Here is a 132,686-nt window from a genome sequence, read left to right as displayed (position 1 = left end):
AATTAGATCAGCAAATTGAAAATAAGCAAGCTAGTTTTGAGAGGGAACTTCTAATAATTAGGGGGCTGATAGTGATATTCCAAATGAGCGACTCACAATGCCAGCTGGTAGAAGTGATCTACCGCCTCTTGATCTATTCCACCTTGGTCAGCGAGCTGGCTATGCCTTCGTATTTGATAATCTTACTAGGGGCATCAAACGCGATGTGGGTTGGCAGCGGCGCTTTGGCATCAGGCAATTGCTTCAGCCAAAAATAAGGATAATCACTACCGTATCCGATGAGAGTATTTTCGGATGCGCAGATCATCTCGACATAGTCGATTGGCTGTAAAACTGCGCGATAAAACGATCGCAAGAATTGGAAGTTGGCTTTAGAGGCCCAGACGAAGACATGGTTTATCGTCATTTTGCAATTTGGATAATGAAAGATGATGATGAACTAGACTGGAATCCGCTGGGTTATGTGGTCTAATATAATATTTTTTAACTCGGGTTGTGGCCTGACCCCAGGGCAAGCTGACCGGAACTCCGAGCTGAATGACAAACACTGGTTTAAGCAGGGGCAATATGACATGTCCGCTGGTGAGACGCTGCAGCTGACGCGTTGAGCCTCACACTTAAATATTTGGTAAATGATCTCTTAGTAAGTTGATGGTCCTAGTTAACTACCTACTGGCGCCCCTCATAAGAATATCCACCTCAACTGCGGAACCCGAAGTTCCATACCAATTCGTACCGACGAAGTACCATGTACCGACAATCTCGTCCGATCGGCATAAAAATTCTAGATTGAATATCGTAGTTCGCCTAATTTCTTTAAATGATTTATCTATTCCTGTAGCTTTCTTTTCTAACTATTTTTGTTTTTTGAGAATCTCATTTGAAAATGCATATCATTTGTAAATTCTCACAAGATTTCCCACAAAACATGGGCTTTCATCCTTCACTCTACATCTGTACATATGTCGCGGGCTGATCATTATCATACTAATTAAAATCACAATTAAATGACGAGCTAAAAATGGCACCCCTTTAATTCTGTTCGTATTATTAGAGTCCAAGAGAATGGTTCATATTGTTGCCAGGCCAACAGGACATTTTGTCTTAACGCCACGCTATCCCTGGATGGTGAAGCCAAAGGCTTATTTCTCTCCTTTAGCAGAGGATCAAACAATACACGGTTAAGATAACATCAATACTGTATTCCGGCAAAAATCTTAGGATCCATGTTAGAGAAAGCCGTGGTTCAACGCAGCAGAGTTTCATTTTCCTCCTGAGGGGACTTTGCCGAATATGTTAGGAACTTAGTCTCAAGTTTCCAACTTCTAATAACAATAGTTGCTGTGGACATACATACCTGTTCCTCTAGATATAAAAAGCCCACATTCCGGCTATTGCTAACAAGGATGGGAGTATTAAAAGGAGCATGAATATTGTAAATCATGATATGAACCATAGAAATATAATTCACGAGAGCAACCAGAGTATCAGTTGATATTGATCGTCTATACCCTTGATACATCTTTATCGACGATCAAAACGCCAATGTCAATCATTCGAAGGCGTTCAACTAATAAGCTTCAAAGAAAGCTCATATAGCTTCTGCGCTTTCTCACTGTCAGATACCCAAGGAGCATAGCCTGGATCCAGCGGTCCTGCATCGGCAGCCATTTCGCCAACAACCTGACAATTCTCAGTGTATTGCCCTCCCTGGCCTTCGAGGGCCTGCGCCACCGCCGCCCAAACAGTCGTAGCAGCACCCTGCTCCTGTGATTTGAACGCTTCCTGCAGTCCCGGCACCTGCGACCATTCCTCCATCATGTCCGCTGTAACATTCTTCTGAAGCCCACTCGCACTCATCCCAGGATTGAGGCTGTAGGCATGTAGCCCTGTAGATCCATATCGGCGTTCAATCTCGTTCGCTGTCCAAATCATGGCAGTTTTGCTTTGTCCGTAGGCCTTCCATGCGTCATAACCTTCATCAAAATTGTAATCATCAAATTGGACCTCACTCATCCGGTGGCCGCTGGAAGAGAGCATGATAACACGTGAGGACATCTTCGTCGTCGCTGAGGCGATAAGTGTATCTTTGAACAACTGCACGAGGAGAAAATGGGCTAGGTGGTTTGTTCCAAACTGTGTCTCGAAGCCATCCGCTGTGCGGCCTTCGGGGGGGACCATGACACCAGCGTTACAGATGAGGAGGCTTAAGCTGGAAGATTTGGACAGGAATAAGGCGGCGCAGCTTCGGACACTGGACAGAGAATTCAGGTCCATCTCTAGTAGGTGAACATTTTTGTTTTCAGCCAGATCACCAAGCGCAGAGTGCGCCTTTTCGAGGTTCCGCGCGGTCAGGTAGAGCGTGGCTCCTGTGGCGAGCAATGCGCGCGCGGTCTGAATTCCGAGGCCGGAGGAGCAACCCGTAATAAAGACAACTTTGCCGATGAGCTTTCCTGTCAATTGCTCGTCTTCAATAATCTGGAGCGCGGTAGGACGGGCATCACCGGGTCCCTTTGGGGATGTATGAACTGCGACATATCGCGAAGACATCGGGGAGTTGATAAAGGTTCTGAATGGCTATTAGGCGGAGAGGAATAGGAAAGTTTTAATTTTGGGTACCAGTGAGCTCACTCTAGCTTTAAGAGAGGAAAGATGTTTGAATCGTGTTGAAGGCTTGAGGGGCTTATTGAGAAGTGTGTTGGGATCTATATATCTTCATTCATAAGGTTGGGTCCTGATGTATGCTTTATAACTCATCATGTAGTCCCACACGTCCGGGAAGGTGAAAAGACTGGAAGCATCTACTATGAAGCATCACTAGCCGAGCTACAATGCATAAGCCATAGTTTGAACTCGGTACTCCGGGTTCCTCGTGTCAAAGAACAGGTGAGTTTAGGTACAGGCACTCGCTGGACCATACACGTTAACTCTAGAACGGCGGCTGGGAATGCGTGATGACGTTGCTGAGGTCGAGATCAGTGTCATTCTAACACAAGATGAACATGATTCATCAATCAATCACGCAGTAGATGAGATCGAAGCGTGTTCGCTACGCAAATCATCTATACGTACCTTCCGCCTAAGATGCGGACACCATAAAAAGTTGGAAGTACAATAAAGAATAAAGCACAACGTAGCTAGTCGAACACTAGTTTATGAGGAAGTGGCATATTTCCTATTTCGGGTTTTATAACACCCCATGTGTAGGGTAGTGAATTTGTAATAGAAATGGTTCATAGTATATCAGCGGTCAATTCCCGAGCGGTATTTCGCATCATGCTTGACGCGTCATCGCACATTAGAATTTAACATAATTATCGCTGCAGATAGAAGCTTTATTTTCCCTTACACTCATTTTTAATTTCAAAAAAATACAAGATTGGAGGGACACGCTGTCATCCATAATGTCACATCCACCAAGTAGCTATAAGGAGCCTCCAAGTCCCGGATACTGTCAAAAAAGTCCAAAAAGCAGATCTCCATCAACTTTAATTTACGATAGTTAAGTCAAGAGAAATTTATAGGCATGGGTCCTGGTTTTTTTTTTGCTTTAGTAAATCAATGTTCAAGAAAAGTGGTATGACTGATATTGGAGACGAAGATGTGAAAAGGAAGGTACGCTGTCTTCCTAGTTTCTCTATCTAGTAATGACTTCGTTATGCTTTCTAACATTACTCAATCTACAATCCAGTAAACTTTTCTTTATCGAGAGCGAGATCCAGTGTTCGTACCGTGGTTTCTGATAAGAGGGTCTTGGATTCTCTTGTTCTATACAGCATATTAGCCTTTTAAAATATCTATCACGTACGTGGGCAAGCAGTCGTGACTACATGTTGCTACTGACTCCGACGGGGACTTCGGCTGATCCGAGTCCAATACAAATGCCCTCAGATATAAAAGTGCCCACGTGTATTGAACAGTCCTCGGTAGTGAAGCGTGATGCAATGGACCCGAAATATTTATTTCGACTATGGAGCATCTCCACTGCAATGAACATGCTTATTATTACCGGAGGCAAACCAACGAGAAGATTACCTCCGGGATGAGATTATATAGCCTCAAGCCTATGTGTTTTAATGCTGACAAGCTGAGTAGGTGGCGACAGTACAGGTCCTGTTGGGTTTCAGCAGTTTTAATGGCGCTGAGGCTTTAATGGATACCATGTTGTCTTCCCTCAGAAACGCTAGCCTATATAGTAACGCGGATCTCTGGGAACCCTGTAACGCACGCTTCCCTTCTGGGGTCATCTTACTCTTAGACATCTTCAATATCACACAATTGTTTGTATACGCTACAGCTACTCCTTATTATCTCTCATTTCAACAGATCCTTTTATTTCCGGAAATTCCTAGGCTGGTTTCTGGGGTCAAATTTATTACTAGTCAATCAAATGAAACACTTTTTGAACGGCGTTCGCCGGAATCGCCCCGTACTTCAACCAAATTTAGCCTCACCGGAGTTCCGAGTATTATTTGATCTTGGAGAACTCCATATTCAGCTCTTGGTCTATTTGTGATTCCATAGAAGACCGCACGATAAAGATATACGCTGGCAAGGTCTTTGTGCTTGCATCTTCATTTTGATTGTGTTGTGATACCAGGCAGGGTCCTTTGCAAGCGGCCTTGTTTATTGTTACCGGATCTTCCACAATAACTTGGTTCTTTGTATTGCTCTTGGCGGTGTAAGTCTCAGCTGGGCCACTAGTTAGTGGCCCATACACTTTTTACGTAGTCCACTGACGAAGACAATAGTTTGCCTTCCCATAAACCTCTTTAATACCCACTTCCACCCCCTCGCTCGATTTCCTGGCCCAAAGCTCAAAGTAATCTCAAACTTTCCATATTACTGGCACCTTGCCGTCCGAGCAACGGTCGTTAACCATCTGGCTAGATCACACTGCTATTATGGCGACACCGTCCGCATCCGTCCTAACGAGCTATCCTTTGCCAATCCTAACGCCTGGTACGACATTATGGGCCATAAACCTGGCCCTGAAATTGGGAAGGGGAAGGACGTACATTTATACCCAGCCATCACACTACCGCCCCAAATCTGGCAAATGCACTCGCAGCCCGTACTCCGCCATGCGTCGCCTGATGTCGCACGGATTCTCGGAGTAACAAATGCGCACCCAGGAAGAAATACGTTGACTTGCTGATTCAGCGTCCTAAGGAGAATTGGAAGGATGGCAAGCAGACAGTTGACGTTACAGCCTGATTGAGGCGGAGGATCCATAAAGGCAGCGCGGCCGAGGGCTTTCCCGACATTGTTTGTAGCTGCCACAATTTGAAAGGCTAGTGGCTGCATATCTTCACTGAGAAGCTCAAGCGGGATGTTGCTTTCTTTTGCATGCTTTTCACCCTTTTTTTAGAATATTATGAATAGTATCGAGGCCTCGAATGAAGGTAGTGAGCGTGTAATTGTAAAAAGGCAATGCCATCTTGATGGGATGATTATGTGCTGCAATCCATTGATATATTTTACGGACTTCTGAAGGAAGATGGTGTCTCTCGTGAAAAAAGTGAATGCTTATATGTTATCAATGTCCAAGCAGTTGCATATCTTTCACTATCCAAAATTCTTCCATTAGATAATGCAACAGATTTCTGAGTATAATATAGGTGTCTCATCTTTATTAAACGCTGATTGCTCTTCCGGAGCCCCGAGTTCCAAACAGGTAAGATTCCCTCCATTATAGTTTGCTTTGTAATCTAATTTCAAGATTTCAAGATTTCAAATAGCTCACCTATCATTAAAGGTGATTTGTCAGGTGGAATTGATAATTTAATGGCAGTAGCATTGGTCTCTACGTAAATAACGAACACTGTTACTTGGAATTCAAATTTCAACCGGTTGATTATATTGCGAAGTCCATTATTATATCCTAAAGTTCATTTCACCGTCATCTCATACTGTCGTTTTCCGATCAATAACGCAATGGCAGGAGCTACATCCGATCACGAGCTCATTCGGAATACAATTGCCGGTGTCGCTATTACATTCGATAACAAAATTCCCAGGACTTGCGCAATCTCTTTACCGACGATGTTGTCGCGAATTATACTGGCTCACTTGGTCTGATGGAGGGGGCAGACGCTGTCATTGAAGGCTTGCAGAAAGCGATTGGGCACGTTCGCACCTTTCACGGCTTGACCGCCCAAACTATACATCTCACTGGCGACGGTACCGCAGAAGCTACAACCTACTGCGCCGCTGGTCATTTCTTGGGCGAGAAGTCATTCCTCGCAGAAGCAAGATATTTTGACAAACTTGTGAAGGTTATAGAGGGAGACAGCATCTTGTGGAAGATCTCGTACCGCCTGACCACTATGATGGGTGTTCCGCGAGGTGATGTGTCGATGTTCAGCATCGACTTAAATGAATGGGCTAACAGCCTACAAGCTTAAAGCCCCGTTGTACCTACTTATAGAATGTGCGTCCAAGTGATGCAGCGCTTTTAGGGGGGTTTTGAATCATTTATTCAATTCCTAGCTAGAAAATGAATATAAGTGATTTTCGATTTCATTATATGGCACTTGCAAATTAGTGGCCATTGTAGCCAAATAAGAATCAACTTGATATTAAGAATTGCAAGACAATAGTCCTTTGGATTCTAGAGCTGCATATCGCAATGAAATTATGAGATAATCAAATCATTGGCTAGTATTCACTCCTTTTTGATGCTGTACCATAGTATGGTTAGATTAACAGCAAGGTAGGATGAGCATTTAAGGTTTCAATAGGAGGCTATTAATGAGAGCTCAAGGAAATATTCCACACTATTCATATTATCTGTTGAGCCAGAAATTCGGGATCGTGGCCCATTGTTGGAGAGCTAATGAGTCTAGATCACAGTGGACTCTGTAGCTCCTTTGTAACCAGGGGGGGTCAAAGTCTGTAGCATTGACTTCGCATATGTCAGTTGACGCCATTTGGCTTTCGATGCTTGGAAGGACTTACGAATTGAGGCCATGATAAATCCGAATTCATCTGCCTCCCCTAGCCCCCTTTCTGCCCTGGGACTTCAACCTGCACCCGGCTGGATATGACCAAACGCAGCCTGAAGATAAAAATAACCGCTCCATCGCGCAAGTCAGTGAATGTATTTGGTGTTCCATTCATGTTCAGTGTGTGTCTGCCAAAGAGCCTTCGGTGCTGGGGCTGGCATGAAGCCTAGGTCTCTACAATCAAAGCACGGCACCTCGTGTAGAACAGAATATGCCCAGTGAAGCAGATATAAAGCGACAATAGCACGTCACTTAGCGGTAACATATACCGGAGCTTCCCAAGATGGCCTTGTCTGTGCTCGTTTCTCTGAAAGAAGACCACTGCAGACGACATGCAAAACAAAAATTTCAACTTTTCGAAAAACATCATCGTCACCGGTGTTATTATTTTCGGAGACTGTCGAGGGCGCAAGTAGGATAATGGTATATATGACCACTGCCTGCAAGCTCGCTAGAAGCGTTGTTTTATCTGTTTGGTCGCACTGGGCCTTATTTTGCCTTTAGTCAAGTCTGAAAAGGTTGATAGCTTACAGAGCACTTACCTTATCTATGGACAGATCAAGCTCCTGGCGTATCGTGACACGCACGATTTCTTCGGCGCCTGGGCATTGGCCATGCCACATTTTGATCAAAGTGATGCAAGTTGCTAGCGGTTGGGGCAGCTTTTATCTATGAAGCAAGATGTGTAGAGTGAAATATTGGCAGAATTTGAAAGTCATCGGCTAACATCTGAGGCCATGTCCGAAAAACTCGGAATATAAGCTCTATGCTGTGGCTTGCTAAAGCAATTGAATTTGAGTCAGAACTCAGCTCAAGCCGTTGGTTTGAGCCAGGTTCAGCAATCCCAGGAGTCGTACAGCTGAAGGAATCGTTGAAAGGGAGTAGCTCTAGGCCCCTATGCTGCGGAGCCTGCAGAGCAAGCTCCAATGACTGTGATGGGTACCAAGGCCCAAGTCGGCAAAAAAAGGGTCGGACAAGGTCGAATCGAATCTCGCCGATAAATTCAGTGGTTGGAAAGTTGGCATGGTATCAAAAGCAAAGCCTAAGGAAGCACTCGCAATTCCGGGCGACGCAGGTTGCTCAGGCTGTTCCACCCTAAGGCTAGCGGATGCACATAGAATGTGGCGCAGAGAGCATCTTGAGCATGTGGGACGTTCTAGGTTACACTTTGATTTATTCGCGATGCATTGGTTACAGGATTTGCGCCGCTGCGGTTGATTTTTGTTGCAGTTGTTTTTCATATGACGACCTAAATCTAGCTCTGTCGGCCTGTTAAATTTAAAATAGGCAGCTTTCACATCTTACTCCCAAGTTTTTAGAATGAAATTACATAAAAATCAAAATGGAAAAAAGAAAGTGGCAGAAATTACCGACGAAAGCAGTCTTTAAATTTGTCACAGCTGTTGCCATGCGTGTAATACCTCCTGGGAAAAAAGAAAAAGAATGTACACAGAAAACAAAAAGAAGGATCTGTATGAGTTTCGGGTAAAGTGATATAATATGGCCGGGAAATGCACGCACGGTATTGTCTATATCATTCAATTCCATCGGAACGAGTACCAATATCAAAATTACGAACATCAATATGTAGGTAATTCTAATTCAAGACGTAGATATTAGTCGTACTCGGCTTCTTAACCTTCTTCCTCTCGGGTATCTTTTTTTTAACCATGTCCACTATTTTAGCCACTGCAGTGGCAAGGCGTCTGACTTTTATCTCATCTTCTCTTCATCAAGGAAAAGCACCTTCGACACATGAAACCACGTTGATGGTAAGGACTCCAGATAATATTTTACTCAAAATGCCGAAGAGGGTCCCAAATATCTTCCAGCCATCGCATCGGCTGGCTTTTCTTTTAGTTCGAGCCCGGACACATCCAGCGATATTAGCAGATTTATGTCCCATGAATCGAGTGATATGATTTAGGTTGGAAAGCCGCACCTGAGCGGCGACGAATATATGTGGAGTCCCTGAAATATCACTGAAAGCCGGTCAGGTCAATACCAATAAAAATGGATTTTTTTTTTTTTTTTTTTTACAGAGATTGGTTATCCACACCAAGGGGTCTCTTTTCAGAATCAATTAATGCAACCTAGACATTTGTAGTTTATGGGTTACTTAATACCTATGGGAAGTTTATGAATATGAACTTATTTATCGGTCGATGTCTTTCAAAATTTTAAATTTAGATATACGAAACCGCTCACCCATTGTCAATAAAAATCCGAAATTTACCACAAGCACAGTACAACACAATTCCTTCCCCTAAGTATGACAAAAGCCATCACCCTAGGGTTCCTTGTCATCGCGCCAATAATCTCTGATCATAGATTTGAGTTTTATTTCAGTTTGCTCCCTTGAATAAGATGTTCCACTGAACCATATTTTCAATATTTCATCACAGCGCTGTTTCAGGTTATCCCGCCGACTCTCACGGATCTTGGAGGTATCACGGTTCCAGTAGTGTAAATGCATAAGGTTGCTTCGCATATCGAAGACATGCACCACCTCTTCTGGAACTACCTGCGGTATCTCTTTATACCGGTATCCGTACGTCTTTTTGAAGGCGTGGCATACAACGTCGTATTGGAGGCGGTATAAGCCGATGATAGTTGAGCCATTCTTCTTCAAGGAACGTATCAGTTCAAGGTCGGATTTGAAATCCGCACCATGTACCGTTTCATTTCGCGCTGAACGGTCGATACCCCTTTTGGAGGGAAGGTTCCCTAGTAACTCTGGTATTCGTACTTTTGCTCTGAATTCTTGTAGTGCTTTTATTTTTCCATTAAGCTCACTATAGCCACGTTGAAGAGTGGTATTTTCGTCTCTAAGAGTGGTGACTTTTCCATTAAGCTCACTATAGCCACGTTGAAGAGTGTGTTTTCGCCTCTAAGAGCGGTGACTTTTCCATCGAGCTCGCTAAGCCGTCGTAAGATCTTTTCAAAGGCACCAAGGCCCGCCGCATCTCCGATCATTCTTGATTCAGCGTGGACTTCAATATCGGTTGATGAAACGTAATCGATCACGTCCGACTTTGCGGCTAATTTATCTTCGGCAACAGGAATCTCGCCAAAGGCTGACGTCCAGTAGACGGTCTATATACATGCATGATAATCAGTTAGAGCTGTCTATTTTCCCATGGCATAGACGAAAAGCCAGAAAGGGAGGGCAGCTTCCTGTAACTTACCTGAGTTTTAGTAGGCGTCATTTTGATCAAAGCCGTTTGTTCACTTGGTTTGAAAAAGTCCAGTAATGTTCTTGAACAACGCTAATCTATCACGGTATATTGGATGAGGGTAAACAAGGTAGAGCATTGCTAGACGAAATGATTAGGATGGAAAATGTTCAAGTGAAGAAGGAAAATCAAAACGCAGGCATTTCAGAAAGCAAACGAAATCCGGAGGATATGGATCCTCAGGCATTCGTATAGTAAGCCCGTGCCATTTCAATACCAACCGGCTCTAGAAATTAATATCACCTTCTTACCATGTAATAGGTTAATTTCGTATTTGAATAGAAACGTTGTAGATGTAAGTTTCCGTTTTCCTGGTCTTCATATCAAACCGAGGAAGACGTGAAGTTAAAAATAGTACCCCGGGGGCCTCTATAGCACATGTGGTTCTTTGTTAGCTTCTCTCGTCTTTTGTTTTTGCCGACGTTTCACCAATGCTTTTTGCATGGTGTATCGGCCGGTGCGAAAGACTGTGGTCAAATTCTTAAATATCCGCAGAAAGCGCAAAACAATCATGTTTATTTTGCCCCTGATAAAGACAATATCTTCTTGAACCGCTGCGCCAAAAGACTGAAATATCTGGTTATAGTTCAGCTATGCAAACATATTTTATGCTGTGTTCACGCTGGGCATGGTGTTTTCGAGGTGCGAATCTAACACCAACATGGGTCTGATAAACAAACGTGGGAGGAATTGGTACTTTCGACCAGCACGCAAAAATGGCGCAACCCTTATTAATAAGGACTTCCGTTTCGTCCAATATAATAATATACTTTGACAGAATTAACCCAAACGACTTAACGGTTGGCAATGTCATGCTGGCTAAGTTTACTGTGTGTGTTGCCACTCCGCAGTCAGGGTTCCGAGCAGGAACAAGCTCAACAAACGAAGAAAAAAGGCCCAAAGAAAGCAAAAAAAACAACAACAAAAAACATACAACAGCTGGGATTCGCTGGTGGTCACCCACCCAACTACTAACCAGCCGGCGTGTGGCTTAAGTACGGCTGAGCGGACGGGAAGCCCTGTTTTCCACACCCTATGGTCGTATGTGATAGAGACAAGGACTTACCGGATTATATGCTACCCGATAGACAAATCGTCCCATAGATAGCTATTATTTTCTCCGCGAAGAGAATCCCAATTAACTCATATGGCTAGCCATCGCGCAAGATCTATAGTACGTGTGAGCCATTCATCGAAGCCTTCGCCATCGACATGATGTAAATTGCACGTCCAGAAAAGGGCTCTTTGACAGCAACACTTGACTTTTCGTAATAATTCTCATTGGAAAGCATTTTACATAAGTAGGTATCAGAGGGCCTAAATCTAGTTCTGTCGGCCATGTTTACACACATAACCTACACCTCCAAAACCAACCTCTTCTCCCCTCTCAACTCCCGCCACCTATTCGTCGCCTCAATAACATCCCAACAGCCCTTGAGCAAAAATCCCCATTTCTTCACAAACCCATCACTAATTTCCCAGTCTTGCCCACTCCACGGGTTCCCCCAAACCAATAACCCGCGACGTTCCGCATCGTCGAACCCTTTATATAAACCTTCGCCCAGGTCCTGAGCAAGATCTTTAAAGTCACACACCTTTGAGGCGGAACAGATGATCAGGTTATCACGAAATGTTGGAAAAGGTAATGCATGAATCCAATATGGTAGCTGAAGACTGTTATTGGTTAGAGTTTGATGATTAGAAATAGTGCTGTTTTTTGGCATTTGCTTTTGCAACGGCGTAGGCTGTAGATCGGGTGGAATCATATCCAAAGGTGTATCATCATCCAGAGGTATCACGCCGAGTGTCTCCATGCATCCCTCTGGGAGATAGTCCTGAATCGACAATAGAGTCATATTAAATATCACAGCGCGAATGACATTGTATTGAACGAGTGTTATTAGGCGATGATCTGCTGATAGTGGGAATATAAGCGGATATGGTTTTCTGATATAAGGATTTGTGTTGGGAGTACTATAAGGCATCAATGGTGGAATGACTTGGTGTCTTTTTGTTGTTGTTGTCGTCGTCGAAGATAATGGTATACTTGTCTTTGCGTGTTCGACCGTCGGTGCAATAATGCCACAAGTATCAAACCATGAATATTGTAGATCCCCACTGCAACCGCTGCTGTTTCTCAGTGAATTTATTGTGCTGCTTCTCGCAAAGTCGGTTTTATCACTATCTTGCAGATGATTTGAGATGACCAACATCCCATAGCCTTTCCAGGCGTTATTGTTGTCGTAACTAGTCCAAATCGGTCTTTTTGCTTCTTTTCTCCTCTCGCCTATATTCGAGCATTAATACGACACGTAATGAACAGGCAAAACTTGGGCGTATTGCAGATGACTCACGCCAAGCTCTCTGTCGTAAGCGATTCTGTTTCTTTTTTCTCTCAACAGGGTCCTTTATCTGGCCCCAAGTGTCATTATTCGTCGGTGTAACCTAATAGATCAGTCAGTCTATACTGTTTTCTCTTTTCTTTCATGCATATTTATTTATTAGTCCAGTTCGGGGGAACTCGTCCGCGGTAACGTAACGTACATTTTGTGTTACGGAGCTGCGTTTTGCAACTGGGGCTAGAGCCATAACGCGTTATATTTTTAAAGATTAATAATGGTAATTCAAGACAGCTATTATGGGACATAAAGGGAAAAAAAGAGAAAGAGAAAAAGGAGGACCCATTCCGCCAGCTTCCTGTAGTTGAGTCAAGATGCGACTAGTAACTAAAGAGGTAAGCTCATTGGACTCTAGTAGAATAGTCAATTTTAGTGCGTTACGTGCTAGTCCCGATATGTAGATATAGATATAGAAGAAATTAGAATAGAAACAGAAATCCATTAAAAACTAAATTGTGTATGACCTAGTTGGAACGATTGATTATACATCGCGTAAGGATGAATTTGCCCGGAGCTTTGTATTTAAAGAGCCGACAGTGCTCATGGAGTTCACATTTCAACCAAAAAAAAATCGTATCGATATTTCTTCAACAAGATGATATCAACATTGTACCGTATCATTACAGCCTTCGGTCCCCCCACGGTCGAGAAGGATAATGGCAGTGCTCTGAAATTCGGTATCTTGGGAGCTGCGCAAATTGCGTAAGTTGTGTTATTATCCTGCCCATTAGTCCGGCTAGATTAATATAGAGCGTGTCTAGACCAATGACCCTGATCACGCCAGCAAAATCGCATCCGGAAGTCATCGTACAAGCTGTCGCGGCTAGAGATCGCAGTCGAGCTGAAGCGTTTGCTAAAAAGCATGGGGTTCCCGAAGTCAAGGATTCATACCAGGGTGAGTTGTGCCTAGTTTCCGAATTGCGTGTCCGAGTTAAGACGGCTGATCAGATTTGTGCACATTGAAGACATCCTCGATGACCCTAATATCGACGCCGTCCTAATCCCACTTGCCAACAGTTTCCATTTAGAATGGTCTATTCGCGCTATCCGTGCTGGCAAACACGTGTTGCTCGAAAAACCATCTGTCAACACAGCAGCCGAGGCCGAGATTCTTTTCAACATGCCAGAGCTATCTCAACCGAATGCGCCCATCATACTAGAAGCTTTTCATAACCGCTTCCATCCTGCTGTCCAGCTATTTCTCTCCTTCATCAGTCCCCGCGATGTCGAACACGTGTACACTGATTGCATGGTCCCGTGGTGGATGGTTGATAATAACAACATTGGGTACCAGTACGAGCTTGGCGGAGGCTCTATGATGCACCTGGGGACATACACATTCGCTATATTGCGCATGATCTTCAACGACGAGCCAGAAGAGTGTTTAACATGCAAAGTTGGCACTCTCGAAGATGGTGTCCATGATAAATGCGACGCTGATTCAACTACCACATTTCGGTTTCCCAACGGTGGGATGGCCGAGGCCAAGAGTACCTTTAGGGGACCGATATTATGGAAGCCTTCGGAAGCCCGTGTGACGCATCGAGAGGTTTTTGTTGAGGATAAATCCTTGCCCGCTACTCAAGAGAAGGTGCGTGTGCGAAAGGTGACGATACACGGCTTTTTGAATGCTTTCATCTGGCATCGTATTGACGTCGAAGACTCGTACATTGTTCGCAACAAGGAAAATCCACAACAAATACTGAAGAAATGGGTTGAGTCCAAATCACATAAAGCGTATTCCTACAAGGAAGCAGGTGGAAAATGGGCGAATCTGCCCGGAGAGGACTGGTGGATGTCCTATCGCTGGCAACTGGAGGAGTTTGTGAACCGGATAAAAGGTCGTCAGGCAGCTTTTTGGATTAGTGGTCAAGATTCGATTAACCAGATGAAAATGGTGGATATGGCGTATGAGAAGAGCGGATTGGGCTTGCGGAAAACCGGTTCTTTTCGATAGACTTGGCCAGGAAGACGAGGTAGATTATTTCGAATTTTGATTGCTATCTGTCAAACGATGTGCCAGGTATATAGGTGTTCGAGTAATATACATAAAACGAGATCAAAACATACTAATTAGGGTTTAGGGCTACCGGCCCTACTTTTCAGATCATCCGGTCTTGTACAATAATAGCTAGAGGGTGGTGGTTTAAACTTTGAGGCGTGACAGAATCATGTCCGGCGCTCTCCCGACCGTACCAGGTACCGTTGGGACACCTTCCACCTAGATGGAGGTTTCCTTTCTTCGAAGATGCAGTTTTTCTCCCACGGCTATTTCCTAAACAGAACGAACGTGATTTCATGATCATGAGTGGAGGACGCCGAGAGCGGATTATTCAGCCGTAAGCCGGGACACGCGGGAAGATCCTGCCTGGTCAGCTCGTCAGCGGCCAGGCTAGTTATTCCGCAACTAGTAGCTCTGATTGCCTCATCACATCATCGATCTGACCTGGGGACGCTTTTTCCTTCGTGCAAGCATTATTTGATGCATTCTCGACATTCTCAACCCTGTCGGCCAGTCTGGTGATATCTTTGCCCTGGTATCACCTCCGCTCTGCGCTGTTTCACCCCAGTGGAATCTGCGACCGACCGCGCGGTATGCGACGTGGCCCTCGTCGCGACTTCTTCTCCCTTTGACCCCTGACAGCTATTTGAACACGCCTCGTCTTTTCTTCTTCTTCTTCTTCTTCGTCGCCGTCTTTTTCTTCTCTTTCTCAGAAAGCAAGGGATCGCACCGACGAAAATGGCGGTGTCACCTTCAAGTGCCGGCACTCCCCCACATATGGCGACAACCACCCTCAAGGTAGAGGGCATGACTTGCGGGGCATGCACATCGGCTGTGGAAAGCGCCTTCAGCGGCGTCGATGGAGCTGGCGAAGTGTCTGTTAGTCTCGTCATGGGCCGGGCGGTCGTTCATCACGATCCAACGACATTATCGCCCTCTCAGGTTGCCGCGCTGGTGGAAGACAAAGGGTTTGACGCCGAGGTTTTGTCGACCGATATGCCTCAGAGTACAGCCGATGGCAGTAGTTTGCCGACGACGTCGGTCACGACGATTGCGATAGAAGGAATGACTTGTGGGGCCTGCACTTCCGCCGTCGAAGGAGGATTGACAAATGTCCCCGGTATTCAGTCTGTCAATGTGTCGCTTCTCTCAGAGCGCGCAGTCGTCGAGCACGACGCCTCGGTTGTGCCGCCTGCGCAGATCGCAGAGATCATTGAAGATCGTGGCTTTGGCGCAACTGTGCTTGATACACAATTAAACCAGCCGACGGATGGGCAAGACACGGCGACCCAGTCCCAAAACATGTCTACAACGGTGGCTATAGAAGGCATGACCTGTGGCGCTTGCACGTCTAGCGTGACAAATGCTTTTAGTAGTGTCGAAGGAGTTGTACAGTTTGACATTAGTCTCCTTGCCGAACGCGCCGTTGTAGTCCATGATCCTCAGATGTTGCCTGCGGACAAAATCGCGTCCATGATTGAAGACGTGGGTTTTGACGCTCGCATTGTGTCTTCTACACCGCAGACAGGCGTCGTCTCAAAAACATCAAAACCCCTACGTCTTACGTTGTATGGTCTTCAAGATACGGCGTCTGCGATCGCCTTGGAAGAGCTCCTATCGCAAAGAGCGGGCATAAATTCAGCTTCAATAGACTTCATTACCTCCCGTGCAACCATCCTTCATAATCCGGCAGTTATTGGAATTCGATCTGTGGCTGAAGCAATCGAAGAAGCTGGATACAACGCATTATTGACCGAGTCCGACGACAACAACGCCCAGCTTGAATCTCTCGCTAAAACAAAGGAAATCCAGGAATGGAAGAGGGCTTTTTTCACTTCGTTGTCGTTTGCGGTGCCAGTTACCCTGATAACGATGATCTTCCCAATGTGCATACCGTTCCTCGACTTTGGCAGCACTCGTCTTTTCCCTGGCCTGTATCTCGGCGATGTGATTGCCTTGGGCCTGACGCTCCCCATCCAGTTTGGTGTTGGTAATCGCTTCTACAAAAGTAGCTTCAAGTCTCTGAAACACGGCGCTCCGACCATGGATGTTCTTGTCATGCTCGGTACTTCTGCGGCATTCTTTTTCAGCGTATTTACCATGCTTGTGGCTATTTTTGGCAGTGGACACGAGCGCCCGAGTACTGTGTTTGACACTAGCACTATGCTTATCACATTCATCACCCTTGGCCGATGGCTAGAGAACCGAGCCAAGGGCCAAACGTCCAAGGCTCTCTCTCGACTGATGTCTCTGGCGCCTTCAATGGCCACTATCTATGAAGATCCAATTGCAGCGGAAAAAGCGGCCGAGGAATGGAATGAGAAAGGTGACCGCGAGCCCGCATCTCAGACAGCAAACACTGGCCTGAGATCTGTCCCCACAGAACTTCTTCAAGTTGGAGATATTATTCTTTTGCGACCCGGTGACAAGGTTTCTGCTGATGGGGTTGTCATTCGTGGAAGAAGCTACCTAGACGAGAGCATGATCACGGGAGAAGCTATTCCAATCAACAAGAAAAAGGGCAGCACAGTGATTGCCGGCACAGTCAACGGTGCGGGTTCTTTGGACTTTAAAGTTACTCGAACCGGCAGCGACACTCAGCTGAGCCAGATCATCAAACTGGTCCAGGATGCGCAGACAAGCCGTGCTCCAATCCAGCGCATGGCCGATATTGTTGCGGGATACTTTGTGCCAATCATCATTGCCCTGGGTCTGTTTACGTTTACGGGCTGGATGATCTTGAGCCATATACTGCCGCATCCGCCCAAGATTTTCATTGCTCCAAGCAACGGAGGCAAAGTGATGGTCTGTCTCAAGCTTTGTATTTCGGTGATTGTCTTTGCGTGTCCGTGTGCTCTCGGCTTGAGTACGCCCACGGCTGTGATGGTAGGTACTGGAGTTGGTGCTGAACATGGGATTCTCGTCAAGGGAGGCGCAGCACTCGAAGCCGCCACGAAAATCAACCACGTCGTGCTGGACAAGACAGGGACGCTGACAGAAGGCAAGATGAGTGTTGCCGAGGCCAAGCTGGAGCCGACATGGACCTCCAACGACTGGCGCCGCAAGCTATGGTGGCAGATTGTCGGACTGGCCGAAACGAACAGCGAACATCCCGTGGCGAGAGCTATTGTCGCGGCAGCCAAGAAGGAAACAGGCGTCGAGAGTGAGGATCCCTTGGATGGAAGTATAGGCACTTTCGATGTCGTCGTCGGCAAGGGCATATCCGCTATGGTCGAACCGACGTCGGCCGTTGAACGAACCCGTTATCGAGTGCTACTAGGAAACGCAGTGTTCCTCCGTGGCAGCGGAGTTACTGTTCCGGAATCTGCTACTATAGAAGCTACGGATGAACCGATTGTTTCTTCCAAGTCCGATGAATCCGCAGGGTTTACGCAGATCCATGTCGCCATTGACGGTCACTACACTGGTACTATTTCTCTACGAGACGCACTCAAGGCAACATCGGTAGCAGCCATTGCAGCCCTCAAAAAGATGGGGATGAACATCTCCCTCGTCACAGGCGACACGTACGCAGCGGCACTATCAGTTGCCCGGGCAGTTGGCATCCCCAGCGATGCGATCAAAGCCGGAGTGTCCCCCAACGAAAAGAAAGAAATCGTCGAATCCTTCCAAGCAGACGGAGACCGCGTAGCCATGGTGGGCGACGGCATCAACGACTCTCCGGCACTGGCCACCGCAACCATCGGCATCGCGCTGGCTTCCGGTACAGACGTAGCCATGGAAGCCGCGGATATAGTCATCATGCGATCTGACGATCTGCTCGCGGTGCCCGCGGGTTTATCTCTTGCGCGCACCATTTTCAACCGCATCAAACTGAACCTGGTATGGGCGTGCGTGTACAACATCATCGGGCTCCCCTTTGCCATGGGCGTTTTCCTACCCTTTGGCGGCATCGCCCTCCCGCCCATGGCCGCCGGTGCCGCAATGGCTTTGTCCAGCGTGTCTGTTGTTGGAAGCAGTCTACTACTCAAATTCTGGCAGCGGCCCAAGTGGATGAACGCGGCGCGTCTCGAAAAGGAAGTCGAAATGGGTTTGGTTCAGTCGAACGGAAAAGGCTTGTGGAAGGAGAACCTGGTTTCTGGTAGTGCTGGTGCTGTCTCGCTTGCGCGTGCTGTGCTGGCAAAAACTGTGTTTGGGAAACGGTCGGTGCAGGCCAGGGAGGAGGAAGGATATGTGCCTCTGCAGACTGTAGAGCATTAGTTTATTTTTGTCTTTATTTTATTATTCTTTTGTTATTATTTTTTTTGCAAATTTACGTTTGTTATGAGGCTAGCGTGGGATACCTTTTACTTTACGCATTTACTTCTTCACAACCCATATTCAGTTAGGATATCGATTTAATATATGAAGTTATTGATTGTTTCGCTAAGTTGAGAATTAGACATGACATGAAAACAACATAGTAACGCCAGTTCAACTCCATCGTAATACGATTTAATGAGAGAGGTATCTTAAAAAAAAAAAAAAAAAGAAACTGTAGCCCTGACCCTGGGAAAGAGAGGTGGAGGTTATTATTTGGTAGCCTTCTTCGGCGGCGGCGGGAAATACGGCTGCTGCTCGACCTCGGCCACGGAAATGTGCGTGCTAAAGGATGCTGGTTTGGCATCAAACACAGAAGCAGCATTTCGCAGCGGCAGGTCGCTCGTGGCGCTGTTGGTCGCGGGCGTCATGGTCATTGGCGAGTAGTTATTATCCTTTCCTGGTGCATAATACCCGCCAAAACGGGGTGTATATGGAGACTGCAGAGGATTATTGCTATTATTTCCTCCAGGGAAATAAGCACTTGGCATAGGTGCGACGAAACCCGGGGTAACAGGAGGCATGCCGGGACCAAAACCGGGCGATTTCAAAATCTCCTCATACTCGCGAAGCGCGCGGTCTTCGGCGTCTCGCTCATCTTGTTTTTCCTGTTGGCGCTGGCGATACGCCTCTTTTTCTTCCTTGGACACAAAGCACGAAATCAGGGCGAGCACGGTCTGCGCAAAGTAAATGGTTGTGGCGATGACAGTCACGGCGAAGAGGGATTTGGCCTGTTGGCAATACCCAATGTTGCCTGGTGAGTAGGCCACACTGCAGGGTTTTGTGATGTACCATGGTGGTCCGTTTTGCGGGTGTCGAGAGTCTGTGGTATCTGAACCGGCCTGGAAGCCTGCAGCGCAGCCGTATAGTACGCACAGAGCACCGTGGACAATGGCCGAAAAGGGCGGGTGGAAGAAATGCAGAATGTGGACGGGGATTTTGGTGAGTAGGATGAAAGTGCTGAGCACGCCGAGGACGAGGTCGTAGTTGTACAATCTGGTTTAATATTAGCAAAAAAGGTAAAATGAACTATACACATAGAGAGAGAGAGAGAGAGAACTTACAGAGAACTCCACACAATCGGCACTTTATACGTGCGGCCGTTGGTCAGGGCATAAACAACCTGGTTCGGGGCGCTGTTGAAGCCATTATTTGCGCCGTCCTGCCACAGCTTGGTGGTGTATGTGTTGTGGGCAGCGATGCCCGTGAGGATCAGCACAGGCAGCACAATCGGGCACTCGGCGGCCATCAGGTACAGCACGACCCTGTGATGGCGGTACTTGCGCGGGATGAAGACCATTGTCGTCGCGGCTCCAGTCCAGCTGGTCTCCCTTCTTTGAAGATGAGGTGAAATAAGGACGGGAGGAAGAAAGACGAGAGAATAAGAGGACAATCGGAGATCATAAGAGCGCAGGACGAGAGGGGTTGGTTCAGGCTTGCTCCCTCTGTAAGCGCCGAGTCGGTGAGGTGCAGCAAGCGTCCAGCCACTCAGCGCGCCGAACCGCTGCGTGGGGCCCTGCGGGAGATGTGACGGGCCTGCAGCCTGGCCAATGACGGTGTGCAGCGCCGTGTGCTTGCAGGCCTGCTTTGCGCAGCTTGCTTTAGCGTGGGCGCTACTGATCTTATCACTGTGTCTGGTCGAGTGTTTGGCTTGCCGTTAGTTACCGGCACAGTGCAGTAGTACGTACTACTACCCAAGTAGGAAGTAGTATGTCTATACTACTATGAACTCCGTATGTACTGTATGGTATGTGATTAAGCATACTTTCTCCGGCCAATCAGCAGCCGCTCTGGGGATATGCTCGGCCAATCACAGCTGCTTCTTGTCTCCACTCCAATCATGTTTGGTTGTACAGCACGGACCACGTGATCCGCGCATCGGAATCACACCCGAGGCCAATCAGAGATCCCCCTTTTGTATGATAGGGTATTATGATTTTGATGCATTATTTTGATCATTATTTTGATCATTATTTATTTTATATAATATTATATTATTAACTATTCTTTTTTTTTTACTAAAAATGAGACAAAGAGAGGGAGAGGGAGAGAATGCACGGATACGATACGACGTCATCCGTGCCACACCATGAACATCCAAACCTCACTCCACAAACACACCCAACATCAATTGATCAATGATCAATGATCAATGAACAAGTCGATGCAGGCACGACACATCTTCCATAACCACCCTCTCCACTACAACACATTACTATCACTCGCCCGACCACAACCACCCCCTCATCCACCACTGTGGCGCCGCCCCGTCGCATCCATGCCTCCACGAAAAGACTCCATCCCTCACGAAACACGCACCGTCGCCGAGCCCCGACAAAACAAGCTGTATCCCGTGCGTCTGGCGCATATCGAGCAGATCAATCCGACAATCCGGCTGCTGCGGCTGGCGCTACCGGCGGAATCGCTCTCCGACGATGAGACTGTACTCTCCCCCACCATCCAAGAAAGATATACAAAGTATTTGATGCTAACTAGATTTCATAGGATGACCTCCCCCAGGAACCATTCTCGTTCCTGCCCGGACAATGGCTAGATGTCCATGTCCCTGGTATCCAGCAAGCAGGCGGCTTCACCATCACATCAACGCCCAGCGACGCTCACCCTCTGCCAACACCAGACGCCAATGCGACTGTCATCCAAGAAGGTTCCAACAACAAAGTCCCTTCCCAACATGTCGAGATCAGCGCCGACTCAAACGGGAGATATCCCTACGTCGAACTAGCTGTGCAAAACTCCCCGTCCAATCCTCCTGCCGCCTGGCTGTGGAAACCAACCAAGGAGATTCTGGGCAGGGAGGTGAATGTGCGCGTTGGTGGAAGTTTTGTGTGGCCGCCAGCAGCAACAATCCTTCCACCTACGCAAATAAATAAAGTTGTGCTTGTTGCGGGTGGGGTTGGTATCAAGTAGGTCTTTTTTTTTTTTTCATATATACTCCTCCCATACATACATACATACATACATACATACAACATACTGACAAGTATAGTCCCCTAATATCAATCCTCTCACACATCACCGAACTCGCCTCAACCCCATGCTCTCCCCAACACCAACAAGAAGAGAAACCACCACACACAAAACCACCTACAATCCACTTCCTGTACACAACCCGCATCCCGCACGCCGAAAAGCTGCTCCTCGACGGCAAACTATCCACGCCGCAAGCCAGCATCACGCGCGAAGCCCTCGACGAGATCCTCTTTCTCTCACGCCTGCGCCGCATCGTGCACCGTGTTTCTTCCTGCAGTAAGAATAACAATATGCAAATAAAGCTCGACGTATTCCTAACCAATATCCCGCCTCGGGATGACTCTTCGCCGTCGGTTTTGGCGCAGGCGACGCAGTCGTTGAATGAGGATGGTGGTGGTGGTGCAGAGAGTAAAAATAATATTCATGTGCATGGTCGGCGTATCAGCAAGCAGGATTTGGATGGTGCTGTGGTAGGAGCTGCTGGCGGCGAGAGTACTGTGTGTTATGTGTGTGGGCCGCCGCCCATGACAGATGAGTTTGTTGGCCATTTAGGCTCGTTAATAGGGTCAGATAGGGTTCTTTGTGAGAAGTGGTGGTAGTTTTTTTTTTTTTCCAAAGCGTTGAATTATGGACTGGTCTGTACTAAAGCCATACTGGCCAACTATACAATATTATAAGATATCTTTAATATCTTTTGATATAAAGATATAAGATATAAGATATAAAGATAATATATGGAATGCCTGCTTTTAAAACATCAAAACAAAAATCTCAACTACATATCCCGAACCTGCCCGGCGTCGACTATCATCATCTCGTCCAAGCGCGACTCGGTATCGCCGTATTCCAGCCGTTTGTACGTCACGATACGGCCAGGCCCCATGTCGAATTCATAAAACCGCATGCGACGCACAAACCCGTCGTAGCCTCCGTAGCCTCCAAACCCAGATGCACCTCCATAGCACATCCACAGGTTCGGCTTTTCCTTGTCGTCACGATTGAGCATGCAATAGTCATTGACATGGTCACTACCGAAAAAATTTTTAGCTTCATCTTGTAAAAAAAAAAAAAACACCAAAAGGTGTGAAAAAACTTACTGTCCACAACTGACAAAAAGTACATTCTCTTCAACCAGAGCGTCCATGAACCCCGAGTTGAACGCTGGTGCTGTGGGCGCCTCGCGCCAGTCGCCCTTCCATGGCCGTATGTCGTTGCCCCGATACTCGGGTAATGGGATATGGATAAAGGCCATGTTCATGTGCATGTGCGTGTATTGGTCGTGCTTCTTCTTCAGGCCCTGCGACGTGTTCTTGAACCACTTGATCTGGCTGGGCTTGATCCAGTTGTACCCGCGAAACTGTCGCTCGTCCGGTGAATACGAATGCGTGTCCAACAAATATAAAGTCAGCGCAGAGTGATGCGTGGTCGATCGACCGAGCACCTCGATAACGTAATTCCCAACCCCGTCGATATCCTCCGGTCCAGCAGACGACAGGGAATACGGCAGATCTTTCAGCAAATCCATGAGTTGCTCTCGATTGAGGTTGCCTTCGTCGTCATGGTTCCCAAAGATAACCGCATACGGAATCTTGCGCTCCACAAGAGGCTTGACGAATTTAAACACTGCGCTTTGGGCGTCCTTGGAGGTCTCGCCATTCACCTCATCGCCAGAGAAGACAACCAGGTCCGGCTTCTCGTCGTCGAGAAGCTTCTCGACAAATTCCATTGTGCGAGGATCTGCTTCGCATTTTTCTCCCGGCACTCTTTCCTCTGGCACGGGATCTCGGCAGATCCCAGTACCTGTACTGAGGTGTAGGTCTGCGGCTTGCATTATTTTAAACCGGTCGCTTTCGTTGATGCGAGGCACCGGCTTCTTAATCGTTGGCGGGACTCCTCGACGAACAGTGATACGCGCCTCGGTATTCTCGGTCCGGCTGTTCAACAAAATAGGCGTATCCTTGACCTCCCATTTCGGACGCGGATCAACAGCATCTGCGCCAAACAGGATATCCAAAGAGGTAAGAGCGTTTTTGGAGTCGCTAACGTGCGGCTCCGAGCTGCGTTTGAGCCAGATCCCGCCTGGTCGGGACTCCCATTCTCCAGGAAGGCTAGAAGACTTGTCCTTGACAGAGTTCGGGTCGACCCTGCTAATCCGAAGATCGACTACGACCTTGTCGGTGTCGAGGAGGTCCTCCTCTCGTTTCCGCTGATAGTGCACGTATGCACTCGACGACCAGGTATTCCCCAGGTACAAATCCTTGTCGACTCGATACCACACCGACGGGTCTAGTCGACAGCTAGAAAAGACGTTTACCGCCGAACACGTAGTGATAGTAACGTCCGTAACGACCAGGCCCGGGTGGTGCGTGGGCAGATGGCCGTGTATCGAGTTGGGAAGCACGCGGAAGCGTTTATCGATGAAAAGAATCAAAAGAAAGACAACAAAACCAAAAACAGTGAGCTGAACCCCAGTCCGAATCTAATTAATTGCAGGTGTTAGTTTTCAAAGCGGTCTGTCGCAAAAAGGATCGGAAACATACTATGCGGCGAGTCATCTTTGGCAGTCTGCCGTCCGTCGCGAAGCGGGAATCGGCTGCCTATTGCTATAGATCAGAAATAAAGACGGACATGTGCGCATATTGCAAGCTGCGAGATTTTCTTGGGCTGGGCGATGCCAGGCCGGCGTGGATGGAGGGAAATTGTTTGTTCAGGATAATCTGGGGAAACCATCCCTTGGTCGCTTATGTAATCACTAGCCCATTATTTCAGAAATCAAGAATTAGGAATCAAGAAATGTTGTTACAGTTCGCGACAATATATTCAATACAATCAATTGTGTCTAGCTCAAGGAGCATATCATAGTCATCAGGCATTATTTAACAAAAAAATAGCAAAACAATTTATATAGCCATATCCTCTATGGTCTAGCTGGGTATTCTCTAAACGGCAACCTGAGGCTGTAGGTGCTCTACAGCTTGCGCAGCAACCTTCTTGGCCGAGGTCGCGCCCTGGTAAATCGCCTTTGTTGTGGCGAAAATGGTTGACCAGTCTTCAAAGACGGTGAATGGCACTCCGTTTTCCTCACAATACGTGACCAGGTCTGTTTAAGTATTAGCACTAACATAAGAGAAACAGAATCGAGAAAGAAAAAAAACTTACCCTGTCCCTTCTTTGCGAAAAGCAGGTCGGTTTCACGGGCTGCCGACAGATCAGACATGCCGTCGCCAGCATATAGCAGAGTTGGGCGCTTGTCGGCCGGCAAAGCCGCATATGGTTTGATTTCCAGCGACTTGTCGTGGCCAAAGTGACTGTTCCTGTCAGCAGGCGGAACATAAAAAATTGCCAAAAAGGTTCTAACCTGTTGTCATGGTATTTAATCTGCCAGCCTCCGGGGCTGTTGATATCCTTGCCGTCGCGGCTCTCGACATCGTTGGCGACAATGGTCAGGTGTCGGGGGTCGGGCGTGTGGCCCAAAAAGGCTTCAAACAGTGCTTGGATAATCGGGATCATGCCGGATGAGACCACGACGATGGGCACGTTGTTCTCCTTGGCCCAGTTGTAGAATTCGAGAAAGTACGGGTCCAGCTTCATCTTGCTCTTGAGGATCTCGATGCATTCGGCGAACCCGGGTTTGACGCTCTCTAGCATTTCGCGGAACACGTCCCTGTTGCGGGTTAGTCTAGCTCTAGGGAAATGTGGAAATTTTGGTAGCATACCTAAAGGTGGCCCTGCCGGACAGGACTTCTCTGTTTCCTTCTCTGCGCTTGGCATACCCAAAGCCCAGCTCGTCGGTCTAGAGTAGAATTAAGTAAATTGAATTGAGCAAAAGCAATTGTCGGTCATACCAGATAGTCATTGCTATCTTCCAACGTGATTGTGCCATCGAAATCAGTGAAAAAGATGATTTTCGGGTTGCTCTGGATATAAGGAAGCGCAATCGAACCCATGTTTGCAATTTGTATAATAGACAAGAATCGGTAGAGATAGGAATACGCGTAGTGACACAGAACTCAGTCAATTGATTCAATGTTGCGTGGTTTGAAATGAAAGAAGGAGGAAAGCGACGCATTTGTATCCGCAAGCTCGAGGTAATAATTTTCGGTGAGAGGGGTCGGCGGGGCGCATCCCTCCGGTGAGCACCGACTCTCTGACTGGGTCGCCCGAGGGGAAAATGGAGTCTTTTCGGAGTCTTGTTTTCGTCGAGCGAATACACAAATCCTGGTAGTATATTCGATATGGAGAATGAAATGATGTCATATCTTCTAGTGTTTCCAGGGTTCGGCTGACTGGTGGACTGCAGCAGTGCTGTGCAACGAGTAATATCCGGCGTCGCATCAAACTCCAAAAAAAAAGAAAGGAGCATTAATCATTTAATGCAACAGTGCCAGTGGAGACGGTCCAGGTCCATGATATCAACAGCGACTGGTGTTTGCCTGGAATGCGAGGCACCGACTACCAACTAGTGTGGATTAGTGGATCAGGCCGGTTTTGTGTTGGGGATGGTTTCGTCCAAAGAGCACTGGCTGTTGACGCCATTGAGGGCTTATCGGTGCGTGGTCGCCAATGATCCTTGACTGGACTCGAGGTTTGAGTTTGTTCACATGTCGTAGAGCCGGGTACCCCTGGCGCACGCACAGCATCGCCATCTGTACCAGTTGACACCGTGCGTGGTGTATATCAACCATCATCAACACCAGCATATTCTCGACCAGACAGCACGACAATCCCCCACAAACTTCCCCAGGACTTTCCACGGCTTCCAGGGCTTCCCCAGACCCAGAAGGCGTCCAACTGACAGGAAAAAAACGGGCCCAGCAGCAATCTGCAGTAGTTCTCTCCTAGAACAAGCACATACCCCGGACTGAGCACGGAGAAAGCGCGGACGCGTTCTGGATCCACGTGCAGGCGCGGACTAGGCCTACTCCGAACGCCCTAGCCTCGGAGGCCCGCGCTCCGCTGTGATCTCGATCGGCGCGACATTTTTTGTTTGTATGTCCTCATTATCATAATTTATTATATCAACAAACCGACTGGGTGCTACGTATGGGATGGCTCGCTTCCTCCAATCCCTGCGCAGCGTCCTTGGGCTTCGCTTACCCCCGCCTGCCTCGTCGAGTCCCCCCCGGCCGTCGTTTACACGCTCAGGCGACTGCGACTATTCCATTTTTCGAGGTGCGCCTTGCCACATTCACGGAAATTCAAGGTTGAGGCGTCGCTAAGTCTATATATACTCAATCTATAGAAGGCGACAGGGCAATCATCCACGCCAAGGTCCCCTATCTCACCAAGCCGCTCAAACATGGCGAACGCACCGAGGTCTCGCGCGGCGTGATCCATCACGACGACATCATAGGCAGCAGAGTCTGGGATCCTATCAAGGCGCATAAAGGTAAACGAAAAATAAATGTCGCATATCCCGAAAAAATCCGACTAGAAAACTGACGGCGCCGGACCACAGGCTCCCTGTTCCGACTCAGCTTGCCAACGCTGGAGGAGTATGTTGTCTACACACCGAGACTTGTTACCCCGGTATGTGAGATCCACCATTTCCCCATGGAGATGGAGTATAGCAGAGGATGAGGGGCCTATGTCCATTATTTGAGACACAATTGTGATAACGTAATTGACCGGTGTGTGCTAATATAGATCTACGGCGCAGATGCGAACCTAATCGTGTCGCTGCTGGACATCCATGTCCTCCCTCCTCCTTCTCTTCCTCCGGCCAGCGACGGCGCGACGCCGCTGGAAATCCTCGAAGCTGGCACTGGCCATGGCTCTCTAACGTTGCATCTGGCGCGCGCAATCCACGCAGCCAATACCCAGCCGCCGCCGATACCTAAAAACTCGCAGGTGCGAATCCTTGCCAATCGCCCTGTTCGTCCATATGCAGACGCGGCAGAGACGACGTCAGCAACAGCAGCAGCAAGACAAGAAGAGCAAGCCGAAAACACAGAGCAAAAACAATGGGACGAATGGCGCGCACAGCGAAGTGCCGTGATCCACACCGTCGACGTCTCATCCAAGTTCTCCACGCATGCCGAAAAAACCGTGCGCGGGTTCCGTCGAGGCCTGTATGCTGGCAATGTTGATTTCCACGTTGGCCCTGTTGAGGAATGGATTGCCGACCAGACCCGGCAGCGTAGCAGCAACAACAACAAAAAAGCTTTTTTGTCGTATGCAATCCTGGACATGCCCTCGGCCCACCAGCGGATCCCACATGTAGCCCCCGTGCTAAAACGCGACGGCGTGCTGGTCGTCTTCATGCCCAGCATTACGCAAATCGGCGAGTGTGTGCAGCTGATTGCGCGTGAGAAACTGCCCTTTGTCATGGACAAGGTCGTCGAGCTGGGGACGGGCTTGAGCAGCGGCCGCATGTGGGATGTTCGTGTCGCTGTCAAGAAGAGCCGCGCTGATCCATCGTCGTGGGTGGAATCATCTCGCAGTGAAGCTGCTGACTCGAGTGTGTCTGAGGAGGATGGGTCCTCTGGATCCTCTACATCCTCTACATCCTCTGAAGGGCCACCTGAAGGACCCTCTGAACCCGCTGCAGAAGACAACAACGTCTTGGTGTGTCGTCCCAAAGTCGGTCTGAAGATCGTTGGAGGCGGCTTTATTGGCATCTGGAGGAGAATTGAAGACAGACCACAACTAGTATAGATAGACCTTTGACATAGATATCCTTGTGTGTACGATATGTACGTAGATGTATAATACCAAAAAAAACTTCTCAAGCAATCTTCCCATTCAACCACTCCACCACATCCGCCGTAAACTGCTCGGCGACGCCATTACTATCGTTGGTCAACTTGTGATAACCGCCATCATACTCGTTGAATGTCTTATCCTTGACCTGCACCGCCTCCACCAACCTCTTGGTCGCATCAAACCACGTTATCCTATCACTCGTCCCATGCGCGACCAACAGCGGCGGCACCCCATCCGCAGCAGTATTGATAACATTGGCATCCTTGTGCAAGCCATCCAGCCACGCACCACGCTCCAACATGCCCGCCAACGCCTCAAACGTGCCCGTCTTGTGGCACAACAGCCCATCCTTCCGAATCGCCTCAACCACCGCATCATCGCGCGACACCCACATCGGATCGATATCCTGCACCATCGTCCATTTTGGCACCAGTTTCGCCGCGAGTTTGCCCGCATACTCGATGATCTTGAGTGGTTGCGTGGTTGGATGAATCGCAACGAGCGGTGCAATCGACACCACGCCGGCCAGTTTGAATTCCCTTGTTGTGGCAGCATTACGATGGTAAGGCGACTCTGGGTTGAGCGCGTAGTACAGCGAATTCATACCGCCCATGCTGTGTCCCATCAGGAACAGTGGGATCGAGCCCTGTTGCGTGAATGGCACCAGGGACTGTAGGAAGAAGTGCAGGTCGGCCATGACGACGTCTGTGGTGCCGTAGTCACCGCGCAGTTTGCGGTTTGAGGCGGAAGACTGGCCCCATCCTCTGTTGAAATTAGCATTTATATTTTATACTTATATATAAAGAAAAGAAAAAACTCACCGCTGGTCGAGCGAGTGCACCTCGAATCCAGACGAGGCCAGATTGGGGAAAAACTGGTACCAGGAATTGGCTACAATCGTCAGCTTCGACATTTCACATGCAAATTGTTAAAACACTTACAGTGATCGCTGAACCCATGATAAAACGCAATAATGGCCTTTGGAGTCCCCTCGGGCTGTTTCTCGTCAGCTTCAAGTAACAAAACAAAACTCAAAAAGTGGCAAGAAATTCAAAAACCGGATCTGGTCGAACCAACCTTCCACGTCTTAGTATAGAGCTTCGTCCCGTCAGGCAAGACCAGGGAACCTTCTTGGTCGGTAGCCATGTTAACTGTCTGCATAATACTGTCAGTCGGCATACTCTCAAGACACAGAGGATGGAGAGCATACTTTATACCTTTTTGTTTCTTGTTGCTTATTGCTTACTGGGATGGAGGTTGACGAGGAACCGCGTTGGATGACACCGATCGAGGTCGCACGTCCCGGGGTTCGGCTCGGCGTCGGTATTGGCTAAGAATAGCATGTGGGACTCGTCCAGCATCCATGTATATACAGAGTACATGTATGTACCGCACTACGACTACGTCTAATTATTGAACTGGATATTAATGTTATTAAACAACGTCAATTCAAACCAACCCAAGCTAATAATGTTATTTGGCACGAATAGAATAATTGAAAAAGCAAAGAAAGAAAAAAACAAGGCAAGCAAATCTTCTGCCTCCCCCAAACACCACGTTCAACAACCGTCTTTTCTTAAAATAAAGGAAAAAACGACAGGTCCAGAAGTTCAAATACACACACACATACACTCCACCAACTAGAAAACTGAAAAATGATGCACGTTGTGAGGGTTTAACGGTAAAGAGAGTCGTGTGCCACGCCGTTGAACTCGATACTTTCCAAGAGTAAAAAAGGGAGAGAAAGGAGAGAAAAAAAGTCAAAGTCAAATGCGTGCAGACGGTAAGAAAACTAACAAGTTCATAGCCCAACAACAAATAGAAAAAAACAAACACACAACAGAATTACCCGCAAACAGAATGGAAGAAAAGATTCCGAGATAGCATAAGGAAAACCCGGTCTTCAAAAAAACAAGAGACAAAACAACAACAAAAAAAGCAACACCAGCCTCGTTATATGTAACATGCATGCTCCGAATCCGTCATATTCACTTGTCCCGTTGAGGTCCAAAATCCGCTTCCACAACCTTGCCCTTCTTTCCCTTGACTGAAAATTCGGCCAACATTGCAAGATGATCACTAGGGAAATGATAATTGGGGAATCCAGGCACCCTCTTGAGATATTCTCGGTCCACTTCGCCCAGCAAGCCCGTCACATGCAGTGTTGTAGACGAAAACCAAATATAGTCCAGAATCGATGTGAAATCAGGCGTATAATTCGTAAACGACAGCTCCCCAATCGCGTTGTACGCGGACTTGAGCTTGAATGGGTGCGTCATTCCGACGCGGCTGAGATTACCGTACAGCCGTTGCTGGAGGTCAGGGTGCGATTCGATCAGCTTGCCATGCGAGAGCAAATTGTATGCCGCTTCGCCAGGAGCCGAGTTGAAGTCACCACAGATCAAGACCGGAATTTGGTCTCCAGAGGAATATTCCATAGACGGAGCTGGCTCCACGGGCGTCGTGCTATCCTGAGCACCACCGCTTTCAGCTTCTGAGAATCGGAACGCTGTCTTGTCCGTGCAGGCCGGGAATTTGGCATATTCGTCCGCGAGCTTGGTGATTTCCTCCATCATGATTGCCGTTTGGATCAGCTTGACGTCCTTGAAAGCCGGGTCCCAGTAGAGATGGCAGTTGGCAACAATCAGTCGAGTCCCGGTCATGCGGTTTTCCAAAAACACAACAACGGCAATGTGATCTTTCTGCCAAAGACGATTGTAGATGTCGTCTTGGCCCTTGGCATCCGGCCGTCGCACGGCTGTCTGACCAAAATTGATCACTTGCTTATCCAACAGGATATATTTGCTGGTCTTGAAGAATGTCGCACAACCATCAATCGTCTTGGCTTCTTCCTCATGCATGCCCATCGCACGACCACGTGGCCAGAAAACGCCCTTGTAGTCGTTGTAGGCAAGCTGCTCCCGGAAAAAGTCGTTGTAGTTCCCACCGTCAATCTCTTGGAGACAGGCAATATCTGCGTCATGGCCTCGGATCTCGCTCAGAATCATGTCTCGCCGGAACTCCCACGTCAAAGCACGAGATGGAACGTAGCCATAGTGTGACGGTGACGCCGATTGGTCGCACAAGATATTATACGACAGGACAGTGATTCTGTCTGTCGGCGAGTGTGCCGATTTAGACGTCTCATCTAGAACGATCCAATCTCGATCAGAGGGCGGAAGGTGTACTAGCATTAAGTTAGCAAATGCTTTGTATCTGGATTATAAATCTCCACTGACCAGTCATTTCTTCCAAAAGATATTTGATCAAGGCTTTGGTGCCGTGAGTCTTAATCTGAGACGATAGGGCCTCGTTCAACGGATTACCATATATGCCAAGCATTTCTAAGCGATAAAGATAGCCCATTTCAAAGGGCAGGATTTGGATGTGGTTGTCAAAAGCATAAAGAGTGCGCAGGTTGGTAAGCATGCCGATTTCCGCAGGCAGTTCGGTAAGGTCATTGCCCGAAAGATCCAAGTGGGTAAGGCTCCGAAGCTGGCCGATCGAAGATGGAAGAGACTTGAGCTTGTTGTTGCTCAAGTACAGCTTGCTAAGGAAACGATAATTGAACAGCGCAGTTGATATAGCTCGCAGTCCTTGGCTAGTAAAGTCCAGAGACGTCCAACCCTGTCGCTTACTGTCCTTTGACACCGCCGCACTGGGGCGGTTGTCACCGGCATTGTCTGTACCATCGGTCTGGCTGGGAGCCAGTTGGATCCCTTTGGTCTGTTGTGCAATCGTTCGGGCGTAGTAGTGGGGGGACGTTGCTTGTCTGGCCTCGGCGGCGAGCTGTAGCTGCTGTTGCCAATGCTCATTCATAGACTCGTCAATATCATCTTCCACATGGGCCGGCGTACCATTCTGCATGTGGCTCGGAGTGAAGTGGGGAGTAGTGCTTGCCAAAGCACCGGCGGTATAACTGGGCTGATGGGTTAGCTGGTGAGAAGCTTGATTATGGTGGGCATGATGCGGTTGCGGGTGGTGAGGATGGTGGGTTTGGTGCTGGAATTTCGGCATTTGCATAGCGAACCCTCGATGGGCCTGAGAACCGTTCATCATGGCCGCATGCTGGCCCTGATGTCCTTGGGTATACATGTTATTGTAACTTAGGGCGGCGGCACCGAGAGCGGGAGGCGGGGATCGAGACGGCGGTAAGGGATTGTTGTTGTTGTTGTGTTTCACTCTGCTGGGTGAGCTGGAATGGTTTCGGAGAAAAGCTTGTTGTAGATGTGTGTTTTGAAAAGACGGCGTTTGGAAGAGAAACTGCCCGGCACCAGGCTGTTGGGACCTATAGAGACCATCTGCCATTTAACGTGGCAGACGAGTCCGGGAAGGGTGCCCTTGAGGAGGAAGCTCCGTGAGAACTCGATTCCTCACACAGGGTGGTGGTGAATCCAAAGAGCACTGGGTAACAGTAGAAATAAGAAATCGGGCTCGTTCTCTCCTTCTCTTCCACATGGGGTCCTAAGGCGGAACCTCCCTTCACACGGATAAATCGATAATCAGGCGGGCAATTCTAAGCTTTTTCCCATCCGGGGGAGGGAGGGCAACTGCGGCGAGGGGGTTTCGAGTATCGGATATGGTTTTTGTGTCTTTTGCACCGAAGCGGAAATTCGACGTATGAGATAGAGAGCCCGGTGGCTTGTCGCGATAGCCGAGTCAAAAGGCTAGCTGGAGATGGCTGGACGGGCGGGCGAGAGCACAGCTGGCTGGGGAAAAAACAAGGGCTCCAGGTGAAAAGGTACCGGAGAACAAGTCAGCAGTAGCAGGTTGAGTTGAGAGCGGTCACAATGGGCCCGGGTGGCAGATATTATTATTCGAGCAGCGGGTTTTCCTCCGAACAACGATCAGCCAGCTTGGTCGAGGTTGACGCTCTTGGTTTGCATCGAAAGCGGCAGACAATCGCGTCACGTGAGGGAACCGCCGGGTTCCGGGCGCTGATTGGCCGGGCGAAGCGGCGCCAAGACTTCCGCCACAGGCAGGGCTCATATTGCATTATTATTATATTTAATAATAACAATAATAATGTTATTAAATTAAATATGTTTTTGGGAGTTTTGGTTGCTGCTGTATGTGACTCAATTGTGTGGGATGGTTCCATGGCTGAAATGAGAATATGTGACGGTATCCATAGAATCAATTTGATATCAATGAACCTGTGTCTTTCTTAACCCTAACAAAGGGATCTTTTTTTTTTACATATACGTACTTTTAAAGGCATGTGGTTTCATCATTGAACAATTAGTATACCGAATAGTATCGACATCGAATCTATATTTAGTATAGAGTATACATCGTATCCTCAACAAAAACCCATCACTCACATATGCACATGCAAATCCCAACCCCAGCAGTTCTTCAGCAACAACGATGAGTCAATGACATCTACCAAGCCCAAACTAAAATATACGTATCGATTTAAGCCAATCACGTGCAACGCGGGACCGTGCGTGGTAGATTAGTACTACGTACTAGATAAATCGGTACGCCAACCACCCGCCGAGTGACGCGATCTAGATTCGCGCTGTATTGATCAGTATTGACCCGACCCAACACACACATACTTTAACTACCGGGACGGTCATTGGTGATGACATGTCAGCCAAAAAAAAACCTTCTGGGGTGGGTGGTGAGGAAGATGTTATCATCAAGGTTTGGGGGCTTCTTGTCATCACGAGGTCGAATTTAGCCACCTAGACACACTCGATTTGCTCGCAAAGTTACTCTAAAAATGGGGGAAACCAACGACTTTGTCTTATAGCCATCAGAATGTCGTCTGGTCATGCATAATTGATGCAATGTTGAGTGCTGATGTTCTCGCAATTCTCGCCCCCCGTGTTGAAGCAACCGACCTTCCTTTTCTAGAACCCGTCCCCCGTGTCTAAATTGTCATCGGGGTAGATCCGGAAATAGCAGAGCACTGGTAAATTACCATCGTTCAATCCGCAGGAGCCAGAGATATACCCCATTAATACGTAGTGGTGCGTTGGCTGGATCGCCTGATGCAAGCGTATCTGGGTTATGCGATAACGCGACCAACACATCGCTAAATTGGCGGCCGGATGCAACGTTCCTGCAGGTGTTGGGACTTCTGGAAGCTTTAGAATAATATGTATAAGTATGTAAATTATTCTATCGAAATTATAATAGTAGTATGTAATCATGAAACGAAAGGGATATCTGGAAAAGGAAAGGAAAACAAGGCTCGTGCTTGATAGGCCGAGCATGTCAGTGCCAGATGGCGATCTGAAACAAGCCAACGTTTAAAGCTCAAACGACGAAAACATTTAAAACTATATTATTCGAATAGTCCCAAGTGCTAACTAACCATGCCTGGACGGTCGTTCCGAGTTTTCGCAATACAATTACTAATAAATGCCGAAGAATCGGAATAATTTTTAAAATTTAAACCGAGATCAATTGTGCCAGTTTCTGAAACACGCCATACTCCCATACAGTTAATACTATTAAACATCACAACAGTGATGCATGTACATGTAGCACTCCAGATGTTACGGCGTGAATAACAACAGTAACATCATCGACGTCATGCGACATTAATATCTAGCATACTATTACTCCGTACGACAATCCTCCTGCGCCATAAAACCTACACTACGCGCTTCCACAGTTCCGCAGCCTTCTAGACTGCCGATGCCTGCAATAATACTAGAGCGCTATAACACGGTAGTAAAAGCAAGTCCGGCGTCCGGCGTCCGCCTCGCCTCGTGGCCCAGGCCCCAAGACCAACCAGCCGGGATTTTACGTGTAGAAGAAAGAGAGAGAAAAGGACCCAATCACGTAATGATATTCGAGGCTATTGTACTCTATAACACGTGTTCTGTAACATATAACATACAATAGTAGGGAGGTTCTGCACTCCGTAACATGATTGTACCATTCCCCCTCGCCCCGCCTCTTGATTACAATGATTACTAGCATTGGGTACGGCCTCCAGCGACTAGTTTTGCTCCAGCTAATGAGATTGGGGTTAGCAGTTCCGTTTTCGGTCCATGATAAAGGGGGGCGATACGATGACCGATGACCAGTGACCACATTATTGGCAAGTGGAGGGGCTTTTCTGCTTGTTTTTACACCTAAAAGAGGAAGTATACCTTTTAGCCTTTTTCACATTTGGAATAGTACATGTAATAAAAACCAATGGTTCCCAAAAAAACCGGTCCCCGCCGCGGACGAGACTCTTTTTTTAGTCTTAGTCCGTACCCAAAAAGAACACGCCTCGCTCGCACATTTTAGGCTTTAAAGAATGGATCAATGAAAGTGAAAAAAAATCGGGGCTTTTTTTTCCTCTTCCTTTCCTGCTGATAGATAACCAAGGACTGGGCAATAGATTAATAGTTGAGGGACTATTACCACACATATGGGGGCGAGCACGGTCTTATGTTAAATAATACCGCATTCCTTCCCCTTTCCAGGTCTTCCGTCCATTCGAAACAGTATAGTGTTTTTCAATGGTGCCCTTTTTCTCTCTCTTTCTTTTCCTCTTTTTATTGCACTGACGCTGCACTGATGCAGTGCAGTGCCACATGCAACTAAGCACGAATCCTGCCGACATTCCCGCGCAACCGCAATAGTTATATTGCACTTTCGAGCCTAGACCGCGTCTAAGCACCACCACACCCCTGCATATGGGCCGGCGAATCCCAAAAGAGAAAGACCAGAAGAGAACAGGTTTAAGAAAAAACGGGAAAAAAGGGAAGATCTCAGGGGAAAAAAGAAAAAAAAACAAAGAGTTACATTTGCCAATACAAGAATTATCCGACCAAGCCCGTAGCTAGCTGGTCGTGCTAGCTACCTACCCCAGCCTGCTGGGCTGGCTGGCGACCCCACAGTATACATACATTCCTATATATATTGTCGTGCGGCTGCCCGCCGCTCTCGAACACGATGAACTTTCCACCACCACCCATGGCTTCCTCATACGTGCATCCCAATATGACGCCCCTGGGGCCGTACACCTCAGATCCCAGGTTTGCTGCTGCGACGGCGTCCATGGCCTCTCGCACCACCAGCTCGTTCTCCAGCGCCGGCGCCGCCGCCTCGTCTTCGTCGCTGTCGCCACCACCGGACTATGTCGCCCAGCCCTTTACCAGAGTCAACAACCGCACCTACTTTCGCGACCCGGACAACCCATACCCGCTGCCCTGCGACCTCGCTGAGATCCATCGCCAGTCGCTCCGGACCATGACCATGTTGGAAGTCTTTGGCGCCCCGTCCTGTGCGCCGCGGCTCCAAGGGAAGCGTCCGAAACGGGTCCTGGAGTTGGCCTGTGGGTCGGGTCTATGGTCCAGCGCATGCCACAACCATTTCGCGAGCTACGGCGAAAAGGACACTTCTTTCATCGGCCTGGACATCACATCGGTCGCGCCAGATCTACGCAAAATGGGCGTCAATTGGCAGTTTGTGCGACACGATCTCCGCAAGTCCTCGCTCCCGTTTCCATCCGAGCACTTTGACTTTGTCTTCATCAAAGACGCCAGTCTGTGCCAGTCGGCCACCGCCCAGCAGGTCGATCTGCTCAGCGAGCCCTTGCGCGTCCTCAATCGCGGCGGCATCCTCGAGGTCTGGGATTCAGACTATGTCTTTCGCGCGCTTCTACCGAATCCCACGCCACCTCCCCAGCTGGCCGAGAAGGACCACGACCGGGCCCATTCGACTGCGACCTATACCGTCTCATCGGCGACTCCATTCGCGGCGGCACAGAACAAGTATTTGATCGACTATAATTCGTGGGTGGAAAAGGCGTTTGAGAAGCGGAAGCTCACGGCCATGCCTTGTGCCACCATCGGTCTATCGTTTACTGCAGAGGCCGATGCCTTCACCAACATGGGAGGCCGTCGCATCGCCATCCCGCTCGGAGGAGATGTGCGATGGGAAAATACCACCAAGCAGATGAAGCTGACTCCCGATCAGCTAGCTTTGCGTCAAACTGCTCTGGTCACCATCATTCAAATGATCGAAGGCATGGAGCCCATTCTGCGGGAAGCGAGCGGAAAGACTCAAAACGAGTGGGATAAGTGGTGGGCTTCCATGACGGCAGATCTACTCCAAAAGAACGGCCTTGCCAACGGCGAGTGTCTTGAAGTAGGCGCCTGGTGGGGGCAAAAGAAGTAATCTTGTACGAATTTTTGTTTTATGTCATGTCCACGGCGGGGAGAAACGATGTAATGGGTTATGCGATGCTCTAACGATACCCTATGGTTTGATTTCACTGGTTGGTTATTTGGATATTGGCGTTTGTGGTTTCGGGCGGCGTTAAAACGGTGCAATGGCGTTATTGGGTTTCGTATCTTTGTTTCAGTGCGCGATATCTTTTCAGATAGTACCTGCAATATTAAATCAGCAGTGCTTATGCGGGATGGTTATCCTGGTAGCGTTTATATTCAATAGAAGCAGTCAGTATTTGCGTATACTTACAGCGCTTCGATTTCTATTATTCGGTCAGCCAATGAATGACCCATCAATTGCAATCGATTCTCTCACCTTTCTTAACGAATTCGGCCCTTTTGATCCCCTCCTCAATCTCCTTGTCATCGCTAAGGTGTGCTTTGGACAAGAATGCCCGATGCAGCCTCGCCCTAAAGTAATCGTATCCCAGGGGATAGTCGCGACCCATGAACAGTAGCTCTGGATGGTGTCAGATAAGAGAAGAGTCTATTCAGAAGCAAATTGTACCTTTGTAGATGCGAATCACTTGTCTCCGCAGCTCTTGGTTTGCCATGATGTGTGTGGGAAGCTCAGGCGAGCACCAATAGCAATGGGCACTGCTATTATTCCGTCAACTGCAGAAGATTGAATGCGATAGAATGGTCGTGAGAGCTTAATGGGTGAAATTGACCAGTCGGTAGAATCGAGTTCTCATGCGATATGTTTATTATTGTTGTTGAGTCGATGTTGTCAGAGCGAGGACGATCCGAGTCCGTCGGTGGGGAAGGAGCGAGCAGCTTGCGTCTGCCTCGGCATTCAGAGCGAGCCTCCGGCCGCATACACTTAACTACAACCTATCGCACACAGCAACAATGGCTTCCAGGCGCATACTAGAACGCTCTCGATACCACAATTTTAACACCCCATACCGAATCTCTACACAATTGTTTTCCAGTTCCACACCCCGCTGTGATAATGGAGCAGCAGCAGCAGCAGCTTCATCCGCCGCCGCCGCGCCCCAACCAACAACATCCCCAAACACGGTCCCGTCAAAACCACACACTGTCGATCCGCGATGGCTGACGACGATAAAAAGACGCATTGGAAAGTGTTTGATGTTTGGCTTGCAGCCAGCACAGGTGGATGTGGCCGGATCGATCCTGCAGCAAGTCGCAAGAGACTGGCGGGAGTTGATTGCTGGAAGTGAGGGGTTTCTGACGGGGGAGAACAGGAGATCGGTCTTTCGTCATAGTGTTGTCTGGGGAGAAATGGTGAGACTGTTATTTCTTTGCTTTGCTATTTCATTCACTAATGGCTCGTAGGATGTCATGGTAAGGGCCCCGTATAATTGCCGAACCAAGTGAAGCAATCATATATCTATGCTAGGCCCACGATTCGGTATGCTGAACCTTGATAAATACAGGGTAAGGCATTTGTTATTCACGTTTATTGTTTATTGTAAGCCTGATTATGATAATATAGGACATGTCAACAATGTGACCTACCTTCGATACGCCGAGACTGCACGAGTCAACCTCATGCGCAACTACGCAATGCACGTTGATCCCGCACACAAGACAGATTGGCTAAATACAGTAGGCAACAAGGGAACTGGGTTGATTCTTCAAAGTATCAAATTGGACTATAAATTTGTCTGTGCACCCTAAATTCCTCTTTTTTTTTTCCCAACTCTTGTGTCACCCGGCTCTAATCCGAACGCAATCCAGCCTATGACATGGCCAGACAAGATCACGGTTTATCACAGGCTGACCCAAGATCCGTCGGCAACCCTTGCAAAAAGCTTCTTTCAGCAGGAGGTCTTGATCCTGTCCGAGGCCAAACAGCGTCCGGCCGCTCGTTGCCTTGAGCAGAATGCTTTGTATGACTACAAGTTGCTGCGCAAAGCCCCGAGCCCGCCGGAATTCCTTTTGGAGCAGTTCAAGAGAACGTGGGAGCTACAGGAACAGTCTAAGCGAGAATGGCAGCAGCGAATCGCCGATATTGAAGATAGGGTGCGCTCTCTAGAAGTAGAAAGTTGGGATCGGGAGGATGCCGTTGAGATGTTCGGGACGGCGAACAAATCTTAGATTAAATGCCCATATATATACCAAACATGTGAACAGCGACCATTTGACGGACATATAGCGTTAGGTATGGTTACGTTTTAATGACTATATACAAGCTTCGCTGGTTTATCTATCACTTTAAGCGAAGAGGACAACGTTAGCCCAAGTAACTCGCCTAGCTAGATTGGTTCAGTGCCCAAAGTGCAACCTGTTTCGCATGGATTTCCGCGGGCTCGATCAAGGGAATCCCTGCCGGAAGAGACTCTTGCTGAAAGACAAACCCCAGATCGGTGCTCCCCAGTATGATAGCTTGCGCTCCACGATCCACCAGTGCGCGTGCTTCCGAGACAAACATGGCTTTTGTTGACTCTGTCACCGATGCCCGCCCCTTTGCGACTTCTTCAATCATTCCTCTATCCACTTCGCGAATGTGCTCGTCACCCTGTGGGATCAGCACGGAAAATCCATGCTGAGGGCTCTGCAACCGTCCAACGAAAAAGTCCGCGTCTTCGGCGTCTACCATCGTAGCCTTTGGTCCCAGAAGACCTACACGCTTGATGTGCGGATACATTGCCTTGAGATGCGTCGACACGCAATCAGCAATGTGAAGAAGAGGCACGCTGGAGTCGGCGGACAGTTGTTTCGAAACTTTGTGTGCGAGTATGGCACATACAACAACGCCATCAATCCTATGACTCAGCGCATTGATCGGATCTTTGTAGACCGAGGCAAAACTTGCCCAATCTTTGCGCGATGCATATTGGATCATTGTTTCCAGATCTGCATTGTACAGGTATAGTGGAGCAGAGGAACGACCGCCCAGGTGACTGCGCACGACGCTGTTGATGGTGTTGTAATACAGAGCTGTGACATCCGGGGTCATGCCTCCCAGAAGCAAGAGGGTTTTGGGTTTCGTCATCTTTCCGGGGAAGGGACAAGGAAAACCGTTCAAGAAGGTGTTAGTAGGTGGGATCAGGGAGATTTTGCTGTCGTATTTATCATTTGATTGTTAGCATCAATTAATTCTGTTCCTTTCAATAGTTATCATCGACTTCGCGGAGTCCGGACATGTCTCCGGGGGGATCGTAATTTATAAGCACGCTCAGCCCCACCTGTCACGATGAGAGGTTGTTTTCTTATTGTGATATTCAAGGTCAATGGTGAGTTTATCTAGAGGAGCAATTTTCTTGCTATGTGTTTAGTCTGGGTTGGAGCAACTTGTGTGTTGTTAAATATTTGTCTGTTTTTGTTGATGTGTCTAGGTTGGGATGAAACTTTGGATGCATAACTATATATATAGAGCTAGTTCGGGATGGCCGAATTTCATCTCATCAATTGATCACAACTCAATGTTGTTTAATGCGCCCATTTCCGAACCAAAATGACGCCAAACACATGAAAAACAGAGACAGAAGCTGCAAACACCAGTAACATCGCCTTTGTTACAGACAAGACAAAATACTTTGAAGCGCTGAAGCTTGCGAGCGAATGATGTGATTTCGGACAATTAATCCCAATATCCGCCCTATGAGTCAAAAACGCAGCCGAAAAGTCATAACGTCTCCATAGTTTAGAGGTTATAACATCTGACTGTTAAAAATCCTGCTTCCTTTCGAGGAAACAGTAACAGTCTAACTATCAGAAGGTCGGCAGTTCGATCCTGCCTGGGGACGCATATTTTTGCTACCTTTTTCAGCATTTTTCTTTTACTTTTCGCTCAAATACTAGTTAGTTTCTATTATAGGCAAAGTTGGGGCAGCATCGGCAAGTCTCCATAGTTTAGAGGTTTATAACATCTGACTGTTAAAACGCTAACTCCTCCGGGAAATGGCAAGGCAACTATCAGAAGGTCGGCAGTTCGATCCTGCCTGGGGACGCTTCCATCTCTTTTTGCACTCTCGCAAGAGAGTGCATGTTTTTTTCTTTGTTGCATAGGAGCGAGTTTGTTGTCTCTATCGATTTATTATAGAATCCGACCTGTTCTCACCCAGATCTTCCAAACCCACATCAATTGAAATGAATAAATATGGTGGCAGATTTCAACTGCACTGTCCTCCCTCGCATATATTTGCTACTTAGTAATATATGATTATTACACATGGCGTTCAAACCAGATCAATTATAAATATAGCCACAGAGTCGTGCTACAGACGGTCAAGTGACCAAGTGAATATCATTCTTGTTACACCCAAAATTGAGTAGCCAGGTAAGACACCACGAGCGGATTTGAGCAAGCTTTAAATCCGGTTGAATCCAGCACAGTCTTGATGCGGGGTGAGTTGTTCTCCATGTTGTAAATCACCCAGTGTACGAGCCAATTAAAAAGTTATTGCCTAAAAAAAAAAACAAACAGATCAGCCGTTTTTTCCTCTTTTATTTTGAAAATCACAAATCTGGGGACAAATACATGCAGGTTGTTGCATGATCACACCTGTCTAGTTTTACTGTGATTTGTCGCAGACACGGCTCAGCTCTGTTTAGTATTCTGTGCGCTGACGCTGCATCATTGCTGCGACGGCTTTTTACCACTTGGCAACGGAGCAAGCACACCGCGATGGGGAGACATGGGAAACCGTGGTTGGCCTAGACATGCAGACGAGGGGGATCTGCAAACAGTCAATTGAACTGTTGTCAACCCCAGACAAATTTCGTGACGAGGAGTTTTTTTTTTTTTTTTTTTGGAGATTGACAATGACAGAAGATCTAGAGAAAAGCGGTGTGTACTGCGACATTACGCGGATTTATTTTTCAATGCCCTCCCTCGCGTCTTGAAGCCATCGTTGCTCGCGTGTTTAGTAGTATTCTCAAATTTTGAGTTGGAATGTTCAATGCCGGCTGTTGATCGGCACACATCGTAGTACGTACTAACAAAGTCGTAGTGTGACGAAGACTATGAGATGGTGGGGGGCCTTTTTTTTAGGCATGGAATAATTATGCCGATGACAGCCAACTTTTTTTTCCCCTTCTCAGGCTCTCAGCATCACGTGGAGTTAGTTGGGGACGATTGGACGAATTATTTTCCTCTGTATTTTGAGCTAAAAATGGTCCTCTTTTTTTCTTCATCCAATTTTGAACACTCCCCCCCCACTTTGAGATTATACCATACAAATACTACTACTATAAATACTATCAACCAAGCACGAGAGAGAGAGAACCATATTTCTTGGGGAAAGGGACCCATGGAAAAGAAGGTTGAGTGTGGCGAATAAAAGGCCCAAGCTTTGGATTTATTATTATCATCGTCTCGTTCTTTCATCTGGTTCATGATCGGGTTTTTGCAGATCCGCTCTTTACCGTCTTCAGCTAGCTCCAGCCGTAAGTACGGAGGAGTAAAACCGAGAAGCGGTTTCGTTGAAATTTTCGAATTTATCAGCCTCTTTGTCATGTGAAGAATTATACGTAATAATACTACATTAAAAAAAAGAATAAACACTTGCACATAGTATAGAGAGTTACAGAGTATAATAGAATAATATGGAAACATTGCTGACTCTTTTTTTCTGGGGAGTTTTAGCAAATATGGGGCATGAAGAATAGTGCCGAGTATTAATATTCCAGGGTCATACATGTGACGAAGCCGGACTGGTTTCCGCGCCTGTGAGTGAAGCCGCTCGTACCGATTATTACATACGTAATGTACGTACTGGGTGCTATTTCGATCGCAAGCCAAAAGCTTAATATCAATGGCAACTTCTAGAATCGACACAAACAATAGTAAAAACAGCTAATGACTAGCAGTAGCGCTGATTGACCAGCTAAGCGGCAGGCAACCTCTGATTGTGACACGTTTTGTTTCCGCGGCAGACACTAACCCGGAGAATGTGAAACGAGGCGTCGCAGTTGGCTCCCTTGTCATTTGGTGGGTATTACTCTCTATACGGAGTGTGTGTGTGTGTTGTTGTTGTTGTTGTTATTATTATTTTTAGACAGTGCCAGTGTCAGCTGCGCTGACATGCTGTTAAATGTAATAATGCCAGTAAAATACCGTAAATTGCACGTATTTGCAAACCGCCGAGCTGGATCAGCCCCGGCGGGCGATCGACAGCGGTTACCGCATTGGGCGCTAGTGCGTATTGCCATTTCCACATTTGGCCCTTTCGCTCCGGCCAGCGCCAAGGCCAGCCCGGCCCAGCCTAGCAACCCAGGCTCAGCATTACTAGCAAACCCGAAAATCCTCTGTCTCCCGATTGCCTCTTTTCTGCCCTGTCCGATCTGCCAACCACCACCACCACCTCTTCTCCTCCATCCACACCCATCACCTCTCCTCCCCCCCTCCCCCCCCCTCTTGGTCTGTGGCCATTCTCTCTTGTATTATTTTTGCTCTTCCCAATATACCGCCGCGTGGCCTCGCCATCGTCCCCGCCCCTCCCCGCGGCGCCCTGTCGAACTTCTTCCGCACATTCGCTCCCTTGGTTTGTTGGATTTTCTGACCCTTGCCATCGCTTCCAACAGCTAACCTAACGGGCCTCGGCAGATTGGTCGTCTTCGTTTAGTCCGTCCTGATTAGCGCCCTTGCCAATTCAAAACTCGCTCCTTAAACCTCACCCCCTTCCCTCCCCTTCGGCCTCGGATTGCGCGTTCGCCCTTCATCGTCGCCGTGCAAATCAACGCCTGGTCCCAAGTCCTTGGCTTCATCCTGCCAAGCGGACTCGGAACTGGGCCTTTGAACGTCTCTCCTTGTCCATGACACGCTCAGTGGCTGCAGCTAGGAGAGGTCATCAGAACAGCACCCGGAGTGAAAACGGCACCGCGGCCAATGGCAAACGTCTGAACAAGCAAAAGTCTTCTGGAAATTTGAATGGGAATGCTAGCAGTGGCGCCTCATCGAATTCTGTCTCGCAAACCGATCTCCGCCAGTCCTCCGACTCCCCGGCAGTGACCACGGCCAAGGCAGCAAATGGTGCGGCTGATGGATCCAAGACTGACAACGTCGACACCACGTACACCAACGGCACCGGATACAAAGCGAATGGCGAGATGGCATATGGACGCACCAACGGCGTCGTCGGGGGAGACGGCACCCAGTCGAAAATCTCCGTCTGCACCAACAGCAAGCGACAGACTTCGTCTGTAAACCCTTTCACCCTGGCGTCGACCATCCTTAGGTCTTGTCCCATTTACGACACCATCGCCATTCTGATTTTCCTGCTTCAACTCCCTCCGATCGTGCTCACTCTGGTCCAATTCTTGTTCGCCTCTTTGACCTTTATGCCTCCCGGCGGTGGTTCCGGATCTTCTTTCACCTCAAACTTTGATATCTTTCAGGGTCCCGCCGGAACGCCCTCGTTCGGAACGATGATTGCCATGGATGGTTTCTGTCTGTTGCTTTGGGGTCTTTTTATGTGGACCTGGGCTCAAAATTTCGCCCTGGATTTGGCGCATGTGCAAGTCGCCATTACCCTCGGTGGTGGTGGCTCCGGCAAGAATGGAGGTGTCAATACCATGTGTGTGGGAACTGTTCTTTTGTTGCATATAGTACGGAGTAAAGGTGTCCAAGACTTTGTTTTTGGCCACCTGATTGCCGCCAAACTGATCAGCCCGGATATCCTATCTCGGTGGTCTCATTTCCTTCCGCAAGAATTCCGCCGGACGGAGCCGCAATCGTCTCCCAGTTGGCTTCGAAGTCTTCTTGCAATTCATATTCTGGCGCAAGCAGGAACCGCCATGGCCAGACGTTCCATGGCCCGAAATCGCTCGCCTCAACCGTCTCGGTCCGGGAAACGGGTGGATGCCGAAGCATCCGCCGGCTCCCAGACGCAAATAGATTCGGCGTTTGAATCAACAGCAAGTGTGCCCTCTTTACTGGGTACCGACGGCCCCCTGATTGGCCCTTCGGCCCTGAAGGAGAGCAGAGACCGTCTGCACAGCGCTAAAAAACGAAGAAGACAAGCGAACCAGGTGCGAAGCCGGCAGCCCTTTTGGGCCGCTTTGGCCAGTACAAAAGTTACTGTCATGAGAGAGTATGAACATTCTAGGGCCGTTTCCAAGACCACCCGTGGTCTTCCGATGACCGAAGATGACCTCCAAGGAATCACGCTAGATGATGGATTGATTTGGGTTACTAATGTGGACAGCTCGACAATCAAGTTTGCAGCTGGCGATTTTGCAGTCGGAGATGAGGCAACCGCCGCGACCGTTTGTGAAGATGGGCGTTTGGAGAATAACGAAGTGGAACCTTTCTACGTCTGCGTCAATGGAGCGCTCTGGGCTACTGCGAATATCACCAAGGTCTGCGATGGCCCCAAGGGGGCCAGCGCTGTGCAGTGGAGGGGAGAGATCTCTGGTTTAGCCCCGAACTGCGCCTACACCTGTTCTTTTGTACGCAGCGACACCGACGAGGAAATCGGATCCATGAGCGTCAAGACCCCGGCAGCACCCGATGCAGACCAAAGCGCTGTCACGACTATGCCAACCCCGCCTCGTCCGTTCCACCGGCCATCGTCCCCGACAACCACGCTTCGAAACTCAATCATCAACGCGGAATCGAAACTCAATGAAAAGCGATCTCGCTTGAAGAAGGCCAAAAATGACCACAAAATTCTTATTTCTCGCATTAGGAAGGAACTCGACAATTTCAATCACCGGCTAAGCAGCGGCAATGATGAGAACCGACAAAAGCAGCGGTCTTTGCAGCTGGAACGCAACATTCGTCAAACAGAGGAAGCAACGGCGGCGTTGGAGACCCAACTTGATACAATGGAAAGTATCCCCGAGGAAGAAATGGCGGCGTGGACAGCGCAAAAGACCGAGTTTGAACGTGAATTGGAATCGCTGAATACTGCCAAGCAAGAGGTGTTGGAAGCACGTACGACAGTCGCCCGTGACCTCGCTTCTCTTGAATCGGATTTCAATGCAGCCGTACAAAAACGCGAACGTCTCCAAGGCCGCAAGGCTCGTCTCAATGAACAGTATGAACGAATCATCTCCGCCAACGCCCAAGGTCTCAACGAGCGCGAGCGTCGCGCAGCCGAGCAATTTGCCAGAGAACAAGATCAGGCTAAAATCGAGGCCAATTTCAACGAGCAGCTTACTAGCATTAGCCGCGCTATCCAGGATTACCAGTTGCGCACCAACCAATTGTGGCAGCAAGCTTCGGCGATCGAGCAGGCTATCCAGCAACAGCAGCAGCAGATGCTCGTAGAAACGGGACCTTTGACTCCTGAAGGAACTCTGCCTGGCACCCACCTTCTGTCTGAGGAATCGGAAAGTACCAATAATGTCAACAACCTGACCATCACTCCTGCCAACAGTCGGTCGATCTTGGGTGCGGGGTTCTCAACCCTGAGATCCAGTCCTCACCAAAGCGCATCCTCTGCCAACAATGGCATGACATCCCAGACTGCGAGCCCCTTGCAGTCCACGCTTCAGAACCCCGTTGGATACCAGGCTTCTCCGCGTCTCAACGTGGCAAACTACTTGGGAGGACGTGACTTTGGTTACCGTGATCGCTCATCCTCTAACCGTTCAGCGCGGAGCAGTCTGTACGCCGACTACGATTTCGACCTGAACCGATTTCTGCCGGATCCTGTTGAGCGGCGCGACTCGGGCTCCGATGGCAAAGGGTATGCTAGTCCTACCTATGGTGCCATTGGTAGCCACTTCACCCGAGCTGGAAGCCGCGGCAGTGGTGGCAGCAGCGGTGGTAGTGGTAGTGGCAGTGGAAGCGGTAGTCCTCGGTCTACTCGCGCCGAAGGGCTGTAGGTTCTGTTCAAAGTGGTTCTTATCGACTTGTTCATTCTCGGGTTTTCTTCTGCGCTTCACTTCACTTTGCCGTCGTCGTCCGACTCAAGCCGGTTTCGTCTTGTCGATTTGCATAGGGGTATCTGACCGGGTCATTTCCATCCTTGCGATCTTTCTGTCAATTGTTTAGAGATTGTTGGGCATGGAATGGACCGAGCTGCGTGTGAAATAGAATAGATACTTGATTTGGCTAGATACTATATTGGTGGGAGTCGGAGCTGACCCAAAAGAATTCTACCTTTGATGATTCTGTAGCTTTTATACATGTAACATAGTAAACATTTAAACATTTAAAACATGCGTGAAGTGTTATTTATACTATTCAAGATCTAATTTATGTAGTGTACAGTGTCTATCATTCAACCTGCTCGCCCATTTTCCAGAACCGGGTATCAGCATACGTCAAGCAGAAATCATGCCTCTTGTGGTTTTTTGTGTCTATGTCTGTCGATGAACGGGGAGAAGCAGAGAGCACTTTTTCTACCGTGCCCAAGACAATCATATGGTCGTAGACCTGTATCGTCTTGTCCGGAAGATATTGGCACTCGAGGACAAAACTAAAGTCTTCTTCTTTTTCTTCATCTTTTTCCTTCCCTTGTGATGAATGCTGCTGCCGCTTCCTCCTCCTCCTTAACCGTGGCAAAATTTTGTAACAATCCCATTCAAAATCTCCCAACTCCAAATTCTCATTCCCCCTTGCAAAATCCCTGGCCAACCGAGCCGCGGCCGCACCGGGAGCGAGCAAATGCACCAGAAACCGGGATGAGGATTGTAGCGCGAGTAGTGTTTCGGAAGGGTGGTGCACGTTGAATGATATAACGGGTTTTGGGTGTAGAGTCACGGTGTTGAATGAGGATACTGTCATTCCTCGTGGGGTAGAGTTTGGATTTGGATTTGAGGTTGAATCTGCAGAGGTGGTAGTGATGATGGCAACTGGGTGTGGGACACGGCGCATTAAAAGACGAACGTCGCGTGACAGTGATGGTTCTGGTGGAGGGGAGGAGGGTTTTGGAGAGTTATTTAAAATGCTGTTTATTGTTGAAAAGCGTCGTTTTGATTGAGAGCATGATGGTGACGGTGATGATGATGACGATGACGAGGAGGGAGATAATTGTGAATGACCTTGGGCCGGCGATGAGCAGTGGCAGGTCAATGGAATATCTACATAGAAAATATAGTCAGACCTATACACATAGCATATATACAGAGGTATATAAAAGGTCGCAACTCACGAAAAGGCGTATATGCGATGATGCTCGGTCTCTGCAGCGCAGACGACCGCACCGATGCGAGGAGCTTCATGGCATGCCGCGGGGTTTTCAAGATTTCAAGACGTTGGAAATTATCCCCAAGGCAGCTCTGTTGCATGTGTTTGTTTAACTGGATTTGGGTTTCATCCTTGGTCGCATGAGAATTAATTATTGGATAGTTACTTCGTAAAATTGGCTCCGCGGACCTGATCGGATTACATAAGGCGAAGCTTAAACTTTTACGATCTCCGCGAAATTCTTCCACCTCCGCAGCAATTCACTCTTTTGACACCAACACCAACACCAACGCAGGCAGCTCAATTCAGTCTCCGCAGGCGAGCAATCGCTAATAATTGGATGTTATTTAACAAATAAGCCAAAAAGAAAAAAAAATGTCGCTCAACACATCGCTCCGTCGTGTGTCCAGCACCGCGCCCTCGACACTGTCCTCCAGCCTCACCCGAACAAGCATCAACACTCCCACTTCCACGAGCACGACGACATACATCTGCAACCAATGCCGCCATGCAACTCTCCTGCGCCGTCCCAAACGCCCATACACATTCACGCAGCTGATCACGCTCTCCGACGGTAGCACCTACCTCCACCGCACCACCTCGCCCATCCCCGTCTACCGCTCGACTCGCGACACGCGCAACTCTTTGCTCTGGAATCCGACTAGCCAGAAGCTCGTGAATCTGGAAGAAGACGAGGCTGGTCGCCTGGCAGCTTTCCGTGCTCGCTTTGGTCGCGCCTATGACGCCAACGCTGGTGCTAGTAAGGAAACCGAGGAAGTAGTCGAGAAAAAGGAGACAACAGCAGACGGACAAGACCAGCAGCAGCAGCAGAAGGAAAAGAAGCAGCCAACAGAAGCAGAAAAAGAAGCAGCTGCAAAAGCGCAGGCTGAAGCCGAGGCCGAATTGCAGGCGGAGGAGGATAATTTATTGGATTTGATTAGTTCTTTTGGGCAAGAGCAGCAAAACCAGGGGAAGAAGAAGTAGTCTATTTTCATTGACCACCGAAACAGCGAATCCTTGGTTTTTCCCTTTCATTTGTTATTATTTTTACTGTACATTAAGGCATTGTTATATGATATGATTCATAATTCATTTTTTTTTTGATAGAAATAACATTCGACAAATCAAACTGTCTAATCTTAGCGAGTCATTCCTGAAGAAAGACATCTTCTAATTCCCCGGTCGATCACTCAGCACCTTATTCTCATTATCTTCCTCCTCATTATCGCCCCTAAGACGTCGTCCTCCTCGTGTTCCAATGTTCTTGTAAATATAAGAAAGGAACACACATGTAAGGATTAAGCTGATGATGAGGCGTACAAGCTGGGCGACTTCCGCCAATGTCAAACTAAGGTCTGTCATTTTGGTTTTGGCGTTGGCTTTGTTTTTTATTTGAGTTGAGTTGATGGCTTTTAGAGAAGAGTTGTACAGTTGGTAGCTGTATGACTGACTTTTGAAGATGTTTAGATGAGACGAGTCGTGCATTGAAATAGTAGTTGGGAACGCAAGAAGATGACAATTATTGGCGGACTTGACCGTCACAATATGCAGTTCAAACAAAACCCTCGCAAATAATGAGTCAGTCCGTTTGTCTGGATGTTTGTTTAGATGTCCGTACTTTGTTGCTGTACAAGGGCACAAGCACAAATGAGACTACCTGCATTAACAGCAAATTTCTTTTGTTACACCATTTGAGGACAAATACAACGATAATCGAATTTCTGCTGGCTGGCTGGTCGCAAAATCAAGATACTATATCATTTCGTGCACAACAACGGGGTATGGCTATGAATAATACATATATGTCAAGCTCACTGCGCCTCCTCCTCTGCAGCCACGGCAGCCGCAATAGCTGCAGCTCTCTCTTCTTCTGGACTTTTCGCTGGGGTTTCCTCTGCTTCGTCAGCTGGCGGTGCAGGGGCTGCAGGGGCTGGGGTCGGCGCATAGTATGGGTTGATTTCATCTCCGGCATCGAGCTGCAGCAGGAAACTTTCCCACAATTCAATCAACTGCCAGGTAGTCAGTATGTGTAATCCTCACCTAGAATTTTTTTTTTTCTTTTTTTGCATACCTCTTTTTGAGCCTCTACTGCACCTTCCAAAAAGGTCTCCACGCCCGACTTAAAGTCCTCCACCTTCTCCTTCTCAAATCTCTCTAGCTCGTTCCTCATCAATCGTCCCATGTCCTCGAACAGCAATCGAGTTTGGTGAACTTTGCGTTCTGCATCGGCAACATCTGCATTGATCTGATTGAGGCGGTCTTGCTGGGATTTTCCCTGTCGGAGCAACTTCTCTTGCGTGGTTCGTTTCTTTTGCAACTCAGCCTCTGCATTATGCCAGTTGTGAAATGACTTTTGTCGCTGCGAGAAGGAAGTCTTGATACTGCCAATAAGTCGGATATATTCATCAATGGTGATTCCCAGCGTCAGGATATCCTGCTGTGCCTGCCGTTCATAAAGCTCGCGTATCCGGAGTTGGAGCTCTGATAAACCCTCCAAAGGCCCGGTGAGAGCTGGTGACAGCTCAACAGCGGCCAGCGCGTGAAGAGATGCGGAAAAGTCGCCAGCTGCCTCCGCAAGGCCCTTTCTTTGGGCTACCACGGTGTCGATCGACTTCAATAGAGCTCTGAGCTGGTTTTCAAGGGCGTCGAGATAGATCTTCCGGTCATGGAACCACTTGTAACAATCAGTATTGGCCCGGAAGAGCTAGATGGACCAAGAACTTACATCATCGTGCTCGACAAACTTTCCGCCTCCGCCAACCGATATACCGAAAGAACTGAACATGCCCTTGCTCTGGCCCAAGTCGGGCTCGCGGTTCTCCTTGTTCTTGATGTCAATTCCAAACGTCTCGCTCTCCAAGAAAATCTTGAGATCTGCGTCATGCTGGAGTACCGGGTGTGCGGTGATCTTATTGACCATGCGTTCCAGGGCTGCTCTTCGCGATTCCACAAAGTTGGTATCAAAACGACCAACGGCTTGTTTCTCTGGTGGCGGAGGGACCACAACTCCCGGGTTGTTATTATGTAGTTGGTTATAGATCCAAAGAAAGTCCTTGTATCGGCGGCTAACTTCGAACTCAGACCGGCGATATGCCTTGGAGCTGGTCTAAAATTGGTTCCCATTAGATGCGAGTTTTCCACTTTTGACGTGATCTGTTTACCTTTGTCCGCACTTGATATACAATATGACTGCTAGTCAAATCGCCGACTTTATGCGGGTCGCCAACAGTGATGGTGAATGTCGGCTTAGCGGCTTGTTCCACGCTGATGCTAGGCTGGACCTGTCTCTTGGGAGATTCGGCACTGGGTGGTTGGACGGGAGGAGGATTTTTCAGTCGAGGCTGTTCATCTTCTAGGTTCACAGAGTCCATCAAGCCCGCTCCGCTCGACGTACGTGACAAGTCAGAGACCGGGCGCACAGCCCGTCCACTGGCAGCAGGCTCCTTCAGCGGCGGCGCAGGAGCTTCCTCCACAAAGGAGCCCTCTCCAAGAGGCCCCAGCGGGTCTGTAGTATCATCGACGGCTTCTAGTTTGGTGACTTGGGCGTTGACTTTTCGCGGAGTCTTGGGTCCCCGTCGAGTGGATTGCGCTGGGGTTAGAGAGTCTTGCGCCGGACGGCTGGGCGCACTTTCTGTCGTCGACCCTGGGAGGCATATTGTTAGGAGATCTTTGAAAAAGTGGCACTAGGTTATAGAGGTTAGAGAGCTCACCATTGCGCGTGGCGCCTGGGGAACGTGAGGGTTCGTCTGCGTGAAGCGAGCTATTAGTATCACGATGTATTGCACTTCCGGCGACGGCGGGCATGCTTACCGCCCCACGGAGATTCGGCTCCGTCGAGATCCATTGAAACAGACAGTAACTGGGGGATTGTTGCAAGGCCGCAAGCACTCTAGGGAACGATGCGAGAGTTGAAAGAGTGCAGGACTTGGGCAAGTGTGAGTGTGAGGGGTGTCTGAAGATGACGGCAGTCGGGGTTGTTTGGCCTTGGCCCGGAGCAGCCTAGGTGGACGGTGCACCGGGGGGCGAACTTAGTCTCGACCGAGTCTGTGGCAGGCAGCCGTTTAAGCCTGCACCACATATTTTTCAAGGGCAATTTATACTGTTGTTCCGTTGTTACCATATTAATTGAACTACAAGATCATTATAATCTATATTTACAGTGCTCACTTATGAACACAGGATCTTGTGGAAAAGAGAAATCGCGCTTTGAACGTGGTATGTATGGTATTTAACCAAGGTATCTACTTATGGAAACAGCTACTGGATCGTAATCTAGCTCATTACTTTTGGTTGCGGTTAATATCCCAAGGCAGTCCGAGCTTGTGCATTTCAACAGCAAGCTGGAAGAGATAGTCCAGACTTTCGCATTGCGTTTTAGCCTTGGCCGGAGTGTCTCCCCAGACATAGCTAACAGGCGTTAGTATGATTATTCTCCAACTAAAGTCATCGTCCAACTTACATTCCGTGTCGCCGCACCAACACAGCATATGTGTCTGGGTTGGCGTTCATCGCCTTCTCCAGGCCTTCAGTGAGATCCTCCTCGAATGGAGTGTTGTCAATGATCGGAATCCTCAGCGTGTCGTGGTAGCCGTGATTCCCTTTGCCCTTTCCTTTGGGAATGCCTTTGATCTGCTCGATATTGCTGATTTCAAAGTAGCCCTCCTTGCCGAGGTCGCGCTCCACCAGCAACGTCACCAGGACTGCCCATTGGGAGTGCGTGTGAATACAGCAGCCGGCGCCCTGGTCAAAGGCGGCAAGGAAGAGTGGGGTGCAGTCGGAGGGCTTCAAGTTGAGAGGCTTGCGAATGTATTTCCGCGACGATGGTGGGTATTTGGGCGTGGGGTACTGCAGCACGAACATGTTGTGAGGCTGGAGCATCTCCTTTTGAACGCCCGAGGGCGCGATGAAAATGTGATCTCCGCGACGGATGGAGGTCTAGGGCATGGGCAGATTAGTATCTTGCCATATGAATGACCATCATGCATCTGGGAAACTCACCCCGCCCCCGGTTCCAGTGACCCAGCCCCAATTGTAGAACTTGCGACACATTTCCGGGATCAAGTTCGCGGGGTGTTCCGGGTCGGTAGACTGCACCAGATGGTCATTGTTGGTGTGCCCATTGCTGTCCACGGGGATGTCTGTGTTTTGTGTTGCGGCCATGTTGAGGCGCTTTCAGCAGCGATCCTTGCTGTCAGGTCAGGAAGTTGACCGTCGATGCTCGCGAGGAAATAATAATTGCTCGGAGGGGCTCGTTGTCGCCATCGCGGCCGCCATTGGCCGATCAGTGGCAGCCTAGCCGCCGCTGCTGATTGGTTCCTTGGGCGATGTCGCAGCCTGAGGCATCGCATGCATGCAATGGCTCCATCGGGACAGTCGTCGTAATAATGCTAACCTAGAATCGCAACTTAGTAGCTGCAGTATCAGGCGACAGTCACATCGTCCCTTGCAGAATGTGGTGGAAGAAGTTGAAAGAAGTGGAAGGTGCGGAGAGGATTGGCGCCGCTAGCCGTTTATGGACTAGCGCCGAGTCATACTGCCAGTCTGCGAAGGGCTGCGATGTAGTAAATAGACTGCACAGCGCTTTTCATAGCATTTTATTATGGGCGTGAGGATGCAATTGAGAGAATTCCCTTCACGATAACCCCTGGCAACGAATTTGCCGCAAACAAAAGACAAAAGACAAAGACAAAGGATACAAACCCAAAAAAAGTCAAAGAAAAAGGGCTTATCTAATCAGGGCTAGTGGGAGCTGGGCCGATTGACCAGTCAGAAGAGGCCACCTTTGACGATTCCGCGAGAGCTTCAACTTATATAGCCCCGACTTCCATCGCGCCCCCCGTCAGCCCTCTTTCCTCTCCCCGTGCTGCTCTCCCTTTGCATCTTTGTTTCTCCTGGAAAGAGAAGCTGCTGGTCTCTGTTCCCCTCCTGGTCCTTTTCATCCATCGTCTTCGTCACCATGCGTTTCAACGCTGCTTTGGCTTCGGCCCTGGTCTCGTCGGCCGGCCTGATGGGCTACGTCCACGCCGAGGACGAGGTGCCTGCTCCAGACGCCACCTCTGCCGTCGAGCGTCCTACTTTCACTGTACGTGGTCTCTTGGTGTCTCTGTATTTACACTGCTGTCATGCGCTAACCGGACTCTCCTCCCTCTAGCCTTCCACCATCAAGGGTCCCTTCGTCGAGCAATTCACCGATGACTGGGAGAAGCGATGGACCGCCTCCCATGCCAAGAAGGCCGACTCCGACTCGGAGGAAGACTGGGCCTACGTTGGAGAGTGGGCTGTTGAGGAGCCTACCGTCTTCAAGGGTATCGAGGGTGACAAGGGTCTCGTGTTGAAGAACGCCGCCGCCCACCACGCCATCTCGGCCAAGTTCCCCAAGAAGATTGACAACAAGGGAAAGACCCTCGTTGTGCAGTATGAGGTCAAGCCCCAGAGTACGCCCGTCCCTCCCCGTAAAACACTACTGTTTCAACCGCTAACCGCACCCACCAGACTCTCTTGTTTGCGGTGGTGCCTACCTGAAGCTGCTCCAGGAGAACAAGAAGCTCCACGCAGAGGAGTTCTCCAACACCACTCCTTACGTGATCATGTTTGGTCCGGACAAGTGCGGAAGCACCAACAAGGTAAGATAAGTTGCACCCGACTATTTGACTACGTTACTAACGCTCCTCACAGGTCCACTTCATCTTTAACCACAAGAACCCCAAGACTGGCGAGTACTTTGAGAAGCACTTGACTAGCCCCCCCACCCCCCGTACCGAAAAGACCACCTCTGTCTACACCCTCATTGTCAACCCTGACCAGACCTTCGAGATCTTGATCGATGGCGAGAGCGCCAAGGCCGGTTCTCTCTTGGAGGACTTCACTCCCCCGGTCAACCCCCCCAAGGAAATTGATGACCCCAAGGACAAGAAGCCCGACACCTGGGTTGACGACGCCAAGATCGCCGACCCCGAGGCCAAGAAGCCCGAGGACTGGGATGAGGAGGCTCCTTTCGAGATCGTCGATGAGGAAGCCACCAAGCCCGAAGACTGGCTGGAAGATGAGCCTCTTACCATTCCTGACCCTGAGGCCGAGAAGCCCGAGGACTGGGATGATGAGGAAGATGGTGACTGGGTTGCCCCCACTGTTCCAAACGCCAAGTGCACTGAAGTCTCCGGCTGTGGTCCCTGGTCTGCTCCTTTGAAGAAGAACCCTGCCTACAAGGGCAAGTGGGTTGCTCCTTTCATTGACAACCCTGACTACAAGGGACCTTGGGCTCCTCGTAAGATCGCCAACCCCGAGTTCTTTGAGGACAAGACCCCGGCCAACTTTGAGCCTCTGGGAGCTGTAAGTTTTTTAGTTGTACCCTGCATTTTGTCGCCACCTGCTAATTCCCTCTAGATTGGTTTCGAACTCTGGACCATGCAAAACGACATCCTGTTTGACAACATCTACATTGGCCACTCTGTTGAAGATGCTGCCGAGTTCCGCAAGGAGACTTTCGAAGTCAAGAAACCCATCGAGACTGCTGAGGAGGAAGCCGCTAAGCCCAAGCCTGAGACCAAGGGCCCCAGTGGTGTCTCTTTCCAGGAAGACCCTGTCGCTTTCATCCGCGAGAAGGTCGATCTTTTCATCAGCCTTGCCAAGCAGGATCCCATTGAGGCTGCCAAGACTGTTCCTGAGGTTGCCGGTGGATTGGGCGCCATTTTGCTTGCCACTATCCTGTTCATTGTTGGTGCTATCGGTGCTAGCAGCCCGGCCCCAGCCAAGGCCGCCGAGAAGGGCAAGGCTGCTGCTGGTTCTGCCAAGGAGAAGGCCGCTGAAGGTGTCAGCTCCGCCACGGACGCTGCCAAGGGTGCCACCAAGCGTGCTACTCGCTCTGGTTAAGTGTGTGAAGCTTATACAGCATAGGAAAGGGGGTTTTGATGTGTTTATTCCGTGAGATATCATTTACAATTCCGGGTCACACCGGCCCTTTTTTTAAGTCTTTTTGTGTGTGTTTTGTTTTCTTCCTATATACCGGAAAGGCTGGAAAAAGTAGTTCTCTTTTATCACACTGTGGTTAGGAAGAAACAGCGGCTTTTTTTTACTTCTTCTCTTCCTGTTTTACATTGACATTTTTTTGTCTTTGGCTTTGAAAAGGCCTAGTTCCGGGGGCGTTTATAGCTGTTTGTGCATTCCGTGTTATCACAGTTTTCATGTATGAATATGTCTAGCTTTCAATATCCATGTGCCAGGTGTATTCCCTCAAGTACTGAATATAAAGCTTTTATTTATAATATTGTAAAGCGGTGGTTATCTGGAATGTCTGACTACGATATTATTATTGGGTAAAATCTCTGATTATACCACCTACACTTATACTCCCGCACGGAACAGTTCACTATGCAGGAAGATGTTACATAGAAATAAGTATCATATAGAAAGTAATACCATATAGAAGGACATTCTTTATATAAAATAGTTCAAAGCAGGCTCTAGACGGAAAGAATCCCCCACCTAGATGAACCTGCTATTGGCTTGCCGGGACACTGGTCCTTAGGTTGTAGTCACTGTTCTGAAGGCCGTGCTCGTAACTTTAAAGGGAGTTTTGCCAGCCTTTACAGAAAGTGGTAAACCCGTGGCTTTGAGCATGTCTTGGACCAACTGTGTGAGGTAGGGATCATTATCTGAGGAAGGCAAAAATCGATTAGTTACAAACCATCGGATACCGGGGTAGATATCTATATACTCACAACGAGGTCCCATGATGGAGATAGAAACTGGCATGTGTTCCCAATTCCCACTCACGCGAGACAGATATGGCATTTGTCCAACTTTTGCAAAAAGGAAAATTTTTTTTTTTAGCAGATGATACAGGTTATCATGACTGTTGATGACATTACATACTCGGTACGACTACCGCCGGCAGTTCAGACAAGCTTGGTGGTCCTCCTTGTCTCGCCAGTTGTACTCGGTCAGCTTTTCTGGTGGCCTAGAGAAATTTTATAGTCAGCAAAATAAAAGGCAAAAAAAAAAAAAGAAAACTTTATCGGAATACAATAAGCAAAGGGGCATAGTCACAAACGATAGTTGTCTCGATATACTGGCTCTGGATCGCCAACTGGGTACACGCAATCGCCTCCAATGGGCCAAGTTTGATCCGAAATACGATATCTTGCATCCTTTTTTGTATACAGCCCGGACATTCTCAGCTTCCTTGATGTCATTGTCGCTGATTTTAGCGCCTCTATCCCTATATCTATCTATCAGCGAGTTGTCTTGAGTCATGAGAAAGAGAACTTACCAGGCAAATCTGATGACTGGGTTGACGTATGCATCAGCATTGAATTTTTCCCGGTAGTCTTGACGGAATTTGGCATAGTTTCGATAATATCCAGCCCATATAAGGGTATTCATTATCTTATCTCAGGTTAATGGGACTTTTTTTCATCACGGTCATATAAATTTGGAACCAGTTGACCCACGGGCGTGACGTGATCATCCAGTCTGCAGTTGGTTGCTCACTGGAGGCAAATTGAGTACACTTGACCTTTCCGACGACAACTGCACCCAAGTCCAGCAGACGTTGGAGCGAAGGGGCTGAAGTGGTGTCTGGCCCATACAGTTGATTGTAGGAGCGGGACTGGCCACTTGTCTTGACTCCCTTGACGTCAAATAATCTTTAATGACAATCTGCATCCCATTCAAGGGCTTGTCTGGTGTCTTTTGATAACGCAGCCTGGAAGGCTCCGCGATTTGAAAGTGACCGTCAAGACATTTGTGAGTGAATGCCTCATAGGTAGTATCGCTAATACTTATTAAAAGTAACTTGAACGACAACTTAAAATATTCAAGCACCATCCACTTACTTCTGGGTATCATGTACATCCTGGATTGTTGGGAGATGGAAGGCGTCGTAGATATCATCATATAGTTTCCACTGTTGATAGATTTGGCCATTGCGGAAAAATTTTGGACCCTCTGGAAGCTCTTTACCGGTGATTGAGAATGGAAGTCGTGATAGAACTTGACGTGGCCTTCACGATAACGACTTTGAGGAAAATCTCAGAGTATTCCGGGTCCTCTTTGAACCTAGAAATTGCTGAAACTAACCAGGATTGGTCCAATCCTACATCTGGGGAGTGAATGATGGATACGGGAATGTAGGTATCTTTGCAGAAGTGGTCCTGTTGTTCATGTCAGTTCCATGTAGACAGTTAGAGGATTACATATTTGAATTAAGATATAACACTACCTCTCCATTCCGAAATATCAAGCTGGAGGGGGTGAGTTTGAAGTCTAACCGTCTCAAGAGGAAAGACTCCTCACCCTGAATGTGTACGAGTGGGAGTGGCTCCTAGAGTTGTAGTGATGGAGTAATAGATTTGCTGTGACAACCCGCCATCTGTGAAAAGTTTGCTTTATTATCATGTGAAAAACAGTGGCCGTTATATTCATTATCAAGTCCTTCGTTGTTGTCTCTGAGGAGGGTTGAAAACATACAGAAAATTTGCCTCGTTGAGTCATAAGACAATTTTAGGGGGGAAAGAACCAAATTTCGGGCTTAGTTTACATAAACAAAGAGACACCCGATCTTTCCTCGCTTGAGTATCGTTCCTCGCAACAAGGGTTGCTTTGGTTGATGGAGGGGCATGTACGATTTGAGTACTTTGCAGATATGAAGTGGCAAGCCTTGCATACACGAATTTGCGGCTGCCTTTATGGACTTTTGCGTCACATTCGATGAAATATGCGGCTCTTGTCATCAGTATAGATCACAAATAATTGGACCCAGAGAGCCAAATCGGCCCCTCCCGAACCCACTTTTTCACCAGCATTTTAATCATGGAAGCATATGATATATATCATCACCCGGAAAGCGCAACAGATAAGCACAAAAGAATTGATTTCCTATTAATACAGTAACAAAAATCCGAGCCCCTGCCCGAAATGATTGGCATCCTAGCAAGGTCATGACATGGTTCGGCAGATTAGATATAATATCTGTCGGGGTATATTGGACAACGAGCCTCAAGACGACCGAGGAACACTTTCCCCCCATGAATGGTAGCCACGGCGAGTAATGAGTGATTTAAAAAAAAAGAACCCCCCCCTATTATTGATCCTCATCATTAACCACAACACAAGGTTGACATCGACAAGGCAAAGTCCGATTCTCAGACCTTGGTCACCTCGTATGTAGTTGTGACTTGGATTCCCGGCCAATTTTCAGGAGGGGCACTGGTCGAGACATTATGGGTGTATCCAAAGGTATCGGAACGATAATGATCGGTTCTATCAAGAATAAATTCCTGGCTGTCTTGGTCGTCGATGGTGGTTTGTCCGCCCTTTTGTGTATTGTTCTGCGGCACCCTGAGCTTTGCGAGGTTGTAATTTCCGCTGGTTACGCCAGAAGTTGGATTTTGGGATGATTTGTCTTTGGTAGAGCCCATCCAATTGGCGGTGCTGAGAAGGGGTTTGATGCAGGGAGCGTTCACGGCGATGATGGCGACGAACTAAAAAAAGAAAAAGACGGAATGTTAGAAGGTCTAGGGAAAATATATGGTGGAGTAACGTGCCGTTTCTCGAATCGCCCAAATTGTACTCGTGTTGATGCTGTTGACATTTTTCAAGGACAGGATGCACCGCAGAAGTGTGGCGATCATCACGAAGACGCCAGAACAAAGGAGCACACCAACGGCTAGCTTTCTGAGGTTCATGGAACACAAATCAGCGCCATATATCTCCCGACTTGCCAATGTTTATAACATACCGCTTTAGAGTAATTCTCACTCGGATCAATAACGGTATTGGGATGGAGACCAAGATCGCATCGGTTCTAGCAATATATGTCAGTTTCTCTTTGGGAGACTTGGCTTGTGGATCTCATCGTAAGTAAAGTACACGTACGTAACATTTGTCACAGCTATAATGATGTAGTTGATAAAGTCATATGTGCACTGGTCTGAGGACCGTCAGGCAAACTTCGGTCTTGAGAACTTTCCATGAAACAGTCACTTACCTCCGGGGTCAGGATTTATCTGCCAGTTTTTATTTAACGGACGACAATGAAAAAGGATGGTGAATAGCACGGCGACATAGGTACAGACGCACAATACGGCGCTGGCTTTGACGATCTTCTGGTGCCACAGGCCGGACCTGAAGAAAAAAACTCTGGTTAGCGACAATGAAGAGATTGTAACACATGGCGGGCTAGTCGGGCATACGTGAGACGGAGATAGAAGAAAATCATGCAACTTTTAAGAGACCAGATCAACGCGGTGTAGCAGATCCATCCTGCTAGGAGGCACTTGGAGCCAATCTCCAGCTTAGCTATATCAGCATCGCTGAATGCTGCTCGCTGCTCTGGTGTCCATCCAATGTTTGTTCCATATTGGCCTTTTTGTAATCGATAAGCCTATTAGCATCGAGCCAGATCAAAAATTTGGCTGAGAATCCAATGGGGTTGTTGTCCTTACCGATCAATGCCAGCATCGTCAGCTCAGCCTACCAGCCGCCGTCAGCTTTCCCTCATATATCTGCCACCGTATTTTTTTTCCCACGTACGGTCCAGAAAAGAAGAGCTATGATTGCAAAATAATCATCCCCTTGCCATGATTTTATTCCCACAGTTTGGTACCTTGCAAAAATCCGGACGAGTAGGATGACAACACCAAACGCGTACTCTGTCCAAGCCTCCGTCTGGAAAGGCGTTGCTTGTACCATGATCACAGCGCACGAGACTCTCCCAGAATCCGTTGTGAGGGCAAGGATATGGAGAGAAAGCAATTCACATACTCGTCACCCGCAAATGGATTTTTGGACAGATAGGGTTTTGCGAAATAAAACCTAACTCCTTATGACCCTGTTTCTTGAACTTTCTTCAACTCTATGGCCCACAAAGAGAGTTAATTGTCGGCGTATTATTTTGTTTTTTCGTAAAAAATTCAATAATGGTTCTATACCTCTAATTCTCTAGGGCAGGCTCTTGGCAGCCTGTCAGCTTTAGGTTCCGTTCTTTAGTACATACTAAATCGTCCAGCCCCGTACCCACCGCGGGAGAATCGGCGGGTGGCACAATTACCTTTCTCGTATTACTGCGTAGTAAGGTTTTGCGAGGCAGTACCTCTAATGTAATTGGTCATTAAAATGGTCTTTGACCTTTCAAAAACTAACTAGCTTCAGCGAGAGGCTTAGCGGGTGACCGGCGTTGAACGTTATATCATAATTGACCGACAGGGAATTCAGCACCCGGTGCAGGACCGGAAGTTGCCATATCCTCGAGTCAATAAGGCAGAGTGTTGGGGATGAGATTTTCAGTCAATAGTCCTGGCCGATTCTGACGTGTGGTTTGTGAATGGCAAACTGAGGGAAAGCTTAAAGTCTAGGGGTCTAACAGGAATCAAAGGTTTTTGGTTCTGCATAGTATCGCTTCTAGTAGGATTAAGGGTCCAGATGTCCTAGATCCACCTTGCGAGGCTATGACAGGTACGGGGTGATGGGCGAACGAATCAAGGCAGTTAACAGCTCGTAACTTTGTCCGTCGGGTTTAGTTTCAACTTTCTCGTCCTTGAAATGTCAAACGGATCTTTGGCACCCACACGCCCCTGGTGAAAAGAAAAGTGATCTCGATAATTTGTTGAAATAATAACTGTGCCACCAGCGCGCCTCCACCCGTTACACTATAGCGACTGTAACCAATTGGAAGTTGTTCCGGTTTGAGACAACAGGGTTTAAGGTTAGCCTGCCCCATGAATACGGGGTGATTAGTCCACCAGATAGCGATCAACGGCCAAGCATGGGATTTTACGAGCGGTGCGTTGCTAGGATAGTACGTACTAGGTGAGCTAGGGTCGAACTCCCTGGTAACTTACTAACTAGCCTATCAGTAGATTACTGGTTACGGAGTAGTTAATGTCTTGGTCTCGACTACGGACTAAAAAGCACCGATCTTATGGGCATTGGGCACGAGGGCGGCTTGTGCCCCTCTCGACCTTGGCAAACTTCAAAATGAGTCTATTCATCTTTTGGTCTTCTGGTAGTTAGTTAGGTGGTGGCTTTCTTTTCAACTTTTAATCCAAGTCATTCTGTTTCCTGTAATTGGGAACGAACGAAATTAAGAAGCATGAGTTCCACGACAGAACCGGATCACTACTACGACTATATTGTCTGCGGGTGAGTCTCATGTTTCACACAAAGTCACTGCGTGCCCACGGGAAATTTAATTGAAAACTGGATATCTCTGTATAGTGGCGGCACTTCAGGATGTGTGCTCGCAGCACGTCTTGCGGAAAACCCTGGCGTAACTGTCCTTGTCATCGAGGCAGGCCAGAGTAGCAAAGAACTCGAAAATGTGCACATGGTCGGGGGGTGAGTACCCACAGACTCTCCTAAAGTGTTATCTAACAGCCTGGGACTGGCCAGATGGTCGCAAAATTTTGACTCCGAAACCGATTGGAATATCGTCACGGAACCAATGGCCGGGGTAAACGATCGTCAAGTGAAATTGAGCCGAGGAAGATTCCTTGGAGGATGCAGCGGCTGTAATGGAACACTTTGCATTCGTGGGTGCAAGCAGGACTATGACGACTGGACGATGGAGGGCTGGAGTGGCGATGAATTCTTCAATGCTATGAGAAAGGTACTAGAATTTCCTACTGGGGTTGCTCGTTGGAAATACAATCTGACTATCTGGGGGGACTTAGGCCGAGACCTTTCACAGCAAGCCATGGTTCAAAGAAGATGCAAAGAGTCACGGCTCCTCCGGGCCTTTACACACCGAGCCCCATGACCTCGCCCCCATCTCAAACCTCTTGATGGATTCCTTCGTCTCCCAAGGTTTGCCCTTGGATCCAGATATGTTCAGTACCGGAGAAACACCACATGGAGCCGGGCATGTTGTCCGCACCGTATACGAGGGCCTCCGAACCACCAGTGCGGATTTCATTCTGAACGAGAAGGAGCAAGTAGGAAACATCAAGATAAAGACCGATACTTCTGTCAACCGCGTGGTCTTGGAAGGAGACGCAGCTTCTGGCCTGCGTGCCACGGCAGTCCAAGTCCAAGGTGCTGATGGTATTGAGCACACATACTTTGCAAGAAAGGAGATTGTCATTAGCTGTGGCGCTTACTGTAGCCCGGCCGTTCTCCTGCGCTCCGGTATTGGGCCAAAAGAAGAGCTGGCTAAGCACGGTATCGAATGCCTGGTCGATCTGCCTGGTGTCGGAAAGAATTTGATGGACCATCTTGTAGGTACCAGAGTGGGCGAACCTGAAACAACCAAAGAGCTCACCAATTTAACAGATTGTTTTCATGTTCTACGAGACTGAAAAGGAGGGTCTGACAACCGACCACCATGTTTACCATGGTGATAATTTCGCAAAGACCTATGCGCTCTGGAAAGAGAAGAAAGAGGGCTTTCTGTCCACGTTCCCCTTTGGTGTATTTGCCTTTGCTCGGCTTGACGAACGCCTGAAGGATGAGCCTCTGTGGAAGAATGCTCACCGTCAACCCGGCCGTGACCCAATGGGTTTGACTCCGAAACAACCAAACATTGAATTCTTCACCACTGAGTGCTACGGTGGTCCGAAGCAATACAACCAGTTCCCAGTAGATGGCAAATATGCATTCTCGATGATTGCCGAGCTATTCGGGCCCCGATCGCGAGGCTCTGTAACGCTCAATTCCAAAGACCCTCTCCAAAATCCCATTGTAGACTGTAATTACCTTTCAGACCCGTTGGACATGTTGGTTCTCTCCGAGGCCTGTCGATTCGGCAATGAGATTGTGATGAATGGGGCTGGTACAAAGGATATTGTCAAAGGGTCTTGGCCTCCATCTTCTGGCCACCACGCCTTCAAAACGCGAGAGGAATGGATTCCGTATGTCAAGGAACATGCCACTACCTGTATGTTCCCATACTTTACTTCTGCCGCTTGTGATTTCATTTTTTGAGGGAAAAAAACACTAATTCAGATTCATGGTAGGCTACCACGCTTCCGGTACATGCGCCATGGGCAAGGATGACAGCCCTATGGCCGTGCTGGACAACAAACTGCGCGTGCGAGGTGTATCTGGACTACGGGTAGCCGATTGCAGTGTTATGCCAGCTTTACACAGCGGCCACACTCAGATGCCCGCTTATGGAATTGGTGAGAGAGCTGCGGATATAATAAAGGAGACATGGTAGGCTTCTCCAAGTATCCTCTTTTGAATCTTATTTTGGCCTTACTACAGAGTACTTTGTGCTGAGAATCCCATCAACGTATCATTGTATCTCGGCAAAGTAGCTTCCAAGGGAAGTGTGGGATGCAACATTTGAAGCTGTTAGGGTTAACTTAAGGTTTGGAATAACGTAGGTCGTAGCTCTAATCGATAGATAAGTTTTTCGAGAGCAGGCAACCCCAGCCCCTTAGTAAAATACTATTCCTATTCTTCGACCGGGTGACCAGAAGACAGAGGAGTATATTTCTAGTTATAAGATGAGATTGGCCACATGTATTGACATGGTCAGATGGCGTTTTCAATAGAGTTGCTAGACTTCAAATGTTACTTACGACCGGGTCTAACCCTTGAAGCTAGGATGACTCCAAGTATAGAAACATAATACATCAGAAAGGGAGGATCTACGGCTATACCATGTTTGCAATAGCGCATTTAAGATTAGGTTTTGGGAATTATGTCAAGAACTAGCTACTACTCTGGCCCTTTAGTCGTCCAGCTCTTCTATAGTTATTTGGTTCTTCTACTATTAAAGGAACCTCCCACTGTAGAGAACTTAGGGCTCTAAGAGCTCTTCTCCTGTTTTTATCAACCCCCTTATCCGCACCGACTGTCTCCACGAGGCTCCCCGCCACAAAACTAGCAAACTCAAGATATAAAAGGCAGCTAATATGGCGGCTTCAATACCGAAGCCTGATCCATACCCAAGACTTTCATTCAAGATAGGACTCCAGAATGGCACAGTAAAGGAAATGATCTGGCGAACGGCGTTGATCATCTGCAACACTGATCCCGAGTGCGAGGCATAGCAATCAACACAGTACGTCTTGAGAGGCGTCGTCACCAGCTGCAGCCCAAAGTTGGAAATGCCGAACCCAATACAAGGCGCAATCCAGTGAACGCGTGCCTGCAGCGTGACGCCAAAAATGATCACGCCAACGATCGACATCGCATAGCCGGGCAGGCCAACCCAGAGGCGAAACTCGGGCCGTTCCTGGCGGCCCTCGTTGGCCGCCTGGCGACGTTCCCTGCCCATGGCCCAGTCGCTTCCAGGGCCGGCAAGTCTCTCGGCTAGTAAGATGCCCACCAAGGGCCCGAGGAAAAAGAGGCCTTGTGCAATGGAGTTGAATTCGTAGAACTTACCCAAGGCGATGGGCAAAATGGTGGCGATGCCGGGAGAGGTAATGGCAAAGGTAACGCTGTATGCAAAGGTGACGAGGACCTCATTCGGGGACTGCAGGAACAGTAAAGGCTCGGCGAAGGATTACCATCCAAGCCGGCCGGGGATGCGCTTTTGGAGGCGAAACAGCTCCGAAGCGCGGTATGCGCCAAATCCCGACTGCTGGCGATGCAGGTACGATGTCTCTGGGCATGTCAAGATGAATGCTAACAACTGGGCGCCGCAGATGATAGAAATGATCCACATAACCCATTGCCAGCCTAGGTAACTAACGATGGGCCCGCCTATCAAACCGCCCAAGGGGGCTCCCATCGATACCATCTGCGCCCAAACGCCGTTCTTGCTCCCTCGCTCCTCTGTTCTGAAGAGGTCTACGACGATGATGCCCGGTATAACAAACCCGGTCGAGATGCCGATGGACTGAAATATGCGCGCTGTCATCAGGGTGCCGTATCCGTGTGCGAATCCGCCTCCAGAGCGGCAACACAAGATAGCAGCATGCTCGCGAGGAAAACTGGTCGGCGGCCATATGTGCCCAGAAGCGGGTTGCACAGAAATGGTCCTATACCCAGGAATAGCACATGGACGCCCACGAGGTAGGTTGCTTTTTGGGTGGGAATTTCGAACTGCTCTGCCAGCTGCTCGGTAGCTGGGATCAGCAGGGAGCTGGTGAGCCCTGGCCCAGCAGCATGGAAAGCGGCTTGCACTAAAATGGTGTGTTTGCGAAGCCATGACCATTCCTAGTTTGACCATTGAGGCGTCTCATTTACTTAGGTTGGGGAGAAAATGACATACCATAGGAGAATCCCGAGCAGGCTGTTCTATGCCCGATACCGATTCAATAGGGCTTGGAGCTCCTGACTTGGAATCCATATTTGTACTCTGTGCTCCAAGCGGCACCGTTGGTAGAACTCGGGCGTATTAAAAGAGCATAATTTGAAGATTTCCAATTATCATTCTTGGCTCAGCGTGGCTAGACTACGCCCAACGCGGGCTCCGTCTGTAACCGCGAAAATCCCACGGCAATTGATACGGACCCCACGATCGGCAGCTGCAAAAGCTGCTACATACTTGCAATCGTATCAAATCAACCGGAAGCCCTACTACTCCTTAACCCTAACCCTACTGTATCCCTTGCTTCCTCCAATGGCCGAACTTAACAGCATCCACCTCCTACAAATTGCTCACAATCCGACTTGTAATTCGCTATCAATAACTTCTCAGACGATTCTTTTGATTGACTCGGCATATACTTTTTAGGAGATTATGGCCAAATAGGCACCAACAGAATACGTTTTGGCCTCTCGAAGGCACAGCCCGAACTACCACTAGTACAATCATGAATGAATGACAGAGCTCACGGGTTTAAACGGAGTCAATAATTAATTATTGCTGACCACGCTCTGGAACGTCACTTTGCAGCCTCGTCAAGCGGGGAATTTGGACAAGGTTTTGCAAATATCTGAAACCCTGATTCGCTCTCGTGGAGCAAGTGGCATCGAGTCCGAATTTATTGAATGAAAAGCCATCGTATGCATCGTATCCGTCGTATACAACGAACAGCGACATGAGACTAAAAGAGAGGGGAAAGGCCGTCATTACCCCTTTCAGCAATGGCCAGTGCACGCTATTTCCTCACTGGGACGGAACTTCCTGGATGAGGAAAGTTACAGACAAACCTGATTTGAGATCGGGAAGACCTCATTGGTCACTGGCCGGTGCGGGTTGGTAGCCTCCTTCCATATTAGGAAAGAGCGAAATGCCTAGAGAGGTTACATGTCCTAGCCTAACCTGAATGGGAAATTAGCTATCCCCGTTTCAGTCAGGTATGATTTCATAGTATACGCCTCTGTCCTCGTCGGCGTGTTAGGGCTTGTTTGTTGGGAATCTGCTGTTCGAATTGAGAGTATGGCTTTGATGGAGGTGGAAAGTTAAATAGGGCGAGACCCCCCTGAGATCACACTCCTACGTCTTGTTTATCTTTTTTAAGTCATAATTTACAAAAACAATCCCAATATGCTTTTGAAAGCTACAGCCCTCCTCGCTGCCGCCAACGCTGTCCTGGCCCAGCGACCAAGCAACACTTCTATCTGCGACTACTATACCGAAGCACTACTCAAGGAGAACAATGCTACCAACCAGTACACTCTTCTTACGTTGTTGGTCAACACAGCCGTCATCGGCAATTACACCCAGCCGAATGTGGGCGTCTCCGTCCCTGGTATCCTGAACCCTGATGGCATGTACAATGACACCAAGGTTAATCTTGTTCCTTACTTCAATGGTGGCCTGGCCTCGTCAAACACCGGTGGCATGTCTGGTATGGCTGTCAACTTCCTGGATGGCGGCGGCGCAGCCCCGTTGATGAAGAACATGCCTGCTGCCGACAATACTTCGAAGCAATAGTACGCCACATTCTTATTCCTTTTCTTCTTTTCGGGAAATTACTAACATCCGACTTAGCAAACTGCTCACCCATCTGTACGAGTTCTTTGGATCTCTCCTCGGCTGCTCCGAGGTCGGCATGGCAGGGTTCGCTGCTTATGCTGGCGATGGTAGCATGTATGAAGTACACAAGTACGTTCCTCTCTTTTACCAAATCTTCTTGAGTTCTTGAACTAACACACAACCCAACAGATTCATGGTCCTCGACCCCTTCGAAGTCGGCTACTTCATCACCCAAGTCGGCCTCTCCGCCGCCTCCTTTGGAGTTGCCCAATCCGACATTGACGCCGTCGCCATGTCACTCGAGAAGCTCTTCGACAACCGCTGCGCCCCCAAGACAACTGCCATCGAGGCCCAGGGACCGCAGTACCAGAGCATCTGCACTGATGAGAAATGCCCGCTGTCGCCCAACTCGACGTGCGCCGCCCAGCCGTCGATGGAACAGCCTCTGGTTGCGAATGCTACTCTGGCTATGGGCGAGGGTCGTAATGCTAGCAGTAGCAGCAGCAGTAGTTCTATGTCTATGCCGTCGGGGACCTCGATACCTTCGGGAAGTTCAATGCCCTCGGGAACTACCACTGGTACGGCCTCACCGATGCCGACTTCTGAAGGTACTCAGCTCGTACCGGGTATGGCTGGTCTCGCAGTGATTGTGGCTGCCGTTCTCTTTGCGCAGTAAATTGCCCCGCTGGAAAATGAACGAAGATGAAATGGTGAAAGGAATGTTTTTGTGTTATGCAGACCTGTAATCCTAATATCTGTGAATAGCAAACAATACTACTTCTGTGATAATATGACTCTGGCTCCAACCAGAGAGTCAGTATACTAGACTGTAATGATCTAAGTGCACTTTTCATACTTACATCGTGTGGCCTGATAGAACTAAATTGAACCACCAAATACCCTTCTGTAGATATACTAGTGTAATATTTGAATCAATTGAGTTCACTGAACATCGAAGTGGCGGCCGACGACATCTGGAATATATACTCAAATATTTATGTGGATTGCTTCCCTCCTACAACATTTGAACTATCAATTTAACTATGTACTGATACTACATGTACTATTTGACTTATCTCAAGATTTGGAACATTTTATCAATGGTATATTCATAAGTGGGTATATTAAACTAATTTAAAAAACAAGAAGCAACCGCAAAATTGCTGCTCCCAAGAACAGCAACCAGAGCCAATCGATCCAGAACCCCCGGACAAGACTCCCCAGCCCGCTTTATATACTCCAGGTCTTCCTTTTCGAGCTTTGGTAGAATTTGACCTGCCCTTGCTACTCCCCTCAACAGCCATCGAAAGTCATCAATCTCGCCATCACTCCCACGATCTACCACCATCACGGCCCTTAACCTAAGTAAATCCGACATGGACGCAACAGGCCCTTCGAAGAAGGGCATTGTCGCGTAAACTGTTTCGATGCAACTGTCGCCGATTTGTATGAGGTCTAATCGGACTCGGAAGCCTTGCGGCGCATCGAAAGCAATTTTGCCGTCGGATTCGATAGAAAAGTTAGGGGCGCCGGCCGTCACTCCCCCAGATACCAATTAGTACGCTGGGAGGGGCCGCAACATCCACATCTTCGGTTCGTAATCGTGAATAGTGGGCAATGCTGGCAGTGCCGCCAACTAAGATAATTTGGCGGCGTCGTTCGGGTCGGACTAGGCGGGTGGTTGCTCGAAAGGTCTCAAAGAGACCTTCTCGTAGTGGTGCAGGGATGATCGAGTTGGACTTTGGCATGTATTGGAAGTAGGAGACAAGGGACAATATAGGTAATTCTGTATACACTCGATGCCAACATTTTGGATTTTTTTTCTCCGCAAGTACCATCCAGCACCCTTCAAATCGGATAGGTAATTGGCGTATATACAACGTACGTGAGTATATATATTGCTGGGACGAGCTGGGGAGGTCTGGAGCGTTCTGGATTTGGCTTTTCACATTGCAGAGTCAGTCGACTATGAGCGTTTGGACTTGGACGTGTCACTCACTTCCTATCGATGTAGGGTAATTATACATCTGAAGGGGGCAACATAGGTTAGCAACTCAACTTCTAACTTTGCTAGTATCGAACATACTAGAACTATACAATTGGTATTATGCTGATGCTTAGACAAAGGGAAAACGAGAAGAGGTCGCTCATGATCCGGGTTTACCACTCCGCAGCTGCGCCCTCGCATTTGCTGTGTTTGATGCGCTCTACTCTGCTACATACTACTCGAGGAAGGAGCAGAGAAAGTTACCGGTTTGCCTTTCTTGTGATCTTGGTTCAAGGGAATAACAATCCCTAATTAATTCAAAGCTCGGTTTAATGCTTTAAAGCTTTTCAGTAAAGGCCGCATAATTGTTGGATATAAGGACTGACCAATCTGCCAATGGCATCTTGGGTGGTGGTCACCGTGCGGCCTCGGGTACGAGAAGTAGGCTGTATTCATAGTTTTCTTTCTTTCATCCTAATGGATATACCGACATGAGAAATTTGCTTTCGAAGTTTTCGTTTTTAAATACATGTTTGTTTCCGTGATGGGAAGGCCGTTGAAACTGACTAAGTATTAGCAAAACAACAATATCAATGCGAAGTGTCATAGTTAAAAAAACGAATTAACTTTTGATTACTGATATTCTCACGTGTGTAATGAATGCTACTGGATTTACATATGTATCAGTCGCTGCCGGATAACAGCCGATAGAGTCCTCTGAAAACCCTTCGAATGTTACAGACAATTTCTAGCACGACCGTTGAGAATAAATTCAACTGTCTGCAAAAGAGTCAAGAAGGATAACATTGAACTCTTCTTTCTGCTTTCTTGTCGTCCATTTCAATATACTAGTTGCATTACTCTCAACTGTCATAAAAAGGGTGTTATTGATATTAAAGATCCTTTAACCTCTAGCCAAGAAATTGACAACGTATTTCCTATAACTACATGAGTGGAACGGTCGAAAACGGCTAAAAATATATCACTAAGAGGTCATTTTCGCACTGTAGCTGTGTATCTAAACTTTTGCATAATAATAGCCTTGAACTTGTTTAACCCCCTCTCCACCGTGAAACCAGGCCACACGGTCTTTAACATATTGCTCAATACGAGGCTTCAACTTAGTCTCGTGGAGATTAAAGTCGTCCACAGTGCCGATGCGCAAGATGCTTTTGCCTGGGAAGCCTGTACCGCGTCGGTACATGAGAGAGCCACACGTCGAGCAAAAGTAGTTGGTCATGGTGTTGCCTGTACCAATCGTCTTGGACTGGCCGTACGTCGTCAGATTTTCTTGACCGCGCTCATGGATTAAGTAGTTATCGTCAATGGTGAAGTTGGACGCGAACATGGACGCAGTGAGTTTGCGGCAATCGGTGCAGTTGCAGATGAAGGTGTCAACCAGTCCAGGTTTTTCAGTGGGCTGCAGGCTGTTAGAATAATTACTTCAACGCAGACAAGAATTGTGCTCTTAGTACAAAGCTGAGCTGCACTGCGCCGCAAAAGCACGTCGCTGTGGCTCTGCCATCCTTGGACCAGCCATCCTGGCTGTATCCGGCCAGAGGGAAGTAGGGCTCTGTCTTGGAACCCATAGTACAACAAATATTTTGGATTATTTCAAATTTATCAATCTCGGTATTGAAATTGGCTATCGTCCAGCCTTAAATATTTCGGCTTTGCATATAACCCATCGAAGATCAATTAGTAATACTACTGGCTATGCATAACTCCGGCGTGTTGGCCAATCACGTACTCTGCGTCGTCGGTACGGCATCTTGATAACCGTTAAAGAGCCTCGGATGCCATTAAGTGAGTTATTTTATATACTAAATATAGACGCTGAATACATAAAGAAAAGACTGTGGCCTGGCCAGTCGTCATAGTGAGAGTATGACTGTTGGTGCCTGAGGCAGCAACCTGTAGGCAGTACCTACTAGGCAGCACTAGAACAGAAGAACAGAAACTGGTTTGACACGAGTCATTGATTTAAAGCACATGACGTATTCCCGTAAAGTTAAAATAGCAAAAATAAGATTAGACGTGACGGCAGCACCGAATCTGGGGAAACCCACCTCCATGCCGTCACACTTTTTACTCCTTTGCCCTATTCCTTTGGTGCTCTCGTAAAGTCTTGCCCCTCGACACTCGTTAAGAAAACACCAATGTAAATGTGTGGGAAATTATGGTATCTTGTGTCTCCAATAACATATCTAAATCACTTGTCAATAGACTGGAGGTGGGCCACACGCGCATTCTCTAGAAGTTCCGTAGCCGAATATTATTGTTCCATGAATTATCTTGATTGCTATTGTCTATTCGGCCAAGAAGAAAACGAGTATTGTTATCTGGAGTTGCAAATAAGAACTACTCAGGGTCAATCGTTTCTGGCATCCAGTAAATTGCTTCCAGACCCTCATATGAATATAGATACTGCCCGTCTTCTCAATGGACGTCAATAGAACCTATTGTTGAAGATTTGCTGAATAGCCTCAACATAACATTAGTGATAGCTCATCAAGAGTCTATTCATTGATTTTTTATAAATACTGATGCTACAGACCTCGTCGAGAAGATGTCTTACCTCAATCCACCTCATCAGTCAAGCCTTCAAGGATACTCCTCGTTGGAAAAAAGCCTTCTATCGAAAATCCCCCGAAACTCTCAAGACGACTAAAAATGGCTGCTCCTGCTGCTCCTGCTCCTGCTCCCCCTCCTGCCAATGTATGTATTGATTGCCGCTTGGTTATCCATGGATGACAGTTCTAACCATCTTTAGTACCTCGAAATTCCGGCCATCAATCACGAGATCATGGACATGGACAATAACTCCACTGAAGACCACATGTATGGCATCTGGGATGCCATACTCAACTGGACTTTCCCAGCAACTTCTGGGTACATCACACGACCACAAGACCGCCATGGGCAGTTCGGGGGGGGAGGGCTTGGGTTTTCTGATTTCCATACCTTTCAGTACAACGAGGCTACTGGTCAGCGTTCATTCATCCTGATCACCCAATGCAAGCGTTATGAGCTTAGAACTCGCCCAGCTGAATGGCAGGCCGCGACAGAACAGCTGAGGGACTATTTGAATCTGCAACACCAGACGCAGCCTACACATGATGTGTACGGCATTGTTGCTATCGGAGATCGCGTTCGGTTTTTCAAGTACAACTATCAGCAAAAAAACGTCACGGCATGGCGTCCACCCGCGGGTGGGCTTCTGCCCCTCTCAAATACTGTGGGCAAAAGACATTGGTATGATTTAGTGGCGGAGGCTCCTAGAGTCCAGCGTGCTCTGGAGTACATCCTTAGCCACCACTAGATGGATGTTGTATTTTTGTTTTATTTTTAAGGATCCAGTAAATGATACCATCTGATTGCTTTATTATCCTTAAATTGTAACCAACAATACAAAGAGATAGCCAGCTAGCTCGCAACAGGCCAACGTGCATTCATGTAGTACTTTGCAACCCCAAATCCTAATTTCATGGTGTGTAAGAACACTTTTCGTACCCGTAGAGAGCGTGCCGTGTATAGTGGGCGATGATGGTAAAACTCGTTGACTAGCCAGAGCCGAACGTACAGTATTTGCACGCCAAAGGCATATAATATGCATCGATTCTCCACTTTCTTTGATGCCGACGATCTGCCGAGATATCGTTGGATTTGGCGCTAATGATGTCCCACACCAGGTCCATGGTACGCAAGAATCAAACTTTTTTACGGTCTGGTGAAAACATGGAAATCAACTTACTAGTAAAGCAAGGCTGGACCATGTTGAATGTTAGAAATGAGCGGCTCAATGTGATATAACCTGTTTTTTTTGGTCAACATATAACGTGCTCCTCGCCGCCAAAGATGAGCTCGGACCATCAATTGCTAATAAATCTAAAGACATCCTACTTGACTAATTGGGACTTGTTTTAAAAATGGATGATTCATATTTTAGAAAGCCAGGGTGTTGTATCGTGTGTGGAGGAGTTTTTCTGTCTTTATTTCATTCGAATAAGGTATTTGACGAACGCGAGGAGTGGCAGAGTTACCGACTTGGTTGTTCGTATATGGTCAATGCAGAGGACATTGAGAGCATGTATTTCCATAGGAGGCCTATGCTATGGTTACATTTCTATCGTGCAAGTTAGTGGATTCCGTTTTTAAACCGTGATGAGGGAATTGACATAGGCTAACTCTTGAGTATTTAGTTGTTCATAGACCACAGATCGATTATATTACTATAACAGGGATCAGTCAAACGTGGGTAAGGCCACATGGGCCTCATCCCCCTCATCTCCCTCGTGATCCTCTGAAAGCTCGCATCGGCTACCAAGGAAACAATCCCGAGGCCTCCTCCTGTACCTCTTTCTGGAGAGCCGATATATTGAATCCCCAAATCAATAAGATTTCCCGTGCTGAACAAATCGGCTACGCGGTTCACGCGCACTGCTGGATACTGGTGGATCGTATTATTGGATTTGAACTTGTTGAAGATAATCTCAAGATATTTTTAAATACCGTCGAAAAATTTTGGGCTGAAAATGCTGAGCTTTGGCTCAGGGAGCCTTGGTATGAACCAGGAAGTCCAGTGAGCAACAATCTAACGAGTGATCAAATGGACGAACCAACGTGGGAAAACCCGACAATTTTGCCTAGGATTCAAGAAATTGTTGAAAAGGCTATTCGACAACCCTATGCAGACAGCCAGTCACGGCAGACTCTGTCATCAGCTGTCTCTCATATTCCTCTTGATATTGCCATTCAGCTTGTTGAATGGGTCAAACCGATCAGTGTCGCAGATACACGGAATATGCTGACTGCTTTCGGCTGGAGACTGCCTGATAGTTATTGGAAGCGCTTCTGTAAGATGGATTTGATCTTTGAATATGGTGATCTTGAGAAAACCAACCTTCCTGTGAACTGGCAACTAATTGCTCTTGCAACCGAAGAAATCATGGAGGATCCTGAATGGGATCGCAATACTGGACTTGGTACTCGTCGTTTGATTTTTCGAAACCTTAGTCAGATGAAAACAATTTTCCTGGACTTCTTAACACTTAACGAACCGCCTCGAAGAAAATATTCTCTAAGGAGAAGACTTCTTTGAATGGAGGGCTGAGTTCATGACACTGCATGTTTCTAGGTAGTCAAAGCAAAATTTTCAACAATAATAGAGCCTGTGTTCTGGTGTATTGATCTTGAATCCTTTCAAACCTCCAATGGATGAATTGAAAGAATATTGCATGAGTCTCCCTCGTTGACGAGTAGCTGTAATTTCCGTCGGCAAAAGGCATATGTTAGATGCAGCTACATAGAAAGATGCTTGGCCAACTTCACCCCCCATTCCTTCTTAACCTCAAAGAAAGCGTCATCGGTGAGCAGGTCCCACGCCGTTAGAGCAACAATAGCCCCAACCTGCACAGCAGGATTAAAGGCCTCGTCTGTGCCCGAGGCTTCCGTAAAGCCCTGGTGGTGCATAATTATATTGGGCGAGCAATCGATGGCGTAATAAGCGTGGACGCCCGGATACTCGTAGGTGATGTTTCCTTTGAACTGTTAGTTTGTGTTGCCCAAAAAAAATATGACATTGAACTGGCCATTCTCACCAAAGTCGGTTGATCCCGTCTCGACTTTTGTAGAGAATGGGTTAACTTTCTCTGTCCCCATGCTGTTTGCAATATCCGTGTATCTCTGGCAGAGAGATTCCGTGAAAACTTGACCGAGATTACATGTTTCCTCTAAATTGATTTCGTTAATGGAAATTTCTGTCTGTTTTTGGTGGCAGGTATTATTAGCTTACTCGGTAATCTCGACAGTACATCCAGTAGCCATGGCTGCAGCCTCAAAACACGCAACCATGCACTTTGAGAGCGACAACAGCGTTCCCTTGGACAGGCTTCGCGCGATCCACACGGATTTGGTATAAAGACCGATTGTGTTTGGAACAGTCGGCTCCTCTAAGATGACCTTCTTCGGAAAGCGTTTGTTGCCTGAGAAAGGAAATGTTGTTATAGGCTGCTATGGCGGCGTCATAAGCGTTTATGACCCAGTGTGGGAAGCCAGCAGTGTGAGCAGCATGACTGTACTAGCTATATTTAGAAAGGTGGAAAATCCACAGCTAAGCCGTCATGTGACAGGCCTCTGAACTGCACTTGAGAATTTACTGACTTAAAAGAGACAAGTTCTAGATTTATATAGCACTATTCGTCATAATGAGAGCCCTGACTCTCGCTGCCTAGGGCTCTTGCCGTGGTCAGCCAATCATAGCCTAAAAAACATGTAACCCGCCTTCTCTTGTACCATTTATGCCTCTCTTACCTTTGTTCCACTCTCAACCTCTTTCTACCTCCACCATCTACTTGTCTGCGTGAATATATCCATTTCACACTGCCTATACCGCCACTGGAACCCTGTTTTAGATCCTATCAGTTCCTCATCCAGTGCTGTCGCTTACCATACGGTACATTACCTCACCATGTCTCTTGTCGAAACGAAATTCCTCATCATATCAGACTCTCATGGACAACCGCTGACTTCACATCCTATCACAGAAGCGGTCGATGTCGCTATCCATTGCGGTGATCTCACCGACGAGTCAAAGATCGAAGAGTTCAAACGGACTCTGCAATATCTCAGAGAACTCAAGGCAGATTTGAAGCTGGTTATTGCCGGAAACCATGACTTTACCTTGGATGTCCCGGCATTTCAAAAATTGATACAAAATGCGATCCCGCCTTTAGAAGAAGAACTTGTGCAAAAAACATACGGCGGGTATGAAGAGGCGAGGCACTTGATGGAGAGTGCAAAATCAGATAACATTATCTTCTTGGAGGAGGGCACACATACTTTTAATCTTCGCAATGGCGCATCATTGCGAGTCTATGCCAGCCCCTTTACCCCGTCGACAAGCGGTGATTGGGGGTTTCAGTATCACCCCAGTCAAGGTCGGTCTTTCGACATACCGGAAAACGTCGATGTGGTCATCACTCATGGACCGCCACTCGGGGTCCTCGACTACACAAACTCCCGCCAGAGAGCAGGCTGTCCGAATCTGTTCCAGGATATTGCTCGTACAAAGCCGCGTCTACATTGCTTTGGCCATATCCATGAAGCATGGGGCGCAAAGCTGGTGACTTGGAGGGAAACACTCAGTCAGACACCATCCCACTTTACAGATATTGATAATTCGAAGTCAACCGTTTTAGGGAATGTGTCGCAGCTGAACAGTGCGCGTCAAAATGGTGACGTGGCTTGTTACTCGGCAGGTTGCAGTATACAGACACCAGATCAACAGACATTGTTTGTCAACGCTGCACTTCAAGGTATTTCTGGGACGAATCAAGTGCCTTGGGTGATTGGGGTTCCACTTCCAAAAAATTTAAGGGTTTAGAATCATTCGTTATAAGATGAGATTCGTGTTTCTTTGCATGGATGTGGAAGACGAGGCGTTATTATGTATTTGATGTTACCATCTCGACACGCTGAGGGGATATATACATGTGTATTTCACAAAGGATAGAATAATTTGCATGTCAAGACTGTTAAGAAACATAAAAATCTAGGGATTTTTGTATTAACATTATATTTGACGTACAGCAGATAGCCCGCAAAGAATTGAGGACAGTTGAATGCTCGTCTCATGAAATTGTCATAAAAAATACCATCAATCGGTCAAATACAATCTGTACCACCCCCTTTCCTATTTTATTCTTTTGATTAATTTTCCATTACGATAAAAAGGGAATGGCACATCAATCTCTGGAACTTCCGATAAGACAGTTTGAGCATTCAACCCCCTAGCTTGTGTCCACCTCTGTAACAATTTTCTTTGACTTTGTGCTCACAGCCAAAGACAGTAAATCGGGCCTCGAATAGTGGCCTGTTGCATCCGCAAAGCTCTTTGCTATCAAGAGCATATCAAGGTCAAGATTCAAATAAATCACGCCTTCCTCGGTCTCTGGGATATCAACAGATAATTGGCGACCATCGGGGGCAAATATCGCACTGCTTCCGCCTCCGGGGCGGCCAAAAAGACCAGGACCGCACTGCATTGTGTCTATGCCTTTTTGACTGATAACGGCAGTTGTATGCAAAACAAATGTCTGGGACTCTACGGCATATGTTTGAGAAAGAGACCGACAGCCTGGCAGTATGGATTAGGTTAGATAGCGTTGGAGGCTGAACTGACAAGCGACTCACCTTCTCTTGACATTGACCACAATTCTGAACCCCCGGTATACAGCATCAAGGGCGGCCATGCAGACACGTGGAGTTCCTCATGTTGTGAAAAGGTATGAAACTTCAACAGCGGTTGAATATGTTCCCAACAATTAAGACACCCGACTCTCCCTACCCCATCGCCCACATCATGAACATTCAGGAGACTATCACCGCTCGATTCTCCAAAAATAGTCCGCTCCATGTGCGTTGGCTTCATCTTCCGGCGGCAGAAGAGCATCTCTCCGCTGGAGGAGAGTAGTGCTTGTGCGATATAAAGCGAGTTGTTGTCATTTTCAGAGAATCCTAGCGCAACATTGATCATGTTTTCAGCAGCAGAAGCCTGAATCCGGCGCATCTCAGGCGAGTCTCGGCGAAGACTGTTGCGAATATACCGCGTTGTGAGCTCAGGATCGACGGGGCGACTCCTTTATTATGATACGTTAGCGATCGTAGTGATGTTAAACTACGGAAAAAAAAAAAAAAAAAAAAACATGATCATACCATATCCAAGCCGGATATCCTGGAACAAAACATTCCGGAAAGGTGACCAGTTTTGCGCCATTCTGCGCAGCCTCGGCGATGTATTTACATACTTTGTCGATGCAGCTTTGTAGATCGATCCATTCGGGTTCCAACTGGGTGACCGCGACACGTACTGTAGGGGACTGCATAATTTAAGGAAAAATTTGTGATTGAGAAGGATTCAGAGTGTTTATTGAAAAGCGGAAACCTGCATCAGGCGAGGTTTCATATAACAGAGGAATTTATAGTGTACAACCAGCCTAACCTGATTTGACATATCGGACCGCGCTGGCTGTGATTAGGGCCATGTCACCATGGAATCCTCCTATGCTGGGGTTAGGGGTTCATGCAGGCCCGAAATTGTTATCAGACTCTAGCTGAGACATGAAGTTTGAAATACCCATCGAGATAACAAAAAGAGGGAGGAAAATAGATGCGGATAGCATGCTTAGGGCTCCGGCAATTCCATTCTTACTCCTTGGCTCTGACTATCCCAAAGTCTTTACTAAAAATCACCATTATCAAGTATGATCCAAACCTTGACTTTTGGGGCCGGACAACAGTGGGAAAGTGAAAATTGGTCTAAAGCTTATGACAAGGGCTTTGCCGAGTTTAAACGCTGTTTCATTGAAATTGGGCTTATATAGTCGTATAGTCGATCCATGGAGTTCTTAAGAGTTGCTATTGATTATAGAAGACAGTTGAACAAATTCTTGGATTTTTGATGAATTAATACAAACCTCGCTAATTTCAAATGGTAAGAAATGGACGTGAGAGTCCTATTTCGCAGCCCCTTTGGCAAGCTTCTCTAGCCCATACCCAGCCGAAACCATCTTGTCCTGCAATGACCATCAGTGGACTATCAAAAGTTTGAAAGAAAAAGGGCAAACCCCTACCAATACAAACTGGGGGAGATAGGTGGTAGCAAACCGGACCGCCCCTGCCTGGCCTCCAATCCAGATTGTCCCTGTTGTGCCAGCAAGAATCTTGTCTGCCAGTTTCCTGGCATGCTGCACGGTGTCTACCCTGACAGCGCCGTCATTATAGACACCGTCCTTTTCTTGGATGTGTTCATGGATCTGGCTCTCCAAAGACTTGTAGATTGACTCATCCGGCAGCTTCCAGTCTTCAAAATGCTTCCAATTCTGGGCATTGCTTCGGACAACACCGGTCACGACAGACAGGACATTAACGCCAAACGGCTTCAGCTCTACTCTCAGCGTTTCCATGAGAATTTCCAGGGAACGTTTGGATCCAGCCAAGGCACCTAGATTTTACGACATTAACTCTACAGCATGGGTCATGGGGACCAGAGCAAATGTTTACTACTTACTGCAGTACGGAATATTTGCATGTGCCGAAATACTCGAAATGCCGACCACCGTGCCTTTACTCGCGATCAACAAGGGGGCGAACTTTTGAGTGACCTCCAGGGCACCCCAGTAGTTGGTATCGAACATCCGCTTTGCTTGACCAATGTCTATGTCGAGGGCTGGTGAATACTGGTTAATGGCGGCATTGTTGACCAGGTAATCAAGTGTCCCGTTCGTGTCCCGCTTCACAGCCTCAACTGCTGCAGCTATACTGGTGGATGAAGTCACGTCAAGAGACAGCAGCGCCACCGCGGGGAGCTGTTCGAGCGATAACATGGTAGAAACCGTTCGCGCGGTAGCAAAAACTCGAAGCCCATGGGATTGAAAGGCTTTGGCAAGGGCTGAGCCAATGCCTCCATCGCTGCACCCGGTAATAAGGACGCTTTTTTGGTGTGGCATGGTGGTGGTTTAGGGAGAATACAGGTCCGACCTGCCTTTTAAAGAAGTCGAGGCATACTTAGTCATCCATCAGAGTCTGTGACTTTCTTTGTTTACCTACACGTGATAAACATAGGTCTGTGACATGCCTGTACATTTCACGATGATCCCTGCGAACTATGAGTATTTCCGTCTTTATCCCTGCAGGCTGAAAAGAAGCGATAGCGCGACAGCGCCGCTGTCCAAGTGCACCACAGTTGCCAGGTCCATTTATCATCCACGGGACTATCGCACATAAGTGACCAGGCGATCGCGGGGATGCCTATCAGAATCTTGCCCTAGAATATGGTGTAGACGGATCAGACAAGTCTTGCATATAGAGGCGGTGGAGATGGTTACGGAATTCTTTGTTACAGGGCTCTTTTTTTTCCAGATCAGGAACTTACTAGTTCAAGAAGGGGTTTGCGAGCCTTATTGGACTGGTAATGAAAGCCTATATCCAGAGCAAGTCACCCAATCAAGGCTATGTTATTGTTTGTTGGTTCTGCTCGACCGTAGTCCGTCAATTAATTCGCCGAGAAGTGCCAACCTCGGGCTATATCTACCTTGATATTTATTCCTTTGTGCAACACCCATTCCTAATACATCTATTTGCATTATTGTTCGCAATGGTTTCTCGTTTGTCGGACATGTTCGGCTGGATGGCGTCCATGGGAAATGTGTCGACAGCTGCCTGTCGCTGTTTTCCTGGAGACGCGTGCTGGCCATCGACAGTCCAATGGAACGATTTCAACAGCAGCATTGGAGGAAAACTAATTGCCTCCGTGCCATTGGCAGCCCCTTGCCACGAGAATGGCGCCTTTGCAGCCTGGAATACAGAAGAATGCGCTGCTCTCCAGGACAATTGGTTCCTGCCAGACACTCATTTAGCATCGTCCTCGTCGCCCATGTCGTATCTGTTCACAAACAACAGCTGCAACCCATTCCTGACCAAAGAAACCAACTGTACATTGGGGAACCTGGTCACTTATGCAGTCAATGCAACCAGTGCGACGGACATACAGCAAACCCTCGCCTTCGCCCAAGACCACGATATCCGGCTGGTTATTCGAAATACGGGCCACGATTATAATGGCAAGTCGACTGGGGCCGGAGCACTCGGACTGTGGCTTCACCATCTGGATTCACTCGAGTACGTGTCTGAGTACAGCTCTCCGTCCTACTCCGGCCCAGCCATAAAAGTGGGCGCCGGTGTATCGATCTATGAAGCTTACAAGTATGCCGATGAGCACAACGGTATTGTCGTAGGGGGAAATTGTCCCACGGTTTCGCTGGCCGGTGGTTATACCCAGGGAGGAGGCCACGGTCCACTCGCATCGAAATACGGCCTGGCCGTTGACCAAGTGCTCGAGTGGGAGGTGATCACTGCCGACGGATCGTTTTTCAAAGCATTATCGACGCATCATTCCAGCCTCTACTGGGCTCTCAGCGGGGGTGGCGGCGGCACATATGGTGTCGTTGTCTCGTTGACAGTCAAAGTCCACCCGCAAGAGGCTGCTGCCGCTGCAGCGATGTCCTTTGCAATACAGAATACCTCGACGGGCGCAGACGATTTTTGGACCGCAGTCACCACGTTTGTCGAGTCGTTGCCTAGCATGGTTGACACGGGCTTGCAGGTCGGATGGATGCTTGTGCCTGGCGCCTTTATAGTTTCATCAGCCTCTGGCCCAGGAATATCCCAGCAGACTATCGACGGGCTTTTCGAAAAGACGATTCTACCGCTCAAAAAGGCCGAGATTCCTTACCAGTACAGCTCGCAGCCATTTCCCACTTGGCTTCAGAGCTACGAGGCCTTCAACCTGCCGTCAGCAAACGTCTCGAATGCAATTATGGGAAGTCGACTGATCCCTCGCTCTGTGGTCGAGGACCAAACACAGAATCTTATATCTGCGCTTCAAACCATTGTCCAGCACAACTTTGTCGCCGTTGGGAACTCAATGACCGTTGCCAGCCAAAAGTCATCCGACGTGTCTGTCAATCCATACTTGCGTCAAACAATAGTGCATCTGAGTCTCGGCACATACTTCAACTACCAAGATTTTGCGTCCAATCTGCAAAACCAGGACATCATGACCAACACGCTGATCCCGCTGCTGGCTGCCCTGACTCCAAACGGGGCAGCATATTTGAATGAAGCCGACTTTCAGCAGCCGGACTGGCAGTCGGTGTTTTATGGGGCGAATTACGACTTGCTGGATAAGGTTAAAAGTGAGTACGATCCGCTAGACTTGTTCTATGCGTTGGGTGCAGTGGGTAGTGATCGATGGGAAGAGTGAGAAGATGGTAGGCTTTGCAGGATGCAGTTTATAGCCACTCGTTGAGATGGATTAGTTGTACTTTAAGGGGACGATGAATACTAGAACATAACATGCTTTGCTTTTATTAGTCTATCTATGATAGAGCAAGAATAATCAGAATATGGCCGTTTTCGGAGCCAGGTTGGATCGAACCGGTGCATCTCATCGTTGGGATGCCTCTTGTGTCTCCCAGATTTCCTCTGCAAGGAATTGCAATTGTTCGTCGTCAAGTACTATATCTCTTTCCTTCGGAGTTGCCGGTGCCCGTAGAAACACTTTTGCGAAGTCAAGTTTGAGTGGTCCACCAGTAACTACCGTTGTATTGCGCTGGCCTTGGTGGTGAATGTCGATTTTCTGTGTGCGATGGATTCTATCATCGACCCGTTCCCACTTCTCAATCGTGATTCTTGGCTCGCGCTGGCCGATGGCGAGAGTGAGGGCGATGTTCACATCGTGTCTTGCTTGATCAAGCCAGAAGCGCACATCCGAGTTCAGCTTCGACTGTGTTTCTGTCAGGGCCACTTCTAGGACCATGGTTGGTGCGTTTCGATGATGACCTGGCGGCGGTCTCTTTGGAGCCCATTCGAAGTCTGCCATCTTTCTTCCACGATTTCCCTCGCCATACGGAGAGGATCCCAACTGTTTGATGGCATATTTGAGACCGATTTGCTGGAGGGAGTCGTCAAATAAACGTGCGAAGGTAAGCGAGGCGATTTCATGAGCTGGAGATGGAGGCATTTTGAAGAGAAGAAGGCGGGACAAAGGATCAAATGATACCCAGAGCCAGAAGGCGATGTGTGTGTCGTCAGTGGTATTCAGAAAGCCAACAGTAAAGACTTTTTCGTCAATATCAGTCAAGAGAAACCATTCGCTTGCGTTCTTTTCTGACTGTTCATCAAACTCGAGTAGGAAATCACTTATTCCTGTGTAGCGGTGCCGGGGGATGGAAGGAGCGAGGTTGGCGAGGAAACCCTCACCGCAGCCACTTTCCATTTTGCTGTGTATAGGTGAGGATCAAGCTAGAATAAGAAATATTATAGCATTAGATTATAATTGCTGATATGATGACACTGTCGGGTTTGCTATACCTGTTAAACTGATTTGCCAGAGAGAAACTGGAGACTGTGCTTTTTGGTATAATAGTCAAGAAAATAGTCATCTGAGGAGTGAGGTGAGGTTTTCTGTGAAGGCAAAGTAACTATGACGAACCCTCGCCTCACATATCAACCATGGTACTAGTGGCGTGAGGGGGAAAAGTTCTCAGCATGTTGGAGATTAATCAAAAAGCCTTATTCAACAAAAGGGGTCAGTGATAGAATACCTGAGGTGAAATAGAGGTGAAATAGTTCTGTTGGTAAAGGTTGTTGATGTGAGAGGAAGAGGAAGGAGTAATTGATCAATAGTACCAAGTTTTTACATTATAGTATGGTATATTGTATATTATGACAGTGTCAAGTCCAAATTAGCCTTATTACTATTTACATAACTTAAAAGAAAAAAAAAGATATTACATCTCCTCCAGCTGAATAGTGTCGGTCTTGGTGGCCAGTGTCTGCGCGGCCAGCCCCTTCCCGTTGGCGTTGCCGACAACCTCCGCCTCCAGCAAGACCTGCTTTCTCGCCTGCGCCAGCGAGATGCTCTGGTTGTCCTGGTCTTGCGCAATCGAAAACACCTCAAACAGCCGGTCAATCTGCTCGAGCGACAGCCGCGCCGTCTCGACATAGAACAGCCACAAAAAGGGCACAAACGCGAGGTTGAAGAAGCCAAACATGAGGTAAAACCGCCAGCCCAGCTTTTCAATGCCCAGCGGCGTCACCAGCACAATCACATACACAAAGACCCAGTTGGTTGCTGTCGAGATGGACGTGCCTACGTTGCGCATCGACTGCGAGTTGATCTCGGCCGGATACAGCCAGGGGATCGAGAGGAACGAGGTGCCAAAGAAGAAGTTGTACACGAAGATGAACACCACCGTGAAGATGGACATGTTGTAGCTCCCGATGCGCACGCCGACGGCGATCATGAAAAAGGCAATGCCCTGGCCCATGGCGCCCGCCAGCAGTAGTGGCTTGCGGCCGAGCGAGTCGATCGCCAGCATCGACGTCGTTGCCCAGATGGTGAGTGCGTGGCTGTACACGGCCGACAGGACGAGGGCGAGGCGATCGGACAGTCCGACAGACTTGGTGAGCACGACGGGCAGGTAATTGGCGATGATGTTGACGCCGCAGGCCTGCTGCATCAGCGCGAGGCCCGCGCCCAGCAGGATACGGCGCAGGTTCTGGCCACGGCCGTTTTGCAGGATGCTCGACAGCGCCGCGGTTTCATTTTCGACCTCATGGGTCACGGTGAGGGTGAGGATGCGCAGCACTTTGGTGACTTCCGGGTCGTCTACGTCCAGGCTCATCAGTCGGGCGAGAATGAGTTTGGCCTCCTCCTGGCGGCCACGCGAGACAAGCCAACGCGGGGATTCGGGCATGATGATGGTGAAGATGAAAGTCACGATAGACCAGAACGACTGAAAGGCCAGCGGGAATCGCCACGAGACAGAGTCGTGAGGCAGCCAGGTGAAGCCGTAGTTCATCCAGCTAGTCACGGCGATACCGAAGATGTTGAGCACCAGTTCCATGATGACGAGACGGCCGCGATGGTGCTGTTTACACGTTTCAACCTGCCACATGGGGATGGCCGTGGTGTTGAGTCCGGTGCCAAAGCCACCGACAATACGACCAATGATCATGTGTACGAGCGTGCTGGCGGTGGCCTGCAGCAGGCCGCCAACGGTGAGAAATGTGCACCCTAGCATGATAGCCTTGCGACGACCAATCCTGTCACCTATGAAGCGTGACAGGATGGCGCCGAAGATGGCACCCAGGTAGTAGGTCGACGTGATCTGGCCCTGGATGGTGGCATCGGGGTTATTGAAGGTGTCGAGGAAGTTTTGGTTGGTGAGAATTCCACCAAAGACGCCCTGATCATAACCAAACAGGAAGAAACCAGCACCACAGGCAATGGTAATGCCCCTAGTGAGGCCCCTGCCTTTGATCTGCGAGAACATGGCGATCTATATCAACCTATATCACCTCCTGTCTCAGAACTCCCGTATCAACGATGCATGCTAGGAAAAGTTCGACTTGCGGGGGTCCCCAGGCGTTTATGTGCGTGATTTCAGGAGTCGAACCCGGACATTTTCCCCAGCTCCTTTCCCCAGACCCAGGCTGGCGTTGCATATTGCAGCGATTTGTGGATACGACAATCCTTGGGAGCCAAAATTCGTCGATTTTCCTCTCGGGTTTCCCACCGGCGGCGGAGTCCTTAGCCGTGTGGTCTTGGTTTGCTGCCGATCAACGGCTGAGCAGTTAGCCGATGTATAAACGAACTCATTAGACACTGTGATCACTATTGCTTCGAGCAATTGCTAGATTCAGATTCAGATCTGGAGCTAGACATGGAAACGCCGCCGTTCAGTGCGCTCCCTCTCGACCCCGGCCACCCTCCGCATTCAGCATGGGCAGTCTGGGGTGCTGACGACGAGCTGGGCACGCTGAACCACCTCACCGACAATGTCGTCGCGGCAGCAGCCAGAGACGGAATCCGGACGGGGACTCGTATAGGGCTGAACTGGACGCTGCAGCAGATGAAAAGACCCCCACCATTCCGGAACGTGCTCGAGCACCGGATCAACACGATCGAGGGCGGGGGGATGCATGTGTGTTTTATTTTAGCTCAAACATATGGCATAGGAATTGACTTTTGTATAGGATGACACGCTTCATTTCAATACGCAGACGAGCTCGCAGTGGGATGGCTTTCGGCATTGCGGGTATGAGAACGGGCTGTTTTATAACGGCGTGGCCGGCGAGGAAATCCTGCACAAGCGGACCGAGAGGATAGGGATTCACGGTATGCGCATCAAGTAGTCCTCTATTTATGTGTATTTACTGACAAGAACAGCATGGTGCAAGCAAGGCATTGTCGGACGCGGCGTGCTGGTTGATTTCGCGTCGTATGCAGCACGACACAAACTCGGCTTCAATGCGCTGAGCAGATCGACAATCTCGTTGGACACGGTAAAGCAGATCTTAGAAGAAAACAACACCGTAATTCGCAGAGGTGATATACTTGTTATTCGGACCGGCAAGTACTTGAATTACCGGTACTCTGGAATCTGCAAAAACTAACTCATGCAAGGCTTCCTCCAAGCATACGAAAACGCCACGGCAGAAGAACTGCACCAGCTAATGACGTCTGACCCTCTCGAGTACCCGGGCGTTGATAATTCCAGGGAGTTTGCCGAGTGGCTGTGGGATTCCGGATTTGCGGCCGTGTGCACCGACTCGCCGGGGTTTGAAGCGATGCGTAAGTATTCCAACACTTATCAAGCAACTCTCCAGAAATCCTCGTATCTGTTCTAACTGACACAAAACAGCCCCTCAAGGTTTCTTCCTCCACCCGGTACTCCTCGCCGGCTTGGGGATGCCCATCGGCGAGCTGTTTGCGCTGGACGAACTGGCGGCGCAGTGCGAGAAGACAGGGCGGGCGACGTTTTTTTTTACGAGTGAGCCACTGAATGTTGTTGGGGGGGTGGCCAGTCCGCCGAATGCGCTGGCTATTTTTTAGTTTTATATAAATACATAATTATTGAGGTTCTGAATCTGATTAAGCTTATATAGATCGCTAACCGGGCTGCCGAAAGGGGTAGGTAAGCACCGTAATAGCTATGTTATGGCACTATGTTATAGCAGTATGTAATAACGTAACGCAGCGTACAAGGTGTTCATACAGGCAATGTATAAACGAATAATAATCAAATATAACCCATTTTATAATTGCTTCACTTCGCTCCGCAATAAATGTAATGATAACATCTCGGCTACTCCTCGCCGAGCCCTCGGATCTGGATCCTGGGGTATCCCGGTTAGCGCCGGGCTCGGCGTGGGCAGCCAGTCAGCGCGGCGCCCGGACCGCGGACAACGGAGCGAGCCTGTATAGCGATTACATGCCCTCTTGTCTATACGATAACACTCGCCCACACTAAGATCTGACCTTGTTCCTTCTTTTCCTCGACTCCTCTTTCTTTCTTTCTTTCTGCCTTACTTCTGCCCACACCAGCAGTCAAGACAAGAGAGTATCTTCACAATGGCAGCCCGCTCCCTTGCCCGCGGAGTCTCCGCGCTCTCCTCTTCCTCTCCCCGCATGGTGGCAAGCTCGAGGTCGCTGGTGACTGCTGCTCGCACAGCTTCGTGGCGAACACCATCAGCATCACTCAGACGCAGCCTGCATGCCTCTGCTCGCAGCTGGCAGGCAGCCACCACATCGGCCGCCTCGACGGCCACCGAGTATCCCAACTCGCACGAGCGCGTCGCCACGCCCATCGACACCACCAACTTCATCGACAACGAGTTTGTGAGCTCGCAGGCCACCACCTGGATCGACCTGCACGACCCAGCCACCAACAACTTGGTCTCTCGTGTGCCTCAGAGCACCGACGCCGAGCTCAAGGCGGCTGTTGCCTCGGCCGAAAAGGCCTTCCCGGCCTGGCGCGCCACTAGCATCATGTCCAGACAGCAGATCATGTTCAAGTTTGTTGCGCTCATCCGCCAGCACTGGGACCGCCTTGCCGCGTCTATCACTCTCGAGCAGGGCAAGACCTTTGCCGATGCCAAAGGTGACGTGCTGCGTGGCCTGCAGGTCGCCGAAACCGCCTGCGGTATCACCACGCAGATTACCGGAGAAGTGCTCGAGGTCGCCAAGGACATGGAGACGCGCAGCTACCGCGAGCCCTTGGGTGTTGTTGCTGCTATCTGTCCTTTTAGTAAGTTGGAAACACTCTTTATAGCAACCGAAGACTGACACCGCCAGACTTCCCCGCCATGATTCCTCTCTGGTGCATCCCCGTGGCCACCATCACCGGAAACTGTGTCGTCGTCAAGCCATCTGAGCGAGACCCTGGCGCAGCAATGATCCTGGCCGAACTGGCCCGCGAGGCCGGCTTCCCTCCTGGCGTGATCAACATCGTGCACGGCTCGGCCAAGACAGTCGACTTCATCCTGGACGAACCCGCCATCAAAGCCATCAGCTTTGTCGGTGGCAACCGTGCGGGCGAGTACATCTACACACGAGGCAGTGCCAATGGCAAGCGCGTGCAGGCCAACCTGGGCGCCAAGAACCATGCCACCGTGATGCCGGACTGCAACAAGAACCACGCGCTCAACGCTATTACCGGCGCTGCCTTTGGCGCCGCGGGCCAGCGCTGCATGGCTCTGAGCACGCTGGTCATGGTCGGAGAGACCAAGGAATGGCTGCCTGAGCTGGCGGAACGTGCCAAGGAGCTGAAGGTCGACGGTGGATTCGAAGAGGGCGCTGATCTGGGCCCTGTCATTAGTCCGCATAGCAAGAAGCGTATTGAGGACTTGATTGCTACTGCTGAGAAGGAGGGTGCTACTATTCTCCTGGACGGCCGTGGCTACAAGCCAGAGAAGTACCCTAATGGAAACTGGGTATGTTTTCTGTACCCTTTTCTCTCTATACTATATACTAACTAACTGAACAGATCGCACCTACCATCATCACCAACGTCACCCCCGACATGACCTGCTACAAGCAGGAGCTTTTCGGCCCCGTGCTGGTGTGCCTCAACGTCGACACACTAGACGACGCCATCGCGCTGACCAACAGCAACGAGTACGGCAACGGCGAGGCCATCTTCACGACATCCGGGTCGACGGCGGCTCGCTTCCAAAAGGACATTGAAGCCGGCCAGCTGGGCATCAACGTGCCCATCCCCGTACCTCTGCCCATGTTTTCGTTCACTGGCAACAAGAAGAGTGTTGCTGGCGGCGGCGCAAGCACGTTCTATGGCAAGCCGGGTATTAATTTCTACACGCAGCAAAAGACGGTCACCAGTCTGTGGCGTAGCGAGGATGCCACGCACAGCAGGGCTAGTGTTGTGATGCCTACGCATAAGTGATATTTTGATATTTACAAGTCCAAAATGTTTATAAATACGACATAGTTTATAGTTTGTATGTGATCAATGGATATTGATATTGAGTCTTAAGAGTACTTTCTACTTGTAATCTAAGCAACCGGGCCCTGGTAGTCGTAGACCAGTCGCGCAAGCACATATTTGTCGCCCTTGGACGCAGCGACACGGCGAGTGTGATAGCGCTGGCCGTCGATGATCTCGAATCCCCAGATCTACACCATTAGCAAGAACACAAGTAAAAAGAGAGAAAGAAACAAAAAAAAAAAGACATACCTGCTCAGCAGACCAGCCATACTTCTCATTACGCACCCAGCTCTGCAACCACAAGCCCTCGCCCTCCCCATACGACAAGCCTTCCTTGTCCTGCACCGTATCGACCACAAACCCGTCAACCGCGGATCCATCAGCCAGTATCTCCCCCTTTAAAAACCTCGTCACTTTCTCTGCATCTTTCGACTGTGTCTGCACCTCCAGCGTTGGTCCAGACGAAGTACCCCGCACAAGCCGACTCTGCCCACTCAACGCACCAAAAATACGATCCTCATGACCGCGCGTGCGCCAATCTGTTATCCGTTTTTCGGAAGACTGGATTCCGCCGGTGGCGGTCTGCGCAATGTCGACTTTGGTGATGGGCGCGTGTGCGTCGTCGTCGGCGTTGGGCTCGATGTATTCAGTGATGGCGAGCGTGACGGTGGCGTAGCCGAGTGCGGTGCGGGTCATCCAGCTGACGCTTTGCTATCTTTCCATTAGTTGATATCAAGTGGAAGAATAGGAGGGAAACTTGCGAGAGCGAGGATTGGGTCTGGGTCATCGGATAGGGTTCTGTTCTGCAAAGGGTCAGCATCATCTCATGTCATGGCACGTCTGATATTGCGGCAAAATACCATGACAAACTCGCCATTCAGGTTCTGAAGGGTGATTTCTGCGGGGGCAGCCATGTTCTATGTATTTCAGGCAGAACCACTTGATTGAATAATAATAATAATACAATAGCGAATGCTTTTTCTTCCAGACAAGTCTCCGAGACATGTAATGTTGAAGATGATGTTTATATAATGCGGGGACAGTGTCCGAGGTACCGACACAAAGCATGTGCAAGTGAGTGACAATGCAACGGGGGTTTTGCCGTACAGGGAATAGCTGTGGAGTAGCAGTACATGCTAGTTATATATTATTATTATTTTAATAATTAATAAATTGGTTCTCTGGTAAGAAATTGATGACGGTCTGACATGTGATAGCACTTGGGTTGTACTCTGTTCTGACGTTGTGTCTTTGTAGACATTACTGTGTATTGAATAAGAAGTCAGAATATCGAGCATTTCACATATATAGTCAATAATATACTCATAACATCATAACAATAATTCAATGAGTACTATGCAACTCTACTTGTAGACAGTCGCTAGCGACCCGCGCGGCTAACTAGCTCCTGAAGTCAATCAACATCAACACCACCTTTCAACAACCTACACTTGAGGCCACAGACGGCGACAACATGTCTCTCAACAAGAAATACGCCAACCTCCCCGACCTGGTGAGCTGCCAGCCAGCCAGCGTGCTAATTGTCCGAATCGACTAACAATCCCAGGACCTCGCTCCAGACGTCTACGAAACCCCGGACCTGACCGACGGCGCTTCCACAGTTCCAGTACTTGAAACCCTTTTCAAAGATATTTATTTCTAAGACGCATAGCTAATGGAAAACAAAAAAAAAAAAAGACCACCGTCCGAAACTCCGACTCGGACGACGAATCAAACCCAGACATCGACCGCAACACGCTCAACACCGACGAGGCGCGTCTCCATTTCCTGCGTGCCAGCGGCGTCGATGCCCGCGAAGTCGATTTTTCAGATACAATTGCTGCAAAGCGCAAAGCATACAAGAACCGCTCGACGCGTCGACGAAGACGGCAGCAGCAGAATGACGGCGATGAAGGGGTTGACGGCGAGGCGAGTGACAGTGAAGAGGAGGAGTCGCTGGAACGCAAGCTGGCGCGGTTACGGCGAGAGACGGAGGAATTAAAGGCGGACATGCAACAACAAAAGGACGGCTCTGGTGGTGGTGCTGAAGCTGGAGCTGATGCTGATGGATTGCTCGAACTGAGCAAAGCCCTGGACACGATTCAATTTGCATCGGCACGCACAAACGCGCAGTTTCCAGATGCCATACTGTCGCAAAAGCTGGAGGCTGCATCGACAGATAAACAGCCAGCCACCACCACGACAGAAAAAGACAGCCAGAAAACGCCCGAGAAAAACGACACGGCAGCAGCAGGCCTCCTTGCACATGCCGCTTCGTTTGATTCCCGACTGGCCCTGCTCGAAGCAGCCCTGGGCGTGTCGTCTGGATCAAACCCTTTTATCGCAGAGAACAGCACCGTCGAGCCATCGCTGCATCCGATTCTGCCTGCTCTCGACCATCTCACTTCCCAGTTGACTGCGCTCACTAGTACGCTGGGCGGACCAGCTGCAACCACCACCACCACCACTTCTTCCTTCACACCTGCGACATCGACACCGGCATCGACAACCGCACACCTCGAAGCCCTCTCAACTCGCATAAAAAAACTCACCACCGACGCCGAGAGCCTGGCCAACGCTCGTCGCCGCGCCAGCGAAGCAGCCTCCAAAGCCGCCGCTTCCAACGTGCGATCCCCAGACCCGGCCGACAACAGCTCATCCAACGCAACCGAAGTCAACCCCAACAACAACAACAACAACAACAACAATAATGCCGAATCCTCTGCCCAGCGAGACGAGCAAGTGGCCAAAATCCACGCTCTGTACGCTACCCTACCAACCATCCAATCCCTACACCCAGTCCTGCCCAGCGTGCTGGAACGCTTACGCTCTCTGCGCGCCCTCCACGCCGGCGCCGCGCAGGCGAGCGAAACCCTCGATGCGCTGGAAAAGGACCAGGCCGAGATGAGCAAGGAGATTGAGCAGTGGCGCGAGGGACTGCGCGTTGTCGAGGAAAAAGTGAAAGAAAGCGAGGGCGCGATGAAGAGCAATATCGATGTGGTTGGGCCGTGGGTTAAAGATTTAGAGGCGCGGATTGCACGGTTTGACTGATTTGAATTGAAGTAATACTGTTGTTGATACCCATGTTTATTGAAAAAAAAAAAGCTATTAAATAATCACATGAATCTATTGTCTATCAACCACTCTATGTGAAAAGAAACATTTGGAAATAATAAAAAATTAAAGCAGCGGGTTCTGTCTATACTCAGCCGCCGCCGAGCCTGTGGGCTTCTCCTTTGCTGCCTCTGCATTCTGCTCGGCCGCCGCGGGCTCGATCCTGGTCTGGCCAGTTTCTGTGGCAGCGGCGGGGTTTTCTTCGCTGGATTCTTCCTCGGAAAGGAACTTTTCGGCTTCGAGGGCGGCGACGCAGCCAGAGCCTATATAATTGTTAGAATATATTTAATACTTTTATGGTTAAGATGCAAAGAGGGCTTACCAGCACTGGTAATGGCCTGGCGGTAGCGTTTGTCCTGGACGTCACCAGCAGCAAAAACACCAGGAATAGACGTGTAGCTGGTTCCCGGCTGTGTGACAATGTACTCTTCGCTGTCTAGGTCGATCTGGCCCTTGAACAGCGCGGTGGCAGGGTCGTGGCCAACTGCATAAAACAGACCATTGGCATCGACCGTCTCCTCCTCGCCGCTGACCACGTTCTTGACCTTGAGATGGGTCATGAGGCCCCTGGGCCCTTCCTCACCCAGAACCTGCGTAGCCACCGTGTTGAAACGCACAGTAACCTTGGGATTCGCCAGCAGACGCTTGGCCATGGCCTTGCTCGCCCTCAGCTTATCCTTGCGCACCAACACCACAACGTGACTCCCATACTTTGTCAAAAACATCGCCTCCTCCGCAGCCGAGTCACCACCGCCAATGACATACAGCGGCTTATTTCTGAAAATGGGCACTGCGCCATCACACACAGCGCACGCCGAAATACCGTTTTGCCAGTACTGCGTCTCGCCCGGCAAATCCAGACGACGCGCATTCGCGCCCGTCGCGATAATCACCGCATCGGCCGTGTGCGCGGGCTCCTCGTTCTCGCCATCGGCCCATTCCTTCCACAGCCTAAAGGGCCGCTGCGACAGATCCACGCGCGAGATGGTCTCGGTGATGATCTCGGTGCCAAAGCGCTCGGACTGCTTGCGCATATCGTCCATGAGCTCGCTACCGCCAATACCCTTGGGGAAACCCGGGAAGTTTTCAATGTCTGTGGTCGTGGTGAGTTGTCCGCCGGCCGCGGTGCCGTTGGCCAGCATGCCTTCGTACATGACCGGTTTCAGTTCGGCGCGAGATAGATAGATGGCGGCCGTGTGCGCGGCGGGGCCAGAGCCGATGACTTTTTTTTTTTTTACTATTAGCTGTATTCTTTTTTTATGTTCGGAAATAAAAAGGTAAACGTACTGACGACCTTGGAGTGCACCATTTTCCTCGGCGTTGTAGAAATCGATGAGGAAGAGTTCTGCTGCAGAGACGAGGCGAGTGCAGCAGGTAGTCCAATGGACCTAATAGAAAAGGAAGAAAGACGTCGAAAGGCCGAGGAGAACACGGTGGCGGTGATGTATTTGTACAGAGTACTAAACTCGTGGAGGGGAAGATTGGGTGAAGTGTGAGTGAGTGGAAAAGAGAGAGAGAGGGGAAGGTAGGAGGAGGAGAGGGGCAGATATAAACAAAATTCGGTGAGAGCCGAGGTGCGCAAGCAATTATGAAATAAAAAAAAAAAAGTCTAGATCAAGCAAGTACAATCTACACCGACCAGCTTAGAAACACAGCGAGCTTAGAAATGGAGACGCAGGAAAATCAAATCAGATCTGATCATCGCATCCTTTTTTGGGTGGTTGTCACGTGCACTGCTTACCAACCGGCCCATGTCTCGACTGTTCTTCTCTCTCCACCGGTGGCATCATCACGGCCCAGATCTTATCGATTAGGCCATCCTCCGAGTCGTCCGAGTCGTATCACTCGGACGATCAATTCATGCCTGGCTCTTTTGTTATTTGACTGCATGTGTCCATTGCTAGTATAAACAGACCGAAATATGATATTGTTACAACAGAAAAAAACAATGCAAAAACCTGGCTACTCCAGGTAAAGGTGTACAAAAGGGTATTATTCATGTGCATCACAAAGTCAAAGGAAATGGTCAACAAAATAATCAAAAACTACACAAGGCCCAGCCACTTCTTCCTCTTCGGAGGGGTATAGTCGTCTGGCTCATCAAAAGGCTGCGCTAACTGGCCATGAGTCGCGGCCTGCTCACTCTCACTGTCCGAGTAATCCTCGTTTTCATAATCATGATTCTCCTCATTCTCATCATCAACATGATCGACATCATCATCAACGTCGGCATCATTGTTGTTAGTGGTGGCCGGCTTCTGCTTCCCCCGGCCCAGCCACTTTTTCCACCCCTTGACGATGCGGTGCGGCTCTGGGTCGAAGCCGCCGTCATACCACAGCGCTGGAACAAGTAATTTGTACGGCGTCGTGATGCCCGCTGGGTCTTTCGGGCTGACTTCCATGTTGAGTGTGATATCGAGCCCACCTTCTAGATTGACAAACGGTCCATCATCGCCCTCGACTTCTGCCTTTTTGGCCGCCTTGGTAGACAAATTCGTGGGCCGTCGATGGAAAACACCAGGTCGCGGCTCGTTGGTAGCTTCTGGTGACGGCCGACTTGCTGCATCTGTGCTGAACCGCCGCCGCTGCTGATTCTGCGCGCCATCCAGGTTGAATTCTTTCGTAGGTGGTGGGCCTCGTAGCGACAAGCGTCTGAACAATCCTCCGCGCGGGTTTTGGCCATCGCCTCTTCCTAGAGACAGCGTGCGCTTCAACTTGCCAATTTGAATGTCCTCTGCAGGAAGATCTGGCGAGTCTGGCGGTGTGGGTGGAGGTGTTGTTCCTATGACGAGTTAGAACAGACTTTAATAATAGCAGTGTAATGCTTACCAGGATGGTACTGCCGAATAGAACACCAGTTCCGCCGCGGGAGAAGGCGCTTATTGTTCCTATTCTTGCCGTCTACATCGTGCGTGAAAATCGGGATCATATCTTCGTCCGTATTCGAGTCCATGTGGTGCACCTTGTTGCGTTTGTTGAGAACATCCGCCATAAGCTCTGGCGGCGGCGCATTGACAATAGCAGAAGAGATAACATTAGGCATGTAGCGATAATCTTTATCTTTGGGCAGGTTGAGGCTGGGGTTTGAATAGAACTGTCCAATCGCTGCCAAATGAACGTCGCCACTTTCACCATGTTAGTTAGACTCTAGATATCTAATGTAGATGATTGGCATACCTCAGAATTGTAACTCGTATCGACTTCTCCGCAGCAAGATCCTGGAGATCTTCAATCAGCCAGGTGCGCTCCGTCTTGTGATTCTTGGCTGTCCAGTGATCATCCAGATCGTCCAGTATCTCTACGCTGCCGTCGAATTTGTTGACCAGCCCAGAGAACATTCCTGCCCTGCTGAGAGCCTTGACCGGGTCGAGCACTCGACTGGTGAGGATATTTTCAAGCCAAACCTGTTTTGTCAGCCAGAATCCAATGCAACAAAGATATGAATACACACCAGTCTTGGATAAGCAATAGGCACGCCCAAGAGCACAATCAAGTGCTTGGTCTCGCCTTTAACGATTTCCCGATGACAACGGTCCCAGATGTGATCGTACGTTTGTTCGCTTACAATTTCCTCGCGCTATTCACCATTAGTATTATTGAAACATGCAACAAAAGAATGGTATTACTTACCATGCGCTCAGTGCGACAGTCGATGCCCAGGAACGAAACTCCCTTTCCAAACGACAAAAACATACTCCGGCTTTTCTCGGTGATATACGGCCCCGGAGCCGCGCCTAGAATCCAGCTAGGCTCATCTGCTTCGGTTTCGTCCGGTACACTCTGGTGCTGGAAGAGCATGTAGTACTTGAAGGCCACATTTCCCAGGCCAGAAAACACTGGCGATCTCATAAAATGGTCCGGATACGAACCAAACCCATCAATGATATCGTGGTCATCCCAGATATTCACCATGGGTATCTGAGAGTTTGCAAGACCAAAAAGGCCGTGCGAGAACCACGACGCATAGTGGTTCAAGTAGAACGTTTCCAGCTCGGCTTTCAAGGCAGCACTGAATGGAGCATTGTGCTTACTATGAGGGTTCTTGATTCGCGTCCATTCTTCAAAGAGGTCGCATTCCTGGACGACTTTGTCGCAGTATATCTGGTCTCCACCGCCAAGCATCACATGGAAAGGGCGCGTCTGATGTTCGTTGAGTACATCCCGCCAGAGAGGGTCGGGGCCACTGAATTTGTCGTGATCCACGTTCATGCTAAACCCGTTGCACGAATGGAACATGATGTTCATCGACTGGCCCTTGGCCGGTACCCAGAAGCCAGTTGCCGGTCCCTCGTTGATGCGATAGGCAACTCGCTCTTGCTTGTCAGTCAACTCGACTTCGATGTTGAACCGCCAGAACGTTACGTCTCTCGCTGGATCAGAATATAGACGGAAACCCTGGATTTCCTCGTAGAATCCGTTCTTTTCCCCATCAGTGGAGCCAAGTCTGTTTGATGGCACCGCTCTTCCAACGCCATCGGCACTGTCGTCGATCGGACTAGGAGAAGTCTCAAAAAGCCCGTCTTCGCTTTCGACTTGGGAGAGATCCACCTCCTCTTCCAAATGATCGACTGGCTTGACGTACAAGGTGCGCCCGTCACGACCGACTTTGACCAGACCGGCTGTAGGATCAACGTATTCTGGAGCAAGTTTCGAGCCGTGCTCCTCTCCAATCTCTCGAGGAGGTGGCGGCAAAAGATCCATTGGTTGGGAGAACAGACGTAGTGTCGGCGGCGTGTCTAGAGTCGATAAAGAGTCGGTAGTCACAATCATGACACTGCCTCGCCAGACTTCCTGCTCGACTGGGCCTTCGGGGCCATCGGTGGTCGTTCGCCTGATACCAAGATAGCGCAGTAATGGGCCACACTTCAAAAAGAGAGGTGGATTGAATCGGTTACGATCGTTAACTTTTGGAATAGGCTTTCGGTAGTCATTGGGGAGCGAACGGCTTAGTCGACGTCGCGTACTCTTGTCCTGTTCCCACCATGCTTTGCCCCTGTCCATATCAACACGCTCAAAGTCTCGGTGTGAAAGGCCTAGCCTTGCTACAGGCGCTTGCCGCCATTCATTCAAAGGAGGTGGTGTCGGAGGTGGAACGTCAAAGGAAACCGTATTTCGCTTCCCTCCCTTCTTCAAGGTCGGAGTGCTCTCTGAACTCTCACTCGGTTCGGGTTGTTCGTTTTTCACCGTCTGGTTCAGAGTTTCGCCGGCGAAGTGGGTGGGTACGTTGCCCGTCTCACGATCAAGGAGTCCTTTCTCTGCTGCCTGTGGTCCAGTAGGAGTCGCAGGTTGTTGTTGGGCATATTCGGATCCTAGCAATCGCTGCGCCTTGTTGCTGCCGGACCTTGACATTCCCGAGGCTCTTGACGGGAAACTTCCGGTGTTTTGATTTGGAGGGATATTTTGATTCGGAGCAAATACATCCTCAGGTGGACCTCTGTTCCCTGCGCCGCCTACACTGACAGTACGGGCATGGCGTGGCATATTCTGTGGTGGTTGTATGGGACCCCGCCGTCCCTGGGTGTCCTGAATGGATGTATATTGTGGTTTTCTCGCTTGTTGGACTGCGGCATATTGAATCTGGCCGGGGGCAAGCTCGCGATCAACAGCCGGCTGTCTTCTCGCGTATTGTTGGGCTTGGCTGTCTCTAGTAGTCTGAGAGTCGATGGTAGCACTTCTACGGGGAACATCGCTGCCCATTTGCCGGGTGTTTGGATTGCCCTCCCTTGGACCATCCGGAGTACGGATGCTCCTGGTCTCCGTCTTGGGAGAAGCAGACTGAGTACCGGAGCTTGTACGCTGGCTCTGCCGCCGAGCAATCTGTTCGCGTAGTTTGCTCTCTGCCTCCACCATCCGTGCCCGCTTTTCTTCCTTGCTCATCCCGACAAGCCTTGTTTCCAGCTGCTGTAAGGGCGATCGATGATCGTCACGCGGTTTGCGGGATTCCGGGTTTGAAGATCGGACTGCATTGGGCCCGCCAACTGGAGAGGCTTGGCTCCCTGATGTTGGTCGAGCAAGAGTTCCAGACGATGATTGCAGCCCTTCTGCCGAGTCGATAGGAGCGGTGTCGGCTGCAGGTGGCGGTGGTGCATCGACAGGGAATGGTCTAGATATAGACTTGGGGCGTTCAGCACGCCGTTGAGATTGGATTTGTTCGTTTGGCACCCCATAAGCATCGCCGTATTCAATTCTCACTGGCGGAAACCCAGCTTCTTGGGGTCGATCCCTCGACCTGGCAGAGAAGGACCGCGTAACGCTTCGATATTGCGGGTTCGCATACTGGGGAACCGCGCCGTTGCGATACGAGGCCGGAGGGGCTCGGGCAACTTGGGGAACTTGAGGAGCTTCTGGAGCTACTGGCGCAGGCGGCGCAGCTGGAGCGAACGGCGGGATTCCTCCCTCTTCCATGGCTGGCTCTGGTGCTGGAACGGGCGCCTGTCTTGCTCGCGTCGAGATGGAGCGGCTCAAGCCGCTATTGGCAGGTCTTGGTTGTGTTGGATCGTAGTTGCTGTTGTGCGAGAGAGACGCTCGCCGAGAGTGTGCTGCAGCCATTGCGTCGTAACTGGTGGATAACGGGTGGATGGCTAGATCAATGGAGTGACAGCAGAGACATGCCAGAGCGAGAGCGGATCAATTGAGTCAGGTCGAACAGTCGTGTAAGAAAAATATCCAAGGAAAAAATAGAATAAAAATAAAATATGAACAAAGAAACACACGCCCAACGGCTCAGGCGAAAAAAGTCGCAGTCGGGCGGCGAGGAATAAATAAACGCCCCAAACGGGTAAAAGTGAAGCGGAGCTCTCCCAAAGAGGGACCGCAGGAACTGGGTTCGCAGTATTATCGAGGAGGAGAGCGATTAAAAACGGTGCATTCTTGGAGCTTGGAGGGAAGAAAGCAACAATGGACGATAAGAAGGAGGAAGAAAAAGAAGAGCGATGGAGGAGACGCAGTAAAAAGAGAGCGAAGAGAAGGCTGGAGTGCGTAAAGCTGGTGGCTGGTGTGGCAGGTGCGTCACTTTATTGGCCGGCCGGCCACGGGCTGCAAGGACAGATTGATATACAACATTATTAGGATAGTAACATCAGTAATAGGCACCAATCGCCCGTTTAGTATGATATTCTCCCGAGTACGGCCCAGTTTATTACCATTTTACTGTATGTGGTGGCCTGCCATTCGCCTGGCGCAGGTCTCACCGCATCGTCGTGTACTCCATAACCTACTACGTACGAGTTCGTCGTACCTGCTAACTGCTTACTGCTTACTGCATGGATTGACGGCAGGGTTAAACCCAACAGCGAACAGGGAAGCCTTGGGGGAAATAATATTAAATAAAATAATATTAAATAATGAAAGATATACAATGGTATGCCCCGATCCCGCTGACGTGATTGGCTGCCCGCAATCCGCAATCGTCGTCGTCGTGCTTGGCGGTTCTTACACTCTTGTCTCTGGTCTCCTATTCTGCTCTTCCTCTCTGTCCTTTCTTTATCTCTGCACTGCATCGACGACAACGACACCTGCACTGAATTCTATATACCTCCCGTATTCCATCCTCGAAGCACCAGTTCTGTCGCCGTCCGATCTGCGATAGTACATGGCCAAGTCCGGCCTCCGTGTCCTTTGCGTTGTTGTCTCGTGAAGCACCTGATCCGGTGCTTCCTCTATAATCCTCCACCATGCGCGGCTTCAAAACTGCCGCGCTGTCTTTCCTGTTGTCGACCTCCCTTGCACAGCTTGTTCCGCGTACCTACGATACCCACGACTTTTTCGCCATCCATCTCGATGATTCAATACCCCCCGAGTATATCGCTAGCCTTCTGGGCGCCCACCATGAAGGCCAGATCGGAAATCTGGAGGGACACCACAAATTCTCCATAGACCGGGAACAAGGTCCTGCAGTCGAAACACTGCTGGAAGCGCTCCGGGTGCAGCGAAAACTGCGCCGGCGGGGTGGCGATGACGACAACCTCCTGCAGAAGAGAGACGATGGACTCGACGACGGCGTTCTCTGGTCGCAGAAGCTTGCGCTGAAGCAACGTTTACACAAGAGGGGGCCTGTGGATTTTCCCGAAAAACATGTGCGACAAGAGGCAGCGTCACCAGAGGGGGAAGCCGTGTCCAGGCAAAAGCGTATTGCCTCTGACCTGGCCATCAAGGATCCGTTGTTTGGCAGCCAGTGGCATTTATTCAACTCTATTCAAGTAGGAAATGACTTGAATGTAACTGGAGTGTGGCTCGAAGGCATCACCGGCAAGGGCGTGGTCACCGCCATTGTCGACGACGGCTTGGACCTGAACAGCGAGGATTTGAAAGACAATTATTTCCCCGAAGGATCCTGGGACTTCAACGACAACCTGCCCGACCCCATCCCACGACTTTCCGACGATCAACATGGCACCAGGTGTGCCGGTGAGATTGCCGCCGTCCGGAACGATGTTTGCGGCGTTGGTATGGCTTATGACAGCAAAGTTGCCGGCATCCGCATTCTTTCCAAGCCTATTGACGATGCCGACGAGGCAACAGCCATAAACTACGGATTCCAGCAGAATCACATCTACTCGTGTTCATGGGGCCCGCGCGACGACGGCCAGACCATGGATGCTCCCAATGCCCTGGTCAAGCGGGCCATGATGAATGGTATCCAGAATGGACGCGACGGCCGAGGATCCATCTACGTCTTTGCCGCCGGAAATGGTGGCGCTCGCGATGATAACTGCAATTTTGACGGATACACGAACAGTATTTACAGTGTCACTGTTGGAGCCATTGACCGCCTAGGAAACCATCCACCATATTCCGAGGCCTGCTCGGCACAGCTTGTCGTTACATACAGCAGTGGTGGTAACGATGCTATCTACACGACAGACATTGGCCAGAAATGCACCGAAAGACACGGCGGTACTTCAGCGGCTGGCCCGCTTGCTGCTGGTGCTATAGCCTTGGTACTAAGCATCCGGCCTGATTTGACCTGGCGTGACGTTCAATACCTCCTACTTGAGACTGCAGTTCCCGTACACGCCGATGGTGACGAGGTCCAGATGACGCCAATTGGAAAGGAGTTTAGCCATCAGTTCGGATATGGCGTGGTTGACACGTATTCCCTAGTGCAAAAGGCCAAAACTTGGGAGCTGGTCAAACCTCAAGCTTGGTACACTTCTCCCTGGTTGCGCGTTCAGAAAGAAATTCCCGAGGGAGACCAAGGGCTGGCCAGCTATTTCGACATAACCTCGGATATGCTGAAGCAGGCAAACTTTGAAAGTCTGGAACATATCACTGTCACTATGAACGTGAACCACACGCGGCGAGGCGACTTAAGCGTGGAACTCCGAGGCCCCCAGGGCATCGTCAGCCATCTGAGCATTCCTAGAGAGAGTGATGAGGCCGACTCTGGCTACGAAGACTGGACATTCATGTCTGTCGCGCATTGGTGAGATCTACAGACACTGATTGTGTTGAAAATAAAATAAAACTAACAAACTTTTAGGGGCGAGTCAGGAGAAGGTGTTTGGAGCGTTGTCGTCAAGGACACCAAAGTCAACGAACGGGTAGGTGTGTTCGCTGACTGGCGCTTGACTCTCTGGGGTTCATCGATCGACGCGGAATCTCAGCTGCCTCACCCTCTCGCCGACGAACACGAAGATGATCATAATATCGAAGACGCCCAATACGCTACGGTCAGCATCAAACCACATACTAAGACCACACCGCCGGCTTCTGCAACCGACCACGCCGATCGTCCCGTCAACGAGAAGCCCAGCGAAGCGCCTGCTAAGCCAACAACACCTGCTGTGCCTCCGACACCTGTTGAAGAGGAGCTCACTCCCACAGGCTCAGTGGTACCCACTGCTGTCGCATCGGACGGCTTTCTGCCGTCGTTTTTGCCAACCTTTGGCACCAAACCTCACACACAGATTTGGATATACGCATCGGTTAGCTTAATTCTGATTTTCTGCATTGGACTGGGCATCTACTTCCAGGTCCAACGCCGCAAGCGTTTGCGCAACAACCCGCACGACGACTATGAGTTTGAAATCATCGACGAAGACGACGACGACGCTGAAGCCCCGCTGGCCGGCCGCACCGGAAGAAAACGCCGTGGCGGCGAGCTATACAACGCCTTTGCCGAGGAGAGTGAAGAGGAACTTCTGAGCGAAGATGAGGAAGACATGTACCGAGACCAGCCCAGCGCGTTCAACGAGAAGATGCAGCACAAGAATGAGGCCGAATCTTGATTTTTGGAGAAAATTTGGGTGTATATTCGTTTTTGGAAAGAAACAGTTTTTGGGTGCATTGATGTACATTAATGGGCATGTTCCATTGTCAATTGACGCGGCGTTTGGCAGTCAGCGAGTCTTGTTGATTGCATGGCTCTGATTTGTGTAGTTAGATTACGATTGAATCAACAGAGCTTATCATTATACAAGAAGTATATACCCCGTATACTGATGGTAGTTAGTATGTTGAAGTGGGTCCGATGACGCACTGGCTGTCGGCGGACCAATCGCGGCCGGGCGCCAATCAGCGCATGACATCGAGAGCGAGTGCAGGCTCCATCAATCAAGCACTCCATCTTACCCACCACAGCGCAAGCTACCATCTCGTTCCTGTATCATTAAGACCACCCGCTCATAACCGCCCCAGAAACTGCGTCTGCAGCTGCTGACTTGCCCATTACTCTTCTGTCTTTCACGTCTGCGTCTGTCTCTCTTTCTACCCCGCGCTGAGGTGCCGCTGAGGTGGTGTTCTACCTCACCACGGCCAGTGAACCGCCGCCATGGACGATTTTAACGATGACTTTGATAACGTCTCCTGGCGGAATGATGCCCATAGCGACGCCTCACGGCCGACGACCGCAGGCACCGACTCTGAAGATCCTGTTCCCCCCGGCCCCGACGTCAATGGGAAGCGCCGGATGAGCACAGCTGAAGACGAAACCCAGGCGGGCCCGTTGGCAGACCCGGTCGACCTGGCTGGTATTGGAGACGGTGTCTTGGAGTGTGCAGTCGATTCGCCGCTTAAGGAGAACGATGGGACGAAAGATGCCTACATTTCGTATCTCGTTACTACTCATGTATGTTGCTATGAAGCAACTCTTATGTTGTCTATGTAATCGTGTGTATGTGTGCTGATCTGACATTTCCTCCTACAGACAGATTTCAAGACATTTCAAAAATCAGATTTTGTCGTCCGTCGTCGCTTTCGTGATTTCTTCTTCCTCTACAAAACCCTCTACCGAGAATATCCCGCCTGTGCCGTTCCGCCGCTGCCGGACAAGCACAAAGTCGAGAGCTATGTGACCGGCGATCGGTTCGGTCCTGATTTCACGCAGCGCCGCTCGTGGTCTCTCCACAGGTTCATCAAGCGACTTACACTACACCCGGTCTTGCGGCGAGCGCCGTTGCTGGCCATCTTTCTCGAGTCCCCGGACTGGAATGCTCACATGCGGCTACACGGGGGCCGCGGCTCGACCGGAGGTGGCACGGAGCCGTCTGGCGGGATATTCGACAATTTCACCGACACTTTTGTAAATGCTTTTACCAAGGTGCACAAGCCGGACAGGCGGTTCATCGAGGTGCGCGAAAAGGCAGAGAAGCTGGACGAGGATCTGACCCATGTCGAAAAAATCGTGGCCCGTGTGGCCCGTCGCGAGGCCGATCTCGAGGCGGACTATGCTGATTTGGCAACGCAGTTTCGCAAGCTGGTTCCCCTGGAGCCGGATGTGGAGATGCCACTGCAAGTGTTTGCTGCGTCTGTGGACGAGACATCACGGGGGATGAAGGAACTCAAAGACCATACAGACCAAAACTACCTCGGCTCACTGCGCGATATGGAAGCGTATATTCTCTCGGTTAAGGCGCTGTTAAAGACGCGAGAGCAAAAGCAGCTGGACTTTGAAGCACTGGTGGAATACCGCAACAAGGCGGTTTCTGACCGAGACTCGCTCGTCAACAACCCTTCATCATACTATGCCTCGAACCCGCTCACCTCGTCGCCAGCGTCTTTTCTTCGATCGAAAATGGAGGACATGCGTGGTGTGGACCATGAACAGTCTCGACGCGAGCGGATCCGCAAACTAGAGCTTCGCATCGACGAGTTGACGCGAGAGGTGGATTCTGCAAAGACGACGTCGGAAATGTTTGACGAGGAAGTTGTCCGCGAGGTCGCCGACTTTGACCGCATCAAAGCCGTTGAATTTAGAGATAGTCTAGGTGCGCTCGGCGAGCAGCATATTGAGTTTTACCAGGGCGTGATCAATACTTGGGAGCGATTTATATCGGAAATGGACAGCGAGGGCGGTGGTGACGACGACGCTTTTCGAGGCCGGAGCAACATTGCATCGTGAGGTTTGCTATTTGGGCTCCGTTGTACATGTTATAGGTAATATACTTATAAGAGACCGATTCACGTTTGATTTTCTCTCTCTTTCGTCTTCATTTTTAGCCTTGCTACAGCCAATTAATACAAATGCACCGGGAGTATAGGTGTGGACATAATCAATTCATTATCATCAAGAGCCAAGCATTCAATCATTCAATCATTTTAACCGTCTAGAACTACCTTCTAGAACCGTTCGAATGTTTCTTCCCAGCATACCCATCACCGTACAGATACTCGCTGACGTGACCCTGAGTCGAAAACACGCCCATGTCCACTAGGTCAATAGGCCCTGATAGAACTGCTGGATCCCGAGCTCTGAGACTGAGCTTGCGCGCTCGTTCCTATTTTTGTTGAGCTTTCCTTGCTTTTTTTTTTTTTTTTCCTTTTCTAGGGGCAGTCTCACCTCCCTGTATACCTGACTAGCTGTCTTTTCCACAGACCGGCTCTTTCCGGCAAGTAATTCGAGATATGTTTCGTGATCGTATTGGATTGTCGACGACGGTGATGTTGGCGATATGGAGGATGTTCTTGAAAAGAACGCTGCTGCTGTTGTTGATGTAGATGAGGATGTCGATGCTGATGTTGGCGTTGCACCGCCTGGTGAACTTGCAAAGTTGGAACGAAATAAAGACGCGTTGTCACCAGATGACGATTTACCAGAAGTCATGATAACCCCCGGAGTTGTGATGACATTGCGAGGAGGAATAGCAGTAGTAGTACTGGACTTGTTCTTCTGGTCTGCCATTTTTGGGGGGACTTAGTAAAATCTGCCTTGGGAATAATCTTGAGAACGCCTTGACGAAAGTCAAGGAATACTGGAGTAAGAAATAGTTTTATGACTCAAGAAGTATACGCCACTATTATACGCGGCCCTGTACAGCCTCACGGTGCTTTTTTACCCCTTCTAAATATTCAATTTTCTGATTTCTTATCAGCATCAACATGGCCCAGCTTTGATGGCAAAAAAAGGGAGAAATTACAAAAATAGAAACAACACCATAGTCGGTGAACACATAGATGTATGTCTTGTTACACAGTTGCATGTGGCGGAAAGCCCCTGGTTTTTCAGAACCCAGTAGATTTACTCCTTATTTTACAGGGTAGAATCCAGGGGTTAGTCTGACAAGGGCTCTTTTTCAGCTGAAATGCAGCAATGGATAGATTCGGGGGGGGGGAGTTGTTGTTCTGCTGCGGATTTTGGTGGCACTAGCTGCTGCGCCACTGCGCCGTGCACATACATACATGTTCGCTGTGTTGTAACTGCGACTGCATGGTGTTAATAATAAGCCTTCAACACTTTTTTTTGTACAAATATTTTATCTGAGGGTGTTTACCTTGCATATGTCGATGCGACCATAGCAAGCAATATATGGTCAGCCTAGACGCTTATTGAACGCCGAGGCTCCCATACATGCATACCCTACCGCCACCGCCCCAAGCCTAGAGTTGAGGTAAGATGAATACGAGTATTATTTTCATTTTTATGACTATGATTATGATTAGTATCGTTTTTTTTTTTTTTTTTTTTTTAATCTCGGCCCCTTCGTATACCCACTTCATTTCATTGTCTTGGAAATCGCAGACAATGATTACTGTGAGAAATACTGGGGGTTCAAACTTGCAATGGAAGTGAGTAGATCTAGTAATTGTAACGATTAGTAGTAGAGACTTTGATAATATGGTTTTACAAGGTTTTCTAGAGAATTAATTTAAATCTGGTTACGGTGTTTTCGATTCGCTATCACGTCTATGGGGTTTCATGCAGTACTGTATCATACCGTGATGATACACGTTCCGTCATGAAATCTGAAATATATCTGTAAGGGTTTGTGACGGAATGATTCCGCACACATTTGTCTGTCTCGGTTATAATCTGGTAATTTGCGAGCTGTTAGCTGCATCTACAGGAAACTCTAAGATGGGAGATAAATTGATGCCTAGTTCACGGTGTATTTGACTAGAATGGCTTTGTCGGCCGTGTTAACCCTAACCCTTGCCCTATCCCATGTATACTTGTCAACTTTAACAAACGACTGTTCAATTATCAAATACATAGTAGACAAGATTGTAACTCGTTATAAATTTGCAAAGCAGACAAAGTCAAAGACTAATCATTCCCACTGGCCGGAATCTCCCCTGCGCTTCGGCCCAAGTACTCTCTCAGAGGTTTTCCTCCCACATCCACCACCGGTTGCGAGTCCTGTAGAATATAGACCACCCGTGTCCACTCCGTCTCGCTCGGGTTTCTCCACGCATGGTTTGTGCCCCGCTGCACACACACATCGCCTCGGTGCAGGACCTGCTTCTCGCCAGAATCAAGAATCAGCTCGATCGCCCCTTCAACCACAATCCCATAATCAAGACTCCTGGTCCGATGCATCGCAGATTCAAACCCGGGTGCAAAGTCTACAAAGCGCAGCACTGTGCCGCCTGGGTTGACAATCCCCAATTTCCCGGATTGCAATCTTTCGTCGTGCTTGACAATGTCCACGTTGTTGTTCATGGACACGGGGAATTCTGATGTAGTGAAAGGGACGTTGAAAGCCATGTTATTATTGTCGACTGGCTGCCATTTTGCTGGCCGTTTTTCTTGGATCGTGGTACTTCCTGTTGAGGGATTGTGGCCTGTTAGATACGTCGTCAGGCTAGGGAGAGCCTTGGACAACTGGTCTTCTGATGCAGGACGCGACTGGGAGGACATTTTTTTAATGACTTGGAAGATGAAAATAATTTTCAAATGTTGTTTAATCCTTTCTAGAGAATAAACTTTCCGTCTTTTATTTATAATGCTTTCGAATGATCTGCGGAATGAGAATTGCCTAATTGGGAAAGTCGAAGCTGGGGAGCTGGGGAACCGGTGGACTGGGGCCACTCGGAACCCCATGCCTGCTCCATCTCCGGACCTTATCCCCGCAAATGCTCCCATGACATCGCATATTGGGACAAAGTACTACCTTGAGATTTCACGTTGGTCCAAATATTTTAGATCCCGGCTCGACTTGGCTGGCTCAAACACTGTCGGTATCTGTGTCTGACAGCCTTACACTTGATCTACCGCTAGATCATCAGTATGGGTAAGATTTCATCCTAAATCGTCAACTCTAGAATCTCTATAATTACTGAAGAAAATAAGAGATCACTCCTGTACACTTCTTCTCTCACGGCTCCACCCGCATGCTCGAAGCCGAGACCGAAGCGGGCGACTACTGGAAGAAATGCGGCGACGAAGCACTCGCCCAGAATGTGAAGGGTATAATCATGATGGTATGTGCATGAAGCACATCAAATACAGACCAGCGTAACTAATATCAGCAGGGTGCCCACTGGGCTTGTCTCAACGACAAGATTGAAGTTGCCACCAACCCTAACCCAGGCAAAAGCCCCTGCCCATTTGTCACTCCCTCGCTGTACAAGGACTGGGTACCCAACCCCGATCTAGCCACTGCAAACCGTTGCATATCCATGCTAAAGGCTGAGAGGTTCAACGTCAGCCCAAACCCAACATTTGACTGGATCCACGACACATTTCTTGTCCTGATCAAGATGTTTCCGGATTTCACAAAGTGCCCACCAGTGACCATAATCTCCATGAATGCTCGCTATGACCCCTGGTATCACGTTAAAGTTGGGGCTACACTTCGACCACTCCGCAAGGAGAAATACCTATTAATCGGCACTGGCGGCGCCGTGCACAACCTGTACCGAAATAACTGGATTGATATGCTGCTTTACCGCGAGTCCTTGGGCCAAGAGCGACCACCAGAGTCATGGGCTTTGGACTTTAGACAAGCCACCGAGGACGTGGTGACTCAAAACCGTGGACCCGCGTTGAGGAAAGCTATGATTCGGCTTATGCAGCACCCGGCATACCGCGAGGCTCAAGCCACGGATGATCACTGGATGCCTGCATTGTTTGCGGCGGGGGCTGCTGGTGACTGGGAAGATGAGGCAGACCCGAATGTTTTGGCGGCGGAAACTTGGGAGCTGGTTAATATGTGTAACTCGCAATTCACGTTTGGGTCGTACCGGACTGGTATTCATAAGGTCAAGGAGGGTCAGGACAGAAAAGAGAAAATTCTCCGTCCGAGGATGGTTGGAATCGCCGCGTAGCTAGTTGATATTTATTAAAATTGGTCAAAAAAGATATCGAACCGTATATTGACATATGTTGTATTGAAACTGAATAAATATGTGTCTTATCCTCTTTACCATCTTAAGTTATTTTTCAATAGTTACATAAAGACTACCGTATCTCGAATTCGATTCTTATCACTTTAAAAAATCAACAATAATATTGAAATATTGAGTGCAAACTATGTCTACAATCTAGAATCGTTCTAATGCCAACGCTTTGCATACCGATACATGGTAAATGTACCACCTGCTATGACCGAAATAACAGTAATACCAACTAGGATGAATGCCTGATCAAAGAAGCCAACGTCAGCGCCACTCCCCTGTTTGGTAGGCGGAAGGGCTTCCTGTAGTATAGACCGACTCCACGAATCAAGCTCCTTCGTAGACCTTGAGGCTTTCGACCTTTGACATAGAAGAGTCAATTGTGAGGCATGGCCGAGCCTTGGACGAGGACTGCGGAACAATGCAGGGTTGTATCGTGGGAATACACCTGGGGCGATTGTCGGATGCTCTGCCGCAAAGGGACCAACTTTTAACTTGTAAGTAAGGGGGTTGGTTTTATAAGTTGAAGCAATAGAAGTACCCATTAGTTCGCAAGGAATATGATTGACAAATGAGATTCGTGCATCAATGAACCGCGACAAGTAATTTCCTTCAGTTGTTGCTGCAAAAACATAGGATGCTTCTAGAGGAGTTTGGGCCCTAGTTCGACTGACTTAATGACCTGCAAATAAGAGAGTCGGGGCGGATTGTTGCAACTTACCCATTACACAAGTCAATAGCGTCGTCTAAGCTGGTGATTCGATAGATAGTAATAACTCGACCATCAAGTTGGCATCCGGCCGTTATTTGTGTTCTATGAGAAAATCAAAGGTTAGTAGAGGATCGTAGTATTCCAGTTTTTTGGTTCCGACTCACCGATCTCGGATCTCGACAATGCTTCCATTTTCACCGGAGAGAATCACTTTCAGGTTGTCGTTCCTCTCGAGCTCACTTTGTAGTTGGTTGAGACCGTCTCGGACTCCCTTTGACTGGCGTGAAGACTTTGAAATTGCCTTTCCCCCGTGTATTGGGGATATAATGGCTTGGGAAAGATGGAACAAAAAGTCATCAGCCACAAACTCATTAACAAGTACGAGACCCGGAGAATAGTCAGACTGGCCGTTAAAGGCAGCTCGCGATGCGCCAATGATTGAGGCAGCATCAGATATGTTTGCAGATCGATCTACGACTGCTACCACCTTTGTGAACGGCACTTGTGTGGACTTGTGGTCGACCTTGTCAGCAACATCCCCTGCATCACTGACATCTCTAGTTTGATCCAAAATACGACATTTGGAGAGACTTTCTTTGGATACCCTGGTGCTAACAATTGCAAAGACGTCCGCGTCGAGAGCTTGGGGCAATATCGTACGTAATATCCCAGAGACCCGCGTCAGTGTTGTAGGTAGCTAGATCCATTCTTAGCAAATTAATTGCTTTGGCAATTTTCCACAGATAATTAAAAGTACCTCCAAAATGACACAATTCCCCGTTGCTAGAGCCGCTGTAAGCGCCGAGATGACCGAATAAAATAGGTTCTGCTTCGAAGGAATAATGTAGACAATGCCCACACCGGTCGTTGCCTGTGGATTATCCACCAATTTATTGCTCTTGCGGTCTTCCTCAAGGTCCAACGAGTCGTAATGGGCACGTAATTCGGCGATTGCTAGTGTATACTCGAGATTGATATCCCAGTCGCCATGGTTGGTATCCTCGGCGATAGTGTCCCTGATGCTTTGCTCGGATGATTTGAGGGCCGAGTGTAAAGAATGAAATAGATTCTGGCGAAGACGAATGGACTGTGGCCGGGCTTCTAGACAGGATATTTCGATTCGAGAGAAAGATTCGTTTGCCATTGTAGTTATGTCAGTTTTTGTGAATCAGTCTACAAGGTAAGAGGTGTGTTTCTAATCATAGTAGGCTAGATAAAGCTTTATTGTTGGAGATCGTCCTAGCATTCGCGTCTACTAAGCTCCAGAGTGAGATGATCATCCTTTTGGTGAATAAAATGACGTGTTGGAAGCATGGGGTTGAGAACATGGGGTTACCCCATCCTATTCCGGCTCCCCGTTTAGGGTCACGGATGCGTACCAGCGTGGTAACATTTAGTCTAATTGTTTTTTAGTTCCCAATAGTACCAGAAAGCTCCAAATATCGATCTTCATACTTTTCTCACCTGAACAAAAAATGGCCGGAACCGAAACCATCATAGAAGAACCTAGGACAGTTCGCGAAACTCTTCGCGCCTACGACGTTCTCGAAACCGGAGTTGAGACGAGTTCAGTACCTAGCCAAAATGCCTCACAACAACCAGTACGGTCAGAACGAAACTGGCCGTCCGACTGGCGACGAATGCCTGCCTACCATGAGACAAGCCGGACACATCGGATATCTGACCGATCCGCTGGACAGGATTTGGTTGAGTCGGGGATTGTTGTCGCGATGTTTTCTGGGGTGTGGATGATGGGGGTAAGAGTATTGAGTATCTAAGAATAAAGAAACCGGGCTGATAATTACTGGATTAGACTCTTAACCGAATATGGCGGGCAACAGGAGGGAAATTGAATGGCCAGATAATGAGGTATCCTGTTGGAGGAGATTGGTAACTGAAATGTATGCTTGTGAAGCTGGAATTAATAAGAACATAAATGGCACAATACAACATTTTGAAAGCACTATCAACTATTGCATATGTAAACGAGAGTTTTGGAGATCGTTCCTGAGTGAGATAATCTATCCTAGTTGACTGCATACGTATTGTTGAAGACACAATATTGAAGTGTCTGTTAGTGTTAAATATTCAAATTTTGGATGGTATCAAAGGCATCAGCAGCCAATTCTCATAGCCCTTTCCAAAATGAACATGATTCACCCCTCCAAAAGACTTCTCATCTCGGTCCTCCTTTGAATTATGTTCAAATAGTCCAGCACCTTGCGTATCACCAGAGGAAACTTCAAACACCAACTTGTCACCGGGCGACATCACAACATTCGTAGGCCATATCTCCACGTCAACCGGGTATATCTCTCCCGGGACTAGTGGAGAGTGGTCCGTTGATAGATACTCACGATGAGGATGCCAGGGCTGATGTCTTGGGTCCTTTTCGTTCACGGCTCGAAGACTAACCCGCAGCCAGCCTTTGGAGATAGGCACAGGGTCGCCAACAGTACCTGTATAATAAATCTCCTTTCCCGTGGCATCCAAGTGCCGGACAGTGAGGAACAGATCAATGTCACTCGGCTGACTGGCTTGATTCTCTTGGGCCGTAACTGACACGTTCAAATGCGCAACAACATGGCCTGTAAACTCGACATGCTCCGTGAATGGCTCGCTGTGAAATTGAATGAGTTGTTGATTTTTAAGGTCCCCAAGGGCCTTGTACGAAATTTTGCTTTCATCATTCTGAGCAACACGAGTCTCACTCAGCCCTTGGGTTGGAGTAAGATAATACTTGGTATACTTCGTTTCTGGGATTGGCCATTCCTCTGCAGATCTTGAAGGGTATGCCGCTTCAGCAGCTGTGTCATTGTATCCAACGTCGCCCACACGGACTTTGTATCCTACTGTTGGCTGTTCGCCTCGCGACCAACCTTGAGGATCTTTCCCTTTGAGGAATGCATCGAGGAAGCTCAGTTGTAGATCCACACACTCCTTGGTGTAGAACGGCAGATCATGTCGACCAGTGATAAGCCGCAGATACCTGTGCTGGGATCCGGTATTCATGAATCCTTCCACATTGCCTCTTAAATGAAGTAGAATACCTCCCCAGTTTCCAACTGATAGCATTGGGACTTCGATATCGGACATGTTATAGTCTTTGCTGGCGTAGTAATCATCGTCGAGAAAACGGTTTACCACATTATCCACATTTTGATCATGGCAATTGGCGCGGAGCTCAGATTCTTCGAGGTTTCCTTCAATGGTGTCTACGCCGTAGTTGCGAGCTGCTCTACCAGGACGACCGTACTGGTTTACAATAACCTAAAATGCCATGTTAGGTGAGATGCCTTAAAAATAAAGTAGGGTGACTCACTTGTCGATTCCACCAAAAATCAATAAAGGTATTTGATAATATACCACCATGCCGACAGCGATCACGGTAATAGTCACTCATTCCCTCCCAGGGAATCATGCATGCCAGGCCGCGAGGTCGACGTGCTGCTACTCGCCATTGACTGCCAGCATAGTAGCTAATTCCGAGCAGGCCAACCTTTCCAGAAGACCATGACTGAGAGGCCGCCCATTCAATCACATCTTTGAAAGCAAGACTGGTGTCGCGAGACATGGTATTGAGAACGCCCGGTGACTGGCCCAGGCCGACTTCATCGGCTCGAACAAGAGCATATTCATGGCGTGTCCAGAACCCGGGATCGGGTGTTTCCCATGCTGAATGGGGCGAGTGATGCTCTGCGGGCACTTCTGAGAATGAAGCTGTGTGGAAGCTGAGGTGAAATGTGAGTAAACCAACACACAAGAAACTCACAACACTTACACTGAGTAGTGAACATCCTTGCCATAAGGCCCATACGTCACTAAGACGGGGAATTGTGAACCCGCAGGAGCTTTAGGCCGGAAAACATTGCACCGGACAACTCCACGTCCCTCTTTCAGTGGAATAGTCGCATTTTCTTCGTAAATATAGTCGAACGATGTGGTGTCGACTTTGTGGAGGTCGTCGCGCAATTTGTTTGGCATGCTTGCAATTTTCCTAAGGATTCTAAGCTAGATCTAAGAGAATATTGGATCGTAAAAACATGAAAAGGATAATCAGGTGGTATTTACATATGTAGATAGTGTATGACAGAGTAGTTCCAATGGCTGTATAGATCCACCTCGGTACCCCATCGGCTCCAGCCTGGAACACCACCCGATTGATCCGCGAACGCCGTAATGTTTAACAATAACCCCTGGATTCTGGCTCAGAAAAATCCAACAAGATCGCTACTAAAGCTCACGAAATCGTAATGGGATTCGACACTAACGGAAAGATATAGTACTATCACGTTCGGACCGGGAGAAACCGTATAAAATGCCATCCTTCCGGGTTCCATCTGCAAGCAGCTATATATGCTCCAAATATGACTAAATAATATGGGCTCATATAATGACCGTTATTTATGAAGAAGACTATCTACTTAATCTCATAAAGCACGCGCGCCAAAAGCTGAGCTATATGGACTTTATGCAATGACAAAATCCGCTCTCCACGTGCGATGTATACTTGAGCATTTGGCGAAGACATATCCGCTGGTTCATCCGTGATAGCACCGCACCATATCACAAGGGTTGCATAATAAATGGCATAAGGTACATGCGGCGCTTCGTATGGGAGACGTCGTGGTTCAGTGTTGGTTGATCTCGATCGTTGTTGCTCAGCTTTGCCCGAGGAAGTGCTGATTGCTTTCTCAACGGATGATATGATACCCTCGGCATGCCAGTTCGCGATCTCGTAGTGTCTGCCCTCTTTCCATGTTTTTATCTCCCTAGCCACTAAACTATTCTTTGGGTCTCGTGCAGCCGATCCTGGGGCAGAATGCGCAAAATGCTGTAGCATCGTAAGATTTGCGTGGAGCATAATGTTCATCATATGATAAACTGCAAGGGAAGCATAGCTGCTCGTCTGGCCGATTGTACGAAGCCAATTATCGCAGGCTAGCTCGGCGAAATGGGGCTCCCAGAAATATGTGCTTTTGGTCGACGGTCCATCTCCAAAATCCCTGTTTTGCCTCGAATAGGTCGCGGGCCATAAATAAGAGCATAATCCTGCAAGACTGGGGAGGTGGAATTCTTGGGGACAACTAGTCTCTATTTTGTGGCCACCATCTGTCAGATCTCTGGAGATTTCGTAGAAATGGGACATGTGAGTTCCTGGTCTTGCAAATAAATCAACGTGATGCCATGAGAGCGATGGGGGTCGTTGCATTATGATAACGCGGTAGCAATCTAAAATTTGCAGAGTTTCTAGGAGCCTATAAGTGATTAGCAACACTCGTTTCCAGGAGTGTGTGTGATGTACAAACCGAGTATTTATCTCATCGTTCAAGTTGTTCAATCCAGAACTTTCGCATGAGTGACTGTACTCTTGTACTGCCTAGTTGGAGATTAGAGAGAAAGACTATAAAAAAAACGAGCCGAGTGAACGAACATGTACGAAATTGCCATGGAAAGCCTCTACAAATTCATAGGATCTTTTATCACCACTGCAAAGACCATAAATTTTGAGAAGGATAAACTGATGAACAGTGATTAGTATGCTTTGAGAGAGTAGAAGTAAAAAGAGCTTACTGTCTTCACTGTTAACAGTTTATCTTGCGGACTAGCTGAGATCTCATCTACTGGATTGCGGATATGGAACTGGTCGATATTAAAAATTTGGCCTTCATAAAACAACAAATAGACATACCGAAGCTAGTAATAACCGCCGAGCATCATTATACATTGCCTTGGCAACTTCGGCGCTGCCAGGTACTGAGCAAAAAAGTCCACCCGTGGCAGCTATAGCGAGGGTATATGCGGCGCGATTTTGGCCACCAACTGTAAAATCTATAAACAGTGGAAAGGTCTCTGGTATGTATCGGCGGAAGATATTTAAGAAAACCCTAAGAATGTCCTTGTTGTAGTCGTCCATGTTTGGTGGAGCCGAGTACCACATCTTGCTAGCTTTATTCAGCGAAGGCGAAGGTGCCCGAGATTTTCGATCAAAGTATTCTTGCATGATAGCCGTCAAATGCTGCATTGACGAAGAAAAAACATGATTTGAGATTGGTGATGTCGAATCAAAAATGTCATCACTCCAGGACAGGTCTGATCCGTCAAACCAGAACTGACCGTACGATCCTTAGCCTTCAGGCCATGATAGAGGGGGGCGTTTGTTACATACCGTGGGGGGCATTTGCCAAAAGTCAAGTCCTCCCGTCGCAGCTGGGATTGAATAAATGATATCATCGTTGGACAGGGGCAGTCCGCGTGCATCAACCATTGTACCGGTATCGAAAGGCATTGGCTGTCCTCCTTGGAAAGGTAGGTTGAATGCCTCTTGATGGGCTGTCTGAAGCGAGTCCGCTTCAGTGTCCAGAAAGGGCTCGCTCTCTGTGTTAAGTAGACGCGGATCATCGTTGCTGGTTGACAAATGTAACTCATTTTCTAACTGGGTATGGGCATGCCTTGTTGATGTCGGCGAAGCTGGGTAATGACAGGCAGTCTGGGTCGAGTTGCAGGGAGCGCAAGGCTCATTCCCATCGCAGCGCATCTTCCGTTTACGACAACTGTGGCATGCAATGCGGACACGCTTGCGACGTCTATCTTCCTCTTGATCACCATAGCCAGGAGAGTTGCCATGGCACTTTCTTACATGGGTAGCTTTGACATCGGACCTCTGGAAAGACTTGTGGCAATAAGGACAAGTAAAAGGCTTTTCTTTGGTATCTAAAATGCAGTTTAGCTAGCTGAGGATGTATCAAGAGCTAGATTGATATCTTACGCGTCCTACGATGCCTCGCCAAATGCTCCGATCGGGCGAAGCTTCGTGAGCAGATATCGCACTGTGGTTGTTAGTTATTATCTTTCGCTAAGAGACTAAAGTCTTTGATGTCTGGCTGCTTGAGAACTGAGCACACCTGTTTATCGCGCCTTGGGCTTGGATACACGTCGATGAGGTCGTCCATCGTGGCGATAATGGAAGCGATGTTGGGAAAGCTGCAGAAAGCTGGGGTTCCGCGGGGTTGATAAGAACCCCGGTTCCTGCCGTTTTTCTCCACCACCACCAAACTCTCGCCTCCCAATCCCGATTTGCTTTTGCATGAAGGAATCAATTCCACGATACTGGACAGCAGCGCAATGTCCAGGACAGATAATGCCACGAGAAACTCAAGCTACAGGCAATGGCCAGGTGAACGGCATCCGACGCAGTGGGATGTGCACGATGCCAACCAAAGCCCTGCAGTTAGCTTTCTCGAACGTTTTCGAGTTGCGCTGTTGCACAGTGAATATGCAGAAGAAGAGGGAGAAAGCGTGCTAGACGCTGCTTCTTTCATTGGTGAATCCGAGACTTTGAACCCGACATTAACTCCTCCAGTGAGTCCCAAAGCCGTTCCCACGACAGATTACTAGAGCTAAGCCATGTGCCTTAGACAGACTCCGCTGCCTCGTATACATATCCAATGGCATTGCTTTCTGATAACTTGGCTATGCCCTCCGAGGACGAATTATTGCGGCTACAGGGAGAATTCTATACTTCCTTCAAACAACACATCTTCATCAATTCGGTGGATGTTACGGGAACATCAGGCATTATTCCCCCATATCTGCAACTCGCACTCGCTTGTATATCATCAGTCACCTCTCCACTGGCGGGTACGAACGAGCATCTAAGCGGTAGCGACTTTTTCATTACTGGGGTGCACCTGTGGGGGGTTATGCTTGAGGTTGACAACCGTGAAGCTCGTCTTCTTGAGGCCGTGGTGGCGGTATGTACTAGAATATCCAAAAAAAAAAGTAATAGTTGTTAATATGCTATTTCACAGGCTACGTTGTTAATTACTTACGGCATCCTGTCAACGGACCACAAGGAGTGCAGGCAGGCCACCGGCCTACTGGCCAATGTCACGACTGTGAGTGAAATACATGACATGATGTTAATGAAAACAGAGAAGTTAACTTGAATATACAATTACTCTAGATTACGAGGCGTCTTCATCTAACCGATTATTACCCACCGCTTTTAGTACCGGGTGAAATACCAGAAAGAGAATCAAGCATGAAAAGGTTTGAACATGTCTAGGGTTTCTTGATATTTACCGCTAATTGAATGGACACAGTTCATTGATCAGTTATATGTTATTAATTGATGTTATGCACTCGGTACATTGCAACACAGTTATAAACCATTCTGTAAGCGAGCTATGGATCAAAATGCCGTCGTCAATGCATTCATTTCGCACAATTTACAATTTACTTGCTCATGACGATGTCTTACCACCAGACGTAAAAAGCTCTGAAGACGGTCTACTACTGATTACAGCGTTGTTAAGTGATATTATCTACATACAACGTTGCCATGTGTCGCTGCCGCACCTTTCTACCCCCAAGGACGAAAGGCTGCGCAACCCTTATGCTCCACTATCTGCGAAGTCTGAGTTTTTGCGCCAAAGTGCTGGTATGATGGCGGCCCTTTCTCAGTGGGAGAACACCTTTCATGACAAGGTTGATAACGACATCCTTGCTCTCTACTACTTCACTAAACTTCATCTGATCTGCCCTGCACTTTGGGAACTGCCTCGTATGGCAGGATATGGCAGTATCTGCTCCCATCCGGTTGAGTCAAGGGAAATGGAGATTTCGGATAAAGCAATGGATCTTGCCTGGCTTGTCTTAGATCATTGTGATAAAAATTCTAAGACTGCAAGACCGAACTTATCCATCTGGTTACCGATCGTCTTATTCATATCTGCACTAGTGGTATGGCAACGTCTTCGTTCCCGAGCTGCCACCGATTTGAAATATGGCACGTTGAAAGTGCTGAGTATGTTCGAGCATGAAATTGCCCGGTTGCCGTGGCCATGCTGTCGAGAAATGAGCAAGACACTGGAGGGTCTCATGCAGAACTAGGGATTGCTGTATCATATTCCAATAAAGTATCTGTCTGGATCTAGGAACCTCGCAACGGACCTGCCGTTACATACCTCATCACCCCATGATTGCCGCTCGGAACCCCATCCGCGGGGCCGGAACCCCAGTACTCAGACATCGTCTCGGGACAAGTCCGACTCCAATCAAAATGTCCACAAGTAATCAAGGTTCAGCTAAATACTAAACAATTAATCATTTTTACCAGCCCAGTGTGCGGGGAAAGTTTTCCCTGTTGAATCTGTCCCGCTTCTCCCCAGGTCATATCCACTAACCCGGTGGGTAGTTGTAGCAATATCATGATGGAGAAAAGTGCCTAGTTTCGAATAATAGGATCACAATATATATAAATCCTCATTCGGACGTGTGCGATCCATCCTTTTCAAGCAATTTCTATAATCCAGAGTCTACGCTGAGAGTGCAACGACAAATAATGGCGGAAACCTCGCATGTGAACGGTTTTCACGCCGGTGACCCCGTTGCTGAAGTTTCTACAGATTACCTGATTGTTGGCACCGGTCCTGCTGGTGCCTCATTGGCGTGCTTTCTGGCGCAACATGGTAAGACAAAAACTGTCCTAAGAATAATTTCTCTAAGCTTTGCATTGACAATGGTTTATTAGGGCTGACTGGGTTGATCGTGAGTCAGGACCCTGGCAATGCAGATACACCACGAGCTCATATTACCAACATGGCTGCCTTAGGTAAACAAACTCATTCCTTAGATAATAAACAGTGCTTATTTAGGTGTAGACTGTTTACGTGACATTGGTGTCGACAAAGACTGCTATAAAATAGGAACACAGGGAAATACTATGGTACATACTCGCTGGTCCAATAGTATGGCTGGAGAGGAGTATGCACGTATCTACTCTTGGGGGAATGATCCAAAACGGAAGGCAAGTTATTTTTGAAATACCGGTTCTATCATAGCGCACAACATGGTCTAACTCTACTTTCAGGGCGATTACGAGCTTGCCAGTCCATCTGAGCCACTGGACCTTCCACAGACACTTCTTGAACCCTTGTTGATTCGCCATGCCACATTGAATGGGTTCAAGTGTCGATGGGATACCAAGTTCATTTCATTCAAGCAAGACCCCAGTGACGAGGGAGTCACAACTACTTTATACGACAAGGTGACCGGTCAGACATACCGTGTTCGGTCCAAGCACCTCTTTGCATGCGACGGAGCCCGGAGTCCGATTATGCAGCAGCTTGATGTCCCGATGATTAAACGCCCTGGTCAGGGATTTGCTATCAATATCCTAATTGAAGCCGATATGACTCATCTTATGAAGAGCCGCATGGGAAACCTACATTGGGTGCTAACGCCTGATAAGGAGCATCCCGATTATGCATGGATTGGGTGTCTACGAATGGTTAAACCCTGGCACGAGTGGTTATGTATCATCTTTCCATCACCTGAAGCTGAAAGGAAGGCGCGGCACGAATCAGAATATATTAAGCGAGTTCGCGAATTTATTGGCGATGACTCCGTTGAGGTGAAGATCAAGGGCATCTCTACGTGGATGATTAATGAGACTGCCGCAGGGGAATACTCCAGAGGCAATGTCTATGGGTTAGGTGATGCTGTACATCGACACCCTCCAAATCATGGTCTCGGTTCCAACACCTGCATTCAAGACGCGCACAACCTAGCTTGGAAAGTGGCCTATGTCGACAAAGGTGAGCATATTATACATGCCATAGTGTATTTGATGATAGCTGATACCCTTTCACTGCGCATAGGTCTCGCTGGAAAGGAGCTGTTGGGAACTTACAATGCTGAACGTCAACCTGTCGGGCTGGATGTAGTCACACAGTAAGTAAATTCTTCGATCTTTTTTCTCAATTCCCCCGTAATTTCGATTACTAAAGCGATTGGGACAGGGCAAATGCATCACTCCGTAACCATAAGAGGATATGGGAAATCCTAGGAAACCTCGAGCCCACCGTTGCCGCCCGCATAGCGAAATTCGACCTTTTAAAGGAAGATTCAGACCGAGGACAAAAGAGTCGCCAGGAATTAGCAGAAGCATTGAGGCTCATCAATCGGGAAGAACACGGTCTTGGAATCGAAATGAACCAACGCTACACTTCATCGGCCGTTCTCAAGTCGGATCAAGGAGCCATGCCCACGTTTACGACAGACTCGCTAGAACATTACCATCCAACCACTTACCCTGGCGCGAGACTGCCACATGTATGGCTAACTCGTACTATCCCTGACCAGAAGCACATTTCTACTATTGACCTAGCGGGAAAAGGACAATTTGCGTTATTCACTGGTATCGGTGGGCAAGGCTGGAGAGATGCCGCACAACAAGCCTCGGCTGAATTCGGTGTGCCTATTGCGGTGTATTCAATTGGGTTTAGACAAGAGTGGGAGGATCAGTATCTTGATTGGGCTAAAGTCCGGGATGTTGCTGAATCGGGATGTGTTCTTGTAAGACCAGATTATTTTGTGGCATGGCGGAGTCAGCGGTGGGAGGGAGACAGTACGGAAAGACTGAGGGCGGTTGTGAGAACAGTCCTGTCTCGTTAATACGTTTTGGATTTAAGAATATAAGTTTGAAAGAGACGACTCGTGAAGCACAAAACATTGAAGAAAGCATTTCAGTTATCCTCCATTACTAGGTACACGCTGACGCCGACGTCGGCGTCAGGCGCCTTTTCGTGCTTGTCGTCGTTCAGGTCGGACATTTTGATATGTATAGACAACAATGCTTCATGGGTAGGCAAACGGTCGACTCAATGGGACCGAACACATTGGCATTTGACAGCCGCGCGCCCATCGCAATATATACAGATGCAACGTCGTAACGTTGATATGGGATTTCCCCACTGAACGTTGAAAGGATAATCAGACCAAATGCAACGTTTCTTGTATTTGAACCTATAAAATAAAATGGAAAAAGATGAAAAAATGACTTTATTATTATTTCCATGTACAACAATAAATACTCAAAACTTAAGTGATTGATCAAATTGAAAGAGGCTTCAAAATATACACATTAACACATTAGATTGACAGGTACATGAAAGTCATAGGTATAGTTCTGGATGTCGACTGTCGATCATTTGAAAAAGTCTGACTTGTCAAACTGTGGGAAAATATTCTCTTGCGCGTTTGCAAACTCTCTCATAATTGTCTCGCGTCGTTTTTGCGACCTCACCGTTAGTTTTATGGGAAACTCGTACGGACAAGCCGTAAGTCCCTCTCTATACCCAGTGGCCATACTGGTATCAGAGTCAACTGCCTGTCCAGTTTTTGGATCACTGCCCTTTTCGATTTTGAATGCCCACAACATCTTTGAAATAGCATGAAAGAGATTACGATCCGCTAGGTGGATTCCCGGGCATAATCTTCGGCCGTTGCCTGAATTTTTCATTAGTGGAATTTCGAAGACCAAGATTGTAGAGCACAAACCATAGCCGTAGTGATCTCTATTCTCATAATCAGGAGTATTGGCATATTCTGAAGCTAGGAATGGGTGGTTTTTATAGCGATCGGGATCAAAGCTATCTGGGTTGGTGAACTTCGATTCGTCGTGATGAAGGCCCCAGACGTTGACGAAAATAACCGTTCCTTTTGGTAACAGCTTACCGTCGACAATCTCATCTAATATGGCAAAGTAAGTATATTTGATTTGAAAACGAGACTGTTATTATACCAACCTTCCGAAAGGGCATGTGGCACTGAAAGAGGCGCCACCGGTCTCCACCGATGTGATTCTTTAACCATGGTGGCAGTATACGGCAACTTCTCATAATCATCCCAACTAGGTATATGGTCTTCGTCAACAACAGCATCAATCTCATCTTGTGCTCTTTTCTGCACCTCGGGGTTGACCGTCATCGCCTGTATGAAGGAGCTGAGCACCGAAGCGGTGGTATCCGAGCCACCTTTAATTGTAACCCCTGCAAGAAAGGTGACTTGGTGGTCAGTCAGGCCGTTTTTCTCCTGTTGATCCAAGACTCGGTCAATGATACTATCAACAGAGCCTATGGCCAGCCGTCTTCTCCTAACAGACTTTAGGAGACCTCCGTATAGGTCGTGCAAAGCGTCGTGAACCTCGGTTGCTCTAGCCACCCAGTTTCCGAGAAAGCGCTGCGGAACCCATTTGAGGAATGGGAAAATATCAACTGGTGGTGTTGCGCCAAATTCATTGATTCTTGCCCACAGTTCGGCGGCATCACGGAGCTTTTTCGTGTGCGGTGCATCAATTGATGGGGATCGAATACCGTAGACTTGTATATAATTAGCATCTGATTGGAAATTCTGTGGGTTTTCTCTACCTATGCTCATGATTATACTGTTACTGAACCTCTTGAGGTGATTTGCCCAATTGTCTGTGTCTATCAACATATCATGCAGTAATTGCACAGACTCGGCCTGCTGCAGCTTGACGTGCTGGCGATTACAGAGGCTTTCGGTCAGGTCTTGGTGAATCAGCTTTCGAAGCAAACGCCAGGCGGGCGTATTGTCCATCCAAAGCATGTGGTCACCCTCGGTTATGAGCTGCTGGGCCACCATGTTCACTGGACGATTGCTTGAAATGGCGCTTCTTTTGTCCAAGACTTGCTTGATAATGCGTCGATCTGTAAGAACAACGACATTTGAGGGCCCGAGTTTCAGAGTAAACATTCCTCCGTATTTCTTGGCCCATTCGGTGAACCTGAGAGGCTGTGTCAGTCTCGGAAACCAGACTGGTTCACTTGGTGTATACACTTACTGAAAATACATTTTTTGTTTGGGGAGTTGGTGCAAGTTCCCAATAATCGGGAGCGTGGGAGGGCCTAAATACCCTGTCAGTCGAAGATTCTTTTTTCTTGTATTCGTAACATCGATCTTGACGTACCGTCAGGGAGGTTGCGGCCCCTTCTGCCAACAAAGATGAGTGCATATAGCAGAAAGCCCGTTAGGGCAACAGCGGCAGTTTGCAACAGTAGTAATGCCATGTTTTCGCGATATCTCGGCAAGTAGGTAAAGATAGACTGGAGCTGTACACCTGATACGTGTACATCGATTGATGTATGAGAAACGCGCCTCAAGTGATAAATAACTTAATGTCCTAGCCGTTAGCCCGAGATGTTACTATGTACAGTCCACTCCATTTGGTCAACCCCAGATTGGATCATATCATCATGAATTGGGGCCGTGCTGGGGCCGGATGATCTCAAGGATGATATTTTAACATAACTATTCCAGGTTCAAATATTGCTGCTTGGGCCGGACTAGTTACGTCGTAGTTTCCCGACGGTCTGGGTCGGTTTTTCCCCCGCGTTTTTACCCCAGATCCAGATCGCTGGGGTACTCTACCCCAATGTCTCCACTCCCGGTACCCCATCTCAGACTGCTTATACGAGAGTTTGTTAGATTGTACATGTGTAGGACCCAATTGAATACACTGCTGAGAATGCACTGTAGTATACTGTTGCTTCTCTCTCCGAACACGAAGTTTGGAAGTTAAGATTATAATTCCTCCCAATCTGTAGTGTGTATATGTGTTTTTTCTTTCTTCGATATTTACCAAGGCCCCGGTATCTTTTAATCTGCTCTGTTATCATCTTAATAAAAATGGCTCAATGCAAACACTTCCCATTATCTACTGGGAATGGTCACATATAGTGAGACTACACAAGCCAGTAAAAACGTATGCTATCCTGGATACGACTGCATCGACAGACCAATTTTCATTCCACGTTATTTAAAAAACAGCAGAAGCAAACGTTTGAAAGCTAGCAGTACCATAGTGTAAGCTACAAATAAGAATCAGTTTTTCACCATGCTGGGTTTTCAATACAAACTTTGTGCGAAGAAAAACGAATTGATAGCATTGGACTTTCAGGATACATGTACCAGAGGTTGAATGCACATTGGATCTTATTTTCCCCTGAGGTTAACTTCAAGTCGGTAGCAAACGAAATTCCTCTATGTCCCATTTGTCATCGTCAATTCGACAAGGCAGAAGACCCAGGTTTCGTTTTCTTTCGGTCAGACTTAAGCTTCTTTATCAAATTTGAGTTAAGAGATAAGGACCAGCGAGAAAACAACAAAAGTCCGACGAGTACCCAATACCATGGCCTACCAAAACTACCAAAATTCATCCAAGGCCATATCCTCCAATGCAATTGGGGGGGCCTCGCCTGCATCTCAGATCTCAACGGGGGATGGCCTGGTGTTCAACGGGCGTGTGTACGAAACAGAAGATTAGATGTATGCAGCCATGGCCGAATCCCAACAACATATGGACCCGGATGAGTTTAAAGATCGTGCGTGCATATACCAAACTTAAGCAGAATGCACACACACGGCTTTATTGGTCGCTTCGCTAAATCGCAGCAGCTTATCCCAGATCTTGACACTGCCCACATCGACTCGCCGCGCGAACCAAGATAGTTACTCCAGTAATCATCATCTTCATTTCTTCTCACTGACGTACTAAGGTTATTGCCTTACAAACACAAGTGATGCCAGATTCATCCACGACTGACTCATGGGAATCAAAAACAACCGTACATGATTAAATGATCAATTATCTCATACACTCTCCGGTAGGATCTCGTGACCCCGATTGTTTTCGTCTTGTATCTCATTTAGGACATTCTCCAAACTCGGAAAGGTTCTTTTCTTTAGGTTAGCAACATAAAGTGGCTTCATATCACATAAAATATCATGAACATGGCGACGCATGGTAAAGGATCGGTCGGTTTCATATAGTTCTTCCATCTTTGCGGCAAGATATGGCCAATCGTGGTTGGCGTCGCCCATATCATCTATCTCGAACAAATTTTGAGCGGCGCGAAACCGCCAATAGTCATCCGAAAGTGGAAGTTGGATGACTCTTGTCATTTTTAAAATATCATTACAGCTCAACACATCTAAGATGAGCCGTATAACATCGTTCGGCAGATATGCAAATCGTGAGCGTGATAATGGGATTGGTTTTCTTTTTGATCGTGGCCGTGGAGTATAATATCTTTTCCTGTATATGCTTCTCTCCATTTTTTTCTTAATAGTGGAAAATCTGCATGGATCACAACCGTATAAACTGAGTACTTTTCGAACATTATTACCTTACCAGCTAATTTTCACATTGCACGAATTTTCTTACCGTTTGTTTGTGCCAATGAAGAGCAAACCCCATTTGCGTCCTTTCGAAGAGTTAAACTTCTAATATTTTTCAAAAAAATGACCACAAATAGCTCTAGATGCTTCTCGACTGTAGAACCGAGCACCCATTGCGCCAGATTCCAACATTTCATGTGTACAACTACTGGGAGCTGCGCGCAACAGAACGCTGTTAGTTGCGACTCACCAAGCAACCAATTGAACTGTGTTCCATCGTACAAGTGAGTGAGGCCGTCAGTTTTTTGAGGCGGGACTCCTATGAACGCTTTGTTATAATCTGTAGGCGCTAGGAATTTGCCTTTGGTCTTGTATTCGCTGATATGGTGGCCAATGCCCGAAAGCCAGTATTTACTCTCATGTGGATCGTATATTACTGAGGACAGATTATCATGCCTCAGTAGAATTTCCAGTGCAAAATTGACATGTGGTCAAAAATCATGATGTCCATTCGTGACATTTGGAGCTGGACACTTACTCAAACGATGAAGTTCCTGCCATAGCTGACCATCTCCAAAATATAATTTCTCCAGTTCATCTGCTTTCACGAAGTGATATCCTGGCCCTTGGCTATTCCTTTTCCATTTGCGGTATTTTTGCCATGTACTTTTCGCATAAAAGATAGTGTCGGATTGATGATTGTTTGGACTGGAGTTGCCGACGCCGTAGCCGCATACAATGCAAGGGACTAACATTGTTCTTGGTTTTGGACAAGAAGAATATTGAGTCAGCTGTCTTATTTATTATATGAATTAATACAGATGTCATTGTGACCTTTAGATGTTTTACAAAGGTTATCATTATGACCAGTCGATTTCAAAAAGAAAGTTATCCAAACCGAACCGCCAGTCCATTACTATTAAATGACACGTACATTTGCATCTGCCAGTGGAAGCACTGAAAAATATATTCTTATGTGCGGAAACTTTCCGCTCTTGGATAGATCATGCAGGTATCACTGGTGTATTACTTACTATACGTTTTTTTGATACTACTAGTAATAAAATTAAAGACCACCGGGCTATAACAAGCTTACAATTTAATGTTACTACACTATACAGCACATGTAAATAATCCTGGAATGCGAGTATGCATATGGCTTTGGGTATCAACTTTTAAATGTATAGCCCAGACATTTGTTAGATGAATGACCATGTACCCTACTAGTACTATCAACAGAATGACTACGAAGATGACCGGCAATACAGATTATTGAAAGATCAACTGACCAGTTGTCAGATGTGGCTGTGTCCTGCAGCTCGTGCTTCCAGAAAGCAGCCAAGGTTAAATATAGAACATCATGCATGTTGCCATAATGCAACGCACTGTACCACCGCATTGCATGAGCTTATCCATGTATCAAGCCTCAATGAGAATTTCCGAGTATTTACGTAAATGGTATTTCTGAGCTCGGGTGCATTTGCTGCAGCCTCAACTTCAAAATGTTGGGTGACTACGATATACTACAAGTCTAACTGTCAGAAAAATGTCATGACCTAGTTACTTAATAATCAAGTAATTGATTTGCATTACTTAGTTGTTAATCAAATATTGTTTTTTTGAATGTTATAACTAGGATGTATAGACATGGTAGATGTTTGTCTAGTTTGCAGCACCATACATGTAACTTTCCCTCTCCCGCACGTCCGACGACATCCAGTCTGCAGTCGATCGCCATGCGACAAGTCAATTCCCTCTTGCGCCCGTATATCTGCCCGTCGTGTCGACGCGGCTCACAGTACAGAGGCCGACGCACTCTGTCATCTCTTGCAGAGACCCCAGACGTTTACGATGTCGTCTGCGTGGGAGGCGGCCCAGCCGGTCTTGCCCTCGCCGCAGCTCTCCGTATGCTATTCATTGCCATAATTCGCTTGCCATATCGTTCCAGAATAAACAATTAACACATAAATGTCAAACAGGAGCTTCACCGATTACATCCAAGCTGCGCGTCGCTCTAATCGAAAGCCAAGACCTCTCCAAATCGCGTAGCTGGAGCTTGAAACCCGACGAATACTCCAACCGCTGCAGCAGCCTGACACCAACCTCGGTGGCGTTTTTGCAGAAAATTGGTGCGTGGAAACATGTCGACCGCTCGCGCGTGCAGCAGTACCATGAAATGAAGGTGTGGGATGGCCAGACAGGGTCGAAGATATCCTTTGACTGGTCGGTGGATACCTCGCCATTTGAGGATGTTCGGTCCGTGGCTACGATGACAGAAAACGCCAATCTCGTTCGGGGGTTGTTGTCTCGTATTGGGGAGGTTGATGACGATGGTCGTCTGTCTATATTTTCCAATACCACGGTCTCGTCTATTGAGAATGGCTCGAAGATAGTCGAGGAAGAAGGAGATGGCCCAGATCTGTCCGCATGGCCGGTTTTGTCGCTGTCGAGTTCAGTTTCTCCAACCCCGAAAAAGCCAATCGCTGCGCGCCTGCTGGTTGGTGCTGATGGGATCAACAGCCCGGTACGCTCGTTTGCAGATATCACGACTAATGGTTGGGATTACGGACGCCATGGAGTGGTTGCTACTCTCTCTCTCGCCGAATCCGCAGCATCTTCTCTCCTTCCAGACAGCCGCACAGCATACCAGAGATTCCTACCGTCTCTCGGCGGGCCAATTGCCATTCTACCCCTACCCAACAACAAGGCGTCGCTGGTGTGGTCGACCAAGATGGAAAACGCGGTATACTTGAAGTCTCTCCCGCAGGAAGCTTTTATTGCCATGGTCAACGCAGCGTTTCGCCTCTCAATGGTCGACCTAGGCTATATGCTCGGCCTTGACCCGGCCGCAAAATCCGACAAACCGACCTCATCTGGCAACCTGCTAAGCCAACATGAAGACGAGCTCAACTGGCGCCTGGAACACATTCCTACCCAGCCACCATCCAACCTGCCTCCGCTCGTCACCGCCGTCCAGGACAAAACCGTCGCATCCTTTCCCCTGCGATTCCGACACGCCTCATCGTACATCTCCCCCCGCGTAGCTCTAGTCGGTGACGCCGCGCATGTCATCCACCCACTTGCCGGCCAGGGCCTGAACTTGGGCATTGGCGATGTCGCCGCGCTGACCGATACAATCGAATACGCCGTCATGCACGGCATGGACATTGGCGACCATCTGAGTCTGGAAAAGTACATGGCCGATCGGTACCTAACCAACGCCAAAGTCGGCGGAATGTGTGATGTCCTACACAAGCTGTACAATGTCCCCGGCAATGGGCCTGTGACGTGGGCACGTAGTTTGGGATTGGATGTCATTGACAAGCTGCCGTGGGTCAAGGGGTTTATTATGAAGCAGGCTGAATGATGTACTATTATTGTTACTACTACTACTTTGTTTAATATGTAAAATGTATTAATTCGTGTTCATTAACAATCAATGTTTTATGTATTCAAACATATCAATGCAAGAGTCCAAAGACTCCAGGTATCATGAAATCTATTGCCTTTTATGCTTTTTTTTCCCTCCCTATCACAAAACGATCCCTTTATAAAAAGTCGTCTATCGTATTGGCACTTCCACGGGCGTAGCAGACCTCGCTATCCGCGTGTTGATCTCATCCACCAGTTTCGATATCTCTACCAAAACACCTTCTTTTTCTGGATGGCCCTCGGGCAGACCCATTTCCTTGATCTTGACCTGTCCGGCCGCGAGCTCTTCCTCACCGAGAATGACGGCAAAGGGGATGCCTGCGACCTCGGCAGCTTTGAATTGTTGCGGGAGTTTGGGTTTGACTTTGTATGCGAATTCGGCCTGGATTTGTTAGTTTCTGTGTTCTTGTTTCTCGGGTATGTGATGATATGTGACATACCTTTATGCCAGCCTCCCACAGAGTCTTGCAAATGTCCATACGCTCCTTGAGCATGCCAGTGAAGCCCTTGCCGCCAAAGGCCATGACAAAGACATCGACCTCGCTGCTGCGCATCGTGCCATTCTCCTCACGTTCCATTCGTGCCTTGGTAATTGAGAAGATACGGTCGACGCCAAACGAGATGCCGACACAGGGGATCTGGGCCTTGGGCTGGAACATGCCCACCAGGTTGTCGTATCGGCCGCCGGCGGCGATACTGCCCACGCCAACGGTCGGGTCGTTGGATCGATCGTCATCGTCGCCTGTCACGGCTTTGGTCTTTTTGCCTGATTTTTGCAGAGTCTGGGCCTCGGGGGCAGCGGTGGGTGTGGCTGCTGGCGCGGAGCCTTCGGTGACGACTTCGTAGATGACGCCTGTGTAGTAGTCCAGGCCGCGAGCAAGACTCAAGTCAAATGAAATGCTTTCCAGGGCTCCAAAGGCCTCGAGATAGTCCATTAACAATCCCATTTCCTCGACTCCCTGCTTGGCGGATGCGTTTGCCATCAGAGCCTCGTCTTTCAGCAGTTCTTCCACTAGATCTTTCCTTCCCTTTTTGCCGACATATGTCTCGATCTTGTCTGCTACCTCCGGGTCAAGGCCCTTTTCTTGAACCATTTCCTTGCGAACCTCGGCCCAGGGCATCTTGTCCAGCTTGTCGACGGCACTTGAAATAGGGCGGATCTTGTCATCGGGGACACCGCACACCTGAAACAGTCCATCCAGAACTTTTCGGTGGTTGATCTTGATCGTATACAGGCCATTCCATCCCAGCTCCGAAAACACCTCGTTGATGATCTTGAGCACCTCTGCATCGGCCACCATGGGATCGAAATTGGCGCCAGCAATATCAAAATCGCACTGGTAGAACTCGCGCATACGACCCTTGGCGATGGCGGGCTGGTCACGACGGTAGACCTTGGCGATGTGATATCGTTTAATGCTGCGCACGTCTGTGTTCATGGCGAGCCATCGGGCAAAGGGCACTGTGAGATCGTATCGCAGCGAGCAAATCTCGCCGCCCTGGTCCTGCAGGTCGTAGATGAGTTTGGAGTCCTCGCCATACTTGCCAGCCAGGATGTCGCGCAGCTCAAAGACGGGGGTGTCCAGCGCAGTGCCGCCGTGACGCCGAAACACGTCGGTGATGGTGGTGAAGATGCGATCGCGGATCAGGGTGTCGGAGCCGACCCAGTCGCGCGTGCCCTTGGGGGTCTTGAGCTTGAACTGGACCTTGTCTTTCCCCATGGCGTCGGTGCTGGAGTCAGAGGATGCGACGTGATGGAAGGGACGAAAAAGAGAAAGGCGGCGTGGACGATTCAACAAGATATTATTTCCCCTCCAAACAGAATTTGGTGACGACCCCACTACTGCTGCTGCTGCTGCTGCTGTCCGCCACCGGGCAGCAATAATGGCTCGGGCAATGCCGACTGCGGGAGCCGCGCCGTTCATAAACAAAAGAAACAAGTGGGATGTAAAGAAGGACAATAGCAATACAATTATTTATCAGCTGAGTGAGTTTTATTTTTTGGACTGAGATCTCCCCCTTGACTCATCGTTCGATCGTTCCGTTCCCCTTTACTTTTTTTCTTCTCCGGGCGGGAACGAATCGGGCCAAGCCAAGCTGTCCCGATTAGGAAATTAGGGTTTGGGGTTCCGCTCGTCACGATACATGGTTTACAACACGTTCATGACAGCATGCTGGATACAGAACATGTTGCGCTGCATGTAATAGTTGCATCAGATGATATTTACTAGCTGGCATTGTTATTTATAATAAGAGCAAGACATATGCAACTGATTGTATCATGTGAGCATGCGCGTCGTCATAGCCTTTGGCAAACCTGGGGTAAGATCAAT

The 132,686-nt window shown here is 48.5% G+C and overlaps 56 protein-coding genes and 2 non-coding genes across 58 annotated transcripts in view; 28 read left to right on the top strand and 30 right to left on the bottom strand.

Moving 5' to 3' along the window:
- The window catches only part of TRUGW13939_02704 (uncharacterized protein), a gene marked incomplete at both ends in the record, with an annotated part of 537 nt that extends 131 nt beyond the window's left edge, over nt 1-406 (bottom strand). The window contains 2 exons of the mRNA XM_035485893.1: nt 97-133; nt 187-406. Of these exons, the coding sequence (XP_035341786.1) occupies nt 97-133; nt 187-406 (257 nt within the window). The remainder of the gene's footprint in view (nt 1-96; nt 134-186) is intronic.
- A 1,160-nt stretch (nt 407-1,566) lies between these two features.
- On the bottom strand, nt 1,567-2,550 carry TRUGW13939_02703 (uncharacterized protein; the record flags this gene model as incomplete). Its single annotated transcript, XM_035485892.1, has 1 exon — nt 1,567-2,550. One exon carries the CDS (start codon nt 2,548-2,550, stop codon nt 1,567-1,569), a length of 984 nt encoding a protein of 327 aa, XP_035341785.1.
- A 3,530-nt stretch (nt 2,551-6,080) lies between these two features.
- TRUGW13939_02702 (uncharacterized protein) lies at nt 6,081-6,407 on the top strand (the record flags this gene model as incomplete). The annotated part of the gene is made up of 1 exon (XM_035485891.1): nt 6,081-6,407. The coding sequence occupies one exon, from the start codon at nt 6,081-6,083 to the stop codon at nt 6,405-6,407; it is 327 nt and encodes a 108-aa protein (XP_035341784.1).
- Nucleotides 6,408-9,297: 2,890 nt separating this feature from the next.
- TRUGW13939_02701 (uncharacterized protein) lies at nt 9,298-10,216 on the bottom strand (the record flags this gene model as incomplete). The annotated part of the gene is made up of 3 exons (XM_035485890.1): nt 9,298-9,633; nt 9,804-10,103; nt 10,196-10,216. 3 exons carry the CDS (start codon nt 10,214-10,216, stop codon nt 9,298-9,300), a joined length of 657 nt encoding a protein of 218 aa, XP_035341783.1.
- A 1,382-nt stretch (nt 10,217-11,598) lies between these two features.
- Nucleotides 11,599-12,832, bottom strand: TRUGW13939_02700 (uncharacterized protein; the record flags this gene model as incomplete). The annotated part of the gene is made up of 3 exons (XM_035485889.1): nt 11,599-12,530; nt 12,598-12,688; nt 12,788-12,832. The coding sequence occupies 3 exons, from the start codon at nt 12,830-12,832 to the stop codon at nt 11,599-11,601; spliced, it is 1,068 nt and encodes a 355-aa protein (XP_035341782.1).
- Nucleotides 12,833-13,237: 405 nt separating this feature from the next.
- On the top strand, nt 13,238-14,599 carry TRUGW13939_02699 (uncharacterized protein; the record flags this gene model as incomplete). The annotated part of the gene is made up of 3 exons (XM_035485888.1): nt 13,238-13,344; nt 13,404-13,537; nt 13,608-14,599. 3 exons carry the CDS (start codon nt 13,238-13,240, stop codon nt 14,597-14,599), a joined length of 1,233 nt encoding a protein of 410 aa, XP_035341781.1.
- Nucleotides 14,600-15,382: 783 nt separating this feature from the next.
- On the top strand, nt 15,383-18,865 carry TRUGW13939_02698 (uncharacterized protein; the record flags this gene model as incomplete). Its single annotated transcript, XM_035485887.1, has 1 exon — nt 15,383-18,865. The coding sequence occupies one exon, from the start codon at nt 15,383-15,385 to the stop codon at nt 18,863-18,865; it is 3,483 nt and encodes a 1,160-aa protein (XP_035341780.1).
- A 311-nt stretch (nt 18,866-19,176) lies between these two features.
- Nucleotides 19,177-20,264, bottom strand: TRUGW13939_02697 (uncharacterized protein; the record flags this gene model as incomplete). Its single annotated transcript, XM_035485886.1, has 2 exons — nt 19,177-19,960; nt 20,029-20,264. The coding sequence occupies 2 exons, from the start codon at nt 20,262-20,264 to the stop codon at nt 19,177-19,179; spliced, it is 1,020 nt and encodes a 339-aa protein (XP_035341779.1).
- Nucleotides 20,265-21,116: 852 nt separating this feature from the next.
- Nucleotides 21,117-22,554, top strand: TRUGW13939_02696 (uncharacterized protein; the record flags this gene model as incomplete). The annotated part of the gene is made up of 3 exons (XM_035485885.1): nt 21,117-21,407; nt 21,470-21,888; nt 21,972-22,554. The coding sequence occupies 3 exons, from the start codon at nt 21,117-21,119 to the stop codon at nt 22,552-22,554; spliced, it is 1,293 nt and encodes a 430-aa protein (XP_035341778.1).
- A 176-nt stretch (nt 22,555-22,730) lies between these two features.
- On the bottom strand, nt 22,731-25,902 carry TRUGW13939_02695 (uncharacterized protein; the record flags this gene model as incomplete). The annotated part of the gene is made up of 8 exons (XM_035485884.1): nt 22,731-22,983; nt 23,053-24,434; nt 24,496-24,552; nt 24,907-25,055; nt 25,115-25,263; nt 25,314-25,619; nt 25,672-25,748; nt 25,801-25,902. The coding sequence occupies 8 exons, from the start codon at nt 25,900-25,902 to the stop codon at nt 22,731-22,733; spliced, it is 2,475 nt and encodes an 824-aa protein (XP_035341777.1).
- A 1,101-nt stretch (nt 25,903-27,003) lies between these two features.
- TRUGW13939_02694 (uncharacterized protein) lies at nt 27,004-28,612 on the top strand (the record flags this gene model as incomplete). The annotated part of the gene is made up of 4 exons (XM_035485883.1): nt 27,004-27,127; nt 27,198-27,344; nt 27,414-27,484; nt 27,602-28,612. The coding sequence occupies 4 exons, from the start codon at nt 27,004-27,006 to the stop codon at nt 28,610-28,612; spliced, it is 1,353 nt and encodes a 450-aa protein (XP_035341776.1).
- Nucleotides 28,613-28,682: 70 nt separating this feature from the next.
- Nucleotides 28,683-29,806, bottom strand: TRUGW13939_02693 (uncharacterized protein; the record flags this gene model as incomplete). The annotated part of the gene is made up of 4 exons (XM_035485882.1): nt 28,683-29,424; nt 29,482-29,551; nt 29,602-29,656; nt 29,738-29,806. 4 exons carry the CDS (start codon nt 29,804-29,806, stop codon nt 28,683-28,685), a joined length of 936 nt encoding a protein of 311 aa, XP_035341775.1.
- An 842-nt stretch (nt 29,807-30,648) lies between these two features.
- Nucleotides 30,649-32,968, bottom strand: TRUGW13939_02692 (uncharacterized protein; the record flags this gene model as incomplete). The annotated part of the gene is made up of 2 exons (XM_035485881.1): nt 30,649-31,847; nt 31,900-32,968. 2 exons carry the CDS (start codon nt 32,966-32,968, stop codon nt 30,649-30,651), a joined length of 2,268 nt encoding a protein of 755 aa, XP_035341774.1.
- A 3,600-nt stretch (nt 32,969-36,568) lies between these two features.
- On the top strand, nt 36,569-37,795 carry TRUGW13939_02691 (uncharacterized protein; the record flags this gene model as incomplete). Its single annotated transcript, XM_035485880.1, has 1 exon — nt 36,569-37,795. One exon carries the CDS (start codon nt 36,569-36,571, stop codon nt 37,793-37,795), a length of 1,227 nt encoding a protein of 408 aa, XP_035341773.1.
- A 160-nt stretch (nt 37,796-37,955) lies between these two features.
- On the bottom strand, nt 37,956-38,402 carry TRUGW13939_02690 (uncharacterized protein; the record flags this gene model as incomplete). Its single annotated transcript, XM_035485879.1, has 4 exons — nt 37,956-38,007; nt 38,099-38,111; nt 38,165-38,308; nt 38,357-38,402. The coding sequence occupies 4 exons, from the start codon at nt 38,400-38,402 to the stop codon at nt 37,956-37,958; spliced, it is 255 nt and encodes an 84-aa protein (XP_035341772.1).
- Nucleotides 38,403-38,700: 298 nt separating this feature from the next.
- Nucleotides 38,701-39,915, top strand: TRUGW13939_02689 (uncharacterized protein; the record flags this gene model as incomplete). The annotated part of the gene is made up of 5 exons (XM_035485878.1): nt 38,701-39,099; nt 39,151-39,159; nt 39,215-39,226; nt 39,292-39,480; nt 39,556-39,915. 5 exons carry the CDS (start codon nt 38,701-38,703, stop codon nt 39,913-39,915), a joined length of 969 nt encoding a protein of 322 aa, XP_035341771.1.
- A 154-nt stretch (nt 39,916-40,069) lies between these two features.
- Nucleotides 40,070-40,813, bottom strand: TRUGW13939_02688 (uncharacterized protein; the record flags this gene model as incomplete). Its single annotated transcript, XM_035485877.1, has 1 exon — nt 40,070-40,813. One exon carries the CDS (start codon nt 40,811-40,813, stop codon nt 40,070-40,072), a length of 744 nt encoding a protein of 247 aa, XP_035341770.1.
- A 640-nt stretch (nt 40,814-41,453) lies between these two features.
- Nucleotides 41,454-41,567, top strand: TRUGW13939_02687. The gene has a single exon. It is a non-coding gene; the product is annotated as a tRNA-Asn (tRNA).
- A 95-nt stretch (nt 41,568-41,662) lies between these two features.
- Nucleotides 41,663-41,771, top strand: TRUGW13939_02686. The gene has a single exon. It is a non-coding gene; the product is annotated as a tRNA-Asn (tRNA).
- A 2,806-nt stretch (nt 41,772-44,577) lies between these two features.
- On the top strand, nt 44,578-47,595 carry TRUGW13939_02685 (uncharacterized protein; the record flags this gene model as incomplete). Its single annotated transcript, XM_035485876.1, has 1 exon — nt 44,578-47,595. The coding sequence occupies one exon, from the start codon at nt 44,578-44,580 to the stop codon at nt 47,593-47,595; it is 3,018 nt and encodes a 1,005-aa protein (XP_035341769.1).
- A 394-nt stretch (nt 47,596-47,989) lies between these two features.
- Nucleotides 47,990-48,589, bottom strand: TRUGW13939_02684 (uncharacterized protein; the record flags this gene model as incomplete). Its single annotated transcript, XM_035485875.1, has 1 exon — nt 47,990-48,589. One exon carries the CDS (start codon nt 48,587-48,589, stop codon nt 47,990-47,992), a length of 600 nt encoding a protein of 199 aa, XP_035341768.1.
- A 687-nt stretch (nt 48,590-49,276) lies between these two features.
- Nucleotides 49,277-49,885, top strand: TRUGW13939_02683 (uncharacterized protein; the record flags this gene model as incomplete). The annotated part of the gene is made up of 1 exon (XM_035485874.1): nt 49,277-49,885. One exon carries the CDS (start codon nt 49,277-49,279, stop codon nt 49,883-49,885), a length of 609 nt encoding a protein of 202 aa, XP_035341767.1.
- Nucleotides 49,886-50,712: 827 nt separating this feature from the next.
- TRUGW13939_02682 (uncharacterized protein) lies at nt 50,713-52,745 on the bottom strand (the record flags this gene model as incomplete). The annotated part of the gene is made up of 6 exons (XM_035485873.1): nt 50,713-50,910; nt 50,973-51,575; nt 51,627-52,007; nt 52,063-52,544; nt 52,612-52,647; nt 52,712-52,745. The coding sequence occupies 6 exons, from the start codon at nt 52,743-52,745 to the stop codon at nt 50,713-50,715; spliced, it is 1,734 nt and encodes a 577-aa protein (XP_035341766.1).
- Nucleotides 52,746-53,181: 436 nt separating this feature from the next.
- Nucleotides 53,182-54,061, bottom strand: TRUGW13939_02681 (uncharacterized protein; the record flags this gene model as incomplete). Its single annotated transcript, XM_035485872.1, has 3 exons — nt 53,182-53,308; nt 53,361-53,836; nt 53,900-54,061. 3 exons carry the CDS (start codon nt 54,059-54,061, stop codon nt 53,182-53,184), a joined length of 765 nt encoding a protein of 254 aa, XP_035341765.1.
- A 796-nt stretch (nt 54,062-54,857) lies between these two features.
- On the top strand, nt 54,858-56,770 carry TRUGW13939_02680 (uncharacterized protein; the record flags this gene model as incomplete). The annotated part of the gene is made up of 5 exons (XM_035485871.1): nt 54,858-54,983; nt 55,053-55,335; nt 55,394-55,524; nt 55,577-56,230; nt 56,285-56,770. 5 exons carry the CDS (start codon nt 54,858-54,860, stop codon nt 56,768-56,770), a joined length of 1,680 nt encoding a protein of 559 aa, XP_035341764.1.
- A 3,272-nt stretch (nt 56,771-60,042) lies between these two features.
- On the bottom strand, nt 60,043-61,591 carry TRUGW13939_02679 (uncharacterized protein; the record flags this gene model as incomplete). Its single annotated transcript, XM_035485870.1, has 7 exons — nt 60,043-60,381; nt 60,639-60,704; nt 60,776-60,791; nt 60,980-61,024; nt 61,093-61,264; nt 61,345-61,372; nt 61,433-61,591. The coding sequence occupies 7 exons, from the start codon at nt 61,589-61,591 to the stop codon at nt 60,043-60,045; spliced, it is 825 nt and encodes a 274-aa protein (XP_035341763.1).
- A 1,399-nt stretch (nt 61,592-62,990) lies between these two features.
- On the top strand, nt 62,991-65,048 carry TRUGW13939_02678 (uncharacterized protein; the record flags this gene model as incomplete). Its single annotated transcript, XM_035485869.1, has 6 exons — nt 62,991-63,040; nt 63,116-63,235; nt 63,290-63,506; nt 63,571-64,113; nt 64,169-64,802; nt 64,852-65,048. Coding segments are annotated over 6 exons (1,761 nt in total), but the record flags the coding sequence as incomplete, so codon positions are not given.
- A 594-nt stretch (nt 65,049-65,642) lies between these two features.
- On the bottom strand, nt 65,643-67,139 carry TRUGW13939_02677 (uncharacterized protein; the record flags this gene model as incomplete). The annotated part of the gene is made up of 4 exons (XM_035485868.1): nt 65,643-66,285; nt 66,355-66,828; nt 66,894-67,006; nt 67,062-67,139. 4 exons carry the CDS (start codon nt 67,137-67,139, stop codon nt 65,643-65,645), a joined length of 1,308 nt encoding a protein of 435 aa, XP_035341761.1.
- Nucleotides 67,140-68,282: 1,143 nt separating this feature from the next.
- On the top strand, nt 68,283-69,390 carry TRUGW13939_02676 (uncharacterized protein; the record flags this gene model as incomplete). The annotated part of the gene is made up of 3 exons (XM_035485867.1): nt 68,283-68,671; nt 68,730-68,843; nt 68,904-69,390. The coding sequence occupies 3 exons, from the start codon at nt 68,283-68,285 to the stop codon at nt 69,388-69,390; spliced, it is 990 nt and encodes a 329-aa protein (XP_035341760.1).
- A 2,329-nt stretch (nt 69,391-71,719) lies between these two features.
- TRUGW13939_02675 (uncharacterized protein) lies at nt 71,720-72,290 on the bottom strand (the record flags this gene model as incomplete). The annotated part of the gene is made up of 2 exons (XM_035485866.1): nt 71,720-72,121; nt 72,177-72,290. 2 exons carry the CDS (start codon nt 72,288-72,290, stop codon nt 71,720-71,722), a joined length of 516 nt encoding a protein of 171 aa, XP_035341759.1.
- A 1,084-nt stretch (nt 72,291-73,374) lies between these two features.
- On the top strand, nt 73,375-74,023 carry TRUGW13939_02674 (uncharacterized protein; the record flags this gene model as incomplete). Its single annotated transcript, XM_035485865.1, has 2 exons — nt 73,375-73,419; nt 73,475-74,023. The coding sequence occupies 2 exons, from the start codon at nt 73,375-73,377 to the stop codon at nt 74,021-74,023; spliced, it is 594 nt and encodes a 197-aa protein (XP_035341758.1).
- A 766-nt stretch (nt 74,024-74,789) lies between these two features.
- On the top strand, nt 74,790-75,802 carry TRUGW13939_02673 (uncharacterized protein; the record flags this gene model as incomplete). Its single annotated transcript, XM_035485864.1, has 2 exons — nt 74,790-74,838; nt 74,904-75,802. 2 exons carry the CDS (start codon nt 74,790-74,792, stop codon nt 75,800-75,802), a joined length of 948 nt encoding a protein of 315 aa, XP_035341757.1.
- Nucleotides 75,803-76,002: 200 nt separating this feature from the next.
- On the bottom strand, nt 76,003-76,362 carry TRUGW13939_02672 (uncharacterized protein; the record flags this gene model as incomplete). Its single annotated transcript, XM_035485863.1, has 2 exons — nt 76,003-76,241; nt 76,302-76,362. The coding sequence occupies 2 exons, from the start codon at nt 76,360-76,362 to the stop codon at nt 76,003-76,005; spliced, it is 300 nt and encodes a 99-aa protein (XP_035341756.1).
- An 808-nt stretch (nt 76,363-77,170) lies between these two features.
- On the top strand, nt 77,171-78,085 carry TRUGW13939_02671 (uncharacterized protein; the record flags this gene model as incomplete). The annotated part of the gene is made up of 1 exon (XM_035485862.1): nt 77,171-78,085. The coding sequence occupies one exon, from the start codon at nt 77,171-77,173 to the stop codon at nt 78,083-78,085; it is 915 nt and encodes a 304-aa protein (XP_035341755.1).
- Nucleotides 78,086-78,491: 406 nt separating this feature from the next.
- On the bottom strand, nt 78,492-79,586 carry TRUGW13939_02670 (uncharacterized protein; the record flags this gene model as incomplete). The annotated part of the gene is made up of 3 exons (XM_035485861.1): nt 78,492-78,838; nt 78,895-79,340; nt 79,417-79,586. The coding sequence occupies 3 exons, from the start codon at nt 79,584-79,586 to the stop codon at nt 78,492-78,494; spliced, it is 963 nt and encodes a 320-aa protein (XP_035341754.1).
- A 630-nt stretch (nt 79,587-80,216) lies between these two features.
- Nucleotides 80,217-81,209, bottom strand: TRUGW13939_02669 (uncharacterized protein; the record flags this gene model as incomplete). Its single annotated transcript, XM_035485860.1, has 3 exons — nt 80,217-80,276; nt 80,334-80,704; nt 80,771-81,209. The coding sequence occupies 3 exons, from the start codon at nt 81,207-81,209 to the stop codon at nt 80,217-80,219; spliced, it is 870 nt and encodes a 289-aa protein (XP_035341753.1).
- A 647-nt stretch (nt 81,210-81,856) lies between these two features.
- Nucleotides 81,857-83,524, top strand: TRUGW13939_02668 (uncharacterized protein; the record flags this gene model as incomplete). The annotated part of the gene is made up of 1 exon (XM_035485859.1): nt 81,857-83,524. The coding sequence occupies one exon, from the start codon at nt 81,857-81,859 to the stop codon at nt 83,522-83,524; it is 1,668 nt and encodes a 555-aa protein (XP_035341752.1).
- Nucleotides 83,525-83,707: 183 nt separating this feature from the next.
- TRUGW13939_02667 (uncharacterized protein) lies at nt 83,708-84,538 on the bottom strand (the record flags this gene model as incomplete). The annotated part of the gene is made up of 1 exon (XM_035485858.1): nt 83,708-84,538. The coding sequence occupies one exon, from the start codon at nt 84,536-84,538 to the stop codon at nt 83,708-83,710; it is 831 nt and encodes a 276-aa protein (XP_035341751.1).
- Nucleotides 84,539-85,052: 514 nt separating this feature from the next.
- On the bottom strand, nt 85,053-86,600 carry TRUGW13939_02666 (uncharacterized protein; the record flags this gene model as incomplete). Its single annotated transcript, XM_035485857.1, has 1 exon — nt 85,053-86,600. One exon carries the CDS (start codon nt 86,598-86,600, stop codon nt 85,053-85,055), a length of 1,548 nt encoding a protein of 515 aa, XP_035341750.1.
- Nucleotides 86,601-86,990: 390 nt separating this feature from the next.
- On the top strand, nt 86,991-88,162 carry TRUGW13939_02665 (uncharacterized protein; the record flags this gene model as incomplete). Its single annotated transcript, XM_035485856.1, has 5 exons — nt 86,991-87,251; nt 87,304-87,445; nt 87,497-87,655; nt 87,734-87,901; nt 87,972-88,162. 5 exons carry the CDS (start codon nt 86,991-86,993, stop codon nt 88,160-88,162), a joined length of 921 nt encoding a protein of 306 aa, XP_035341749.1.
- Nucleotides 88,163-88,681: 519 nt separating this feature from the next.
- Nucleotides 88,682-90,512, top strand: TRUGW13939_02664 (uncharacterized protein; the record flags this gene model as incomplete). Its single annotated transcript, XM_035485855.1, has 3 exons — nt 88,682-89,357; nt 89,405-90,042; nt 90,096-90,512. The coding sequence occupies 3 exons, from the start codon at nt 88,682-88,684 to the stop codon at nt 90,510-90,512; spliced, it is 1,731 nt and encodes a 576-aa protein (XP_035341748.1).
- Nucleotides 90,513-90,622: 110 nt separating this feature from the next.
- On the bottom strand, nt 90,623-91,468 carry TRUGW13939_02663 (uncharacterized protein; the record flags this gene model as incomplete). Its single annotated transcript, XM_035485854.1, has 3 exons — nt 90,623-90,742; nt 90,804-91,265; nt 91,415-91,468. The coding sequence occupies 3 exons, from the start codon at nt 91,466-91,468 to the stop codon at nt 90,623-90,625; spliced, it is 636 nt and encodes a 211-aa protein (XP_035341747.1).
- Nucleotides 91,469-92,028: 560 nt separating this feature from the next.
- On the top strand, nt 92,029-93,605 carry TRUGW13939_02662 (uncharacterized protein; the record flags this gene model as incomplete). Its single annotated transcript, XM_035485853.1, has 3 exons — nt 92,029-92,067; nt 92,122-92,181; nt 92,253-93,605. The coding sequence occupies 3 exons, from the start codon at nt 92,029-92,031 to the stop codon at nt 93,603-93,605; spliced, it is 1,452 nt and encodes a 483-aa protein (XP_035341746.1).
- Nucleotides 93,606-93,734: 129 nt separating this feature from the next.
- Nucleotides 93,735-94,977, bottom strand: TRUGW13939_02661 (uncharacterized protein; the record flags this gene model as incomplete). Its single annotated transcript, XM_035485852.1, has 3 exons — nt 93,735-93,931; nt 93,991-94,890; nt 94,956-94,977. 3 exons carry the CDS (start codon nt 94,975-94,977, stop codon nt 93,735-93,737), a joined length of 1,119 nt encoding a protein of 372 aa, XP_035341745.1.
- A 736-nt stretch (nt 94,978-95,713) lies between these two features.
- On the bottom strand, nt 95,714-100,217 carry TRUGW13939_02660 (uncharacterized protein; the record flags this gene model as incomplete). The annotated part of the gene is made up of 5 exons (XM_035485851.1): nt 95,714-96,450; nt 96,498-96,793; nt 96,846-97,072; nt 97,120-97,245; nt 97,299-100,217. 5 exons carry the CDS (start codon nt 100,215-100,217, stop codon nt 95,714-95,716), a joined length of 4,305 nt encoding a protein of 1,434 aa, XP_035341744.1.
- Nucleotides 100,218-101,341: 1,124 nt separating this feature from the next.
- On the top strand, nt 101,342-103,897 carry TRUGW13939_02659 (uncharacterized protein; the record flags this gene model as incomplete). The annotated part of the gene is made up of 2 exons (XM_035485850.1): nt 101,342-103,092; nt 103,150-103,897. The coding sequence occupies 2 exons, from the start codon at nt 101,342-101,344 to the stop codon at nt 103,895-103,897; spliced, it is 2,499 nt and encodes an 832-aa protein (XP_035341743.1).
- A 542-nt stretch (nt 103,898-104,439) lies between these two features.
- Nucleotides 104,440-106,008, top strand: TRUGW13939_02658 (uncharacterized protein; the record flags this gene model as incomplete). Its single annotated transcript, XM_035485849.1, has 2 exons — nt 104,440-104,736; nt 104,815-106,008. 2 exons carry the CDS (start codon nt 104,440-104,442, stop codon nt 106,006-106,008), a joined length of 1,491 nt encoding a protein of 496 aa, XP_035341742.1.
- A 211-nt stretch (nt 106,009-106,219) lies between these two features.
- On the bottom strand, nt 106,220-106,788 carry TRUGW13939_02657 (uncharacterized protein; the record flags this gene model as incomplete). Its single annotated transcript, XM_035485848.1, has 2 exons — nt 106,220-106,384; nt 106,447-106,788. The coding sequence occupies 2 exons, from the start codon at nt 106,786-106,788 to the stop codon at nt 106,220-106,222; spliced, it is 507 nt and encodes a 168-aa protein (XP_035341741.1).
- Nucleotides 106,789-108,150: 1,362 nt separating this feature from the next.
- TRUGW13939_02656 (uncharacterized protein) lies at nt 108,151-108,744 on the bottom strand (the record flags this gene model as incomplete). The annotated part of the gene is made up of 1 exon (XM_035485847.1): nt 108,151-108,744. The coding sequence occupies one exon, from the start codon at nt 108,742-108,744 to the stop codon at nt 108,151-108,153; it is 594 nt and encodes a 197-aa protein (XP_035341740.1).
- A 473-nt stretch (nt 108,745-109,217) lies between these two features.
- TRUGW13939_02655 (uncharacterized protein) lies at nt 109,218-110,153 on the top strand (the record flags this gene model as incomplete). The annotated part of the gene is made up of 2 exons (XM_035485846.1): nt 109,218-109,307; nt 109,359-110,153. 2 exons carry the CDS (start codon nt 109,218-109,220, stop codon nt 110,151-110,153), a joined length of 885 nt encoding a protein of 294 aa, XP_035341739.1.
- Nucleotides 110,154-110,380: 227 nt separating this feature from the next.
- Nucleotides 110,381-114,918, bottom strand: TRUGW13939_02653 (uncharacterized protein; the record flags this gene model as incomplete). The annotated part of the gene is made up of 8 exons (XM_035485844.1): nt 110,381-110,882; nt 110,944-111,036; nt 111,099-111,631; nt 111,692-112,035; nt 112,587-112,728; nt 113,095-114,204; nt 114,257-114,665; nt 114,716-114,918. The coding sequence occupies 8 exons, from the start codon at nt 114,916-114,918 to the stop codon at nt 110,381-110,383; spliced, it is 3,336 nt and encodes a 1,111-aa protein (XP_035341737.1).
- Nucleotides 112,410-112,828, top strand: TRUGW13939_02654 (uncharacterized protein; the record flags this gene model as incomplete). The annotated part of the gene is made up of 2 exons (XM_035485845.1): nt 112,410-112,691; nt 112,748-112,828. 2 exons carry the CDS (start codon nt 112,410-112,412, stop codon nt 112,826-112,828), a joined length of 363 nt encoding a protein of 120 aa, XP_035341738.1.
- A 436-nt stretch (nt 114,919-115,354) lies between the features above and the next one.
- Nucleotides 115,355-117,887, bottom strand: TRUGW13939_02652 (uncharacterized protein; the record flags this gene model as incomplete). The annotated part of the gene is made up of 8 exons (XM_035485843.1): nt 115,355-116,192; nt 116,244-116,314; nt 116,369-116,455; nt 116,509-116,577; nt 116,627-117,046; nt 117,104-117,648; nt 117,704-117,764; nt 117,840-117,887. 8 exons carry the CDS (start codon nt 117,885-117,887, stop codon nt 115,355-115,357), a joined length of 2,139 nt encoding a protein of 712 aa, XP_035341736.1.
- A 172-nt stretch (nt 117,888-118,059) lies between these two features.
- Nucleotides 118,060-119,829, top strand: TRUGW13939_02651 (uncharacterized protein; the record flags this gene model as incomplete). The annotated part of the gene is made up of 5 exons (XM_035485842.1): nt 118,060-118,296; nt 118,353-118,688; nt 118,746-118,832; nt 118,901-118,986; nt 119,040-119,829. The coding sequence occupies 5 exons, from the start codon at nt 118,060-118,062 to the stop codon at nt 119,827-119,829; spliced, it is 1,536 nt and encodes a 511-aa protein (XP_035341735.1).
- A 451-nt stretch (nt 119,830-120,280) lies between these two features.
- On the top strand, nt 120,281-122,394 carry TRUGW13939_02650 (uncharacterized protein; the record flags this gene model as incomplete). The annotated part of the gene is made up of 6 exons (XM_035485841.1): nt 120,281-120,407; nt 120,470-120,550; nt 120,600-120,664; nt 120,809-121,535; nt 121,599-121,671; nt 121,740-122,394. The coding sequence occupies 6 exons, from the start codon at nt 120,281-120,283 to the stop codon at nt 122,392-122,394; spliced, it is 1,728 nt and encodes a 575-aa protein (XP_035341734.1).
- A 532-nt stretch (nt 122,395-122,926) lies between these two features.
- TRUGW13939_02649 (uncharacterized protein) lies at nt 122,927-124,811 on the bottom strand (the record flags this gene model as incomplete). Its single annotated transcript, XM_035485840.1, has 6 exons — nt 122,927-123,228; nt 123,280-123,471; nt 123,528-124,100; nt 124,149-124,528; nt 124,586-124,649; nt 124,712-124,811. The coding sequence occupies 6 exons, from the start codon at nt 124,809-124,811 to the stop codon at nt 122,927-122,929; spliced, it is 1,611 nt and encodes a 536-aa protein (XP_035341733.1).
- Nucleotides 124,812-128,657: 3,846 nt separating this feature from the next.
- On the top strand, nt 128,658-130,288 carry TRUGW13939_02648 (uncharacterized protein; the record flags this gene model as incomplete). Its single annotated transcript, XM_035485839.1, has 2 exons — nt 128,658-128,826; nt 128,901-130,288. The coding sequence occupies 2 exons, from the start codon at nt 128,658-128,660 to the stop codon at nt 130,286-130,288; spliced, it is 1,557 nt and encodes a 518-aa protein (XP_035341732.1).
- Nucleotides 130,289-130,483: 195 nt separating this feature from the next.
- TRUGW13939_02647 (uncharacterized protein) lies at nt 130,484-132,278 on the bottom strand (the record flags this gene model as incomplete). The annotated part of the gene is made up of 2 exons (XM_035485838.1): nt 130,484-130,735; nt 130,794-132,278. 2 exons carry the CDS (start codon nt 132,276-132,278, stop codon nt 130,484-130,486), a joined length of 1,737 nt encoding a protein of 578 aa, XP_035341731.1.
- Nucleotides 132,279-132,686: the final 408 nt, after the last annotated feature.

The sequence above is a fragment of the Talaromyces rugulosus genome, chromosome II, assembly GCF_013368755.1.
Source record: "Talaromyces rugulosus chromosome II, complete sequence".
NCBI classification, from domain to species: Eukaryota; Fungi; Ascomycota; class Eurotiomycetes; order Eurotiales; family Trichocomaceae; genus Talaromyces; species Talaromyces rugulosus.
This window is presented reverse-complemented; position numbering and strand designations above follow the sequence as displayed.